Genomic DNA, 144,179 nt, shown 5'->3' with positions numbered 1-144,179 from the left:
AATTGTTATATCAAATTCTCACAAACTCCTTCTTATTCAATACACACCAACATCACAACCAAACATTCAATAAAAGAAAAATAGAAAATCAGCCGAACCAAAAATGTAACTTGTATCAAAAAAGTGATAAAATAGAGATGAAAGGAGAAGAACACACAGAAATTATAGTGGTTAGATCTAACAATGAACTACACCCACATAGGCATCCTCTAGTTGATCAATGCACAATACATCCCATATTTTAGCTTCCTCTCACCAATGTCCAATACATTTAGTCAATCACAGACCTAAAATACAAAACGAAGGAGAAAGAACTTGTGAGAAAATCATGAGTATCCATCGTATGAAAATATTTAAACGGCTAAATCCAAAATTTTAATAGCAAACAAGGAATTCATTGTATTTCATCAACCAAACATAAGTCTAATTATCAGAATAGGTATTGATCATAATCAAAGGAAAACAACAATCCGACCAACGACTTGATCAAGATGCCGTCGACCACTTAAAGTGAATATAGTAGATGAGTGAGATGGTTGGATTTGTCCTAGAAACAAGAGAAAAGTGTCACAAAAGGGCAAAGAAAAAACCAATATTCTTTAGAAGACAGTGATACATTCTCCCCTTTAGCAAATTTGACATAAAAGAAGTAGGAAAAAAGAAGCCTATAGTATATGATTTTTCACTTCTCTGTTAAGAAAAAAAAAAGAGAGGTTATATCCACCTTTCTTTAGTACTTGCATCATTTGTATGGTTGGATATTTAAATATGGTGATTGGTCTAGTTCATTTCCCTGTGAGGGAGAGTTGGTGTTTGAAATTGTATGTTTGTCAGCGATTGCATATTACAGTAAAGTGGTAAGGGGTGAAGTAGCATATAAAATATAGGCGTGTCAGCGATTTCATTTCTTGAAAATGCATTGGACATACATATTTGAAGTAGTTTATTGTTAAATAGAACAAATTAGTAAAGAATATATAATCCACATCATGGAAAGACTTCACCCAACTCCACTTTTAGACAGGTAAAAAATATGTTTCACTCCACCTTCATTTGACCTTTATTAAATTCCAATCTCCTGGCAAGAATAAGTGGGGTAAAAAGAAGAACAAAATTTGTCCAGAGGGAGTAATTAATGGTGCGATTGATGCACTTAACAAACTTTACATCAATAATCTACCATTCAAATTATAAAGTATCCAAATCAGTGAACATGTCAACAAATTCACTCTAAAAATTTTCTAATGCACAATTACAAACCAAAGGAAATATATAACAATGATTCATGCTCGTTTCGAAATCAACCAACCAATATGTTTGCAACAAAACAACAAATTAAGAGCATACCAATAAAATGAAAATATGATAAATGAAATATAGGCTGAATCGCACAAAATACCTCTAAACTTTCGTCATGGTTTGGTTACTATGGTATTTAAATTTTGCAACTAAAAACTTGCAATCTTCCATCACTAGCTTCAGCTGGAATTTCAATCAATGCTACACCAAGTGGTCAAAGACAAACTATTCATAAGAGGAAACATGAAGAAGAAAATCACTAACGTTTACAATGTCATTCATAAATTTACAGCAACCATAAAACTCGATGAAATTGGCAGCAACACCTAACATTAAGTAATTGACAGCAACCCTAGGTTTACACTAAATAAATTGAAGTTCACCGCTATAATGAAAGAATGAAAAAATAACTTTAAACACAAATAATTTATTCGTTTTGCTCTAATCTCCTATTTCTTACTTCATTCGTAAATTTACAGCAAGCTGAAAACTTGAAGAAATTGACAACAACCTCGAATATTGAAATAATTGATAGCAACCCCAAATTTACACAAATAAATTGAAGGTTACAACTAGAATGAAGGAATGGAAGAATAAATTCAAACAAAACTAAATCTTTTTTTTAACCCTAACATCTTCTTTCGTACTTTAATTTGACAACAAAAGGAAAAAAAGAAGAAAAATAATAAGATTGTACAACCTAAATAAAAGTAACTCAATGTTTCATGTTGTAGATGACACTCAAATTAATACCATTGTGAATGCCTAATTCAAATAAGGACTGAAATCATATAACTAAAGATAGTGCATCATCTAATCATCAAAATAAATAACTCAAAATAGGGCAAGCTTAGAAAACTGCATTTGAAGTTGTGAAACTTGACTAATAGCGAAACTTTTTAACTTTAGAGAACTCCAACAATTACAACAAATGAATAACTATTCGTATCCATAATAATTTAAAAAAACCCAATCAGAATCAAAACTAACCAGCCAAGTAAATGAATGTTGACATACCAAAAGTTGCAAGCATATCAAGTGAGTTGAGAGAAAACCTAACGTAAGACGACCAATTTTCTACCAAAATTGACCTTGAAGGAAGATGAGAGGGTTGTGAAATACCTGAGAGCGTGAGGTTGGCATTGCGATTTGGAGAGAAAACCTAATGTAAGAAGGAAATAAGTTACGAAAGGAAAGAGAAGGAAAGGTTTCTTTACCAATTCAGCCGCTTAATGACGCACTCCATATTTCAGAGCCGAACTCTGAATCAGACCCTAAGCAGAATATTTGGCCAATTTCTTTCAAGATCTAACAAGTCCCGCAGCCAAACTTGAAAAAAAAAAGTCTCACGGTCGATTTCTTTCCAGAACAAATCGATTCCTTCACCTCCAAATCCTTCGTCTTTCGTAGATTATTTTCGAGTGAGAAATTACATAGACAAAATGAAAGGGGTAGTGAAAGAGATATTGTCACAGATCCTGTTATGCTTTGAGGGATGAAGAGACTAGGAGAAGAGAATGAGAGAAGTTCCAAAGCAGAACAAAAGAAGACGAAGTGAAGTGAATGGGAGGGATGATGAAACATAAGAGAAGAATAGAGAAGCAGCTTGTGTTTTATTTTCGGAGTATTCCTAACGCGCGCACCTAAAATTATTTTAAGTGCCTTTTTTATTTTTATTTTTTTTAACTAGCGCCTCTTCTTTTTAATAGCTAATAACCATGTAATGCTATAAAAAGTCATATTTCTTGTAGTGTTAATTTCTATTGATAAAGAAGTAAGTAAGATGATTGATAAAATGCTTTGTGATAATATGCATGTTTATCATACTTCATTAAATTGCGAAATATTACATGATTGTATGCCTATTTATGAAAAGGTAAGTGATATAATTGAAGATGAAATACATTGTGAATCCACACCTGAGATTCTTATTCTCATGGATCACAAGTTGTTGCATGAAACCTTACCTTTTGAGAAAGAAGGGGGTGAGATATCTACTATTGTACCATTAATGCATGAAGAATAAATTGTGGATATTTGTGAGTTGATAAATATGAGAAAAAATGAAGAGTAAGAGTTGAGACCAAAGAATGAAGAGAAGAAGAGTATGATCATTTATAATCGGCCTCACAAGCCAAATCTTGAGGGAGTGTTGAACATAAATCCATTCTTTCAAGCTAACATGTTTTTCCCAAGAACTTGTACTCTTCTAAGATTTTTACAGGAAGTTCCAACTCTTCGCATCAATCATGGCCGAGCACAATTAGAGACAAAAGGCTATGGAGGCTCATGACAACATGGAGCTTAAAGGACTCATCCTACCTTCATATCATGACTTTTCAAAGTAATTGACGGGGGCCCGCACAAGCGGTGGAGCATGTGGTTTAATTCGATGCAAAGCGAAGAACCTTACCAGGGCTAACATGTCGCGAATCCTCTTGAAAGAGAGGGGTGCCTTCGAGAACGCGGACACAGGTGGTGCATGGCTGTCGTCAGCTCGTGCCGTCAGGTGTTGGGTTAAGTCCCGCAACGAGCGCAACCCTAGTGTTGAGTTGCCAACCGTTGTAAGATCGTCTTACAAGGTAAGTATAAATTAAATCTTAATGTTGTTACTAACTTGAATTTTTTTTGTGTTCACTTTCCGGATTTACATAAAGAAGAAATCCAAAGGACGAAATGGAGGAAGTTGTGAAGCAAACGAAAGAGTTATTCAAGTTTGCAATAATGCATGATGATGACTACAAGATAGCACTTCAAGGTGAGTATAGTGTGGTATGTTCAAATTTGTAGGTTACTTTTCAAGAATGAGGAGATGATATGATCATAACTGGCCTCAAATCTTTGGAACCGAGTCAAGTCACAAGGAAAGCATCACTACACGCTCAACGGAATCAAGTGCATGCAAACCTTGCATGGAGATGCCCTCCGCGCGCGCCTACGCTCCACCGCGTGCATTCGTGCCAATGCACACCTAACTAGAAGCACGAGGCACGTGCTCCACCGTGCTCGCACCCCTGCCGCACCTCTGCACCCAACAGGCGCTAACCTCATAAGGCGTCGCCCCGCGCGCACCAGTCAGTGTCCAGCTTGCGCACACCTACGCCTGCACCCCCATCTGCTGCCAGCACTCGCACACTCTCACCATGCTAACCTTACAAGAGGCCAGTGCCCCTGCCAGCACACGCACCCGTCGAATGCTTGCCCATCGCCCTACGGGCGCTTCTGCCTCGCACGCACGCCCGCCGCACACCCGCCAGCCCCTCGCATGCACCATCCATGCCAGCGCACTCGCCCTCACCTGCGCGCTCCGCCTGCTCGTGCCAGCGTCCCTACACGTCCCGTCCGCTCATGCCCGCGTGCGTGTCCCACCTGTTCAGCGCCACGCCCATGCCCACGCCCACGCCCCCTCAGTGGCCCATCATGCCCGCGCGTGCCACACCCCCTTTTAGTGCCAAATTATGTTGCTTGCCCACCACTCCAAAACAAAAAAGGAAAGATATTCTTTCCTTATTTTGTTTTAAACACTCCTCGGATTATTTTATTTGCTTTAGATTTTATTTAACAAACATATCTATGGTTAGAGGCTAATGTATGTCTCCAAAAGATCAAGTTAAATATAAGATTAGAATGTTGGTTATTAATAGTTATAATTGGATGTTGATTATCATCCATCAGCGAGAGCATTGTGTATATTGGACTCTCTATGAAGTAAAGTTCAAGAAGATTTTCAAGGAGTCATAGATAAGTAAGTGTTTTCACTCTTATAGCGTTGTAATTAACTTTTATAATTATGTTATTCAGACGTTTTAAACTATTAAAATCATTTAAAATGTGACAAAGCTAAACATTCTATCCAACATCACGCTAATACATCATAAAATTTGCATTAAAATCATCTCTGTGTAACTTATAAGTGTGTTGTTATTTATTTTTCTATTGAAGTATCCTCATCAATTGGGTTATGTAGAGTGCGGGTACGATGTGCAGAAGTATTTTGTTTGTTTGATATTAAGTTAGTCGGATTAATTTTTGTCTTAGTAGAAATGAAATACTAGAATTGTTGGATATGTTCCTGAATGTAGTTTTTGTTGAAGGACAGGTGGTCCCATTTATAATTAGAAATATTGGATGTTGCTAGATGTGGTTTCTGTGGAGGGACAGGTGGTCCCATTAAATTATAGTTATATTACATGCGTACAAATGTTGTATGTTGCTGAACCTAGTTTGTGGAGGGACGGGTGGTCACATTTCAATTATGTTACATGTATATAAATGTTGAATGTTGGATCGGTATGACAACACTAGAGGGGGTGAATAGTGTTGAAGATAAATTTACTAAACTTTTTTTATTTTAAGCACAAATCAAATAACTAAGTAAATTTTTTAAAACAAAATAATTTATGCACAATTAATAACAATTCAAAGTATAATCAAACAAATATTCAAGATGAGCACATCATATATTTGCAACAAGAGATGCTAAAAAAATTAAATTGCAATAAATAAAAAGTATAGGGATAGAGAAAACGTCGCACAAGCGATTTATACTGGTTTGACAAACCCCCGACCTACTCCAATCTCCAAGCACCTCCAGAGACTTTCCACTAAGACGATCCTTTTACGGGTTCAAGATCGTAAACCCGATCCTTTTACGGGATCAAGACCAAACCTCACAAACCACTCTTTTTACGGGATCTAGAACTGAACCCAATCTTTTTCTCGAGACAAAGATCAAACCCATACTCCGTTCCATTTATCGAGCTCAAGAACGAAATCCAAATAAGTGTGTAAATAAGGATTTTTCACACACTAAAACTCTCCCAAAGAGTAGGTAAGAAGATGAAATCACAAACACTTGAAGGCTCTCAAATAGCAAGTAAAAACGCTCAATACACCCCAAAAACTCAAGCAAAATATTCAAAAAGTTCTTAAGATGTTTAGCTCAATGGTAAAGATTTTTTAGAATTTTTGGTGACTTTAATTTTTTTCAAGCTTAAATAGAGCAGAAACCAAAAACTAGCTGTTTGTTGCCACGTGTCACCATCTGATTGACTGAGGAAAATAATATTAAAATAATATGTAGTTGACTAGTTTGAATGAATAGTCAGTGCCACATATTGCTCATTCCTTGTACGAATTTGAGATAATTTTAATTTTATTAATAAATTAATAAATTCAAATTTACCCGGTCACGTGTCACACTGTGATTGGTCTGGCATGTGTCATAGCCACGTCAGCAAATAGATTCGTTGGGTGCCAAATCATCTGCCACGTCACATGCCAAATCATCAAATTTGACCATTTGACTGCCACGTCATCATTTTGTCACGTGTCCACGTCATCATCCATGTAGGATTTCCTTCTCAATTTTGTTTCGGCCATATTCTTCGTTTGAACTCTGATTTGAGCGATTCTAATTGTGTTGGATTCGCCTTTTCAAGCTATATACTATAGACACTTTGAAACACTAATATCATTAATAGATTACATTTGTTATCATCAAAACATATGATATGATTGAAGCTCGTAAAGCCAACATTGAATATGTTGCTGAATGTAGTTTATTAAGGAACAGGTGTACCTATATACATATTATGTTTAAAAATGTGTTATATGATATCGTATTTCAGGTGTCGTTTTATGATGTTTTAGTAGAGGTCATGCTGAAATTTTGATTTTTTTTGTTTGAGCTATGTTTGATGAATGAGTATTGGATCTTTTTTATTTATTTATTATTAATTTTTAGGAACTATTGAGTTATGTGTAAAGATAAAAGTGGTTGTTTACATGTACACATTCTTTTGGATAAGTATTTGCATTAAAAAAAAAACTATTGAGATTTGTGCACAGATTGATAAATGAAAAAAAATATTATTAATTAACCCACGTGAGCATCCAACAATTTTTTTAAATTAAATTATTTCCCAAACAATAACAGGCATTGTCTCCCATTGAAAATGAACATTTAATGACGAACATTCATTTAATGACGGATATTAAACGACATTGTATGCTACAATAACACTTGAATAGATGTCAGACCATAACCGACATCATAAGTGACTGTCATTGTAGGAAAAATAGCAGTCACCTACAATAACAGGCCCCACCCGACATAAAAAGTTACAATAACACTCAAAACGATGTCAGACACGTGTCTGATAGGGGTGTACACGGGTTGGGTTGGGTCAGGTTAGAGGGGTTTTTTGACCAACTCGATTTTTTTGGTTGGACAGTTATTGGTTCGATTGGGTTGGGTTATCAGGTTTGACAAGATTTTTTTTAGTACAACATGTAGGGATGAGGGATCGAACTCACAATCTCTTAATTGGAAGTATATGACAATTACAGTTGAGCGATGCTCGCTTTGACATTTGAAAGGATTTAAACCTAGATGTGAAAAAAAAGTGATACCCATATGTGATAAAAAATAAAAATAAAAAGCAGTGAAACGTAGATCTAAAAAAATGTGAAAACTACCATCTACTAAAAAAAATAGTGAAACATAGATTTAAAAAAATGAACCAAAAAAGGAAATTTAGATGAAAGCCACATATGATTTAAAAGAAAAAAGAGTGAAATCTAGATCTGATAAAAAAATGGTTATACTTAGATGTGAAACAAGTGAAACCCAACAGACAAATCTGAAACAACGATTTGAAACAAAAAAAAATCAAGTGAAAAACAAATCTAAAACGAAAAAAGCAAGTGGGAAACCATGAAAGTGAGATGAGAGTCAGATCATGCATGGTTTTTCATATGAAAGATGAAAGTGAGATGAGGGCAAAAACCTTTGGCGGACAACAAACAATAGCGTGTAAAGATGAGTGAGACATATGAGAGTGAAAGAGACCATGAGGGGAAGAGATGTGAGGGAGATTGAGAGAGAAAAAAGGCAAGCGGCACAATTGTGAAAGAAAGCATATAACTTAACATGTATATATACCAACCTAACAAAATCATTACGGTTTTGGTTGGGTTGTTCAGGTTCGTCGAGTTATTGATTTTTTTGAACACCCCTAGTGTTCGACATCGTTTCCCTTCAATGATGGACAATGCTCGTCATTAAAACCCGACTTTGTACTAGTGATAAGAACACAACAATATAAGCCAACCAATTTCTGGGTTGAGAATGGGATAATAACAACACTAACAATATATAGCATACCAATATACCAATATTCATTAAAACCCGATTTCAGACTCCATGGAAGCTATCAAGATGATAATTGGCAACGAGGTCTGGCAAGGTGAAGCCGATGTTGGAATTAATTTAATAATTAATTCATATGTGGGTAACAAATTAAAGAGCAATTATATATGGGCAATTTAATGGACATATGAGTGACGATCTTGATTATGGGCCCATAACTTCCTATTGAGTGGTGTGACTTACTGAGTAGAAATCAGCCCATTAATCTTAGGGAATTATGAGAAACCCTAAGATTAACCTATAAATATATAGTTATGGTCTCCAATACACTATACTTCTTGAGCCTCCTATTCCCCATCAAACAAATAGTATATTGCCCATATTTGGTATGAGTTGCATAGTTGAGGAAGACCACAAACCACAACTTCTTGCAGATCATGGTCAATCTGTTTCAGGTTATTCTAATCTCTTTATAGATTTTGGTTTTCTTCCATGCTTAGATTCTTAGTCTTGATTTTTCTGGAATTTTATGGCTTTTATTTTAGAATAATCATGAATTAGGATTTGTTTAAATTTTCCAACAGGTGGTATTAGAGCAAGTTTTGCATGGATGATTACTGGATCTTGGTGAATTATTTTTAGGCATGTTGTTCTTTTAACAACCTATTTGTTTAAACAACATGTTAATTGAATTATTTGGATTGATGAATTATTGAATGATTTTGCATGATCTAGTTTGAAAATTGTTCAAATTTATAGTTGATTGATTTGATAAAATTTATTATTTTCTTTATTAACAAATCAATTAGGATATGAATTTTCTTTTGATTAAAAAAATAAAAAAATAATATAAATAATTAAAAGAAAGAAAGAGAAGGAAAAAAAAATAAAAAATTGCGGCTGGAGTGCCGCTTAAAGGAAAAACGGTGCTAGGGCACCCCTAGCACCACTTAGGTGAGGACCACTGCAATCACAAGAAATAGTTAAAAGTTTTTTTTCTTTATTTTCTTGAATTATTTCTAATTCATATATTCTGATTTTTTACAAACATCTGAGGATTATTTAATAACTTAAAGGTATTTTATTTTCTTTCAGAAATAATTAACATTAATTAAAGAATAAATTGTGAGATTTTAGTATTGTTGTTTATGCAAATTGTGATCGGCCCAAAGGAATATCACAATTTGGCCAAATAACAAAAACACTCACAATTATGAAATTGATTATTGATATTAAATTATTGTGTGCTACAATTAGTGCTCCATAGCCTAAGTTTTTTTTTTCGGATTTAATAAATTGTTTAGAGGACTTTTCCTATTATTAAATTATGCATATAAAGATATTATAATTAATTTTGAAAATAATTTTGGTAGTGTTATTTTCATTAAGATAAAATTAATAATAATTAAAGTTATATATGTTACGTAATTGTCTGATCCTTTTGGTTGGTGTTAATTTGATGAATTGTGCTGCCAAAGTAGCCTCTGATTTCTGATATTTATATCTTTCAAAATTATCAGATGTTTGTGGATCTGTGTATTTATGCGCTCTGTAGTCGACCCAAATGAAGACTTCAGTTTGGCCAAATAATTGGTCCACATGTAGTTAGATGGTGATAAACATGGATCATATAAAGTTATGCCATGTGAGTGATTGTCGGCCCAAAGGAAGGCGCTTTCACTTGATAGGATTGGTTATCAAAATGTTTGATAACCACATTGAATGTTTGGGGAAAGAATACCCTGGACACGTGGAGGACCCCTATTGGTTCTCCAAGATGACTTATGAGTCATGCCCAGCTCGGACTGCCGAGATCACCACCGTTAGCGCCGATGGGTGCTAAGTTTGAGGGCCGAGGTGAACCTGGCCAAGGTCCGACCTACCGGGAAGCTCGGTAGGGGCCGATGTGAGCTGCTATCAGCGGCGTGATTATCGGGTGTAACCAACGGTCCCGAGATTATCGGGTGTAACCGTCGGTCCCGAGATTACCGGGTGTAACCGTCGCGAGATTAGCGGGACTACCCCCCATAAGTAGAGGACCTCACTCCACGATCAGGTACGATGATTTCTGACCTCAAACTAAACTAAGAATCCGACCTGTACTGACTTGATCGTCGGAGTGCTCACCTTTCTGTGCAGGTCCGCCCCAGGTATTCAGATCGGTCCGGAGGCCGAGTTCGAGCTGCAGTCAGAAATACACTGTTGTGCATATCCTTGCATAAACATTTGGCGCCGTCTGTGGGGAGCGACAATCTAAGTCATCCCAATCCTTTTAAACCAATACGCAAGCGAAAATGGTTCAACCAGCAAACTCGACCAATACGGCGGATCGGAGGACTCTAGCCGCCAGCGATGCCCACCTGAGGGAGGTCGGAACGACAGGGGTAGAGGGGCAAGGCCACGGCGGCCCGGCAACAGAACCCCTCCGCAGGTCGGCACGAATCACCGCGCCTGTTCTACCGCCTGCGCACCCGAGGACATCCAAGGCCACCCGTGGCCGAGGTGGGACCTCTAAGAAGGGCGCCCGGGGTCCAGCCCCGGCTCCAGCGAGTGAGGACTTTGATGCACTCCAGAGAGAAATGGAGGCAATGCGCACACAAATGCGGTCCATGGAGGAAATGTATAACGAAATGATACTAGCCGCCGGTGCAGGGTCCCGATCTGAAAATCGAGTGACGCGCGTTGACATACGAGAGCAAAGGGGTTCCCACCTCGGCCCAGCCGAGGAGGAACATCCCGAGGACAACGAGAGCGAGGGGCACACTCGCCAGAGAGGAGACCTTCGTGAGCACCTCAACAGAAAGAGAGACTCATCCCTCCGAAAAGGACAGTCACCATCCTGCTCACACCGGAGCTCCAACCAGCAGGCTGAATCCTCTCGCAACCCAGTAACTCCTGCAGGAATGATTACCAGGGAGGAGTTCGACCAGCTGAGGGGCCAGCTCGACGCTCGGGTGGAGGCCTTAAAGGCTAAATGTGAGCAGAAAGAAGGTCCACCGAACGATGGCGACTTGGGAGAATCGCCCTTCACCTCGGACGTTTTGGAAGCACCAATCCCTCCGAAGTTCAAAGCTCCTACTGTGAAACCTTATGATGGGTCGAAAGACCCCAAGGATTATGTTGAGGTCTTTGAAGGCCTCATGGACTTCCAAGCGGCATCAGACGCAATCAAATGCCGCGACTTTCAGATCGCGCTTACTGGCAGCGCGCGATTGTGGTATCGGAGACTGCCAGCCAGGTCGATCTCGACCTACTCTCAGCTGAGAAGGGAGTTCCTCGCCCAGTTCTCTTCTCGGCATTATGACAAAAAGACAGCAACCCATCTCGCCACCATCAGACAGAAGGAGGGTGAGACGCTGCGAGAATATGTCACTATATTCCAGAAGGAGCAGTTGAAGGTCGCACACTGCTCCGACGACTCGGCCATGTGCTATTTTCTCACCGGTCTAGCCGACGAGGCCCTCACGGTGAAACTCGGAGAGGAGGCCCCGGCCACCTTCGCCGAGGTGCTTCAGAAAGCGAAGAAAGTCATCGATGGACAGGAGCTCCTTCGAACCAAAACCGGCCGACCAGAACGAAAAATCGGCCGAGGCAGAGGTGGAAAAGATATAGAAAAGACAGATCCCAAGTCCAAGGACAAGGGATCCTTTTCCAGCGGCCGGGCTGAGTATCGGAGGGCGGAGAACGGACCTACCAGGAGCCGACCTTACGAACGCTTCACCCCGACCACGATTCCAATTTCCGAGATCCTAACGAACATCGAGGAGTCTGGTGACTGGGATGTTATGCTGAACGCACGCACTAAGCGTGGTAACAATTATATAGATGCAAGCGCACACCTGTCAGAGTAATATAAAATGGATGGAGTATCCAAGTATCGATCCTCAAGGACTTCTAAACAATTTCCAAACTCTGAAGTTTTAAAGAATAGTGAATGTTGAAATGAGTGATTCTTGTAAATGGGAAGTGGTCACAAATAATGGGTTTGGATTTGAGATTTGGACTTATAATAATAAAACCTAGCCCGAATTACTTCAAGTTAGCCAACAAAGAATCAAGGACATGCTAAGGATAATATGCATTTTACTTTAGAAACTAACGACTACGCTTTTCACTTTACTTATGTCTAAGCAAGTTCAAAGTCCTAAGACATTCCCTAATATGTCTATTATGAGATATATCTTAGTTTTAGGATGGAAATAGTCGCAACCTCGGGTTAAGGTCCTATGTCTAGGCTACTTAAGCGGAACCCTTATGTCTAAGACGCTCCTCTCCTCGGTTTAATCACTCAACAATGCAAATAAGCAACCTTTTCAGTATTGACTTGTTAAGACTTACAGTGGCCTTCTCTAAATCCTAACTTTTTGGGAAAACATGTTGAGCAATGAATGGAAAGTAAAAACACTACTTCTTAGCAACCCTTTTTAGACATAAAAGGCTAACTATCCATAACCGGGCTAGAGACGGGAATTTAGAAAGACATATTGAAGAAAATACAGCAAGTAAAATGGTTGAATGTGGAATGCATGTGTGAAAAAACAAAAGTTAACTAATGGAGAGTTTTTATCGGGATTGAGAGCTTCGCCCTTCTCTTTCAAGCAAGGGAGAGTGTCACGTGCTCTTTCCTCCAAAAACACAACTCTCTTGACTAAAAATAAAGTAAAGGCAAAGAGAAGATAAGCAAAGTGCTTAGATTTTTATATATTTGAATAAGTAGAAAATAACTAAGTACAAATGGAAACAAAACAAAGCTCAATAAAAGAATGTAAAGTACTCGGGATTTAAAAACCAAAAGTAACTAATGAAAGCAACTCAAAAGTACTTAGAAAGCAACAAAGAAACACTAAAAATGATCAAGAGAAGGAAGCAAGGCTTGATGATTTTGGTGGAGAAGTTGCTGGAATTTATAGCTGTGCAGAATTGGTTAGGTAGGTCCTAAAACGATGGTGAATCACCCATTTCCAACTCTTTTGACTGACCAAATCGTGCTCAAACTGATAGTGGAACACTTCTTCTACACGTATGCATCGGTTGGAACCACCAAAACGCATTGGAAGACGCGTTTCATTAAGGGCAAAGTTGGAAGAAAAACTGTTTTCTGCAGGCTTCCCAGGCGCCTGGCGCCTCCTGAGGTGTTTTTTCGTCTTTTCGCTTCTTTTGATTAATTTGCACTCCCAAATGGTCCTAAAATGTCATAAATACAACATAAGCCATCCACAAACCATAATATATGAATTTTGCATGAATTGGAACTCAAACGATCGAGAAAAATCCGAAACAAAACTGAAACATAGTAAAAACAGCATCTAAAACCTTCTTTTTACGCATGTAAACAAACGTAATCATCTGGAATGGAAAAACTACTCAAACGTCCTGAGAAGCTTCGGGGAGCCCCGGAGAGACGCAGGAAGGACAAATATTACCGCTTCCATCGGGAGCACGGCCATAACACGTCGGACTGCTGGGAGTTGAAGCGCCAAATTGAAGATCTAATTCAGGATGGCTACTTCAAGAAATTTGTGGGAAAACCCAGGACCAGCTCGGCAGAAAAAAAGGAAGAGCGGAAGCGTTCGAGGACGCCGCCCCGGCGCACTGATCGACCTGCGGTCATCAATACCATTTTCGGAGGGCCAAGCGGGGGTCAGTCCGGACATAAAAGAAAGGAGTTAGCTCGTGCAGCCAGACGCGAGGTGTGTATCATCAGGGAGCAGAGGCCGACCTGCTCAATCACCTTCGACGGTGCAGACTTGGAGGAGGTTCACTTGCCCCACAATGATGCACTTGTGATCACTCCCTTGATTGATCATGTGGTGGTCAGGAGGGTGCTGGTAGACGGAGGCGCATCTGCTAACATCTTATCCTTACCGACCTACCTCGCCTTGGGATGGACGAGGTCGCAATTGAAGAAAAGCCCGACACCGCTGGTTGGGTTCTCCGGAGAATCAGTCGTCCCAGAGGGTTGCATCGACTTGCCGGTCACGCTTGGGCAGGACCAAACTCGGGTCACCCAAATGGCCGAGTTCGTGGTGATTGACGGTAGATCGGCCTATAACGCCATCTTTGGAAGGCCCATCATCCATTCATTTCGGGCCATTCCCTCGACACTTCATCAAGTTTTGAAGTATTCCACCCCCAATGGCGTGGGCACGGTCCGAGGAGAACAGACCGCTTCAAGGGAGTGCTATGCCTCCGCACTCAAAGGTACATCAGTCTGCGCCCTTGAAACTCTCACCAGTAGGGATGGGACGCTCGAGTTCGAGGCCGACCTGCCGAGGAGGGAGTTTGCCGCACCCACTGAGGAGCTCGAGCTTGTTCCTCTGCTTAGTCCCGAGAAGCAAGTGAGCATAGGAACCAAGCTGGGGGCCACCGACAGAAAGGAGCTAATCCACTTCCTCAGGTCCAACTCGGATGTCTTTGCGTGGTCCCATGAGGACATGCCTGGCATTCACCCGAAGATTATGACGCATCGCCTCAGCATAGATCCGTCCTTCCGACCTGTAAAGCAAAAAAGAAGACCTATAAACAAGGAGCGGAGTGATGTAATTGTTGAGGAAGTTAGCAAACTTTTGAAAGCTAAATACATAAGAGAAATTTTGTATCCCGAGTGGCTCTCCAATGTTGTATTAGTTAAAAAATCTAACGGAAAGTGGAGAATGTGCGTAGATTTTACGAACTTAAATAAGGCATGCCCGAAAGATTGCTTTCCACTGCCGCGGATTGATCAGCTCGTGGACGCCACAGCCGGGCACGAACTACTCACCTTCATGGATGCCTACTCTGGGTACAACCAAATCAAGATGCATGTCCCAGATCAAAGTCATACCGCGTTCATAACAGACCAAGGTCTGTACTGTTACACTGTCATGCCCTTCGGTTTAAAGAACGCAGGAGCGACCTACCAGAGAATGGTGAACAAAATGTTCGCCAAGCAGATCGGCCGGAATATGGAAGTGTATGTGGACGACATGCTTGTCAAGAGTAAGCAGTCTAAGTCGCATCTCTCTGATCTGACCGAAGCCTTCGAGGTTCTGACGACATAACAAATGAAGCTCAACCCAGCTAAATGTGCCTTTGGAGTTTCTTCGGGAAAATTCCTTGGCTTCATGGTGAACAACCGGGGAATCGAGGCCAACCCCGAAAAGATTAAAGCCGTGCTCGAGATGGAGGCACCTAAGACGCTGAAACAGCTTCAGTGCCTCAATGGCAGGATTGCGGCCCTGAACCGGTTTGTTTCAAGATCGACAGATAAGTGCCTTCCTTTCTTCAAAGTCCTAAGGAGGAAAGGGCCGTTTGAATGGACAGCGGAGTGCGAGCAAGCATTTCAGCAGTTGAAAAGCTACCTCGGTTCGGCACCTTTGCTCGCCAAGCCCATGCCGGGGGACAAGCTCCAGTTGTACTTGGCAGTGTCTGACAGCACCGTCAGCTCGGCCCTAATCAAGCAAGAGGAAGCGCGGCAAAACCCGGTCTACTACACAAGCAAGGCTATAACCGAAGCCGAGACCAGATACCCTCAAATGGAAAAGTTGGCTCTTGCTCTAGTCACCTCGGCCCGACGGCTTAGAAAATACTTCCAAGCCCATACTGTGGTGGTGCTCACTAACCTGCCCCTAAAAAACATCTTCCATAAGCCAGAAGCTTCTGGACGCCTGATGAAGTGGGCAATGGAGCTAAGTGAGTATGACATCCAATTCGAACCCAGAACTGCGTTGAAAGGACAAGCAGTGGCCGATTTTATAGCCGAGCTCACACCAGCTTCCGAGCTGAGCGAGTCCGACCTACCGTGGACAGTCTATGTCGACGGATCCTCCAATGAGAAGGGGTGCGGGGCCGGGGTCCTCTTGCTCTGACCAGGAGGCGAGCGATTTGAGTATGCCTTGCGGTTCGGCTTCCGGACTTCTAACAACGAGGCTGAGTATGAAGCATTTATTGCCGGCCTGCGGATCGCTAGAGCATTGGGGGCCTCTTGTGTTAAGGTCTTCAGCGACTCCCAGCTGGTTGTGAGCCAGATCAAGGAAGAGTACCAAGCCAAAGACTCTCGAATGGAGAGCTATTTGGGCAAGGTCAGATCGTACCTCGCCCAGTTTCGAACTTACGAAGTACGCCGGGTTCCCCGAGCAGAAAATTCTAATGCTGACGCCTTAGCCAAGTTAGCATCGGCGTACGAGACCGACCTGGCCAGGTCGGTCCCCGTCGAGATCTTAGATAATCCCTCGATCTCAGAGCCAGATCTGATGGAGATCGGCGCTCCAGAGTCCTCATGGATGGACCCGATTGCGGACTTCATTAGAGGCAACTCACCACAAGACCCCAAGGAGCGTAGAAAGTTGGCAAGGCGAGCAGCTCGGTTCGTGGTCCGAGGAGGAGTGTTGTACCGACGCAGCTTTTCCCTGCCTTTATTGAGATGCCTAACCCCTGAAGAGGGCCTGTACGTCCTCAGAGAAATCCACGAAGGAGTGTGCGGCAATCACTCAGGCGCCCGGTCGCTGTCTGCCAAAGTGATCCGACAAATATACTATTGGCCGACCCTCAGCCAGGACGCCAAGAAATTCGTTAGAACTTGCGACAATTGCCAACGCTACGGAACCATAATCCACCAACCTCCCGAGCTGCTCACCCCCATCTCGGCCCCGTGGCCATTCGCGCAGTGGGGGGTAGATATCATTGGTCCTTTCCCTTTGGGCAAGGGCCAGACCAAGTTCGCTGTGGTTGCTGTGGATTACTTCACAAAGTGGGCCGAGGCCGAGGCACTCTCCCACATAACGAAATCCAGAGTCACGTCCTTCGTATGGACAAATATCATATGTCGCTTTGGTATACCGCAGGCCATTGTGACGGACAATGGGAGGCAGTTCGACAACGCCAAGTTTAAAGACTTTTGCAGCAAGCTTGGCATAAGTCACCTTAGCTTGTCCTCCGCACATCCGCAAGCAAATGGGCAGGTGGAGGCAGTCAACAAGATCATCAAGCGAGGCATCAAACTTAGACTGGACTCCAAGAAAGGCAGGTGGGCCGAGGAGCTACCAGAGGTTCTATGGTCGTACCGGACTACCCAAAGAGAATCGACGGGTGAGACCCCGTTCTCCCTGGCCTTCGGCTCTGAAGATGTCGTCCCGGTTGAGATCGGCATGCCATCTGACAGAGTCGAGCATTACGAGCCTACGGCAAATGCGGAAGAGCTGCTCCTCAACCTCGACTTGTTGGAAGAAAGAAGAGCAATGGCCCAGCTACGCCTGGCGGAATATCAGGGCAGAATGGCCAGACATTACAACGCCCGCGTTCGACCTCGGACCTTTCAGGTCGGACATCTGGTCTTAAGGAGGGTCCAAACCCATGTGGGTGCCCTTGATCCGACCTGGGAGGGCCCGTTTGAGGTCAAGGGCATAATCCGACCTGGGACGTACGTATTGGCCGATCTGAAAGGAGACGTCCTCGCGCACCCGTGGAACGCGGAGCACCTGAAGCGTTACTATCCTTGAAATGCCAAAAGGGTATTCAATGGATCTGTAACGACTATTTCACAAGAATTATGATCGGAATAAATGAGATGATTTTATTTCATGGTTCCGAGTTCGACCAGAAATTAAATGGGGGCCACGGACTCGCACACGATCACATTCCAGCAGTCGGTTAAAATCCAATCCTCCAAAACCTAAGGGTACGAGGTGCGATGCCAAAATCACTGACGAACCTAAAATTCAAAACTTCAAGGTAAAGGGGCGATGTGAAAAGTTCAAAATGATCAAGCCTCCGAACTTGAGGGTACGAGGTGCGATATGAAGAATAGCTACGGACTTTGGATTTTAGCCTTTTAACGTTTTTAAGTTAAGGGTGCGATGTTAACAAATACAGAGTTGTTGCAATGCATTGAACACTAGACAGATATTCGAATTCAAAATTTCAAGTATTTTTGAAGGCGCGACCTCAAAAGTACGAGGTGCGTGGTGACATTAGCTTTAGCTTAAAGAAAAAGCAAAGAAAGGAAGGCAACAAAGTAAGAACAAATAGGAGCCTCTTTATTGAATGGAGAGCAGAGCCAAGGCTTATAGACCTTGCAGCTCTGCCTTAACACTTACAAAAAACAAAAGAGAAAAGAAAAAAGACAGAGAAAAGCCTCTTGAAGGGTGGTCGCCTAAGCGCCTGCTTGAGGAGCGCCCTCTTGCGTGGTGCCGACCTGATCCTCTTCGAGGTCGGAGTAGTCAGAGTCCAGATCTCTGACATACTTATCCACCAACGCTTGGGGGCCAGGGGTGCCGCCAGGCCCAGACGCCCACTGCTCGGCATACCAAGTTCGGAGTTCGGCCTTGAGGATTCAATGGGATGAACTGCGGGGTTGTAGTCTAGCAGCCCGGACTCAAGCAGCAGCTTGTCGGTCACCAAGGTTCCGACCTTCCTACCCCTCGAAAAACGTCCCTTGTAGTATTTCAGCGTGTCGAAGGAGGCTTGCATAAGCTCGGAGACTGGTCGGATTGAAACTGCACAAAGACAAAATTTGAGTCAGACCTGAATAACAAGAAAGAAGTTATCACAAAAATAAGAACTACTTCGTACCTAGGTTCCCAAACCTAGTGGGAATGTCAAAGAAGGAACGACCTGACTCGTCCTTTGCCAGCCATTCCCCAGAAGCGTAGAACCACTTCCTCACCCATCCCTTGATGGAGGTCGGCCCCTTAACTATACCGCCTGCGCCTTTCCTTGCGCACATATAGAACCGACCAGGCTTCTTAGCTATCCTTTTCGCTTCGAAGCACGCGAGGAGCTGGTCTACGTCCAACAGCTCGGCCTCTTCACTATCCCGGGCTCGTAGCCAAAAAAGGATGGCCAAAGCAAAAATGACACCCCACCCATTGGGGGCCACTTGAGCCGGAGCCAGCCCTGTTCGGAAAAGAAACTCTTGGACGAAAGGGTGAAGGGGAAGTCTGAGGCCGTACTCAAACATTTTGAAGTAGAGAGTGACCCATCCCTCCGGAGGATTGTCAGCTCTCTCCCCCTCCTCCGGCATCCTAAGGAGGACGTTCTCAGGAATAGCGAACCCCCTACGAAGGGATCCGAGGTAATGCTCAGGTAGCCTAGAAGGGTATTCCAAACCCTGACCCGAGGTGGAGGCATCACTATCCTCCCCGTCATCGGAGAGCCTAAAGTTTTCTATCTCCTCGAGCTCGGACTCTAACCTACGAGCCAAATCCTCATCGGATCCTAAGTTGCTGCTAAAAGAGGACGACATGGCAACTACGTTCGAAAGAGAAAGTGAGGGAAGAGACCGACCTACCAAGGGTTCGAGCTACCTTCAGATCGAACTCCAAGAATTCAGGAAACGTAAGGTATGACCTGAGGGATTGGGGGTATTTATAGCTTGTCGGAAAAATTTCCCCACCGTACACGTGTCATCAACGAGCGGCTAGGATCCTCCCTAAGATCCAAAACGTCGGAATATTTGAATATTCCGACGATAAATCTACCGCAACGGTTATGTTTTCACACGAATAGGAAATCGCCACGCGTCCAAAGCAAGTCGAATGAACTTCTCTGCCAGGTCGAGATCAGACCAGACAGAGAGGGGGCCAATGTTTGGGGAAAGAATACCCTGGACACGTGGAGGACCCCTATTGGTTCTCCAAGATGACTTATGAGTCATGCCCAGCTCGGACTGCCGAGATCACCACCGTTAGCGCCGATGGGTGCTAAGTTTGAGGGCCGAGGTGAACCTGGCCAAGGTCCGACCTACCGGGAAGCTCGGTAGGGGCCGATGTGAGCTGCTGTCAGCGGCGTGATTATCGGGTGTAACCAACGGTCCCGAGATTATCGGGTGTAACCGTCGGTCCCGAGATTACCGGGTGTAACCGTCGCGAGATTAGCGGGACTACCCCCCATAAGTAAAGGACCTCACTCCACGATCAGGTACGATGATTTCTGACCTCAAACTAAACTAAGAATCCGACCTGTACTGACTTGATCGTCGGAGTGCTCACCTTTCTGTGCAGGTCCGCCCCAGGTATTCAGATCGGTCCGGAGGCCGAGTTTGAGCTGCAGTCGGAAATACACTGTTGTGCATATCCTTGCATAAACAGAGAGTACCACTTGCAAGTTGATATTGTCGACGTAAACGAAGGCTATCAATGTTGTGCTAGGTATCTTGTTGTCCTCATTGAGTTTAAATCTAAAGTATTTTTATAAATACTTAAGGTTAATTTCGAGTATGTTTTATTGAATTAGTTATTATTAAATATTATTTAATTGACTTATTGTGTATTTAATAATACTTTTTATTCAAGTTTGCATGAATTTTTTATAAAGAAATGTAACACTTCAACTTTTTCAAATCAATATCCCTCTAAGGCTTAATTGTGATCTTGAAAAGTAGGAGTAACCTTAAATACATTCTAGGAGATTATGTTTAATGAGAAAATAATTAGAAAAGTTCCTAGGGATTGTTTTGAAAACTACAAAAGGAATAGACTTTAAATTTTTGATTGACTATTTCTTAATAAAGAATAAAGGAACACTAGTGAGTACACTTAAGGATCCACTGCACAAAATTTAAAATATTCAAGGATTTACTTGTACATTTGATACCATTTGAGACATTATAGAGTAGGTATGTAGTGGGTTATGATACTTATAAGTGTAGATATTGAACTCTTAATAACCTAATTTCTGAATAATGTTTCAAGGAAAATGGGTTAAGTAAGAAAATATAAAATTGTACTCATTAATTATTTATTTCCTTAAAGAAAGAAATTAAAGTTGATACTAAGGTTTATTTGGAACATATGTTCGCCTAAACCACAAAAAAAATCAAGCTTAGGAATTCTCTTGATAAATTTTGGAAATTTGAGCATATAGAAAAAATATGTTCCAAATACATAGCCACATAAAGTATAATGAAAATATGGCTGCTCACTTTGGTATTTAACAAGCTAGACTTGCATATGAAAACTTATCTTATGTGTGGAATAGACTTTGGTTTTCTATTCATTGCTTGTCGGTTGTCCAGATTAAGCAGACATTCAAGTTTGTATTATGAATGATCAAAGATACATAACTGGAATTGTCAAATTAAGTGCTATTGAGAGCTTTAGTATTTTAGAACATTAATTTATAGCCTATTCAATATGACTTCTTTAAATGTTTAACAACATTGCATAAAGTTTTAAGAAATTTACTCTCGTAAAGGGCACCGATATTTGATATAGGAGAAGTCTTTATTCTTGCATATCTTAAAAGTCATCATATATCAATTCGTAGTGAATGAAATCGTTGTAAAATATGATGGATTGAGAAGATAAGGTTTAGGACATTTGCGAACTCCTTTGATTTATAGAGCTAATAAGTAGTATTTATTTTCAGGCAAACCTGAGATGTATGTTGCTTATAAAATGATTCAAATCTCAAAAAGGTGTGCAAGAAATATGACAAATCATTTTTTCTTACCCGCAGTCTATTTGGAGAAAGCACTCAAGATTTTTATAAAAAAGTTTTAAGTGGTGTACCAAATAAAGAAACAACTAAAATCACTTGCAATTCAAGATTTTACGAGACTTGGACTTAAGGCTTTTAGTTGTCACTAAAACACTAGTCTTTCAATATATATAATTTCTAAAGTTAGTTCCCCACTTAAAGTTGATGTGGATGAGATCTTAAAGTTTCTTAAAGATGTTGAGTTTGACGGAAGATAAAGTAAAGAATGTTGTATTTAAGAGATATTTAGTTATTTTATCTTTATAACAATGTTAGTAAAGAATAAAAATTCTCCTCATTTTAGTAATTAAAAATGTCATTAAAGTAAGTAGAAGAGATATGAGAAATATGATTATAAAGATTTAAGTTTGATAAAAAGAGTATATTCTCTACCGTCAAACAAAGTCTTATCTCTTAAAAGGAAAAATGAATGTCATAAAGAATGTGTTGAAACAACAAACAACGAAGATATTTTACATTTTGTTATATTGCTTTTAAAAGGCAATGTTAACAAATATAAGGCTCATCTAGTTATTATGATTTCAATTCTTAAGGCTGACATTAATTTTTAGAGATCTTTTCTATGGCTTCTCGAAAAGTTCTTTCAAGTCAATGACAATACTTATAACTTTTTTTAGTTGTGTCAAATGAATATAAAGTTTGGTTTCTTAATTGTATAATTTATGAAATAAATAAGCTTGTGTATTTTGGGGACTTTTGATATAGTAACACAAAGTTTCAAAAGGTTTATATTCATCTATGATCTCAATGAAGAATTTTTTATCTGTGATTTTATAATATTCATTACATGGTGATATTATCACCTGTAATATCGGAAGGTAATAAGAATAGTAATTATGAATTACAGGTTTAGTGGGAGTACATTTATTTTCCTAGTATAATATGTCTGCAACATAATAAACACTTTGTTAGATGATGAAAACTTGCATGAACATATCTATTTTATATTGTGAAATGATATTGTAAGATCAATCTCAAGTAACATTGAGAATTCGCAAAAGAACTATGTTGAAAGGTATTGCAAGTTCTCTAGCATAAAGATTTATTGTAACGCCCCGCGTTACTCAGGTTAGCTTGCCCCGAGTTCCGGAAAATTTCATAACAAAATAGATTTTGTTTATTGATTTATTTATTTATTTCATTTATTTATTTTTATTATTTTTATTTTATTTGACTCATCAGTGATCTTTATTTAATTTAAGTGTGGCACCTCGGCTAGTGTGTATTGTTACAGAGTTAGTGGTGAGTTAGTAGCGTGTAGTATTTATTAAGTTATGGTTTAGTACGGATTCCGCTATGTGACACTTGCTCTGGGCCATTGGACCAACTACGAAATTATATTATTGGTTTTGTTAACAATGAGTGATTGGGTAAATGGGCCTTAAACAAAAGAAACTAGCCCAAGTGAGTTATGTTGCAAAACAAAAGAAAAAGGGGAATTAAAACAAAACAACCCTAGCCCATCTTGTTCTCCTTCCTCATCTTCTTCCACCCTTCCCTTTCGTTTGAAGCCGCCAGCCCCCCCCCCCCATCCGGATTTCTTTCTCCGACGAAGCAGCACCGACGACGAGACAGCAGCAGGCGCGGGCGTCGGGCAGCAGCAGCGCGGCGTTGGGCAGCGGCAGACGGCGGCAGCGCGCGACGGGCAGCGGCGGCGCGTGGCGTTGGGCAGCGGCAGACGGCGGCGGCGTGCGACGGGCAGCGGCGGCGCGTGACGTTCGGGCTACTGTAGGCGGCATCGATACACGTGAGGCTGTTTTCGCGGCGTCCCTTCTCCGATCCAACGAGCCTAACAACCTCGAATAGCTTAGATCCGTGAAACCCGATAACTTTTCTTTGACCCACATTTGTTCGAAGTCAGATTTGGAACACCCACACCTAAGCGAAGTTGTTTTGTAGTAACGGACATCAAAACGAAGCCGTTGGAGGTCGTTTTGGGCACTTTTCGTTGCTGCAAAAACGTGGACAGCAATGTTTTGGTGGTGTTCGGCGATTATCCTCATCCGTTCGAAGCCCGATTTACGCTACCCACACTTTTGCAAGCTAGATCTAATTTAGTCACACCTACACGAAGTCATTTTGCGGTAATGAGCCCTTTGAACCCTCGTAAAGTCGTTTTTCGAAGGCTGAACAGTACATTTAAATTGCTATTTTTGTTTTCTGTTTTTGGTGCTTAGGTGTGAGATCGACGCAAACTTAAAGACGTGGTTGCGTAAGTAGCACCAAGGAGCGAGTGCGTGCGTTATTTAGCGTTAACGGAATGGTTTTGATACTGTTCTTTTTCTTGTTAAAATCATTTAAATGAGCATGTAGGGATTGTTAGTTTGATTTGTGGATTTCTAGCGATCTTGTTGCCGTCTTTCTATTATTGAATATTTTTGAGGAAACATGCTTCCTGTTCTTATTGTTGTAGATGACTGGTAGGTTCCGAACTGTTGTAGTTAGAAGTAACTGGTTCATGACGTTTTGCAAATGGGATGTAAATGAAATGCTAGCGTGGTTATACCGATAATTTAATTCATATTGCTCTGGTTGTGAGCTGTTGGATGTATTTTGTTTATTACGTGGAACAGCATGCTTTTAAACGGTGTAGTGATTTAGAATGTGGGAGTTTTACTTGTAGGTGGTCATGGAAGGGTTAGTGAAGTGGTGAAGGGTGAAGGGTAAAGGGACGGGTTGATAGTCTGTTAACCACGGGTGTTCTGACCTGAAAAATGCATATAAATCGCTTGGAGGTTCAAAGCCCTGAGTAGTGGCCTTGGGAATAAATGACAAGGCCGAACGTCAAATCTCTGTAAACGTGTATTGGGGTCTTGGGGATAAATGTCAAGGACCAATACGCTGGGAAGTCATCGGTACCTTGGGAATAAACGGCAAGGACCGGTGCACAGTTCAGGCCTTGGGAATAAATGGCAAGGCCGAACGTCAAGTTTCTGTAGAGGAGTATTGAGGCCTTGGGGATAAATATCAAGGGTCAATGCGACTCGAGGAGTTAGGCTTGAGGGATAAAAGTAGAGTGGTGTTTGCGAAGTAGTGGTGCTTGGCCTTGGGAATAAATGGCAAGGTCGAACATCAAGTATTGGAAAAGGAGAGGGTACGGTGTCTTGGGAATAAATGTCAAGAGTCGTCATGCCTCGAGAAGTTAAGCGGGGAGTAACACAGGGGGGTGTAGAGGAAGGTTTAGTACCATGAGACAAGGGCTAGTGAATCATGGGTTGTGGTCTTGGCAGTTCCAACGCATGGTTGTTGTATGTAAATGTCTAGTTATTGTTTGCTATCTCTCACTGCTTATTTGATTGCATTGCTATCGTTTTATTCTTTATGTCGTGACTGTGAGCATGATTTTTGTGTTAGTTAGGAAGTGCTACTTACGGAGTACCTTATGTACTCACCCCCCCTTTTTACCCTTATATGTTTTCAGGTGCGAACAGGGTCGACCGCGGTAACGACGTGGAGAGGGCTTGACCGAGGAAGGATCACTAGCTTAGTTAGTGAGGATAGAGGGAAGGGTCGTTGGGTACGAGTAGCATTGAGATTTATGTTATTGCTAGGTGTGAACCGAGGAGGAAATTTTGTATTCTTTAGAACTACTTTATTTGTTATGGATGTTGCTGGTAAACGCGTCACTGTCGTCGTTGGAGCTTAGGTGTACGGTTGTTTTATTTATTTATGAATTTTTGCCACTAAGGCGGATATGAGATGTTTCTGTTTTTAAATTGCCTACGGAGGGCGAATTCCTGACAGTTTGTGACATTTGTATTTCAAACAGAACGTATGGGAGTCGAAGTTTTATTTCGTTTAAATTATTTTCCCAGGGAGTTGCTTATCGCGTGTTTAGAGTTAAAGCTAGCCAGGTAAATTATTTAGCGTTGCCTAGGATGATATTTAAAATCCTGGGGCGTTACATTTATGCACTAGGGAATATTGAAATCACTAGTGGAGACAAGCTCACTTTCAATAGAGGTCCTTTGAATAATAAAGTAAATAAAAAATTCATGCTTAAAGCTTATATGGCTTTCGCAGCAGTATTCATATCAAGAATGAAAGGCAATATTTGATAATTCTTAATTATATCTAAAGAGTTATAGGGTGCTTAAAAAAAAAAAGTTACATATGCTTACTCATCAAAATCATATTAATTAGAGATCATAAGACTATTTGATTTTGATAATTTGAGTTGCCATCTAGATCTCCCTTTGGAACTATATTCGCTAATAGGTTAAAGGATACTACTATCTCGTGGTAGAGAGTCACTTTAGTCCCTTTCACCACTAAAGTTTGTATTTATAGCATTTTGTATGTGGCAACAAACTTAAGAATATGGTTGCAAATTTTGTCATTAGGTTGTTTTGACAAAGATTTTTATTTTTCCACATTACAGCAACAAAAGCTTTTGTATGAATATTTAAGCTCCAATTGATAAAGAAAATTCAGAATATTTTTGTTTAAAGAAATGCAACTCCATTACTGCGGATCCGCTCATTAAGGACTTTCACAAAAGTTTTACGAGCATAGTGCTCATATAGATGTGAAACTTATGATATATCAGTTGAGTGAGAGTTTGTGTTTTCTTAAATTAGACATGTGATTTTTCTTTTCTGCAGAATAAAGAATATGGTTTATTTTCTTACTCTAAATGATTTTCTTTCTAAATGTAGTATAACATAAAGCTAGAAAGCATGAATTTTGATCTTTTTAAAGAATAAAGTTGGATCAGTTGGGAATAGACATATTTAGATCACATTATATGTAATTTCTATGCTACTCTTCCACACTTGATCCATGTCTCATTGAGTATATTTGGTGTGGTGATCATTGAAGGTTGAGTTGCGACTATACATGTTACAACAGCCGCTTTGGTTCCTCGTCGATATGCGAGATGGACCGGATGGTTATTAAAAGGAAGTTTATTTTAATAGCATTGAGTTGTGCATTAAAGAATAAATTAATATAATTGTTAGTAAAGAAAATTGTTACCCAAGTGGGAGATTGTTGGGGTTAATTTAATAATTAATTCATATGTGGGTAACAAATTAAAGAGCAATTATATTTGGACAATTTAATGAGCATATGAGTAATCTTGATTATGGGCCCATGACTTCCCATTGAGTGGTGTGGCTTGCTGAATAGAAACCAGCCCATTAATCTTAGCGAATTATGTGAAACCTAGGATTAACCTATAAATATATTTATGGTCCCTAATATACTATGCTTATTGAGCCTCCTGTTCCCCATCAAGCAGATAGTATTGCCCATATTTGGTCTGGGTTGCATAGTTGAGGAAGACCACAAACCACAACTTCTTGTAGATCATGGTCAATTTATCTAATAGTTTCAGGTAATTCTAATCTCTTTATACATTTTGATTTTCTTCCATGTTTAGATCCTTGATCTTGATTATTCTGGAATTTTATAGCTTTTATTTTAGAATAATCATGAATTAGGAATGTTTAAATTTTCCAACAGTTGAGACTTGGGTTGGTGACATCAGAAATTTTGCTAGTTCGTTACTTGGGTTGGTGACATCAGAAATTTTTCTAGTTCGTTTCAAGAGAGTCCAATGGGGTGAGAATTAATATTGGATCTAGATATTTCAATGTAATTCTATAATAGGATTGTCTTTGGTGCATTTCAAGCAAGTGTGTGGAGGAGAAAACACAAGACTTGATAGAGTTTATGAATCAACCAAGTGTGTATTTTGTGAAGAACTTCAATAAGAGAAGTTTTTTTTTTTTCTCTTTCTCTCTCAAATAAGTGTTGTTTGATTCTCAATTTTTGAAGGTCCGTCACACGCATCCAATATCGTCAATGGTTGAAAATTTTCTGTTCAGGGGACAAAATCATTTTGGGATCAAATTACTTTTTCCTCTCTTGAATCCTTCTTCTCCATTTAGTTCCAAAATGCTTCTCTCCCAATCTGCATGCGTTTTGTAATGAGGAAGATATTGTTTTATATTCATGTCCACACTATTACAAAATCTCAATATCTCTTCGTTCTGGTCATCCATCGCTTCCCAATCTTCAAATCCACATGAATTGAAGAACCCTATCATATAGAAAACTTCCTCATCTGGTATAACAACTGACATTCTGTCATCCCACCTGTATATTATATACATAAAATTTGGTAATTCATATTTCTTGACATCTTTGAATAAAATAATGGAGGGAGATTTTTATATATATATATTACTTGCTCCTGTTCATGGGGTAGATGAGTATGGGTCCTTTCGTAAGGTTTCGTTTGAGAACAATGTCCCTAAAGACACCCGAGTCAAAATCTGCAATTCGAGATTTCGGTACGAAAAGATTCAGCCATGGATGAGGAACGTCCCCACAGGCCTTGTAACTTCAGGCTTAGTTTCCCACTTCGTACTTTGTTCAGGAATTCAATGTACGATACATCCTTCTCAAACTTGTATCCGGACAAAAAGTTTAACTCTCTCATTAAATCTTCAGTGATCCTCTACCATCGAAGAAAACGTGTCATCATGCTTATCATACATTTGAATTCTTAACCAATTTCTAAAAAACTATGTTCATTTTGTGAGTTAATTTGATAAACCCTAATGAAGCGATAAGGTCGATAAGGTGGCAAATGAAAATTTAAAGGAAGATATATGCCAATATGTGTAAAGGCCCCGAGTTGCTGATGTTGGTAAACTAGAATTTAAACAATTGATATACCACTAAAAATTAAACATTTGATACACTTTAGATTTAGTATATCAGTTGTAAATATATTTAGTATATCGTAAATTAGAGTTACATCATATATATATATATATATATATATATATATATATATATATATTAGAGGTATAATACATACATAATGTATATCATGAGTACATCTGATAATCCATATTACGGGTACATTAGATGTATATCGAATGTATATCAAAGGTACATCAGATATATATCAGATATAGATTAGATATATGTCAGATACATATATACGTTGAATCTATATCAGATATTATAAGGGTAAAATCGAAATAATATAAATTCCAAAAATAAAAATTCATATATTTTACTATATTTGAAAATTTGAAAAGGTGATAACATTTTTTGAAATATATAAATTATTTTTGCTGCCCACTAAAATTATCCTATATTTTATCTCTTCGAAAAACTGGTTAAAATATTATTTTGATTTCTTTACGTTAACTTTAATTTGCCACTACACTCAATATATTTATTAAAATATAACCATGATTTTATATTAAAGCCTTTTCGTTATGTGTAAAATTTATTTTAAAATTCTGTAAATAGGGACCAAACAAACAGTTTGAACATACCAGAACATACCAAACAAATGTCCATATAAGAAGTTATTTAATTTTGTTAAGAATATTAAATATCAAAGAAAGAAATGGAAGTGTCGGCCACATTAAAATTACCTTCTTGGGAGGTCTGTTTCATATCCAAAAATTGCTCAGCAACAGTCGAACAAGTAGGGAATGCTGGGGTAAACCAGAAAAGTTTGGGTAGAGCCGGATCTAAATGTTGGCTAGGTTAGCGTCCTGTAGTAGAGGAGTAGTTATGAATCCTGTAGACCATCCCATGGGGGTGGTGAAGGGAGGGTCCCAATTGGTAGAAAAAAACCCGCAACCAGTTGGGGTTATATCTGAAAAAACAAAATAAATGCTAGAATATGAAAAGTTTTGCAATCAATTATAAAATTAAATATGTTTTCTTTAATAAAATTTAATAATAGAATAGCAAAGGTTTTGAAATGTCAAAAGTTTACAACTTCTTCATTTTCTTTTTTGTTTCATCACAATCTTTCATTTACCATCCACAACATTTTGAGTTTAATTTATTCTCTATAGATACATGCTTTTCTCCTTCACAAATCTGTTGTTATAAGCTTTCAATACTTTGTCTGGTTATAACTTCAATGTCTTGGACCAATTGAACAATAATATAATAACAGTAGATATTTATGTCTCCAAAAGCAATCATCAAAGCTCATACATTTTGTGAGAGGTAAATCATATATCTTAAGAAAACAATTCCCTTATTTGTTATTGTTATTTTTAGATTGTTTTAGAATTAATCTTAGTATTAACTTATATGCATGTTTGGAATTTTTTAATTTACTTTTGAAACGACTTAATTTTTCAAGTTATTTAGTGACTTGATGAGATGATAACGATGAATGTAAAATTTAATTTTCTATTGTATAAATAAAAGTTAATTTCACTTGTAAAAATGCTAAAAATATAGAAAGCTAAAAAGGTAGATGAACACATGATATTTTTAACGTGGTTCGGTTTCACAACCTACTCCATGAGGCCACACCCAGAGATTTAAAATAGATTATCAAAAGATTAGTACACAATACATATTGTCTTATACATAAATTTAAAAGAACTCCCTTCTTTATTTTTATGCCGCAATCCGTTGCTCCAATCCTTTTGACGATCTATGTTCACAAGCTTCCTTTGTATCAGATTCAGTGTGTTCAACAATCGTTTATGAAGCTCGCCGTCTTCAATCGAAGTACGTTCTCAATATATATAACTAAAAGAGAACAAATAATCTGTTTTTGGTTTTCACAAACAAAGGATTAAGTAGTAAGAAAGACACAATTGGATCAATCGATAAGTAAGAAAAATACTGCCGTGTCTTCCTTTGTCTAAACCATCTTTCAATATTTAAAGAATAAAACCACCCACCATATTATGGAAAATATTCAAATAATCAATACTAGCCAAATCAAAGGCAATGAGATAAGGAAAACAATCAATCCATCAAATCTCTCAAACAAATATATTGCAAATTTCAAATAAATCCATGAGACAAAATACAAAAAATGAATAACTAATGCTTAAGGAAATTACGAAAGAAATCCAAAAATAATGCCAATAAATAAAACATTTTTAATCTCCTCTTTAGCATTGTTTTTGGCAAAAACATGTAGCTAAAAAATTCTACCAAATCTCCCCCTAAGGAAGTAACATCAAATCAATTAAAAAAACTTCCCCTAAACAAAAAACTCCCCCTAGACACAATCTCCCCCTGATTTTGATAAAAACAAGGCCAAAGAGAAAAATAATTAAGTACAAAAAAAAACATATACCAAGAGTCTTACCAATAACAAGAGTCATGCCACTATACAAACTCCCCATCAACATGTGTCATTATCGAGAACAAAAATACACCCATTAAGATATGTAAGGCAACGAAGATACAGTAGGTGAGAACCATAGGAGTATGGAGGAAGAAATGTAATTAAAGACTATAACAAAAAATAAAAACACAAGAAAGAATTAACTAAAAATTAACACAACAAACGGCCAACTCCTTTCTAAAAAAATCAAATCTATTAAAATCATGAGCCTTAGTAAACATATCAGCTAGTTGTTTTTCTGATGAAACATAATCTAAATGAATCAACTTATTGTAGACTAAATCTCTTATGAAATGATGCCGAATATCAATACGTTTAGTACGAGAATGCTAAACTGGATTTTTTGAAATATTGATAGCACTAGTATTGTCACAATAAATAATTAAAATTTTTGTTTGAATACCATAATCTTCTAACATTTGTTTCATCCATTGAAGTTGAGTAAATGAGTACAACAACTTCCTGCTGCTATATACTCAACTTCAGCACTAGATAGAGAAATATAATTCTGTTTTTTACTATGCCATGACACCAAATTATTTCCCAAATAAAAACAACCTCCACTCGTACTTTTCCGATCATCTATATTTCCTGCCCAATCGGCATCAATAAACCCACATAATCCAAAAGTGGAATCTCTTGAATACCAAATCCCATAGTTAATGATCCCATTTAAATGAAGATGAAGCTAATGTTGTTGAAACTTTCAATGACGATGTGAAAAATTCAATTGAAATAATACAAGGAGATGATGAAGAGAATCACAATATTACTTGCGACATTAATGATGAAGTTCGAAGGGAACCTTCTGCTAGAGTTCGAAACAATCATCCAACTGATCTTATAATCGGTAAATTAGAGGATGGAATCACAAGAAGAAGGTTAGTAAATCTTGTTCAATATGTTTCTTTTACCTCTCTAGTTGAACCAAAGAATGTGAAAAGAAGCTCTTTTAGATGAAAATTGGGTTAATGCAATGCATGAAGAATTAGAACAATTTTCCAGAAATGATGTTTGGGAAATGATTCCTCGACCTCAGCAAACTAATGTAATTGGAACAAAATTGATTTTTAAAAATAAAAGTGATGAGTTTAGAAATGTAATTAGAAATAAAGCTAGACTTGTTGTCCAAGGTTACACTCAAATTGAAGGAATAGATTTTGATGAAACATTTGCTCCTGTAGCTCGTCTAGAATCTATAAGACTTCTTCTTGCTATTGCATGTTCTTTAGGTTTTCAACTCTATCAAATAGATGTTAAATCTACTTTTCTAAATAGGGTCTTAATGGAGGAAGTTTTTGTTGAACAACCTAAGGGTTCTTAGATCCTCAAAACCCTGATCATGTTTATAAACTCAAAATGGCTTTGTATGGTTTAAAACAAGCTCCGAGAGCTTGGTATGATAGGCTAACAACTTTTCTTATCACTAAAGGATATAAAAGGGGTAGCGTTCATAAAACCTTGTTCATCAAGAGAACACATGTTGATTTTATTATTGCTCAAATTTCTGTTTGATGACATAGTGTTTGGTTCTAATTCTGAATGTCGGGTTCAAGAGTTTGTTGACAATATGAAAAAAGAATTTGAAATGAGCATGGTAGGAGAGCTTAATTATTTTTTGGGTCTCCAGGTCAAACAAATGAAAAATGGAATGCTTATTACTTGGAGTAAGTTTGCTAAATATCTTGTTAAGCGTTTTGGGTTAGACTCTGGAAAACATGCGAAAACTCCCATGGGTAGCACCACTAAACTTACCAAAGATGAAAATGGTGTAGATGTTCATCCCACTCTCTATAGAAGTATGATAGCAAGCTTACTTTATCTTATAGCTAGTCGTCCGGATCTATGTTATAGTATTGGAGTTTTTACTAGGTTTATCAAGCCAATCCTAAAGAATCTCATTTTAATGCTATAAAAAGAATACTTATGATTTCTATCTCCTTTGAATATTCTACAAAATCATTATAATCATCTACAATCACATTGTTAGATTCCATAATAGTTTCAGTCTGCATGTTATAGACTCTATATGCTTTGCTGTTACTAGGGTAACCCAGAAAAACACCGGTATCACTTTTTGCATCAAACTTATCTAGTTTATCCCTATCATTTAGAATATAACAAGCACTACCAAACACATGAAAAAATAACTCACATTAGGTTTTCTCTCTTTCCAGTCTTAGTAGTATCAGGCTTTAAGTACACCATATTTATTGTATAACAAGCAGTATTGATGGCTTCAGCCCATAACCTTTTACTCAACTTTTTACTATTTAACATAACTCTAGCCATTTCTTGAAGAGTCCAATTTTTTCTTTCTACAACCCCATTTTGTTGCAGAGTTTTAGGAGCAGAAAATTCATGAGAAATCCCATATTTATCACAAAAATCAGAATAGTAACTATTTTCAAATTCCTTTCCATGATCGCTTCTAATTTGAAAAATTTTTCCTATGTTAGACGCCTTCTCATTTTGAATCCTGAAACATAATTTTCTAAAAGCACTAAATGCGTCAGATTTTTCGTTCAAAAAATCTACCTATGTAAGAAAAATCATCCACACACACGAATATATACCTTTTTCCAGCAATACTTTCAATTTGTATTGGACCCCTGAGATCCATATGGAGTAATTCTCTCAATCTTGAGGTGGTAATAAGATTTATTGAAGAATGAGGAGATTTTACTTGTTTTCCATGCTGACAAGATTCATAAATAACAGGAGATTTCTTTTCTAATTTTGGCAATCCTCGATCGAGTCCTGCACTAGAGATCTTACTCAAGATTTTATAATTCAAATGGCCCAACTTTTCATGCCATAGGTCAACTTCATTTTTTGTAGCAGTCAAACTTATATGAGATAAAGAAATAGTATCAGTTATTGAGAGATCTACATCCTTTTAGAACACATTCTCCTCCCTCATTGGTAACAATACATTCTTTATTATTAAAAGAAACATTTAGATTAGAATCACATATTTGACTTATACTAATTAGATTTGCTGTAAACTCTTCAACATGAAAAACATTTTTAAGCTTTGGAAAACCCTTTATGTTAAGAGTTCCTTTTTCCTAAAATTTTTTCATTTTTTCCATCTCCAAAAGTTACTTCTCCACTTTCAATATTCTTATAATTAGAAAGAAAATTTTGATTTCGTGTCATGTGTTTAGAACACCCACTATCAAAATACCAAGTATTTGCAAAGCTACTTTTTAAGCCAGTTAGAGCAACAAAACTGTTAATTTTATTTTTCTCAACCCACCTATGAGTATGAATATGTTGATTTCTGGGCATAAACTTGAAAAAATTTTCTTAATAAGATTTTTTAATTTAAAACATTTTGGACGTATATGACCATGTATACCATAGAAATAACATACCGGAATAAACTTACTTGGTTCACTTTGTACATGTACTTGTTGTACCTTTGTAGCACTGAAATTTGAAGTCGATGGGTTTTTTAGAATTGCAGTCGTATTTGGTGCTTTTACAAAAATAGTAGATCTCTTCACCTCTTCTCCTTCATAACCCAAACCTTTCTTATCGCTCGGAGACTTTCATGTACTCAAAATATAGTCTAATTTGGAGGTACCAAGGTCAGCATTAATTTTCTCAATTTCTAAATTTTTTTCAATAAGCAATTTATTTAATTTTTCTATCTCATCTTGAAGCCCCTCTTTAAACTTAGCAGGTAATTATTTTGACTTGCTAGAATTTTGTTAATTTCGCAAACCTTTAGCCATTCTGAATACATATTCTGATATGATGCTTTAAGCGCTTCCTGATCAAGGTCAGATTCATCGCTTGCATAACCTTCTACGTCATCAAGTTCTTCCTTTTGCTCCATTGTTTCCTGCATAGTTTTGTTAGATATAGAAGCACTTAGAGCAACATTACTTACTAAATTCTCTTCGAGTTCATTTTTTGATTCTTCATCACTACTCTATGTGATAGTCATAGCTTTCTTTTTCTTCAAGGTGTTTGCATATTTAGCTTGTATGTGACCATAACATCCACACTCACGACATTGTATTCCCTTCCTTTTTTTACTAGATTTGAAACTTTGGTTCCCGCTTTTTGTTCCTCGCTGTGAAGTATTTGTGCTTTTTGCCACTTTTCTCATGAACTTTCCAAAATTCTTTGTAAGCAATGCAAGCGCGTCTTCCTCACATTCTCTTTCACACCTATCATCCTCACAAAAAGAAGATTGCAAAGCAATATACTTTTCTTGTTTTCTCTGCTTTGGATTAAGTTCAAAAGTCCTAAGAGAACCCATTAACTCATCAACTTTCATGTTGTTTAAATCTTTACTTTCTTCTATAACAGTTATCTTAGGAGAAAATCTTTCAGGTAAAGATCTAACCATTTTTCTAACCAATTTAGATTCAGACATTTTTTCTCCTAAAGCAAAAGATTCATTATCTATGTCACACAACTTAGCATAAAATTTAGATAAAGATTCATCCTCCAACATTGTAAGATTTTCAAATTTAGAGGTTAACATAATAAGCTTAGTTCGTTTTACATCACCAATGCCTTCATAGGTTTTCTCAAGAATATCCCAAGCCTCCTTTGCTGAGTTGCACGTTGAAATCAATTTGATTTGATCAGCATATGCACCACTACAAATAGCGTTAAGAGCTTTACTATTTGAATTTGATAACTTATCTTCCTCAGTAGTCCATTCCATCTCAGATTTTAGAACAATATTTTTTCCATCTTCTTTAGTGGGATATGTCCAACCAACAAGAATGAATTTCCAAGCTTTTTCATCCATCGCTTTAATAAACGTCTTGATCCGAATTTTCCAATATGGATAATTGCTCCCATTCAACAATGGAGGTCTAGTGATTGAAAAGCCCTCTGAAATAGACATAGTATTAAATGCAAGGATTATAGGTCAATAATGTCCCAAAATCTCACTAAAAAAAAATAGCGACATTGTTGTGATACCAATTGAAACGACAAAATTTTCCAAGTTATTTAATGACTTGATGGGATGGTAACAATGAATGTACAATTTACTTTTCTATTGTATAAATAAAAATTAATTTCACTTGTAAAAATGCTAAAAATATAGAAAGCTAAAAAGGTAGATGAACACACGATATTTTTAACGTGGTTCGATTTCACAACCTACCCCACGAGGCCACGCCAGAAATTTAAAATAGATTATCAAAAGATTAGTACACAATACATATTGTCTTATGCATAAATTTAAAAGAACTTCCTTTTTTATTTTTATGCCGCAATCTTTTGCTCCAATCCCTTTGACGATCTATGTTCACAAGCTCCCCATGTGTCAGATTTAAAAGAACTCTCCTTGCTCCAATCCCACCGTTTATGAAGCTTGTCGTCTTCCATCAAAGTATGTTCTCAATATATATAACTAAAAGAGAACAAATAATATGTTTTCGGTTTTTACCAACAAAGGATCAAGCAGTAAAAAAGACACAATTGGATCAATAGATAAGTAAGAAAAATAGTGTTGTGTCTTCCTTTGTCTAAACCACCTTTCAATATTTAAAGAATAAAATCACCCACCATATTATGGAAAATATTCAAATAATCAATCAAAATTTAGACTAGCCAAATCAAAGGCAATGAGATAAGGAAAACAATCAATCCATCAAATCTCTCAAACAAATATATTGCAAATTTCAAATAAATCCATTAGACAAAAATACCAAAAATGAATAACTAATGCTTAAGGAAATTATGAAAGAAATCCAAAAATAATGCCAATAAATAAAACCTTTTCAGCATTTTTTAGTTTGTTATTGATTATATTTCTGTTGGGTTTTATGTCCTGAAACTCATAGTTTGAAAATGCCAGATATACTTTTATCTTTCAATAAAGTTGTTATTGAAGGTTTTAATCAATAAGTAGTTATTGATCCAATAAAATGTTCTTACTATATATAAATCCAATAAAATAAAGGATCCTAGACTGTTACCTAAGACTCAAACTCTATGTAAGAGACATAAATATGGATCATGTTTGAGTTAACAGTCTAAATGGTTTATAGTATAAGAATAAGGTTGGGCGCCTTATTCTGGGGACACTATGGATGCGGCCCACTTTGTAGCTAGTACAAACGATGTGATCCTAATTCGTTCATGTGAAGACATGCGAGTGGGGGTGTCCCGTGCAAAGAGTTTGCATAAGACCGGACCATGAGATAGTCACTTTTACTTTATAACACCGTTTACTGTTTGAAACTGACTATCTCGACTTTGATGGCCTAGGTAACTCGATCTTAATCCTGAGCTAATTATGAACTTCTGTTTACTCGGGATTACCCTTAGATCTGCATGGGTGAGAGCAGCTCAACAGCGCTGGCTCAATAAGCCTCCCATTTCAGAGGTAAGGCCCGGTAGATAGCTAGGGACATAGGGTGCAAGAAGGAATTCACTTCTACCCAATTTTAGGATAGTAGAAAGGTTGTTCTCTTAAGGGCTGAATCCAGGTTTTGAACAATAGGCGCCACCCTCATCAAAAGGTTTGACAGGATTTTTGATTTCATAGTTGGACTACAAATCATTGTTCATCAGAGGATCAGTGGGACTTAAGGAACAAGAGGTAATTACAGGGGTAAAGCGGTATTTTGACCCAGCTGTAATTACGAACAACCTATGAAGGGTCGACTTACCGATCATGGTTATATCAAATGGACATAATATATCTACAGTGAAGAGAGTGCAGCTACGGGCTTTAGTGGAGTGACCGCGTAGTTAACGATTGTTGGTTAACTAGGTTAAAGAGTTTAACCGGTTAATCTCGGATCGTTGGAGCTCATAATCTGTAGGTCCATAAGGTCCCCTGGCTAGCTGATATAGGAATAAACTTGGAATAATTTGAAGGAATAATTCGAATCGTACGAATTAGGTTAATCATATGAGATATGATTAAGTAATAGATATATGATATCAATTTGAGAAATTTGGACAAAATATTTAAATAGGATTTAAATATTAAAATTATGAATGTGGATTCATTAATCGGAGGCATGGATTTCATCAAACATCGGATGTTTGAAAAAGTCAAATAGTTGACTTTGACCAGAGAAAGTCAAAGGTTGACTAAAGTAGATTAAAATAATGTTTTTAACCAAGTTGGTGGAAAATTTCACTAACTTGTTGAGTGGAACATTTAAATAATCTCAAAAATCCACTTTTTGACACTTAGCCATGCATGCATAAGTGGAATGTGTGTTGTAAGCTTTTGGTGAACTTAGACATGCATTTTGACACTTAGCCATGCCATGCATGAGTGGAATGTGTGTTGTAAGCTTTTGGTGAACTTAGACATGCATTTTGACACTTAGTCATGTCATGCATAAGTGGAATATGTGTTGTAAGCTTTTGGTGAACTTTGACATGCAAGAGTTGCATGTAATTTGCTTATTTAAGAAGGCTTTTGTTCAAACATTAGAGGTCTTGGAACCTTTGGCTATTTTTTCCAAAAAAAAAAAGCTTACATAACCCTTTTTAGCTCCACTTTTCTCTAAATTTTTCCTTCTCTAAAAAGAGTCCCACTACTCTATTCCAAACCTTGAGAATAGCTAGGAAGATCTCTTGGTGGTCCTTCATTGGAGCTATTTGAAGATTTTTGAAAAGCTACAAAAGTTTGTATTTTTCTCTACTTATCTCTAAGCATCATAATGTATGATCATGCATGTTTAATCCTAGGTTGTATTATGCATCTAGATTGTTATTTCGATTCTTGCTCACTTCCGCTGCGCATGTATGTATATTATCCATCATGTGGTATCAGAGCATCTAGAATAACATTCATTTGCATATGGTGGGTACAAATCCATTTGATGAATGTTGCGGTTGAATTAAGTTGGATATATTACGGTTTTGGCAATCCTCTTAATTTTGACCTGTAATTATGTCCTTTATTTCTATTTTGTTCCGGAGTCATTAGAGTTGAAATTAGGTTGTAATTTGGTCAAATTCAAAGAGATAAAGGCTGAAATTTAGCTTCAGACCCGCTTGCAACAAAGATTTCGACCCGATTCGATTTTCCTCCCTTGCGGTCTGGTTCGTGCTGTTTCAAGCCGGTTTGGGTTCATGGAGGTTCAGTTTGAAGGGGTTCAAGGCCGGTTCAAGCTTTTGCAAAACTGTTTTGTAATAATTTAGTTTAATTTAGCTGTAAGGATGCCAAAACCAGTGCAATTTAATTGTTGATTTAATTATGCATTATGAATGTATGAATTAAATGTTTTATATTGAATGTGCATAATGTATGCCATTTAGATTTAAAATCCCACCATAGGATTAAGCATGTATCATGCATGAGATATCTTGTAAGTAGTTATAATGTATAGTATGCATGATAAGTTCAAATTTTGATTTGAATGTATGGTTATGGAGCATGCCTATAGTTTATAAGTGTTATAAAAGAAATAGACATTAAAATCCATAACAAAGATAATATGCATGCTCACTTAGGGTTAAATGGCCAATGCAAAGTTTTCATAGGCAAAAACTAGGTCGTTAACTCATAAATTGGTAAAACATGAACACTCACCCGATAAAATCTTGCCTAAGGCTGGGGGTATTTAAGTTGACGGTTTACGGAACACCACCTACCTGGAGATTGAGTCGGTTCTTGAGTTGTGTTAACCAATTTCATGAGCATGCGTGAGTGGTGTGAGGTAATAAAACTTGTTTATCACCTAGACATCGTAGGTTTAAATCCAATATAAGAGTTATATTTGGATCAATCACCTAAACTTAGGATATGTTTATTTAGCCTAAATATATGTCTAAGTGTAAGTATACCCTAAACCGTCAAGAACACTTCAGCTGGAGATTAGTAACATACTATTAGCTCTAGCGTCCCTAAGAGTTCACAACGTGAGATCCATGCTTGGCTTCGTGCCGCCCTGGGAGCGGCCTCCCTTCGGAGAGTGTTTGCATGGGTTATGAATAGGGTGAATAGGGGAAGCAGTTCATAGTAAGTGGGTGAAGGATTAGTGTCAACAAAATCCTACGGTCTCTTCCATTAGGTCGCACCGTGAGAGTCCTATAATGCGCCTACATATCTGCCCTGGAGCGACCTTACCAATCGGAGGGTGGTATTATAGGATTCGGAACACCGTGAACTCCTAAAAGGATAGGATTTCTTAGATTCGTTTTCAATCTTGACTTTCCAATTTCGGGAGCATATTGATCCTAATCTTAGAAGTCTGAAAGTGGAAGGTCACACTTACAAGAATTACTAAGAGTTAGTGTATTCTTGACCAAACCAAATGATAACTAAAGGCTATAGGAATAATAGTTATTCTGGTATTAGCATTTAGTCAAGATTGTCTTAATTCAATGGAGGAATGGTTGACTGCCTCTCGGTGGAGGTTGTTCTAAACCATTGAAGTATCGTTGCAAATATAAATAAAAATTGGGTACTTTATTGGAATTTGCTAAACTTAAAATTGGATTTAGAACTTATATAAAGTATGTTTGTTTTTCAGCATGAATAGCTCAATAGTTCAACTCTTAGCTTCGGGAAAACTAAACGGAGATAATTATTCAACATGGAAAAACAATCTGAATACAATACTAGTCGTCGATGACCTACGATTCGTCTTAACTGAGGAATGTCCACAAACCCCTACCGCAAATGCCAACCGAAATGTTCGGGAAGCATTTGATCGATGGGTCAAAGCCAACGATAAGGCCCGTGTCTACATTCTTGCCAGCATGACTGATGTATTGGCAAAGAAACATGAACCCTTGATGACTGCAAAGGAAATCTTGGATCATTAAAGGCAATGTTCGGGCAACCTTCATCGACTTTGAGACACGAGGCACTTAAATACGTTTACAACAAGCATATGAAGGAGGAGACCTCTGTTAGAGAACATGTCCTGGACATGATGGTCCACTTCAATACTGCTGAAGTGAATGGGGCCACCATTGATGAGGCAAGTCAAGTAAGTTTTATTATGGAGTCTCTTCCGAAGAGCTTCATACCTTTTCAGACCAATGCTGCTCTGAATAAAATAGAATTCAACTTGACAACCCTTCTAAACGAGCTCCAGCGTTTCCAGAACCTTACTAAGGCTAAGGGGAAGGAAGTGGAGGCAAACGTTGCCACCAGAAAGAAAAAACCAAGAGGTTCGACCTCTAAAGCAAAAGCTGGACCTTCAAAAAACAGAAATGTTCAAATGAAGAAGAAGAAGGAAAAGGGGAAGGCTTCCGTGGTTGACAAGGGAAAGACTGTTCCAAAGGGAATCTGTTTCCATTGCAACCAAGACGGGCATTGGAAGAGAAATTGCCCGAAGTACCTTGCCGAGAAGAAGGTAGAGAAAGCAACGACAGGTAAATACGATTTACTAGTTGTTGAAACATGTTTAGTGGAGTATGATACTTCCACCTGGGTACTTGATTCAGGAGCCACTAACCATATTTGTTTCTCATTTCAGGAAACTAGTTCCTGGAAGAAGCTGGAAGAAGGCGAGATAATTCTCAAAGTTGGAACTGGAGATGTTGTCTCAGCCAAAGCAGTGGGAGATTTAAAGTTGTTTTTTGACGATAGATACATTTTACTAGAAAATGTTTTGTATGTTCCTCTTATGAAAAGGAACTTAATATCTATCTCATGTTTATTAGAACAAATGTATAGAATATCCTTTGAAATTAATGAAGCGTTCATATTCAGAAAAGGTATTCAAATTTGTTCTGCTATACTCGAAAACAACTTATATAAGTTAAGACCAACCAGAGCAAATTTTATCTTTATGACTGAGATGTTTAGAACTGTCGAAACTCAGAATAAAAGACAAAAGGTTTCTTCTAACACTTTATTATGGCACTTAAGACTTGGACATATAAATCTCAATAGGATTGGGAGGCTGGTTAAGAGTGGACTTTTAAATAAGTTAGAAGATAACTCCTTATCACCATGTGAGTCCTGTCTTGACGGAAAAATGACTAAAAGATCTTTTACTGGAAAGGGTTTTAGAGCCACGATACCCTTAGAGCTCGTTCACTCAGACCTTTGTGGACCGATGAACGTAAGAGCTCGAGGTGGGTATGAATATTTCATCAGCTTCATTGATGATTATTCTAGGTATGGTCATATTTACCCAATGCATCACAAGTCTGAAACCCTTGAAAAGTTCAAGGAATATAAGGCAAAAGTTGAAAACCAAGTAGGTAAATCAATAAAGACACTTCAATCAGATCGAGGTGGAGAGTACATGGACTTGAAATTCCAAGACTATTTGAGAGAACATGGAATTCAGTCACAACTCTCTGCACCTAGTACGCCTCAACAGAACGGTGTATCTGAAAGAAGAAACTGAACCTTATTAGACATGGTTCGCTCTATGATGAGCTATGCTCAATTACCTGATTCCTTTTGGGGACATGCGTTAGAGACCGCTATCTACATTGCTCTATCTACATTTTGAACAATGTTCCCTCTAAGAGTGTTTCTGAAACACCTTATGAGCTATGGAAAGGGCGTAAAAGTAGTTTACGTCACTTTAGGATTTGGGGCTGCCCAGCACACATGTTGGTGCAAAACCCTAAGAAATTGGAACGACGTTCAAAATTATACCTATTTGTAGGTTACCCAAAAGAATCAAAAGGTGGTTTGTTTTATAATCCTCAAGAGAATAAAGTATTTGTGTCGACAAATGCCACATTCTTAGAGGAAGACCACATTAGGAGTCATCAACCTCACAGTAGGCTAGTATTGAATAAGATGTCCAAAAACACTGCAGAAAGAGCTAGTTCATCAACTAAAGTAATTGATGGAACTAACATTTATGGTCAGTCACATCCTTCTCAAGAGTTGAGAATGCCTCAACGTAGTGGGAGGGTTGTTCTTCAGCCTGACCGTTACTTGGGTTTAACTGAAACTCAAATCGTCATACCAGATGACAGCATAGATGATCCATCAACCTATAAATAGGCGATGAATGATGTGGACCGAGACCAATGGATAAAAGCCATGGACCTTGAAATGGAATCAATGTATTCCAATTCGGTCTGGGTTCTTGTAGATCAGCCAAATGACGTAAAGCCAATTGGTTGTAAACGGATCTACAAGAGAAAACGAGACCATACCGGGAAAGTACAGACTTTCAAGGCTCGACTTGTGGCAAAGGGTTTCAACCAGAGAGAGGGAGTTGACTATGAGGAAACTTTCTCTCCTGTTGCCATGCTAAAGTTGATTAGGATACTCTTGTCCATCGCCACTTTTTATGATTATGAAATTTGGCAGATGGATGTCAAGACAACATTCCTAAATGGAAGTCTTGAAGAGAGTATCTATATGGTCCAACCAGAGGGGTTCATTGAATAGGGCCAAGAACAAAAGGTTTGTAAGCTTCAGAGATCCATTTATGGATTGAAGCAAGCATCTCGGTCCTGGAATATAAGATTTGATACTGCGATCAAATCTTATGGCTTTGAGCAAAATGTTGACGAACCTTGTGTATACAAGAAAATCGTCAATTCCACTGTAGCGTTTTTACTTTTGTACGTTGACGACATCCTACTCATTGGGAATGATATAGGTTTTCTGTCTGACGTTAAAGAATGGCTAGCTAAGCAATTCCAAATGAAAGATTTAGGAGATGCACAACATGTTCTTGGGATCCAAATAGTTCGGAATCGAAAGAACAAGACATTAGCCATGTCTCAAGCAACTTATATCGACAAAATGTTGTCTAGATATAAGATGTAAAATTCCAAAAGAGGTTTATTACCTTTTAGACATGGAATTCACCTGTCTCAGGAACAGTGTCCTAAGACACCTCAAGAAATTGATGGGATGAGACATATTCCCTATGCTTCAGCTGTTGGAAGCTTAATGTATGCTATGTTATGTACTAGACCTGACATATGCTATGCAGTAGGGATAATTAGCAGATATCAGTCCAACCCAAGATATGATCATTGGACTGCCGTTAAAAATATCCTCAAGTATCTTAGGAGAACGAGGAACTATATGCTCGTGTATGGTGCTAAGGATCTGATCATTACTGGATACACTGACTCTGATTTTCAGACCGATAAAGATGCTAGAAAATCTACATCGGGATCAGTGTTCACTTTGAATAAAGGAGCAATAGTGTGGAGAAGTGTAAAGCAAACTTGCATTGCGGACTCCACAATGGAAGCTGAATACGTAGCTGCTTGTGAAGCAGCAAAGGAAGCAGTGTGGCTAAGGAAATTCTTGACTGATCTAGAAGTCGTTCCAGACATGCATCTGCCCATCACTCTCTTTGTGATAACAGTGGAGCAGTTGCAAATTCCAAGGAACCTAGAAGCCATAAGCGCGCAAAGCATATTGAGCGAAAATACCATCTCATAAGGGAGATAGTAAACCGGGGAGACGTGGTCGTCACTCAGATAACCTCGAAAGAGAATCTTGCTGACCCATTTACTAAGGCCCTCTCAGCTAAAGTGTTTGAGGGTCACCTAGAGAATCTAGGACTACGAGTTTTGTAAACTAGGACAAGTGGGAGAATAATTCGGCGTGTATCTGATGTATGCCCAATGTTCTTGTATTTTCTTACTTAAACTCAATAAAATGTACCATTGGAGTTTTAGTCCAAGTGGGAGTTTGTTGGGTTTTATGTCCTGAAACTCATAGTTTGAAAATGCCAGATATACTTTTATCTTTCAATAAAGTTGTTATTGAAGGTTTTAATCAATAAGTAGTTATTGATCCAATAAAATGTTCTTACTATATCTAAATCCAATAAAATAAAGGATCCTAGACTGTTACCTGAGACTCAAACTCTATGTAAGAGACATAAATATGGATCAAGTTTGAGTTAACAGTCAAAATGGTTTAAAGTATAGGAATAAGGTTGGGCGCCTTATTCTGGGGACACTATGGATGCGGCCCACTTTGTAGCTAGTACAAACGATGTGATCCTAATTCGTTCATGTGAAGTCATGCGAGTGGGGGTGTCCCGTGCAAAGAGTTTGCATAAGACCGGACCATGAGATAGTCACTTTTACTTTATAACACCGTTTACTGTTTGAAACTGACTATCTCGACTTTAATGGCCTAGGTAACTCGATCTTAATCCTGAGCTAATTATGAACTTCTGTTTACTCGGGATTACCCTTAGATCTGCATGGGTGAGAGCAGCTCAACAGCGCTGGCTCAATAAGCCTCCCATTTCAGAGGTAAGGCCCGGTAGATAGCTAGGGACATAGGGTGCAAGAAGGAATTCACTTCTACCCAATTTTAGAATAGTAGAAAGGTTGTTCTCTTAAGGGCTGAATCCAGGTCTTGAACAATAGGCGCCACCCTCATCAAAAGGTTTGACAGGATTTTTGATTTCATATTTGGACTACAAATCATTGTTCATCAGAGGATCAGTGGGACTTAAGGAACAAGAGGTAATTACAGGGGTAAAGCGGTATTTTGACCCAGCTGTAATTACGAACAACCTGTGAAGGGTCGACTTACCGATCATGGTTATATCAAATGGACATAATATATCTACAGTGAGGAGAGTGCAGCTACGGGCTTTAGTGGAGTGACCGCGTAGTTAACGATTGTTGGTTAACTAGGTTAAAGAGTTTAACCGGTTAATCTCGGATCGTTGGAGCTCATAATCTGTAGGTCCATAAGGTCCCCTGGCTAGCTGATATAGGAATAAACTTGGAATAATTTGAAGGAATAATTCGAATCGTACGAATTAGGTTAATCATATGAGATATGATTAAGTAATAGATATATGATATCAATTTGAGAAATTTGGACAAAATATTTAAATAGGATTTAAATATTAAAATTATGAATGTGGATTCATTAATCGGAGGCATGAATTTCATCAAACATCAGATTTTGGAAAAAGTCAAATAGTTGACTTTGACCAGAGAAAGTCAAAGGTTGACTAAAGTAGATTAAAATAATGTTTTTAACCAAGTTGGTGGAAAATTCCACTAACTTGTTGAGTGGAACATTTAAATAATCTCAAAAATCCACTTTTTGACACTTAGTCATGCATGCATAAGTGGAATGTGTGTTGTAAGCTTTTGGTGAACTTAGACATGCATTTTGACAGTTAGCCATGCCATGCATGAGTGGAATGTGTGTTGTAAGCTTTTGGTGAACTTAGACATGCATTTTGACACTTAGCCATGTCCTGCATAAGTGGAATATGTGTTGTAAGCTTTTGGTGAACTTTGACATGCAAGAGTTGCATGTAATTTGCTTATTTAAGAAGGCCTTTGTTCAAGAGGTCTTGGAACCTTTGACTATTTTTTCCAAAAAAAAAAGCTTACATAACCCTTTTTAGCTCCACTTTTCTCTAAATTTTTCCTTCTCTAAAAACAGTATCACCACTCTATTCCAAGCCTTGAGAATTAGCTAGGAAGATCTCTTGGTGGTCCTTCATTGGAGCTATTTGAAGATTTTTGAAAAGCTACAAAGGTTTGTATTTTTCTCTAATTATCTCTAAGCATCATAATGTATGATTATGCATGTTTAATCCTAGGTTGTATTATGCATCTAGATTGTTATTTCGATTCTTGCTCACTTCCGCTGCGCATGTATGTATATTATCCATCAATTTCAATATTAAAATAATTATTTATCAATTTTATATTAACTTTATGGACAAAAATAGTATCAACGATAATGTTGCAGTAACTATTAAATATAGTTACTACAAAAATTAATAAAATTTTGTTAAAAAAAATATGTGCAACATTCTTTATACATAAATAAGCTTTCATAAAAATATTTATCTTCACATTTGAAATAAAAAAATTCAATGGAAAATAATGATTTTTTTTTCGAGATAATCATGAAATAATTAAGAAACCTTTAAATTCAAATAATAAATACGTAAAATAACTTAAAATATTTAATAGAATACAAATTGTATCCTATTATATAACAATGATTGAATCCATAATTTTATATTTAGATATCATATAACTATATATACAAATTCAATTATTTTGAGAAATAGTTCTTAATTACAGTTATTTTTCTTAACTACGTTTACTATTAAATATTATTTTTGATTTTATAAATTTTAAATGGTACTAAACCTAAATATCAAAATAAATTACATGGATCGTTAAAAATAACTTTAATTTGTTATAATTAATTTCAATTGATTTAAATTGATCATTAGATAAAAACTAAAAAATATTAATTCAGTCAGTTTCAATAAAAAGAAAAAAAATAAATACGTGTAATGCAGTAGCATTGTAAAGGTTGGGCTTGGGCATACCCGGATCCTACGTGTCAAGCTTAGAGTGAGAGGTTTTGTATTTGGCCCAACATCACAACTCCACACCGCTGCAGTGCTATGAAGCTTCTTCCACTCTCTTCTCTTCTTGTTTTTGTTCGTACGTACGTTCATGCTTATTCATACTGAATCACTGAATCATGCAAGAATATCGATGACATCAAATTTGATCTCACCCCAACAACACATGTATCGAGATCTCTATCAACCAGCACTTGTAATCGCAGCCTGCTTTGTTGTCGTCGCTCTGCTTCTCTCCACTTTCCTCATTCTACAGCATCTCAGATCCTACTCTAATCCACCGGTAACCCCTAATTTCATCCCCATCCTTCTTAATTAGCCTCTTAATTACAGAGTAGAGAGAGACATGTATTGATTGATTTCAGGAACAAAAGTGGATTGTTGCGGTTCTTTTTATGGTCCCTGTTTATGCTACCGAGTCGGTGAGATAAAAAAGTTATATATTCCTTGAGTTTGATATAAAATAAATATGTATTTTGGTACAAATCTGATAACGGCTTCGTGCTTTAATTCTCAGATTATATCATTCTGGAATCCCAGATTTTCGCTTGCATGTGACATCCTAAGGAACTGCTATGAAGCGTTTGCCTTGTATTCTTTTGGAAGATATTTGATTGCTTGTCTCGGTAACTTTCCTGGTTCTTATTTCTGTTTCTTCAATTTTAATAAAGAAAAATAAATTTCATACCTCAACATCTATGAATTTAACCAAACTGTGATAAAACAATATTTTTATTTATGTTTTGAAACAAATTGAAGGGTTGTTTCCTTGTTTCCATCAAAATTTTGAGAATGAAAAAAAAAAGAGAGAAACCAGAAACATAATAGTTACAAAATACTTAGATTTGTTAAGAAAATTGAAAATGAAAAACAAGAAATGAGAATATTACCAAACGAGCCCCGTGTATCTCACCTCTTTTGCTTCATTGGGTTTTGTTTTTCAACAATAGAGAACACATAATATGCCAAATGTCATAGTTCATGTATTAGCCACTAACCAGATTGATCGAGCGGATTATTGTTCTCTCAATGTAACTAGCATATTTCTCGAAAAAGTCTCAATGTAACTGCCTAATACTCCCCTCAAGTTTAGCTGGTTTGGACTGGACAGCCAACTCGGTTCTTAATGGTTAAAATCTGATGGAACGAGAGACCGGTCGTACAGAACATTTTCAACTGGAAGAAGGCAGGCAAAGAAGGGAATGAGAGACAAGATAGTTAGTTATGTGTGAGGAGGAGAGATCCTAAGGGAAATCATTGATTTAGTTTTTTTAATTAAAGCCATAGAGAGCATCTCTAAGGAGGAGAGTTCCAGGGCCTCTTGGAAGGCTGAGTGGACTGGTTATTTGTGAAAATTTCTGCTGTTAGTCCAATTATGAACAGAGAGAATCTTGAACTGGGGTCCTCTTCTAAGAATATCAACAATCTGATTGGATAAAGGCACATGTTTGACCCTCAAGGCTGATTGTATGAAGGCAAATGTATGGATTCAAGTTTCTCATTAGAAAAACATTCTCGAATGAAACGAAAATTGATTTCTATGTGCTTTTTGCAAGAATGGAGGACCCGGATGTAGAAGAAATTAGGATAAAGTAAAAGAGGCAATCTCTTCAGAAAAGAAACTTTTATTTGGAAAGTAAAACGAGGACACTCTTTGAGAGATGGCTCTCTCATACTCTCGAACTTTACTTCACTTACTTGGCTCACTTTTCTCACTTTCCTCACTTGCCTATGCCTAATATGTGCGACATCCCTCCTATTTATAGAGATTTATAGGCAAAGGATCCAGAGCCGAACCAAATGGATTTTCATTTGTTGAAAGATAATGTAGATGTCATAAGATGGCTCAACGAGAACAAAAATCTCGAGGGGGAACAAAAGGGTAAAAGCTCGTTTGATTATGATTTTCCTAGGCTCCTTTTAGATCTTACGTACTTCTAGATATGTCTTTTATAAATCTAATCCTATCTTAAAGAACTTTCTAGAATTTCTCGAATCCCAAGAAATATTACTAAAGATAGGATATTTCTAGAGTCCTTTCTTTTTTAGATATTTATTTAGAATCTTCGAGATAAATCTAGAGAGAACTGTTTAAGATATTTGTTGTAGTATTTTATTTTAATACCAGATGTTTCGAAAGAGAACAAACACCAAGATTATTAGATCAAACAATGTGTGCACATGCAAGAGGCTGATGGAGCTCTCGTAATAAAGAGTGAAACCAAATTGTTTCCACACCTGCAGCTGCTGATTCAAAGTAATTTGGCTTCCATATTTGAACTAGAAATTTATTTTTGTTTCTTTAAAGTTCAGGAAACAGGATGGCCATCAAGAAAAATGCAGTAACTGGTAAAATATTTTGTGTCTTGTTTATCAGAAAACCAATCAATATCCACATAACAACAGAAGACCAATAAAAGTTAGGGGTAGGTGAAGTAGAAGAAACAAATTTATCGAAGAAATCAAAATTTCCCTGAATATATTGAAGGGGCTTTTTGCAGGCAAGCCAGTGATCTTTGATGGAAGGAAACATAAATTAGCTTAGTTTGTTTACGACCTTACTTGAACAGGATTTGTTCTATAGGTTGTACAACCGTGTCCTTGGGTTCTAAAGTTTTGCAGTTATATTTCTGTAACCTAAAATCAAATACAAGTTATAGAATCCTAATTTCTATAACCCATTATGGGTAAGCTCAAACTTAACCCATTAGGATGATTAAAACCGTTAGCCGTCCCCTAAATATTACTACACCTATAATATGCCATGTCCTATTTTCATAGCAGTTAACCGTGCCGCAAAAGATTCATTACTTAATATATTATGAGTTCCTTATAGCATGTGTGTAATGGTTTCTCTTGAATGAATGCAAGGTGGTGAGAGAAGAGTCATTGAACTACTTGAAGTTGAATCAAAAAATCAGCTGGATGAACCTCTAATAGAAGGAGAAGAAAAGAGGCCAAAGTCTCAAAGAACACTTTGGAACTTTCTCCTTAAGCCACGTGTTCTCGGACAAAAATTGCTCACAATAGAAAAGTTCGGTCTCGTTCAATATGTAAGCCATTATTGATTTGGCAATTTTATTTAGCTTGATCTTGACAATGAGTTTTCTTATATTGCTTCGTGGTTTAGATGATTCTGAAGACGGCATCTACATTCCTAGCATTTATATTGGAGCTTTTTGGAGTTTATGGTGATGGGAAATTCAAGTGGTACTACGGGTATGCTTGTATTTATTTATATTGGAGCGCCTTTCTAGCGTACTTTTGAAAAGTTTTGTTTCACTTCTGCTTATGGCTTGCAGTATTATTATCTTTGTTGTAGGTATCCATACATAGCAGTGGTACTTAACTTCAGCCAGATGTGGGCATTATATTGTCTTGTCCAGTTTTATAATGTAACTCACGAGCAACTGAAACCAATAAAGCCACTGGCAAAATTCATCAGCTTCAAGGCTATAGTGTTTGCCACTTGGTGGCAAGGTGTCGGTATTGCTCTATTACGTGAACTTGGAGTTCTGCCGGAGGGGAAACTAGAAACAGAACTACAGGATTTCTTAATTTGCATAGAAGTAATGTGCTTTACTTTTTTTTCGTTTTGGCAGTCTATTTTTCTTGTCGAACCTGTTAGAACTTTCTATGTATTCGTAATTCGGGAAAGTTTTGGGTAAAAATCAACATAGAGCTACTTCTAAAGACTTCTTTTTTTCTCTTTGATTGCTGAACCTTTCCTATTGGTGATTGTTTGTTGAGCAGGAAAATAGGAAAGAAGTGCTTTATTTTGAAGAAAACACATATACATCTCTTTGGCCCTCACACTAAGTTTTCAATGGCATGGCAGATGGCTATTGCAGCTGTGGCCCATATATTTGTTTTTTCGGCTGAACCATATCGTCACATACCAGTTTCTGGGTACCGTGGAGTCACCATAGAAACAGTCAAAGGGGTAGTCGAGGTCGAAGAAGGGGAAGATAAAAAACCATTGGTCGAAAGGACAGAAACTCATGTGGAGGCTCCTGGAACTAGCGTGACCGAGAGCGTTCAGGACATAGTACTTGAAGGTGGTCAACGAGTAAGTAATGTAAAAAAACAATTGCACATTTGTGATCAAAATGATTTTAGCATTGAATGCTAACGCTTAATTTCTTAGCAGGTTGTTAAGGATGTTGTATTGACCATAAACCAAGCAATAGGGCCGGTCGAGAAAGGCGTGGCAATGATACAAGAGACCTTTCATAAAAGAACTGTAGGTTCGGATGAAGATGAATCAGATGTAGAGATTGAAGAATACGTGGAAGAAAATCTTGCAGGAAATGAAACCATCAAAGTCTGAAACCGTGCATGCAAATCACCACCACATTCTTCTTTAATGGATAAGCTATGGATTGTGATTCTGAATTGTTATCAGGTCCGACCTAAGGTTTAATAAGGAAGTAAGGCCGATGTGAAGGCTGCATTAGAGACGATCAAGAAGCGAGAATAGTAAGCGGTCGAATTACAATAAATCTGTGGACCTGGCTGACATGAAGAAGAATAAGCACAAAAACGATAAACTGAGAATAGGAGGTAGGAGGAAGGAGCAGAGGAGCCAAAAGTAGAAATGTGGAGGGAAAAAGAGAGAATCGAGCTATTCAGAGGGGAGGAGGCGAGCGTGGGAGTTCTGTCGCGAGTTTCCTTGCCTTTTTAACTGTTGGGAATAGAATGCAATGTTTTTTTTTTTTTTTTAGGATTAAAATACTATTTTGATCTTGTACTCGAACTTTGGTTCATGAAACAACTTTGGTTCAATTTAGTTTCTCTACTTTCAAAATATTTATTTTAGTATTTGTATTTTTAAGGGAAAATTACACTTTTGGTCTCTGAGGTTTGAAGCCGGTGTCTAGGTGTCTATTTGGTTCCTGAAGTTTGAGAAATAGTTCTAAATGATCATATTTATTTTAGTATTTGTATTTTTAAGGGGAAATTACACTTTTGGTCTCTGAGATTTGAAGCCGGTGTCTAGGTGTCTATTTGGTTCGTGAAGTTTGAGAAATAGTTCTAAATGGTCATGGAGACTCTTTGACCGTTAGTTGACTAAACAGAATGTTTACATGGCAGTTAAATACTTGTTAGACATAGTTAAATACTTGTTAGACTAGGATTATGTGACAATTTTAAATGAGGTGGCAAAAATATACTAATTTTATATTATATTGTGTTGACTGGACTGCTAACGTGGCCACCATCTCCAAGACCTCCTTCACCTTCTCTAATTTCCTGGCCATCCAAGATTCCTCTCCCCGCAGAAGATTTCTACCTTCGTAATCGGCGTTTTGTCTGGTTGAATCCGAAGCCGAATAGCTGGATACACCTGCTCCCATTTGGCGGGAGATCCTCTGGTTCCTCGTCGAGTGGCGAATAGGGCCTGGGTTGATGCGCCGCCATGGGAGACGGAGGTGGGATTTTGGGATGGAGGAGGAGAGTGTTTTTCAGTTGTGGAAGCCATCCAAGGAAATTGGAATGGAGATGGAGGTGGGATTTTGGGATGGAGGAGGAGGGTGTTTTCAGTTGTGGAAGCCATCCAAGGAAATTGGAATGAGACAAAGGAGAGTGGAAATAATGCAGAAATGGAGGGTTCCGAATTTGGGCGTAAATTTGGGAGATGGGTCGGTGGTTTCCATTCTTATTCTCATCAATTTTGCCTTCAAAATTTCCAAAATGTGAAATTTATATGAGATTGACGGGAAGTTTGTGAAAACCCCTGTTGGCAAGTTTTGGAACTATTACCTTAAAACCAATTTACAATCGATCTTTCTTACTCTTCGGCAATCCAAATCCATCACTTGTCAAAGATTTCTTTCTTACTGCCGGAAAAGAGAAAGAAGAAAGGAGAAAAGAGAGAGATAAAAGCCATGTTCCAATCAACCTAATACAATATAAAATTAGTATATTTTTGCCACCTAATTTAAAATTACCACATAATCATAGTCTAATAAGTATTTAACTGTCATGTTTAGTCAACTAGTTTTAAGTTGAACTATCTCCGTCTCTCAAGTACTCTCCCCATCTCTCTCACTCTCAATCTCTCTCAAATCTCAAAATTTTCATTTTCATTTTCATTTTTTGCATGAGATTATCAATTGTTGAAGTAGAAATCAAAGCTTCCTATTTCATCAACTCAACCTTGCGGTTTCAAAGTTCCAGGTTTTTCATTCAAATTCTTTTACTTTTTTTTTTTTAATTATTTCATATTGTTGATTCCTCAATACCTTAATATATGAGATTTATTTAGATTTGCTTACTTAGAATACGAATATATCTATATGAATTTGGATATGAAAAAAACTTATTGAATCTCATGAAGGTGCTTTCGATAAATTTGTTATTGGAAGTAAAAGTAATAAAAATGATGAAATAATAGAAGAAATGATAAATATAGACAAATCAAGAGATGAAACAAAAATGGTAGATGATGGTATGGTTGATGGAAATGAAGCATCTAATCATGAAAAAAAATAAAAAATCTAGAGGGCGACGAGGAAAGTGAAAAAAATAAAAAAAAAATAAAACACTGATGATATTAGTAATGATAATGAGACATGTATGATGCAATATGAATATAATATCTATATGATCCAGGAAAATGGAAAAATATTGATTCTAAATTAATTGACTTATCAGTGGAAAAACGTCCCATTAGAGAATGTAATTTAATTTTTACGAAAGATAAAAATTCTATACATTTTTCTAATATATATTCATTTTACTCAAAAAATTATCTAACGACGAAAAACATGATAGAAATTGTCTAGTTTACTCAAAGAATTTTGATAAAGTTTATTGTTTTTTATGTAAGTTTATACGAATCAAGTTGTTGATCCACTACATGTATTAAAGGAGCAATTACAAGAAGCAAAGCAAAGAAGATTCAAGAGGCTTTCACACTACATCTTGAAAGGCTGATCAATACACAAGAACCAACAAAGAGTTTTGAGCCCAAATTTTTTATAATGTTACTTCAATGAGTCAAGAAGAAAATTGAACAAAGATGGCAAGGGAAAAACTATCTATTTTGAGAGATGGCATGGAGGACAAAAAAAAAAGTGTGCAGAATTATGAACAGGTGCCTTTGCAGATTGCACCTCTTGGGAGTTTGTGAATTCAAAGCTTGTCAAACGTTGTCATCACATGAAACGCCTTCTACATTAGATTTCCAAGACAATTTAATGTCATTATATGTTTTCTTTTATGCATTTAAGCATCTAGATTGATGTGCAATCAAGTTTTAATTTGCATGTCTTATTTTCTTCAATTTGCATTAAGAAGGATTTTGACCATTTGACCTATTTAAAGGCTTGTAATGCACTTGTTAAGGGGATTGTTAAGATTTGACATATTGAAATCTAGAACTTTTGTTCATTAACACATTTGGTGTTGTCTTTTTCAAATCTTGCTTTAAGTTTGATGTTAAACCGATTCATTAGATTAGTCTCGATCAAGCTAATTTTTTAGTGAGTCGTCTTAGTATCTAGGAGTGACCATCATAGATTCTAGGTGTGATATAAGAGTGATTCATCCTTCTAACCCTACTCTTGGTTGGAATCATTTGGTAAGTTAGTCACTTTTGTGAATGTTTGCAAGGATCCTAGAAAGACCTCTAGCTTTGTAAACCCGAGCAACCTTGGGACTTATCATTTGGTATCAGAGCACTTGGTCGACATCCTTTGGTCGCCTCTAGAGGTGAAATATCTTTATTTTGTGTAATTTTATTTTCTGTCATTTTCTTTTCGAAAGTAGTTTCTTACCAAGTGTAACAAGACATACTACAACTTGTCTTGAATTTTTTTAATCTTTGCTCTCATATCAACATAAAAAAAACAGAAGTAAAATAAAAGAAAAAAATCAGTAGCAAAAAAAAAGAGTATTCAAAGATCTCAGGCACATGAAAAGTTTTCATCATTGTTAGTGTTTTGTTCAATTCTCGAGGTTTTAATTCTAAGATTGAGTCACTCTAAGTCTCAGTTTGTGAGAGTTGATCTTTTAATTAGTTATATCAAGCTTTAAAGTAAGATTGCACCAAAATTTAAGTCAACCCTTACATCTTTGACCTAGTACCAAAAGCCTACCCTTGAGTGATAAACACGAGTGTCATGTAGGATCGAATGTTAACACTAAAGGGGGTGAATAGGGTTGCTTACCACTTTTTCAAAATTAAAAATAAATTCAAGGTAATAGACAATTCTGCAATCAATAAAAGAAGATTAACAACAAGAAGAAATATTGAACAAAATATTTAAGTAAACCTATATGCAATCTAGCAAAAGTCAAAATAGATAAATACTTAATTTAAAAGAGAGACGAGAAGAGAGTGGTGACACCGAGAATTATTATAGTTGTTCGTAAATTTCTGCTCCACTCCCCAAGACTCCTTCTTGGGTATTTTACTACAATGACCCTCTTATGGGTGAGAACCAAATCGATAGACCCTCTTTTTGCCTTAAGGTAAAGAGAAACCCAATATCCTTTTTACCAGTTCAGGATCCAACCAATTTACTTTTCTCACAACCCAAGGTGTACCCACACCTTAATACAAAACTCAATTTTGAAAATAAAGAATGTAATAACACAAGTGGATTACACAAATTTTGCACCGAAGTAATGGTTAAAAAGCCATACTCTAATGAATCTCTCACAAAAAATTGAGCAAGTTATGTGTAGGAGAGAATGAAGATTTAGCAAAAGTTGAGAGGAGAATTTGAAAACAAAAGATTTTGCTTTGACTGGTGTGTAGAATGGTAGAATTTGGTGGCTTTAAATAGAGTTTTGATGATGAATTTCAGTCATTGGATTTAGGGCAACAAATGATGAATGGTGTAGATTAAGAAGTGAGGTAAGGAAATGAAATAAAAACATAATCATGGTGATTAAAAGAAATTGGTGAAGATTGAGAAATGATTGAGATTGAGAGTGATTGAGGAGATTGGGAGAAATTGGTGGAAATGAATTTGTAGAGATTGAAAGTGTCACATGTCATCTTCTCATTTGTTCGATTGTTGAATGCAACGTTACCATAAGTATGTCCTCTTGATCCCACATGTCAACTTCTGAGTGGTCCACTTGTCCATGTCACCCACCACGTAGGATTTGTCCACTTTTCCACGTCACCCGCCACGTAGGATTTTTCTCCTAACTTATTTTTACCATAACTTCTTCGTTTAAACTCCAATTTGAGTGATTTAACATGCATTGCTTTTGTCTTTTCGAGCTCTACGCCATGGACACTTTGAAACACTCAAATTATTTGTTTATACTTAGTTTGTGATCATCAAAATGTTTGGTTTGTTTGAAGCTATAAAGCTAACATGTCCTTGAGTGAAATCTTGGTGAGAAGAGTGGAGAGTGAAGGGATCGAATCCCCAGCGGAAGCGGTTGATCGCTTGTGATTCAACTCGAATTAGAAACAAAACAATACCGGTTTTCAAAAACAAAATATTTCTATTAAAATTGAGGTTAAGCCTCTTGGGACACTACAAGAATTTTGAGTTATAGCGACGTATGTTTTCCCGACGCATGCAAAAAACGTCGGCATTACAGGACTTTTCCCAACACTTTTGTTAAAGCGTTGGAAAATAAAAAGCACAGAATTTTTCCCGATGCCTATTAAAATAGCATCGGGAGAAGTCGATCATATATCGACGCTAATTTGCTCCGTCGGGAAAAATCTTTTTCCCGACGCTATTTTAATAGGCGTTGGCATATATACATATAAAAAACCCTATTTTCCCTAAATCCCTAATTGTGCGCTTCCCTCTCCCCCTTATTTCCCCGTATCTCTCTGTACACAACCCATTCCTCTTTCCCTTATCTCCCGCTGCTGGTACTCGCCTCAGACGCTGCCGCGATTGGTCTCGCCTCAGACGTTGCCGCCGGCTACCGTCGGTCTCATCTCAGACGCCGCAGTTGGCTCGCCTAAGTCGCCGCTGCTCCTTACGTACAGCCTCCATCCTTGCATCCACGATTTGGTTTCGTAAGCCCATCCCTCTTTCCTTTGTTTTTTTTTTTTGTTTGATTGTGATAAGATTCTGGCATCCACGATTCAAATCATTTCTCATTTTTGCATCCACGATTTGATTTTTTAATCGGTAAACTACTTGCTGAAATGTTACTTTCTAATGACATTTGTTGCACTCCTACCGTTTGTGAAAAAGCTTATAAGAGAATAGAATCTACCTTTATTTTTTTTAGTGACTTCTATTTGGAAGTAACACTCTGTAGAGAAAGGAAAGGGAAAAAAGAATCTTTTTTCCTTAAAAGGTTGGTCCATATCCTCTTCTACTAAAAATGTAGAATCTGATTTCAGAAAAAGAAACCACTGATATCTTTGGACTCTTAAGAAGTCTTGTCATAGCTAGTTGAAGTAGTCTATTTGTTTTTCCTATCATTGGCCAAAAGACCTCTAAGTTATCTTTGCTCCACTTATAATTATCTTTTTGGACAAAATTAGGCGTAATGGATCCAATGAGAATCTTATCTTAAGCTACTACCCTTTCATCAAAACATAAGTAAGTTTGTTCCTGCTCATTAGAATGTTCCTACTTTACATAATGGTGTTGTTGGATGATTCTCATTTTTTTTTTTTTTTGCTACTGATGGTGTGGAACCAATATTCAAAGCCTGTATTGTGAGACTTGTTTAAGTTAAATTTGTGAAGAATCCTTACCTTGCATTATTAGTTAGGAATAGCTTGTTACTCATGTTGGATTGAGAATTTGAGTATGGAAAAGTTGTACAAAAGTTAGTTGGGAATTTAATAAAAAAAATATTTTCCTCTCTTGTTAGGAGAACCATACCTAATTTCTGTGACGTTATTCGCAATTGGGGATTGGATCATTCATGGGTCAAAAGCTTAGATACCAACTTACACTTTATAAGTTGTATTCTAGAAATAAAAAATAAAATAAAATAAAAGTTAAGTATTCTTTAAGTTAAATTTCAATATTTCTCTCCAATCTTGAGCCATTAGAAATTGTGTGGTTATCCTTAGGTTTATGAAAAGAAGTTAGTCTAACTTTTTGTCCTAATTCCTACAGGATTAAACTTTGTCCATTTGTACTAATTTACAAATTTGTTTAAAAAGTACATTGGAGAATGAATAAGGATTGGATTAAGCTTAGGGATAGATTCTCAAGAGATTATATAGAAGGAGTTGCACAATTTCTAGAAGTGGCAAAGTGCCATGTAAATGAGGCAGGGAAAACAAGATGCCCGTGTAAGAACTGTCAGAACTCAATGGCACAATCATTGGACGGAATAGAACGACATTTATTTACATATGGAATATCTCCTTCATACAGTCAATTGGTTTATCATGGAGAACCAGCCAACTTAGCTCGATTTCAACGAGACCCAACTTCTGCCATAGATGATGAATTAACTAGAGAGTGTAATAATGTTAACAATGTTGACATTGAGATGCTTGATCTTCTAAATGATTTGGAAGGGGAAGAGGATGTAGATGATGAGTCGGATTATGGGGATGAACCGGAAGCTAATATTGATGAAATAGATACTTCAAACAATTTTGAGGAGTTGATGAATGAAGCACGTAATCAGTTGTACCCTGGTTGTACAAAATTTTCCTCGTTGAACTTCTTGGTGAAGTTGATGCATATGAAGGTGCTCAATAATTGGAGTAACAAATCGTTTGATATGTTACTAGAATTTTTGAAAGATGCATTTCCACCTGGTGCATCTATTCATTGTTCATTCTATGAATCTAAGAGAAAGCTACATGACTTAGGGCTAAGATATGAGTCAATTCATGCTTGCAAGTACGATTGTATATTATTTTGGAAAGAATTTGCTGATTGTCAAAGTTGTCCAGTATGTGGTGAGCCCCGATATAAAATAAATGATGGAAAAGGTAAGAAGATTCCACATAAGGTTTTACGTCATTTTCCACTAATACTTAGGTTGAAGCGATTATTTTCATCAAAATATATTGCTTCTGAAATGAGATGGCATAAGGACAAACGAGTCGAAACTGATGGTGTGTTACGACATCCAGCTGATGCTGCAGGGTGGAAACATGTAGATAGGAAGTTTCCTCATTTTGCTTCAGAACCAAGGAATTTTCGGTTAGGATTAGCTTCTGATGGATTTAATCCTTTCGGGAATATGAATAATTCCTACAGCATGTGGCCTGTGGTACTTATTCCATACAATTTACCTCCTTGGAAGTGCATGAAAGAATCTAATTTTTTCATGTCTTTGCTCATACCTGGACCGAAATCTCCAGGAAAAGAAATTGTCGTATATTTGCAGCCATTAATTGAGGAGTTGAAAAAGTTATGGACAAATGGTGTGCGCACTTATGATTGCACAACTAGGGAGTACTTTCGACTACACACATGTTTGTTGTGGACTATTAATGACTTTCCTGCATATGGAGACTTGTCGGGATGGAGTACTAAGGGTTATCAAGCTTGTCCTATTTGTAAAGAACATACATCATCATTTAGGATAAGAGGAAAAATCTCTTTCATGGGACATCGACGTTACCTTCCATATAATCATAGTTGGCGCAGGAGTAAGCAACATGATGGTAAGTTTGAGCATAGACCTCCACCGATTGTAATGGATGGAGATCAAATCCTAGAACAAGTAATTGCGCTAAGCTTTCCAGTGTTAAGTAAACATCCTTCCAGAAAAGATAAGAAAATGAAGCGTATTATTAATTGGACTAAAAAAAGTATATTCTTCGAACTTCCTTATTGGTCTAAACTTATGTTAAGGCATAAGCTGGATGTCATGCATATTGAAAAAAAACGTATGTGACAACTTGCTCGGGACTTTGATGAACATTGAGGGAAAAACCAAAGACACGACAAAAGCTCGTTTGGATCTTGAGGATTTAAATATACGAAAGGACTTACACTTGAAAAAGCAAGGAACTAAAGTGGTAAAACCACATGTTGCATATACATTTACAACCAGTGAGAGGGTGGCTTTTTGTAAGTTCTTGAAATCGGTTAAATTTCCTGACGGGTTTGTTTCAAACATATCACAGTGTGTGAGTGTGAATGATGGGAAAATATGGGGGTTGAAAACTCATGACTCTCATATTCTACTCCAACGACTTATTCCTATTGCTGTTTGAGCATACTTACGAAAGGATGTGAGTACGGCTATTGTTGAGTTATGTAATTTCTTTCGGGATCTATGCGCGAAGGTAATCCGCGTCAATGATTTGGACCAACTGCAAACAGATATTGTACTCATACTTTGTAAGTTCGAAAAAATATTCCCACCGGCTTTTTTTGATGTAATGGTGCATCTTGCAGTTCACTTGCCGTATAAAACAAAGGTTGTAGGTTCAGTTAGCTATAGTTGGATGTATCCTATTGAGCGAAGCTTACGGACATTGAAACACTATGTACGAAACAAATCTCGTCCGGAGGGTTCCATAGCTGAAGCATTCGTCATGAATGAATCTTTAACCTTCTGCTCCTTGTATCTAACTGGAATAGAAACAAGATTCAATAGGGATGAACGTAATGATGACTCGATTCCAAGTGGTGAAATTTGTGGGGATTTTGAAGTGTTCAAACAACACGCACGGCCATTGGGGGGTTCAACTGTGAGGACGCTATCTGAAAATGAGAAACGAATGACACATTGATATATATTGAACAACTGTTCAGATATAGCATCTTATCGCAGGTACATTTTTAAGTATATATATGTCTTTATAAATTTCAAGTTCGATATATCAAGGTTAAGTTTTCTACATTTCTATTCTTTATTATTCCAATATAGGCAACATTTGAGATTGATTCGATTAAGCTCAGACAACACATCATACTTATATAGAAGGCACCAATTACAATTTCCTGATTGGTTTAGAGCTCATGTAAGTATGCTTATCAATAATTAAAATTATACTTCAATAATGACTTAAACTAATATGTACAACGTTAACAGATGTACTCATTACGTGCAAGAGGAGAAGCCTCTGATGATATCTACTCGATAGCACTGGGGCCTGCTAATCAAGTTCGCTCATATAGTAGTTGCATTGTCAATGGTGTGCGTTTTCACTGTATAGAGCGTGACAATCGTCGGGTTACACAAAATAGTGGAGTCATGGTACCTGGAGAAACTGAAAGAGATGAAATGAATTACTATGGTGTACTACATGAGGTTCTGGATTTAGAATATACAAAAAGGAGACGTGTGATTGTTTTCAAGTGTAAATGGTTTGACACAGATACCAAGAAGAAAAGAATAAACATGAATTTAGGATTTACGTCAATCAACACATCACATTATTGGTATACGGATGACCCTTATATCCTTGCTACCCAAGCCAAACAAGTTTTTTATATTAATGATCCTAAGCTTGGTTGTGATTGGAAGGTTGTGCAAGTTGTTCCAAACAAACAAGTATGGGATGTTCTAGAAGATGGAGACTTAGAAAATGACGAAATGGAATTGTTAGAAATATCTGGTGCAATTGAGGTTGATGAATCAATCCAAGATGCTACATTATGTAGATATGACGTCGACCCTAGTGTTGTTGTACGTGAAGATATTCTACAACAGTTGAATAAGAGTGTACCATCCTCAGACGATGATGAATTTATAAATGATGAGTCGGAAGATATAGAAGTATCTACTGAAAATAGTTCGAGTTCACATCAACATTTAAATTTCAATGATGAAGATAGTGAATAAGTGTATCACTTATGCATTTAAATTTTATATTTCATGATCAAATGTTTCATGTACGTTGAGATTCATTTTGCATCCTATGTTATCTTGTAGAGTCATGGTGGGTCTAGGTCAAGAGCAGGATGCAGCTGCCGTTAACCAGGTGGCTCGCCTTACGAATATCAATTATGAATCAGGTAATTATTTATAACATATGAACATTTACGAATCATATCATATGAACATTAAGTATGGACTAGACATAACCTAAATTTTAGGCTCTAAATCCAAAAGAAAACGTGCCTGTGGACCTAAAGGAGTGCGTACGAGAAAACACAGCCGAGGTATTAGTTTGGACCGCTATGTTCAAAAGCATGGGAGGATACCTATTGAGATTATTGATGAGTTTAGAAAACCAATATGTCCCTTTGCCACAAGGTTTAGTGGTGCCATTGGTACTATCACACGGGAGAAAATTTCATTACGATGCACGAACTGGCATGAGGTACCACAAGAAGATCGGGATGCAGCTAAGGATCGACTATTGATAAGTTTATGCATCTTGGTACTTTTTGAATCGTGAATTGAAGCTTACACATTAATTATTAACTATGCAGGAGCATTTTCGAGTGGATTTATCAAAGAGGGTTGTTAATAAATTCATAGAGCAACAGATGCAAATATCCTTCAAGCAATATCGATCAGATTTGCATCAATACTATTGTGAATTCGAAGATCCCGTAGAAGCCCGTGCAAACCCACCGGAAAGGCTAACGAATCCAGAAGATTGGAATCATCTATGTGATAGATGGGAGACCCCTGAGTGGAAGGTATATTTTGTTGCAAGTTTAGTTATACTATATCTAACTCATTTAATTTAACTTCTAACTGATCAATCATTGTTCTAGGAAATTACGAAGAAGAACAAAAAGAATCGAGCAAAGCTCCCTTTCAACCATCGAGCTGGTTCCAAGTCATTCCTTCAATTACAACATGAATTGGTAATTAAGGTGCAACTCATTATTCTTTTATATCTTATCTCATTATTATGACTACTAAATATGTGTATTTGAATTATAGAAAATAAAAGAAGGTTCTGACATTGGTCCGGTGGATTTGTTCGGCGAGAGTCATTACAATGAAAAGGATGGATTGGTGAATGATAATGCAGAAGATGCATATGTAAGTTTGATTTTGTCATTATTGCATAGATTTCTTTATTCATGTATACATTATTTAATAACCCAATTCAACTATAAATGTAGGAAAACATGCAAAATCTGATTAAAGCACCAACACAAGAAGGATGTGAACCAGTAACACAACCAGAAGCTTGTAGAAAAGTTTTAGGTGATCGACCAGACCATGTTAAAGGTCTTGGTTATGGCCCACAACCCACCCTGTGCAAAAGAGGCTCATCATCTAATGTGACCTCTTCTACCTTGTACGAAAAAGAGTTGGAAAAGAAAGTGGAGGACATGGAAGTTGAGATGAGAGAGATGAAGACAGAAAATCAAAGATTGAAGGAGTCAGTGTCAACATGGGAGGATAGATGGAATGAGATCTCAAGGTTTATGGCGGGAAGGCAGGGAGATGGACCATCGAACAATTAGGTATGTATTAGCAACTACATATTCACTTTGTTTAGACATTGTATGACGATCTTGCAGTTATGGTCGTCACATTGCATGCATGTATGTAGTAGGTTTATTAAATCAAGTGCATTGTCATGTGGCTATCCTGCAGTTTTGGTAGTCACTTCAACTTCATGCATGTAGTGGATTTATAAGATTAATTGCGTTGTCCTGTGACTATCCTGCAGTTATGGTAGTCACTCAACTTCATGAATGTAGTGGATTTATAAGATTAATTGCATTGTCGTGTGGCTATTTTGGGGTGGGGTACGCTACATGTCTTTAAGTGCATTAGGCATGCCTCAATAGTTCATTTAGATGCCATTTAGCCACTTTTTTTTTCTTTCTATTTACTATGTTTTAGGAGTTTTAAAGACATTAGGTAGGTTTGTGGGGTGGTTTAAATGCATTACGCTTGTTTAAGATAGGTTAAATTTAAGTTTGGCCTCCATGGTTCACTTAGTTGTCGTTCAACCACTTTTTTTGTTTTTTTGTTTTTTTTGCTACTTTCAACTGTCTTGGAATTTTAAAGACACTTACGTAGCTTTGAGGGGTGGTTTAAGTGCATTAGGCTTGCCTAAAACATGTTCAGTTTAAGTTTACACATTTATTGTTCACTTAGTTATCGTTTAGCCACTTTTTTTGTCTCCTTCCTACTTTCCACTTTCTAGGAGCTTTAAAGACATGTAGCTTCAAGGGGTGGTTTAAGTTCCTAAGACAATTGAAGGCATGTTTAATTTTAGTTTGTGCTTCATGGTTCACTTAGCTACCGTTTACCCTTTTTTAGTATTAGCCTCACCTCAATAGTTTAGCTTCCATAGTTCACTTAGATATTGTTTAGACACATTTTTTTGGTTACTTTCTAGGTGTTCTAACCACTTAAATGTCTTTATTATTATTATTTATTATTTTTAATTTTTTGCAAAAATACTGACGTGAAAGGAAATTTTGAAGCCTCATATTGGAGCTAAACACTTAGAATGACATTGTTTTTTGTAGTGGTGTCATTTTGGAGGCTCAATTTAAGCTGAACACTTGAATATAATTTATTTTTTTATTTTTTATTTTTTTGTAGTGGTGGAGGCTCATTTTGTAAAAAAAAACTAATTTGGAAGTTGATAGAAGGCTTTTAGATTAATTATTTTGTTTTACACGTATGTTGATACTTGCTAAGAATGTACTACAAATTTCTTTTGTAGAAGAATATTTGTAGCTTAATGAATTGACTTTTATCGTATTGTTTTGTGTTGAATGATACTATTTATAATATTTTAGGTTTCAATACATAGAACTTCCAGGTATTAGAAAATGTAAAATAACATAATAAAATAAAATAAAAAGAATTATATGCATTTTTCCGGACGCAATAAAGCGTTTATATAAATATGGTAACTAGGGAATCTGCCACTTTTTGCCGACGCACAAACGGTCTCTGCCGACGCCTATAAGGTGCTAAATATGATACTTTTACCGACGCTTTCCTAAAATGTCGGCAAAAGTTAGTGCTAAGTCGACGGTATGTAAGGGTCGACGAAAGGGTTCTTGTAACGCCCCAAGATTTCATATAAACATCCTAGGTAACGCTAAATAATTCTTCTGGCTAACCTTAACTCTAAACACGAGATAAGCAACCTCCTGGAAAATATTTTAGATGAAATAAAGCTTCGACTCCCATACGTTCTAACAGAAATAAAAATGTCATAAACTATCAGAACTCCGCCTTCCGTGGGCAATTTAAAAGAAAACAACAAGATCTCAAATTCGCCTCAGTGGCAAAAATTATTAAATAGTAAAAACAGCCGTGCACCTAAACTCCAATGACAACAACGACGCGTTTACCAACAACATCCATAACAATTAAAATAGTTCTAAAGAATACAAAATTTTCCTCCGCGGTTCACACCTAGCAATAACATATGTCTCAAGGCTACTCGTACCCAACTACCCTTCCCCCATATCCTCACTAACTAAACTAGTGATCCTTCCTCGGTCAAGCCCTCTCCACGTCATCACCGCGGTCGACCCCGTTCACACCTGAAACATATAAAGGTACAAGGGGGGTGAGTACATAAGGTACTCCGTAAGTAGCACTTCCTAACTAGCACAAAATAAATTATGCTCATAGCCACAACATAAGAACTAAGAATAACGAGACAATCAAATAAGCAGTGAGAGATAGCGAACAATTAACTTGACATTTAGAGCAAAACAAAAGCAAGGCAACCAAAAAAAGAACAGAGAGGGATAGCGAACAATTAACTTGACATTTAGAACAAAACAAGAGCAAGGCAACCAAATAAGCAGAGAGAGATAGCGAACAATAACTTGACATTTACACACAACAACTAAGCGTCGAAACTACCAATACCACAACCCATGAATCGCTAGCCCTAGTTTCATAGTACTAAAACTTCCTCAACACCCCCCTTTATCACTCTCCGCTTAACTTCTCGAGGCATGACGGCTCTTGACATTTATTCCCAAGTCACCGTACCTCCTCCTTCTCCAGTACTTGATGTCCGACCTTGCCATTTATTCCCAAGGCCAAACACCACTACTTCGCAAGCTCCACTCTTCTTTAATCCCTCAAGCCTAACTCCTCGAGTCGTATTGACCCCTGACATTTATCCCCAAGGCCTCAATACTCCTCTCCAGAAACTTGACGTTCGGCCTTGCCGTTTATTCCCAAGGCCTGAACTGAGCACCGGTCCTTGCCGTTTATTCCTTAGGTACCGATGACTTCCCAGCGTATTGGTCCTTGACATTTATCCCCAAGACCCCAATACAAGTTTACAGAAATTTGACTTCTGGACTTGTCATTTATCCCCAAGGCCACTACTCAAGGCTTTGAACCTCCAAGCGATTTATATGCATCTTTCAGGTCAGAGCACCCATGGCTAACAGACTATCATCCCGTCCCTTTACCCTGCACTGACTGGGCGTTTATGCTGAACGCACGCACTAAGCGTGGTAACAATTATATAGATGCAAGCGCACACCTGTCAGAGTAATATAAAATGGATGGAGTATCCAAGTATCGATCCTCAAGGACTTCTAAACAATTTCCAAACTCTAAAGTTTTAAAGAATAGTGAATGTTGGAATGAGTGATTCTTGTAAAATGGGAAGTGGTCACAAATAATGGTTTGGATTTGGGATTTGGACTTATAATAATAAAACCTAGCCCGAATTACTTCAAGTTAGCCAACAAAGAATCAAGGACATGCTAAGGATAATATGCATTTTACTTTAGAAACTAACGACTACGCTTCTCACTTTACTTATGTCTAAGCAAGTTCAAAGTCCTAAGACATTCCCTAATATGTCTATTATGAGAGATATCTTAGTTTTAGGATGGAAATAGTCGCAACCTCGGGTTAAGGTCCTATGTCTAGGCTACTTAAGCGGAACCCTTATGTCTAAGGCGCTCCTCTCCTCGGTTTAACCACTCAACAATGCAAATAAGCAACCTTTTCAGTATTGACTTGTTAAGACTTACAGTGGCCTTCTCTAAATCCTAACTTTTTGGGAAAACATGTTGAGCAATGAATGGAAAGTAAAAACATTACTTCTTAGCAACCCTTTTTAGACATAAAAGGCTAACTATCCATAACCGGGCTAGAGACGGGAATTTAGAAAGACATATTGAAGAAAATACAGCAAGTAAAATGGTTGAATGTGGAATGCATGTGTGAAAAACAAAAGTTAACTAACGGAGAGTTTTTATCGGGATTGAGAGCTTCGCCCTTCTCTTTCAAGCAAGGGGGAGTGTCACGTGCTCTTTCCTCCAAAAACACAACTCTCTTAACTAAAAATAAAGTAAAGGCAAAGAGAGAATAAGCAAAGTGCTAGATTTTTATATATTTGAATAAGTAGAAAATAACTAAGTACAAATGGAAACAACACAAAGCTCAATAAAAGAATGTAAAGTACTCGGGATTTAAAAACCAAAAGCAACTAATGAAAGCAACTCAAAAGTACTTAGAAAGCAACAAAGAAACACTAAAAATGATCAAGAGAAGGAAGCAAGGCTTGATGAATTTGGTGGAGAAGTTGCTGGAATTTATAGCTGTGTAGAATTGGTTAGGTAGGTCCTAAAACGATGGTGAATCACCCATTTCCAACTCTTTTGACTGACCAAATCGTGCTCAAACTGATAGTGGAACACTTCTTCTACACGTATGCATCGGTTGGAACCACCAAAACGCATTGGAAGACGCGTTTCATTAAGGGCAAAGTTGGAAGAAAACCTGTTTTTCTGCAGGCTTCCCAGGCGCCTGGCGCCTCCCATGATACTTTTTCATCTTTTTGCTTCTTTTGATTAATTTGCACTCCCAAATGGTCCTAAAATGTCATAAATACAATATAAGCCATCCACAAACCATAGTATATGAATTTTGCATGAATTGGAACTCAAACGATCGAGAAAAATCTGAAACAAAGCTGAAACATAGTAAAAACAGCATCTAAAACCTTATTTTTACGCATGTAAACAAGCGTAATCACACCCCCAAACTTAACTTTTTGCTTGTCCTCAAGCAAAACTTAGCAACTTTAATTAGCTTTCTAACACATGGACAAGGAAAAGCAAAAGCAACCGAGATGTTCAATCATAAATTGTCTCAAGGAAAAGATGTCAGAGCCTACCATTCTATTGCCTTTGTAAACTTAGTCACTATAAACCAAGTTTGAAATGATAAAAACTTTTTCTTTCAAAATCTTTTTTTCTCTTTCAAAAACAGAAAACGTTTTCAAATACCCCTAAGGAATCTGCACACTCCCTTCTTACACTAAGACTTTTACATCTGAAAGACCGGCTACTAGCCCCTGAGGTTTCCACACACTAACATCGGTTTCAACCACAGCTACTCGTAGAAAGACTTTGAAACTAGTAGCTAGGTCATAAAACGACGACAATGAGAAACACGAAGTCACTTATCACCATCCTTACTGCTATTTTCAAAGTCAACACCCAACCTAAAACTAAATGGGTGTCTACAGTAGGACTCGGAAATCATAACTACATTTTCTTTAACTCTCATTGTTTTTACCACTCTTTTCTTTCTAACACAAGTCTTTTCCCCACTCTTATTTTCTCTCAACAAGACTCTTTTTACTCTTTTGCAAAATTTTTTTTTTTTTTCTGTTTTGTGTTTTTTTTTTCCTTTTCAACACTTTCTTTTTTTTTTAATAGCATTTGTTTTTCCAACTGACTCTTTTTCAAAAGAAAATAGCATGATTTTTCAAATATAAATAACACTTTATCTTTCTGAAACAACGACTCACACAACGACTGTCCCCCCCAAACTTAAGAGAGACAGTGTCCTCACTGGGAAAAGACTTTTGCATCGGATGAAAAAGGCTTAACAGTAAAAAGGACAAGGACTTCCTATATAGGGGCAAAGAAAAAGCTTAAAGTTTGTAAAGATCAAAAAGACATAAAAGAAAATGAGTTTATCACATAAACAAAGGAAATAGCTCCAAGCTTAGTCAGGCATAGAACAGAAAACTCAACAATCTCTTATAATCATCATCGACATGAAATCACATGCACAGCACAGATGCTTCAAAATAGGCATGTGAAAAGCTAAACTAAGGTTAAGTGAAGGCATACTTTAAGTGATCAGAAGATAAACGATACTAATTTATTCATGCTTCAACTGAGCTCGAAACATAATCAATACAAAAAAAAAAAAAAAACATGCGTAGTAATGCTAGAATATGCAAACTACGTCATTAACCAAAAGAAGAAAACACAAAAAATAGCAAAGAAGGAACCTCCCCTTCATGAAGTCGGAGGTTGTGGACTAGGATCAGTGTCAGTACTGGGAGATGGATGACCAAGGATAGCAGCTAGCGCTGGAGGCCATGAAGGTAAAACCGCAAAATCCAATGAAGCCCTTAAGTTGTAGATATGTTGCACGACTTCTCGAACCTGATCTCGCAGCTGGTGGTTCTCCTCTCGAAGACGACGGATCTCCGATGTAGGAGACATCCCAGTACCTTCCCTTCTTTGTAACGCATGGGCGATAATACGCCGAATATTCTTCTCTTCCACAATTGGGGCATCTCTCTTAATTTGATCCTCAAGGAGCTGTACACCTTGTCGCAAGCATAAAGAAGTGACCAAACATGGGTGATAAAGCTTACCACGTGTCCCGGTGGGCACACTCATGGATACTGGTATTGATCAATTCTCCATAATTCACATCTATGCCCTTTAGCATGACATAAACCAGCAATGCCCTATCCTGAGTGACATGCTCATCATGCTCCGTTGGCAGAATTCTGTTTTTGACTATGTATAACCATCCTGCAGCAGCTAGGGAAACATCCTCGGGTTTTAGTCGTACCTTGCCATGAGTAGTCAAATCCCAAGTGGCAGAGGGCTTCCCAACACATTCTAGAGCCTCATCAAGCTGTTCCAGAGTCGGAGTTACTAACATCTTATTGCCCACAGCATCTCTGATATTCTCAATGTTGAAGGTGTAGTTGATCTGAGTGGCATCAAACCGTATTTCCTTCCCGCGTACTATGGCTATATGTGACTGGGGATGGACTGCAGCATAGAATTCTCTGACTAACTCCAAAGCCTCACATTGTATGGGCTGAATGAGTGGTCTCCATTCTTTGTCTCTGGCGGTCTCCCTCCAATCATCAGGCATATCTCCTAGGGTGAGATCAAATCCCAATTCTGTCATAATCTTACGGGATTTCATTAATGAAGTTCGAGTGGCTAAATTTGCTGCGTTCCATTTCGTCTCGACCTCCTCTCCCTCAGACAAGTCTAGTTCAATTGTATCAACTGGCCCAGGTGCCACTACCTTCTTCTTAGCTTCAGCTGCTTTAGCTTTCGCAGCTCTCGTTTTAGGTTCATTCACGGGCACTGTTGGCTTCTTAGCCTGAACTGCACGTCGTTTTGAACTCTTTTTCTCCCGCCTCTTGTATTGAAACATTTCCCTTATCGTCTGCGTGTCCTCAGGATCTTCTTCGCTGGTAGGTTCTTGAGTACTATTCTCCCCAACCTTGGATCTACCTGTATCACACCCAAGCGGGTTAACTGTATTAGAAGGAATAGTGTGAGCATCCCTTACCCCTGGTAGAGTGGCCATCGGTGTGACATACTCATCCGTTGCCAATGGAGTAGATCCAGTTGCCCCAGTAGGCAACTCTTGGTGACTACAAAATGCTCCTTCTGTAGGTGTATCCAATGGGGAAGGTTCCTGAGTATCTGTTCTCACCACTTCGTTCTCGGTATCCTCTGTTTCTGGCATATTTGAACAATGTCCTCGTGAAACCAGTAGAAAATCATCATTACCATCTTCCGGTGTAATAATCAATGGAGATGAATAAAACTGCTCCTCGTCCCTGTTCTCCATAGATGAATCCTTAGGCGTCAGACGCCTACTACTCCCATCTTCCTCAATTTCTGGGTCTATCATCACCTCCTTGCCCTTCCTCTTTTGCCCTATCGAAACCCCGGGCTCTAGCCTATGGCTGTGGCTCTTCTCTTGCTCTCCTCCATGCTCATCTCCTGCATCCATTGGCATATTGATTGGGGTTGGCATCCTAGGAGGCTCTAAGGGTTTTAGTTGTCCCATGTTGAAGGTACTCGATATGTTAGGGTTCAATTGGGGTGCTTGAGGTCCTCTTTCTAGGAATGGAAGTTGAGCTGGTGGGGGAACCCTAGGTGAAAGCATCCCATAATTGGTTGGAGGTACCCAATGACCCATTCCATAATAAGGTGGAAGGTTAGGAAATAGAGTAGATAGGTTTGGCATTCCATAGGGATGAACACTAGCTGGAATTTGCATTTGGGACAAGGGAAAATGATAGGAAGGAACCGGGTTAAACATAAACGGTTGGTACATACCCGGATTGATCATTGGAGGAAGTTGTTGCGGATTTTCAGCCCTAAACTCACTGTTTTGAGGTATATTAAAGGTGGGTAGTTGCTGAAAATTAACATAACCATGTGGGCTCATTATAGGATGTTGTGTAGGAGCTTGGGATGGAGGACATTCAAATGTTTGAAGCGGGTTTCCTCCCCTAACAGCAGCTAGCCTAGAATCTGAACTCATGTGGTGTTGGAAGTTCTCCAATGGTGGAAAAGGAATGCTTGTGGCATTTGGAGCTTGAGTGGAAGAGGTAGGAAGTGAAGTATGTTGAGAAGAGGAAGCCATAGATGTAAGCAAATGCTGGAAATTTCTTCTTCTCTTTGGTGGTGGCTGAAAATCGAAAACAAGGGTGATGAAGGGAGTGGGTTTTTGCCAAAAAAAACAAGGGGAAGAAGAGAGTTGTGTGGGTTTTGGTGGAGTTGTAAAGCTTAGGCAATGGGTCTATTTAAAGCTTTCCCCAAACTAAATCCTAAATGGAAAGGGATTGACATTTAAGTTCAACCAAGTTTTCCTAAACCTAAAAGGAAAAGAAAACAAATTTGAATACAAAATAGGATTAGGAAAACAAAATTTGAGTTTGAAGAGAAGTTCTTAAAGCTAAATCATAGAGGATTAATGTTTGACCCAAAATAAAGCCCATGCTATCGAAAATTAAAACCCAAACCGTGAAGGAAAACGAAATTCGAACTGCTGGAAAACAGGGCAGGCGCCAGGCGCCTGCGTGATTTATTTTCGCAAAGGGCAGGCGCCAGGCGCCTGCGTAAAATTTTTTCAATGTTTTTTTTTTTTTTTTTTTCATTCTTTCTTTTTGTTTTTCAACGTTTTCCAAAAACATTCTTAATAAGCAAAACTTTTTTATAATTAGACAAAAAGAATGTAAGATACAAAAATTTCCTTCCTTTACTTTTGTTCTTTCCAAACGGATAAGAAGGAAAAACATTTTTCGCAAACATTTATTGACCTGAAAGTTGAATAGAGGTTTTTCCTCTATCCACTGGTTCTCCAAAATACGGCTTAAGTCTCTGCCCATTTACTTTAAAAACATTTCCTTTAGAGTCAACTAGATCCACTGCCCCATATGGGTAGACTTTAAAAATTTGAAAGGGACCAGACCATCTAGACTTAAGTTTTCCAGGGAAAAGTTTCAACCTAGAGTTGAATAACAGAACCAGATCACCTTCTTGAAGATTGTTCGGCCGAAGACGCCTATCATGCCACTGTTTAGTTTTTTCCTTAAACAACTTAGCATTCTCATAAGAAAAGTGCCTGTGTTCTTCTAATTCCAACAATTGTAACTTCCTCGCTTCACCTGCAGCCAACAAATCAAAATTTAATTTCTTAGTAGCCCAAAATGCTTTATATTCTAGCTCAAGAGGCAAATGACATGCTTTTCCAAAAACTAGCCTATGGGGGGACATGCCGAGGGGAGTCTTAAATGCTGTCCTATATGCCCAAAGTGAATCATCAAGCTTAAAAGACCAATCCCTACGGTTAAGATTTACAGTTTTTTCTAAAATGTTTTTTATCTCCCTATTAGATATTTCGGCTAACCCATTCGACTGAGGATGATATGCTGTTGCAACCCTATGACGCACATTGTATTTAGTCAGCAACTTTTGCATAGACCTATTCACAAAATGAGCCCCCCCCATCGCTTATCAGACAACGCGGGGTTCCATAACGCGTAAAAATGTGCTTTTGCAGAAAACGAATAACAACTTTGGAATCATTGGTAGCAGTTGCAATGGTTTCTATCCATTTCGAAACATAATCTACTGCTAACAATATATAAAGCTTACCATTAGAAGATGGAAATGGACCCATAAAATCTATACCCCACACATCAAATATTTCAATCTCCAGGATCGGGGTTTGAGGCATTTCGTGGCGTTTAGATATATTACCTGTCCGTTGGCATTTGTCACAAACCTGGGCAAACTTATGTGCATCTTTGAACAGAGTGGGCCAAAAGAACCCACTTTGCAAAACTTTGGCTGCGGTTTTGTGTCCTGCAAAATGTCCTCCATATGGAGACATATGACAAGCGTCTAATATCGCCTCGTGCTCTTCTTCTGCGACACACCTGCGTAAGATATTGTCAGGTCCTAGCTTATATAAAAAAGGCTCATCCCAACGATAACATCGAACTTCATTTAAAAATTTCTTTACCTGTTGCTTGTTGAACTCATAAGGAACTATTCGACTTACCAAATAATTTGCTATATCGGCATACCACGGAACTGAATCAACTCGCAAGAGTTGCTCGTCAATAAACTGTTCACGTATAACAGTTCCATCATCACAGAGCGGGGATTCCAATCTAGACAGGTGATCAGCAACTTGGTTTTCAGTACCCTTCCTGTCCCTAACTTCAATATCAAACTCTTGAAGTAACAAAATCCACCGTATCAAACGTGGTTTAGCATCTTTTTTAGCAAATAAATATTTTAAAGCAGAATGGTCAGTAAAAACAATGACTTTTGTGCCTATCAAGTATGACCTAAACTTATCAAAGGCGAACACAACTGCTAACAGTTCCTTTTCAGTAGTAGTGTAATTGAGTTGTGCACCGGTCAGAGTCTTACTAGCATAATACACAGGATGCAAGATCTTGTTTTTACGTTGTCCTAACATAGCTCCTATTGCATAATCACTAGCATCACACATGAGCTCAAAAGGTAAATCCCAATTAGGTTCGATAATTATAGGAGCTGAACTTAGAGCAACTTTCAACATTTCAAATGATTTTAAACAGTCATCATCAAAAACAAATGGTCTATCATGTTCTAACAATTGACACAAGGGTTTAGAAATTTTAGCAAAGTCTTTTATAAAGCGGCGGTAAAATCCCCCATGCCCTAAAAAACTTCTAATCCCTTTGACATTTGTAGGAGGAGGTAGCTTTGAAATGATGTCTATCTTAGCGTGGTCTACCTCTATTCCTTGCTTGGAAATTTTGTGACCCAAAACAATACCCTCTTGTACCATGAAATGACACTTCTCCCAATTTAGGACTAGGTTTGTTTGTTCACATCTCTCCAATACTCTCTCCAAATTAACTAAACAAGCGTCGAAAGAATTTCCAAAAACAGAAAAGTCATCCATAAAAACTTCTAGAATATTTTCTACCATGTCAGAGAAGATGGCCATCATACACCTCTGAAAAGTCGCGGGTGCATTGCATAGTCCAAAGGGCATTCGCCTAAAAGCGAACGTACCATACGGACACGTAAATGTTGTCTTCTCTTGGTCTTCTGGAGCAATAGTAATTTGATTATAACCCGAATATCCATCTAAAAAACAATAGAAATCCTTACCTGCCAGACGGTCGAGCATCTGGTCAATAAACGGGAGAGGAAAATGGTCTTTCTTTGTTACCTTGTTGAGTTTGCGATAATCAATGCAAACTCTCCACCCGCTCACAGTTCGGGTTGAGATGAGCTCATTCTCCTCGTTGGCCACCACGGTTATACCCCCTTTCTTTGGTACACACTGTACTGGGCTTACCCAGCTGCTGTCGGATATTGGGTATATAACACCGGCGTCAAGCCATTTAAGAATTTCTTTCCTTACAACCTCTTTCATCTTCGGGTTCAACCGCCTTTGACTCTCAATAGAGTTCTTAGCATCTTCTTCCAATAGAATTTTGTGCATGCAAAAGGCCGGGCTTATCCCTCGGATATCTGCTATCGTCCATCCAATGGCCTTTTTGTGCTTCTCCAAAATCTGCAATAAAGAATATTCATTAGTAGGTGATAAATTGGAAGCTATAATAACTGGTAAAGTGTCGTTATCCCCTAGATACGCATATTTCAAATGCGACGGCAATGGCTTCTGCTCCAACGTGGGTGGTTCCACTATGGACGGAAGTAACGACTTGCATTCTTCTTTTTGTATTTTTTCAATAGGATTAGCCATATCTTCTGGTCCTTCTGCTATCTTATCAAGCTCTTCTTCAATCTCTGTAACTAATAAGTCATAAAACTCATCAAACATAATAGGATTCAAGCTATTTATAGCAGAGCACTCTTCAAAGTCTCCTGGTAATTTCATGGCATCTAGAACGTTAAATTTAACTTCTTCATTATTTACCCTCATTGTAATTTCTCCCTTCCTCACATTAAAAACTGTATCCCCAGTGGCTAGAAATGGTCTTCCCAAAATAATGGGAACGTCTAAGTCTGCCTCGCAATTTAGAATGATAAAGTCCGCAGGGAAAATGAATTTGTCCACCTGGACTAAAACATCTTCTATCTTTCCCTCAGGTCTTATGATAGATCTATCTGCTAGTTGGAGGGTAACCGTAGTAGGTCTAGCTTCTCCTATGCCTAAAGATTTGAAAACTGATAATGGCATAAGATTAATGCTAGCGCCTAGATCACATAATGCCCTACCTAAGTTTTTTCCTCCTATGGAACATGGAATGGTAAAACTGCCAGGATCATTACATTTCATGGGTAGCGGGCTGCCTACAGCTTCACTACTACATTTTGTCATGGCTACCAGTTCATGCTCTCCTATTTTTTCTTCCTAGAAACTATATCTTTCAAAAACTTAGCATAATTTGGCATCTGTTCTAGAGCATCTACTAATGGTATATTTATATGCAATTGTTTTAAAATATCTAAAAATTTTCTAAACTGGGAATCATTATTTTTCTTAACTAATCTTTGTGGAAACGGGGGAGTAGGGGTAAAAGAAGGCTGTACCTGTGGAGGAACACTCGGGGTGTCCTCATTACCTTTTCTAATATTTTCTTTTTCTGGTGTTGTTGGATTTTCTGGTATCTTTACAATTGGTTCAGTGGACGGAATCTGTACATCTGTTGTTGGCATTGTTGGTCCATCATATGCCAGTCCACTCCTGAGGGTGACAGCTTTGCACTGTTCTTTCCCTTCTCGTTTTGGTAATTCAGTATGGCCTGGAAAAGAACCTTGTGGTCTATTCTTCAATTCATTGGCGAGCTGTCCCAATTGGGTCTCGAAATTCCTCATTGATGCCGCTTGGGATTGTATCACTGCGTCGGTTCGGGCCATGTACTCCTTCATCATATTCTCAAGATTTGAGTTATTATTTTGAACTGGTGGAGTCTGTGTTCTCTGATTGTACTGCTGTTGCGGTGGTGGGATGTATTGTTGTGTAGGTGGAACATAGGGCTGCTTGTTCTGTTGGCTCTGCCCTTGATTAAAACCGCTCGAACCTCCTTGACCTCCCCATGAGAAATTAGGGTGGTGCCTCCAACCTGGGTTGTAGGTGTTCGAATATGGGTTAAAGTTCCTATTGTTCCCATGTCCTACATAAAAAACAGAAGCAGGGTTATGTGGACAATTAACATAAATATGGTTTTCACTGCAAAATGAACAAATGAGATCGTTGACTTGGCAAACAGGGGCAGGAGTGCAATAATCCGACTGCACAGGTTGTATCGGCGTGGCTAATGGATTTTTTATTCCCAATGCCATCTCTTTCAGCCTCTGGTTCATTGTAACCATCTCTTTTTGCATCGAGGTCGCAATGTCCAGAGCCAAAACTCCAGCTGGATCTTGCTTCTTTGGTGCTGCCCTAGATCTTTGTGAACACCATAGTTCGTTGTGTGAAGCTAAGTCATTTAGGATGTCAACTATCTCGTTGAATGTCTTCTTTGTAAAGGCTCCGTTGGCAGCATTGTTTAGCATCATCTTAGTAGGATGATCTAAGCCTCTAAAGAAATGTTCTATCTGGATGCATGCCGGCAAGCCATGGTTCGGACATTTCCTGATTAGTTCTTTAAATCTCTCCCACGCCTCGTGAACAGGTTCACGATCATACTGTCTAAAGGAGATGATCTCCTCTCTGATGTCAGCGTGGCGAGTAGGTGGAAAGAATTTTGTTAAGAACTTCTCCACTAACGACCCCCATGTGGTGATGGATCCCGGTGGAAATGCATTGAGCCATGCTCTAGCTTGGTCCTTCAAATAAAATGGAAAAAGTGTTAGTCTCAGAGCATCGTCTGTTATACCAGGTAATCGAAATGCATTTGCAATTTGAATGAATGATTTCAGATGATCATGTGGATCCTCATGTTCCTGCCCTCTAAAATGTCCAATTGTCTGCAACATTTGGAACATCATTGGTTTAAGCTCAAAGTTTGCATGGGCTGGAATAGGGTTGACTATCCCTGAATCAAAGTTCTGAAAAGCCGTGGCGGCATATTCTCGCATTGCCACGTCTCTGTTGTCCGCCATCTGGATATGGTTGAATTCATCATTTCTTGCATGATCCCTCATATTACCGTTAACAGCAGGTGGATCAACCGGATCACGAGGTGGAATATCTGCCATTGATGTGCTCGTACTCTCTACCTCACTTTCAGGACTGATTTCACCTTCTCTCTCTTTTTGCTTTTCTAGTTGTTTTCGAAGTCTTTGCTCCTTTCGAGTTTTTCGAAGGGTCCGCTCAATCTCAGGGTCAAGGGGTAGAAGAAAAGATCTTGTGCTCATGCACTTTAACGTACCCTTGTGAGATAAACGACCAAAAATATAGAACAAAAACGGTGGATGGAGATTACACCCAACAACGATTCACAAAAATAAAATCTAAAAGAATTTGAAAATAATTTTAAAACTAAAGTCCCCGGCAACGGCGCCAAAAACTTGACTGGGCGTTTATGCTGAACGCACGCACTAAGCGTGGTAACAATTATATAGATGCAAGCGCACACCTGTCAGAGTAATATAAAATGGATGGAGTATCCAAGTATCGATCCTCAAGGACTTCTAAACAATTTCCAAACTCTAAAGTTTTAAAGAATAGTGAATGTTGGAATGAGTGATTCTTGTAAAATGGGAAGTGGTCACAAATAATGGTTTGGATTTGGGATTTGGACTTATAATAATAAAACCTAGCCCGAATTACTTCAAGTTAGCCAACAAAGAATCAAGGACATGCTAAGGATAATATGCATTTTACTTTAGAAACTAACGACTACGCTTCTCACTTTACTTATGTCTAAGCAAGTTCAAAGTCCTAAGACATTCCCTAATATGTCTATTATGAGAGATATCTTAGTTTTAGGATGGAAATAGTCGCAACCTCGGGTTAAGGTCCTATGTCTAGGCTACTTAAGCGGAACCCTTATGTCTAAGGCGCTCCTCTCCTCGGTTTAACCACTCAACAATGCAAATAAGCAACCTTTTCAGTATTGACTTGTTAAGACTTACAGTGGCCTTCTCTAAATCCTAACTTTTTGGGAAAACATGTTGAGCAATGAATGGAAAGTAAAAACACTACTTCTTAGCAACCCTTTTTAGACATAAAAGGCTAACTATCCATAACCGGGCTAGAGACGGGAATTTAGAAAGACATATTGAAGAAAATACAGCAAGTAAAATGGTTGAATGTGGAATGCATGTGTGAAAAACAAAAGTTAACTAACGGAGAGTTTTTATCGGGATTGAGAGCTTCGCCCTTCTCTTTCAAGCAAGGGGGAGTGTCACGTGCTCTTTCCTCCAAAAACACAACTCTCTTAACTAAAAATAAAGTAAAGGCAAAGAGAGAATAAGCAAAGTGCTAGATTTTTATATATTTGAATAAGTAGAAAATAACTAAGTACAAATGGAAACAACACAAAGCTCAATAAAAGAATGTAAAGTACTCGGGATTTAAAAACCAAAAGCAACTAATGAAAGCAACTCAAAAGTACTTAGAAAGCAACAAAGAAACACTAAAAATGATCAAGAGAAGGAAGCAAGGCTTGATGAATTTGGTGGAGAAGTTGCTGGAATTTATAGCTGTGTAGAATTGGTTAGGTAGGTCCTAAAACGATGGTGAATCACCCATTTCCAACTCTTTTGACTGACCAAATCGTGCTCAAACTGATAGTGGAACACTTCTTCTACACGTATGCATCGGTTGGAACCACCAAAACGCATTGGAAGACGCGTTTCATTAAGGGCAAAGTTGGAAGAAAACCTGTTTTTCTGCAGGCTTCCCAGGCGCCTGGCGCCTCCCATGATACTTTTTCGTCTTTTTGCTTCTTTTGATTAATTTGCACTCCCAAATGGTCCTAAAATGTCATAAATACAATATAAGCCATCCACAAACCATAGTATATGAATTTTGCATGAATTGGAACTCAAACGATCGAGAAAAATCCGAAACAAAGCTGAAACATAGTAAAAACAGCATCTAAAACCTTCTTTTTACGCATGTAAACAAGCGTAATCACTGCACCCTTCACCACTTCACTAACCCTTCCATGACCACCTACAAGTAAACCTCTCACATTCTAAACCACTGCACCGTTTACAAACATGCTTTTCCACGTAATAAACAAAATTCATCCAACAGCTCACAACCAGACAATATGAATTAAATTATCGGTATAACCGAGCTAGCATTTCATCTACCTGCCATTTACAAAACATCAGGAGCCAATTACTTCTAACTACAACAGTTCAGAATCTACTAGTCACCTACAACAACAAGAACAGGAAGCATGTTTCCTCAAGAGTGTTCAATTATAGAAATACGGCAACAAGATCGCTAGAATTCACAAATCAAACCAACAATCCTTACATGCTCATTTAAATTATTTTAACAAGAAAAACAAACAAAAAAAAACAGCATCAAGAACATTCCGTTAACGCTAAATACGCACGCACTCGCCCCCTGGTGCTACTTACACAACCACGTGTTAAAGTTTGCGTCGGCCTCACACCTAAGCATAAAAAACAGAAAAAAAATACAGCAATTTAATGTACCATTCAGCCTAAAAAAAAACATCTTTAAGAGGGTTCAAAGGGGCTCGTTACCGCAAAACGACTTCGTAAAGGTGTGGGTAAATTAGATTCTAGCTTGCCAAGACGTGGGTAGCGTAAATCGGGTTTCAAACGGATGTAGATAATCGCCGAACACCACCAATACGCTGCTGTCCACGTTTTTGCAGCAGCGAAAAGCGTCCAATACTATCTCCAACGGCTTCGTTTCAATGTCCCTTGCTACAAAACAACCCCGCTTAGGTGTGGGTATTCTAAATTGATTTCGTTTGGGTGTGGGTACTCCAAATCTAACTTCGAACAAAGGTGGGTCAAAGAAAAGTTACCGGGTTTCACGGATCCAAGTTGTTCGAGGTTGTTAGGCTTGTTGAATCGGGAAAGGACGCCACGAACACAGCCCCGCGTGTATCGATGCCGCCTGCAGCTGCCCGAACGTCACGCGCCGCCGCTGATCGTCGCACACCGCCGCTGCCCGCCGCACGCCGCCGCCCGTCACGCGCCGCTGCTGTTCGACGCTGCACCTGCTGCCGCCGCCGCTGCTGCCGCTGTGTCTGCCGGAGATGGCCGCCGTCGGTGCTGCTGCATCGGAGAGGGAGAGCCGAGTGGAGGGGAGGTGGCCGACGGCTTCAACAAGAGAGGAAAAGGGAAAAAGGAGAAGAGGAACTAGAACAAGTGGCTAGGGTTCCCTTTTCTTGTTTCAAACTCTTAACTCCTTTGGGCTTGGGTTCTTTTCCTTATGTTTAAGGCCCACATACCCAACCCTTCCTTGTTAACACAAACCAATAATAGAGTTTCGTAATTGGCCCAAAGATCCAAAACAAGTGTCGCATAATGGAAATCCGTACTAAAAGTAACTTGATAAATAACCACACGCTACTAACTCACCACTAAAACTGTAACAATACACACTAGTCGAGATGTCACACTTAAATTAAATAAGATCACTGATGAATCAATTAAAAATAACAATGAAATAAATCAATAAGTCAATAAATAAAAATCCATTTTGTTATAAAAATTTCCGGAACTCGGGGCAAGCTAATCTGAGTAACACGGGGCGTTACAGACTTCCCCCCTTCAAAAACTTTCGTCCTCGAAAGTTCGTTGCTCAAACAATTCAGGATACTGGGCCCTGAATTCGTCCTCTCGCTCCCAGGTGGCCTCTTCTATTTGGTGGTTCCTCCACAAGACCTTCACCAAATCAATCACCCGGTTCCGCAGCACTTTGGTCTCTCTTGCTACGATCCCAACGGGTACTTCTTTATAGCACAATGTTTCATCCACCTGCAGTGGTTCGTAATCCAAGACGTGGGAAGGGTCATGGACGTATTTCCTCAACATGGACTCGTGGAACACGTTATGCACTGCGCTCAATGACGGTGGCAAGGCCAACCGGTAAGCGACCGGTCCGATGCGCTCCAAGATCCAAAAGGACCAATAAATCTTGGACTGAGTTTTCCCTTCTTACCAAAACGTAAGACTCCCTTCACCGGTGCCACACGAAGGAAAACGTGGTCACCAACATCAAACTCCAATGCCCTTCGCCTAGCATCAACGTAACTCTTCTGTCTACTTTGGGTCGTCTGCATTCTTGCTCTAATCCTTTGGATGGCACCATTAGTTTCTTGTACCAATTCTGGTCCCAACAGGACTCTCTCACCGACTTCATCCCAATGCACCGGCGACCTACACTTTTTCCCGTACAACGCTTCATATGGGGCCATGCCAATGGTCGCCTGATAACTGTTGTTGTATGCAAACTCTACTAAGTACAGATGTTTGTCCCAAGAACCACCGAAATCCAATGAGCAAGCCCTCAACATATCTTCCAGAACCTGGTTCAAACGCTCGGTCTGACCATCGGTCTGGGGGTGGAACGCCGTACTAAAATCGAGTCGTGTCCCTAGAGCTTTATGTAAACCCCGCCAAAATGTTGACGTGAAACGAGAGTCCCGATCTGACACTATGGTCACTGGTATGCCATGGAGTCTAACTATTTCGTGCAGATAAAGTTCCGCCTACCTTTCTACTGCATAGGTGGCTTTGCCTGGTATGAAATGCGCAGACTTTGTTAAGCGATCCACAATCACCCAAATCACTGTGAAACCTTTAGCCGTTCTTGGCAACCCTGTAATGAAGTCCATGGCTACGTCATCCCATTTCCACACCGGTATACTTAAAGGTTGCAACAACCCGGCGGGCCTCTGTCTGGAGGCTTTCACCTGTTGGCACGTCAAACAGCTACTAACAAACTGAGCAATCTCACGCTTCATATTGTGCCACCAATAGTGTCTCTTAAGGTCTCTATACATCTTGGTACTCCCAGGATGCACCGAGAATGGAGTATTATGAGCCTCGGTTAGTAAATCCCTCCTTACGGAAAATCCCTTGGTACGCACAGTCTCCCCTGATAAAGCAGGGCCTGATCTTCCGAAAAGGAAAAATCTCCTTGGCCCAGCCTCACGAAACCCTTGCTCAGACTGGAGTCCCCCTTTTGTGCAGCGATGATTCGTTGTCTTAGGGTGGGTTTGACCGAGAGTTGAACTAGTACTGCTGACACATCTTCTACCGCTAGCTCCACCTCAGAACGGTCCAACTCATCTAACACTGGTCCAGGAGGTACTACCAAAGGAGCTACGCTTGCTCCTCTTCTACTGAGTGCATCGGCCACCACGTTTGCCTTACTCGGATGGTAATTGATCTTGCAGTCGTAGTCTTTTACCAGTTCTAACCACCTCCGCTGCCTAAGGTTAAGCTCTTTCTGAGTGAAGAAATATTTCAGACTTTGGTGATCAGTGAAGATCTGAATCTTTTCCCCATACAGATAGTGTCTCCATATCTTCAAGGCGAAAACTACCGCGGCGAGCTCCAAGTCATGGGTGGGATAGTTAAGCTCGTGTACCTTTAACTGTCGGGATGCATAGGCAATGACCTTTCCCTGCTGCATCAGAACGCAACCTAAGCCCCTTCGTGAAGCGTCACTGTACACCACCAAACTTCCCGACCTAACCGGTACTGTTAACACTGGGGCCGTGACCAAACGCTGCTTCAGTTCTTGGAAGCTTTTCTCACATTCGTCGCTCCAAATGAACGTAGCATTCTTGCGGGTTAACTGAGTCAACGGTGCCGCTACCCGAGAGAAATCCTGGACGAACCTTCTATAATAGCCGGCTAGACCGAGAAAACTGTGGATTTCTGTCACTGTGCGAGGCCTTGGCCAACCACTGACCGCCTCCACCTTGGCCGGGTCCACAGCAATACCTTCCCTGGTGACTATGTGGCCAAGGAAAGCCACCTTAACCAGCCAAAACTCACATTTCGAGAACTTCGCGTACAGGCTGTTCTTCCTCAAAGCAGTAAGAACCTGCCGCAGATGTCCTTCGTGCTGCTCTTCCGTAACGGAGTAAATTAGAATATCGTCGATAAACACGATCACGAACAGATCCAAAAATTCCTTGAAAACTCGATTCATAAGATCCATAAATGCCGCAGGGGCATTGGTGAGTCCGAAAGACATAACGGTAAACTCATAATGCCCATACCTGGTTCTGAATGCTGTCTTAGGTATGTCGGCGTCTTTAATTCTCAACTGGTGGTACCCCGATCGTAGGTCTATTTTTGAGAACACCCTTGCTCCTTTTAGTTGGTCAAAGAGGTCATCGATGCGAGGAAGGGGGTACCTATTTTTTATTGTCACCTTGTTCAGATCCCGGTAGTCAACACAAAGTCGCATGGATCCATCCTTTTTTTTCACAAACAGCACGGGAGCACCCCAAGGAGACACGCTCGGGCAAATGAAGCCTTTATCTAAGAGCTCTTCCAGCTGAGTCTTAAGCTCCTTAAGTTCCGCTGGAGCCATGCGGTACGGTGCCTTTGAAATGGGAGCTGTCCCGGATGGTAAGTCGATACAAAAATCCAGTTCACGAACAGGGGGTAGCCCCGGGAGGTCATCGGGGAACACATCTGGGAACTCTCTGACCACGGGAACGGAGTCGATACTAGGTAGAGTCTTACTAATGTCGACAACGTTGGCCAAATATCTCCAAGCTCCATTCTGCAACAGGCGTCTTGCCTTCAACGCTGATACTGTCCTTGGGACTCTACTCGTAACCCCTTTAAACGTAAAGCTCCGACCCGAAGGTAGTTGAAAGGAGACTTCTCTTCTCGAGCAATTAATGTTGGCTTGGTTGGTAGCTAGCCAATCCATGCCCACAATAACGTCAAAATCTTGCATGTCCAACTGGATCAGCCTTGCTCTTAGAGTCTGATTATCAAAAGACAGCTCACCTGCCCTCACCTTTTGACTAGCGATCAAAATCGACCCTGAAGGTGTAGAAACCGACAACAAAAACCCTAACAGCTCTAATTCGAGGGTTTCCTGACGAACGAACGCAGATGAGATGAAGGTGTGGCTCTACCCCGAATCGAACAATACAAATGCAGGCACATCATGGACTAAAACAGTACCTGGAACACAATGTAAAGATAAGGACGTACGCTCACACACAAAGCCCAAAAAAAAAAAAGAGATACCTGTGACTACTGTTTCGGCATCCGCCGCTTCCTTGCGAGTAAGTGCGAAGACACGAGCCCTTTGGTTATTTCCCTGCATCGGAACTGGTGGTGGAATCCTCTAACCCAACCTCTGCGTATTTGCGGCCGACATGGGACATTCCCTTGCAAAATACCCCTCTTCCGCACCTGAAACAACCCTTACTTCTCGTCCAGCACTGCCCTGTATGTCTTCTCTAGCAGGTGGGGCATACTGGCGGCATGCCCTGGTGTTGAGTCTGGCGCTGGGGTGCTCTCAATACCGGGTCGGCATAAGTCGAAGGAAACTTCCTTTTCACACCTGAAGATGATCCGACCTCTGGCAGGGGTGAGGCCTTGTTGGAAACATCCTTATCCATAACCAAGGCGCCTCTAACCGCTTCAGCATAGGTGGTGGGTCGCTGGAGGTCCACCGGGCCTCTGATTCCCTTGCGCAAGCCTTTAACAAACCTCTTGATCTTTAAAGCCTCAGTGGGAATCAACTCTAGAGCGAAACGGGAGAGTTCCGTGAACTTCCTTTCATACTGTGCCACCGATAAAGTTCCTTGGACTAGATGCAGGAATTCTGCCTCCATGTCTTTCACAGTCTCTGGATAGTAGTAGTCATACAACAAGTTCTTGAACCTTGCCCACGGAATTGGTACATTCGCATGATCCCCTGCCGCTGCTACTGAGTCCCACCAGTTCAGGGCCTCGCCCCTCAACATAAAAACCGCGCCCTTCACCTTGAATTGGTCTTCGCAACCAAGATACGCGTACAGGGCTTCCAGCTCTCTGATCCACTCTTCCGCTGCAGTCGCTCTTTCACTCTCGCCGTCAAAGGTTGGGGGTCCGTAGCGCTTGAAATCCTTGATGAAGCGAGCCTCGCTCTGGGGTGTATGAAGGTGTTGAGGTGGCGAAGCTTGGACCCCGCCCACCCCTGCGGCGTTACTGATCACTGCTTGCAAGGCCTCCACAAGCAATGCCAATTGGGGGTTCACCTGAGGAACTGCTGGGGGAACTGGTGGATCTGCTCCGTTCTCACCTCCGGGAGCGGGGTCAGTGTCAGCTCCCAATCTCATACTACGACGGGGAGGCATTGTCTGGAAGAACGGCACAAAATTTCGATAAGACGTTAGCACGAAACTCCACGCATAGACTAAAAGGAAAAAGTGGCAGTCGAAATCCCCATACTAGAAAAAGTCCACCACATTCTATTTGGTACGCTTAATAAACACACTCTATGTCTAGCGAAACAGAGCGGCAACAAAAAAAAACTGATGAAAAAAAAAATTCAGCGCACAAGTACATCATGGGAAATGTATAAGCTCTCAAGGACAAGCATGAAGCGTACCTGGTGATGACGAGGAGGTCGACCGGGATCACTACTCCTACGTATGCTAGTTTCTAACTCAGTCTACAGGAACGTTTCGGCTCTGATACCAACTGTAACGCCCCAAGATTTCATATAAACATCCTAAGTAACGCTAAATAATTCTTCTGGCTAACCTTAACTCTAAACACGAGATAAGCAACCTCCTGGAAAATATTTTAGATGAAATAAAGCTTCGACTCCCATACGTTCTAACAGAAATAAAAATGTCATAAACTATCAAAACTCCGCCCTCCGTGGGCAATTTAAAAGAAAACAACAAGATCTCAAATTCGCCTCAGTGGCAAAAATTATTAAATAGTAAAAACAACCGTGCACCTAAACTCCAATGACAACAACGACGCATTTACCAACAACATCCATAACAATTAAAATAGTTCTAAAGAATACAAAATTTTCCTCCGCGGTTCACACCTAGCAATAACATATGTCTCAAGGCTACTCGTACCCAACTACCCTTCCCCCATATCCTCACTAACTAAACTAGTGATCCTTCCTCGGTCAAACCCTCTCCACGTCATCACCGCGGTCGACCCCGTTCACACCTGAGACATATAAAGGTACAAGGGGGGTGAGTACATAAGGTACTCCGTAAGTAGCACTTCCTAACTAGCACAAAATAAATTATGCTCACAGCCACAACATAAGAACTAACAATAACGAGGCAATCAAATAAGCAGTGAGAGATAGCGAACAATTAACTTGACATTTAGAGCAAAACAAGAGCAAGGCAACCAAAAAAAACAGAGAGGGATAGCGAACAATTAACTTGACATTTAGAACAAAACAAGAGCAAGGCAACCAAATAAGCAGAGAGAGATAGCGAACAATAACTTGACATTTACACACAACAACTAAGCGTCGAAACTACCAATACCACAACCCATGAATCGCTAGCCCTAGTTTCATAGTACTAAAACTTCCTCAACACCCCCCTTTATCACTCTCCGCTTAACTTCTCGAGGCATGACGGCTCTTGACATTTATTCCCAAGTCACCGTACCTTCTCCTTCTCCAGTACTTGATGTCCGACCTTGCCATTTATTCCCAAGGCCAAACACCACTACTTCGCTAGCTCCACTCTTCTTTAATCCCTCAAGCCTAACTCCTCGAGTCGTATTGACCCTTGACATTTATCCCCAAGGCCTCAATACTCCTCTCCAGAAACTTGACGTTCGGCCTTGCCGTTTATTCCCAAGGCCTGAACTGAGCACCGGTCCTTGCCGTTTATTCCCAAGGTACCGATGACTTCCCAGCGTATTGGTCCTTGACATTTATCCCCAAGACCCCAATACAAGTTTACAGAAATTTGACGTCTGGCCTTGTCATTTATCCCCAAGGCCACTACTCAAAGCTTTGAACCTCCAAGCGATTTATATGCATCTTTCAGGTCAGAGCACCCATGGTTAACGGACTATCATCCCGTCCCTTTACCCTGCACCCTTCACCACTTCACTAACCCTTCCATGACCACCTACAAGTAAACCTCTCACATTCTAAACCACTGCACCGTTTACAAACATGCTTTTCCACGTAATAAACAAAATTCATCCAACAGCTCACAACCAGACAATCTGAATTAAATTATCGATATAACCGAGCTAGCATTTCATCTACCTGCCATTTACAAAACGTCATGAGCCAATTACTTCTAACTACAACAGTTCAGAATCTACTAGTCACCTACAACAACAAGAACAGGAAGCATGTTTCCTCAAGAGTGTTCAATTATAGAAATACGGCAACAAGATCGCTAGAATTCACAAATCAAACCAACAATCCTTACATGCTCATTTAAATTATTTTAACAAAGAAAACAAACAAAAAAAAAAACAGCATCAAGAACATTCCGTTAACGCTAAATACGCACACACTCTCCCCCTGGTGCTACTTACACAACCACGTGTTAAAGTTTGCGTCGGCCTCACACCTAAGCATAAAAAACAGAAAAAAAATACAGCAATTTAATGTACCATTCAGCCTAAAAAAAAACATCTTTAAGAGGGTTCAAAGGGGCTCGTTACCGCAAAACGACTTCGTAAAGGTGTGGGTAAATTAGATTCTAGCTTGCCAAGACGTGGGTAGCGTAAATCGGGTTTCAAACGGATGTAGATAATCGCCGAACACCACCAATACGCTGCTGTCCACGTTTTTGCAGCAGCGAAAAGCGTCCAATACTATCTCCAACGGCTTCGTTTCAATGTCCCTTGCTACAAAACAACCCCGCTTAGGTGTGGGTATTCTAAATTGATTTCGTTTGGGTGTGGGTACTCCAAATCTAACTTCGAACAAAGGTGGGTCAAAGAAAAGTTACCGGGTTTCACGGATCCAAGTTGTTCGAGGTCGTTAGGCTTGTTGAATCGGGAAAGGACGCCACGAACACAGCCCCGCGTGTATCGATGCCGCCTGCAGCTGCCCGAACGTCACGTGCCGCCGCTGATCGTCGCACACCGCTGCTGCCCGCCGCACGCCGCCGCCGCCCGTCACGCGCCGCTGCTGTTCGACGCTGCACCTGCTGCCGCCGCCGCTGCTGCCGCTGTGTCCGCCGGAGATGGCCGCCGTCGGTGCTGCTGCGTCGGAGAGGGAGAGCCGAGTGGAGGGGAGGTGGCCGACGGCTTCAACAAGAGAGGAAAAGGGAAAAAGGAGAAGAGGAACTAGAACAAGTGGCTAGGGTTCCCTTTTCTTGTTTCAAACTCTTAACTCCTTTGGGCTTGGGTTCTTTTCCTTATGTTTAAGGCCCACATACCCAACCCTTCCTTGTTAACACAAACCAATAATAGAGTTTCGTAATTGGCCCAAAGATCCAAAACAAGTGTCGCATAATGGAAATCCGTACTAAAAGTAACTTGATAAATAACCACACGCTACTAACTCACCACTAAAACTGTAACAATACACACTAGTCGAGATGTCACACTTAAATTAAATAAGATCACTGATGAATCAATTAAAAATAACAATGAAATAAATCAATAAGTCAATAAATAAAAATCCATTTTGTTATAAAAATTTCCGGAACTCAGGGCAAGCTAATCTGAGTAACGCGGGGCGTTACAGTTCTTTTCCCGACGCCATTGTAAAATACGTCGGGAAAGATTAGAGATCTACCGATGCTAATGATGCGTCGGCAATAGTGTACTTTTTCCGACGCAATGTAAAAAGCGTCGGGAAAACATACGCCGACAGGCCTACGGCGACGCTTTGGCCGACGCTTTTATCTTCGTCGCCATCGACTTTTCCCGACGCTTAAGGGGTCTAGCGTCGGGAAAACTGAAAATTCTTGTAGTGGGAGGAAGAAAAACTTACATTTGAAAACTGTGAGCAATTCTCCTTCCACGAACACAAAATTTGAGCCAACACGAATAATTGTTCACGTACCCAAGTAATGACACCACCACTTAGCAACCTTGCTAAGACTCTAGGATCAAGAACGGATTGTGGGATCCTTTCTTGGAAGAAAAATGTACAAGCAAGAAAACTTGATATTGTTAGAGATGTTGGCTTTTTGGCCTTAATCTCAAATTAATTAATTTTAATTAATTAATTAATTAATATTTTGATGATAACAAACTTAATTTTATTTATTGACATTTTTTGTATTTTAAAGTGTCCACAGTGTAGAGCTCGTTACAACGATTTCAACGACTGTTAGATCATCCAAATCGGAGCTCAAACGGAGAAGTTACGATCGAAACAAATTGGAAGGAAAAATACCCGAGAAGATGACGTGGACAGTTCGTAAGCTGACAAGTGACAAGCTTCTTTTTAAAGTATATATATATATATATAAAGTATATATATATATAAAGTATATATATATATATATAACGACCCAGAAATCTCGCGCACCTCTAGGTCACATGAACTACCCAAGTAATCAGTTTTAGCCCCGCTTACAACTTGCCAACTTCCTTTGAACATAAACTTATAAAATCAAGCTACAAACCTCATCAAATTAACGATAAACCAATCTCAAAAAATGCAACAACGTTCGTGAACTACTTCACGAGGCAAGTTTATTATTCAATCTAAATGATTCTAAGCAAATGGGATAAAGCTCAAATAGGCACCTAACCCGAGGCATAACTAACAACAAGGAAAAATCTCCCAATTAGTCAAAGGTACATAATCCGTTTATTGGCCACAACATAAGGCCCTAATAAAAGAATTAGACTAAATAAGAAAAACTAAACAGCCTATAGTTTTCATTTGTCAGGTCTCCCCCGTCCCATCAGCAAGGTCACCCTCGAGTTCTTTACCTGAAACAATCATTGTAGAAGGGGGGGTGAGTATATAAAATATACTCCGTAAGTAGCCCTCATCAAGCACACACACATATCACGCTCAAAAACCATAAAGAAAACATACATCGTCATGCTCAAAACATAAGGGAAACATACATCGTCATGCTCTATCATTACAGTATGCGAACAACTATAGACATGCTCCACAATGACATCATACATTCAATCATAAACGTGTTCTATATAACCCGATGCTAACCACAATCGTAAACAAATCAACTACAGTTCACATGGCGCCCTAGCGCTTCAGGCAACTCTAAGTTCATCTCATCCATCCAAGCTTTCCAAGACCGTTCTGTTGGTAGTGTCGGCCCCTGACCATTTATACCCAGAGCCCCGACACTAGTGCATCGACCCTCGACCATTTATACCCGAGACCTCGACGTCTTTTCAATCTATTGGCTTATTAGTTCCCCAAGTCTAACTCCTCGAATCGTATCGACCCTTACCGTTTATCCCCAAGGCCCGACGCTCATCTACAGAGGCTTGGCGTTCAACCTTGCCATTTATCTACAAGGCTTGAACTGTGCATCGACCCTCGACCATTTATACCCGAGGCCTCGATGTCTTACAATCTATTGGCCCTTGACCATTTCTACCCAAGGCCCCAATAGTTCTCCTTTCGAAAGACTCCTCGCATCGACCCCCGACCATTTATACCCGAGGCCTCGACGCTCATCTTTAACCAATATTGGCGTATCGACCCCCGACCATTTATACCCGAGGCCTCGACACCCAATTAGTGACGTATCAGCCCTCGACCATTTATATCCGAGGCCCTGACACTCACCCATTCACTTCGTAACTGTCATAACTCCACATATCAATTCTAGCCTCCTGCCAGGATTTCGATACTACTTCCCTAATAACACCAACCACCACAACGCTCATCAACAACACCACCACTAGTATGATCTCAATGCATCTCTCAGCTCACCAACACAAATCAGCATGCTTCCCCAACATAAACATCATTCTAATAGCAAAACAGTAAACCAAACATGCTTTCACAATATATCAATTCTCAACAACAGCGCCACAGTGAGCTCAGTTATAACAGAGCATAGTCAACAATTTTTAAACGACAGCAGTCCAACACAAATCACCCAAGCACTCATTATCCAATATTCGCAAACATTAAGCATTGTTAGATATAATAAAAACTCATAAGACATGTCAAACACTTCATACAGATTTCAGACAACAAACATCCCCACCATAATATTTATTTTAACGAATATTCCCTGCAAACACACATCATTCCACGACAGATCTCAGCAGCTCAACGATACAAAATTTCTACTATTATCACCAACGAACATTCAACACTACCTAGGCATACAAACCAACATAAACGAGAGTTACACCGCACAACATCGTATCAGAACCATTTTGAACATCATAAATAGTACATCGACAACTAAATAATGAACACCAACACACGCACGCACCCCCGTGCTACTTACTAACACTTGTTCCTAAAGCTCCTAAGCTCGCCGCAAGGTTCCTAAATCCAAAGAAAACAATCAAACTTGGGTTAGAGTTCATTTTACAAGCACTTAATTTGCCTCGAACTAAAATTGAATGATTCAGTACTTACGAACCCACGCCAAAATACTTTGGTTATGGTTGGGTCACTTCCGAAAACGTTCGAGATTCCAAGATTGAGTTCGAAAGGCTTCGGGCTTGCTGATCCGATGTCTAAAAGGGATGGGTAATGCAAGTCAAGGTCCGTGTGGGTGTGGGTAAATACCAAATGTATCGGAACAAAGATATTTTTCGCGAATCTGTTACCGTTCGTGTCGGATTGCAAAACGAATGTGTCGCCGGAGCTGCTGTTCGTCGGAGGCAGTCGTCGGGAGTTGCGCACGTCGCCGAGGTTGAGGCCGTAGCAGCAGATCGTCGGGCTGCCGTGGAGCTGTTCTGCGCGTCGTATGCCGTCGTGAGGATGCCGTTCGTCGTGCGCCGCCGCGAGGAGAACGATGCAGAAACGGTTGCATCGCCGTGGGTCACCGTCGGGTCCGTGAGCCGCGCGCTGCAGGCGTCGTTGGAGAGTGTCGCCGCTGCTGTGATGCCTCGTTGCCGTGGGTCGTCGCCGGAGAGGCTCGCTGCCGCCGTGGGATGCCAACCGGAGAAGAAGAAGAAGAGAGTGGTGGGGGCGGCGAAGAAGAAGGAGAAGAAGACAAAGAAGAAGAAGAAATTTGGGAGAGGGCAGGCGGATGAAAACAAAAAGGGAGGAAGGGAAGAAGAAGAAGAAAAGAAATTAGGGCTTTCTTGGTTTTCTTTTTGTTTTTAAAAAAAAACCAAACCAACCCAACTTAAAACAAACCAAACCCAAAAGAAGGATCAACTAAAACAATAAACCCATCCCAACCTGAGATAAAACCAATCGCGCGCGATCCGATATACAAAAATTTAATTAAAATAAATTTAGAATTTAATGGAAACCTCATAGTTCGAGATTTAAACTAACCTGAAAGATATGGGGCGTTACACAACAATTGGTATCAGAGCCTTGAGGTTGCTCTTCTTTGATAAACTTAAATTTTTTTGAGCTATGGCAACTTTAGGTTTCATCCCTTTTACCGATAGTCAATCTATTACTAAGCCTCCTTTCTTTAATGGTAATAATTATAGTTATTGGAAAAATAGAATGAAATTTTTCTTGCTTTCTATTGACTATGATTTGTGGGATGTTGTTGAAGAAGGATTTAAAATTCCAACAAAAGATGTTGATGGTGTTAGAGTTGTAAAGCCTAAAGAAGAATGGTCTATAATTGAAAAGAAAGCATGTTCTTTAAATGCTAAAGCTATTAATTGCTTGTTTTGTGCTTTGAATGAAGTTGAGTATAATAGGGTGTCGATTTGTAAAACCGCTAAGGATATATGGGATAAATTAGAAATTACTCATGAAGGAACTAGTCAAGTAAAAGAAACAAAGATTGACATGTTAGTTCATCAATATGAAATGTTTAAAATTGATGAAAATGAAGCTATTTCCGATATGTTTATTAGATTTACTAACATTGTCAATGCTTTAGAAGGACTTGGAAAAGAATATTCAAATCTTGAGAAGGTAAAGAAGCTCTTATGGTCCTTGCCTAAACAATGGGAGCCTAAAGTCACCGCCATTCAAGAGGCAAAGGATCTCAAGACTATCTCCATGGACGAACTCATTGGTTCGTTGATGACGCATGAGATAAAGATCAAGAAAAACATGGAGGATGAGAAGAAAAAGAAAGAGAAGAGCATAGCATTAAAGGCCATCACCTTGGAAGTTGATTCCGAAGGTGAGAATGCTCTTGATGAAGATGATGTGGCCTATCTCTCACGTAAGTATAAAAATTTCATCAAGAGAAAGAAACAATTCAAGAAGAATTTCTCCAACCAAAAAGAGTCAAAAAGTGAAAAGAGCAAAAAGGATGAGGTAATTTGTTACGAATGCAAAAAACCGGGTCATATTAGAACCGATTGTCCTCTTCTTAAATCATCCAAGAAATCCAAGAAGAAAGCAATGAAGGCTACTTGGGATGATAGTGATGAAAGTGGAAGTGAAAGTGAGAATGAAGAAGTGGCCAACTTTTGCTTCATGGCTCATAGTGACAAGGAGGATGAACAAGATGATGAGGTAACTCTTGATCCCCTTTCTTATGATGAGTTGTTTGAAGCTTTTGAGAATATGCAAAATGATTTAGAAAAGCTTGGTTCTAAATATGTTATACTTAAAAAGAAATACAATGTCTTTACTAGTGAAAATAAGTCTTTACTTGATGATATTGCTTGCTTAAAGAAAAATGAGCATGATGTTGTAAATATCTCTTGTGATAAGCATGTTCTTGATTGTGATGAGAAAAATGCATTACTTGATAAAATTAGATTTCTTGAGCATGATGGTTGTGAAAAAGATAATTTGATTAAATTGCTTAAGAAAAATGAATCAAATGCTTTAGTGGAACTTGATAAGGCTAAAGATTCTATTAAAAAATTAACAATAGGTGTTCAAAGGTTGGACAAGATTATTGAAGTAGGTAAACCTTATGGTGATAAAAGAGGTTTAGGCTATATTGATGAATGCTCTACTCCCTCAAGTTCTAAAACTATCTTTGTTAAAGCATCTCCTAATATGCCTAAGCTTGTTGCTCCTAAAGTTGTATCTAAACATACTAAAATTAACTTTGTGCCTATATGTCATTATTGTGGTGTTGAAGGTCATATAAGACCTAAGTGCTTTAAATTAAAATATGTTCAAACTACTAGAAGAAATTTTTCTCAAAGAGCAAAGTTTCACAATGCTCCAAGAAAAATTTTCTCCAAGAAAAGTAAAATGCATAAATTTGTTGTAAAAGATAATTCATTGCATAATGTTGTTTGTTTTTCATGTGGCAAGTATGGACATAAATCTTATTCTTGTTACTTGTCTAAATCTTATGCTTTCAATAAAAATGCAAAAATGAAATGGATCCCCAAGTTTGTTAATGCTAACCTTCTAGGACCCAAACAAGTATGGGTACCAAAGGATCAAATTTAAATTTTTGTGTTTGTAGGTTTGTTTGAAAGCTTCCAAGAAAAGTAAGTGGTACTTGGATAGTGGTTGCTCAAGGCACATGACGGGAGACCAATCCAAGTTTGTCACTTTCTCCAAAAAGGATGGAGGTTTTGTAACTTTTGGTGATAACAAGAAACGTAAAATAATAGGTAAGGGTAGTATAGGTAATGAATCTTCTATTTTGATTGAAGATGTACTTTTGGTTGATGGTTTAAAGCATGACTTACTTAGTATTAGTCAATTGTGTGATAAAGGATTTAGAGTTGTGTTTGATAAAAAGAATTGCATCATTGAAAATGCTAGTGATAGAAAAGTTTTATTTGTTGGAAATAGAGATGAAAATGTGTATACTATTGATTTGAATGATTGTCCTATTAATGATAAATGTTTATCGGTCTTGCATGATGATTCTTGGTTATGGCATAGAAGACTAGGACATACTAGCATGCACTTAATTTCAAATATTTCCAAGAATTCTTTGGTTAGAGGTCTTCCCAAGTTTAAATTTGAAAAAGATAAAGTTTGTGATGCTTGTCAAATGGGTAAGCAAACCAAGTCTTCTTTCAAATCTAAAAATATGATCTCTACTACAAGACCCCTACAACTATTACACATGGACTTATTTGGCCCTTCTAAAATTGCTAGTTTTGGAGGGAACTATTATGCCTTTGTGATAGTTGATGATTTTTCAAGATTTACTTGGGTTTTGATGCTAAAACATAAGGATGATGCTTTGAAAAGTTTTTCTAGTTTTGCCAAAAGAGTTCAAAATGAAAAAGGATTTTTGATTTCTAAAATTAGGAGTGATCATGGAGGAGAATTTGATAGTAATGTTTTTGAAAATTTTTGTGAAGAAAATGGATTTTCTCATAACTTCTCCGCTCCAAGAACTCCTTAACAAAACGGTGTGGTTGAAAGGAAAAATCGTACTTTGCAAGAATTTGTTAGGTCAATGTTACATGAGTATGGTTTACCTTCTTATTTTTGGGCCGAGGCCGTTAATACCGCTTGTTATGTTTTAAATAGAGTTTTAATTAGACCTTCTTTAGATAAAACTCCTTATGAACTTTGGCATAACAAAATTCCAAATATTGGGTACTTCAAAGTTTTTGGTTGCAAATGTTTCATTTTGAATAACAAAGAAAAGCTTGGAAAATTTGATTCTAAGACGGATGTTGGTATTTTCCTTGGTTATTCCTCTACTAGTAAAGCTTATAGAGTTTTCAATAAAAGAACTTTGATAGTGAGGAATCTATGGATGTGGAATTTGATGAATCTTGTAATGTTGTTTCTAATGATTCTTTTTGTAGTGATTCTTTAGAAACAAATTTTGGAGATTTACTTGTTAGTGACAAAAGCAAAAAGATTGCTTCAAGTAAGCAAGAAGTGAGCATCAACGAAAATAAGGTGGACGATTTTTCATCCATGCCTAAGGAGTGGAAGTATGCTCCATCCCATCGTAAGGATTTAATTCTTGGTGATCCCGAACAAGGTGTGAAAACTCGTTCTTCCCTTAATATGTTTAATAACATTGCTTTTGTTTCTCAAATTGAACCAAAAAACTTTAAAGATGTCGAAAGTGATCAATTTTGGATTTTAGCTATGCAAGAAGAATTAAATCAATTTGAAAGAAACAAAGTTTGGGAATTAGTCCCTAGGCCTTCTAATGCTTCTATAATTGGGACTAAATGGGTCTTTAGAAATAAAATGGATGAAAATGAAAATATCATTAGAAATAAAGCTAGACTTGTAGCTCAAGGTTATTTTCAAGAAGAAGGAATAGATTATGAGGAAACTTTTGCACCCGTTGCTAGATTAGAAGCCATTAGAATGTTACTTGCTTTTGCCTCTTATAAGAATTTTATTTTGTACCAAATGGATGTGAAAAGTGCTTTTTTAAATGGTTATATTATGGAAGAAGTTTATGTGGAACAACCTCAGGGATTTGAAAGTTTTGATTTTCCAAATCATGTTTTTAAGTTGAAAAATGCTCTTTATGGTTTAAAACAAGCTCCAAGAGCTTGGTATGATAGACTTAGTAATTTTCTTATTGAGAATGGTTTTAAAATGGGTAAAATTGACACTACTCTCTTTATTAAGTCTAAAGAAAATGATATGTTTCTAGTGCAAATATATGTAGATGATATTATTTTTGATTCTACTAATCCTTCTATGTGTGAAGAATTTTCTAAATGCATGCATAATGAGTTTGAAATGAGTATGATGGGAGAACTTAGCTTCTTCCTTGGACTCCAAATCAAACAACTCAAGGATGGTATCTTCATAAGTCAAGAGAAATACACAAGGGATTTGCTCAAAAGGTTCAAATTCAATGAAGGTAAAATTGCCAAAACTCCTATGAGCACATCCACTAAGCTTGACAAGGATGAGAAAGGTAAATGTGTGGATGTAAAGACTTATCGAGGTATGATTGGCTCTTTACTTTATTTAACCGCTATAGACCCGATATTATGTCTAGTGTATGTGTTTGTGCTAGATTTCAATCTTGTCCTAAAGAATCTCATGTGCATGCCGTTAAAAGAATTTTTAAATATTTGCTTGGAACTATTGATTTAGGCTTGTGGTATCCTAGAAATGTTGAATTTAATTTGGTAGGATATTCCGATGCGGATTTTGCGGGTAGTTTACTTGACCGAAAGAGTACTAGTGGGACTTGCCAATTTCTTGGTAGTTCCTTAGTTTCTTGGTTTAGTAAAAAGCAAAATTCGGTTGCTTTATCAACTACCGAAGCAGAATATATTGCGGTTGCTAGTTGTTGTGCTCAAATTCTTTGGATGAAACAAACTCTTTGTGATTTTGGATTAAAGTTTGAAAATGTGCCTATATTTTGTGATAATACAAGTGCCATAAATTTGACTAAAAATCCTATACATCATTCTAGGACTAAGCATATTGATATTAGGCATCACTTTATAAGAGAGCATGTGCAAAACGGTCATATTACTCTTGAATTTGTAAGCTCAAATAATCAATTAGCGGATATTTTTACCAAGCCTTTAAATGAAGAATGCTTTTGCAAAATTAGGCTTGAGCTTGGTATTATTCGTTGTGATGCATCTTGATTTTGTATTTGTTATTTTTTTTACAATGCATATTGATAGGGAGAACATTTATGCAAAATTGTGTTCATATTTTTAGGGGGAGCTTTTTATGTTATTAATTATTTTTTTTGTTCTTTTTGATGATTCCAAAGGGGGAGAAGTTTAAGAAAAAATTATTCTAAAAATGTTCATGATTTATTGGTTTATTAATCCATGGATGTATCAATTGAGGGGGAGAAATTAATCTTTGAATGATTTTTAAGTAAGTATGATATTTTGGATTTACTATGATGTCTATGTATTTTTCTTTGCAAGTTTGTCAACATAAAAAAGGGGGAGATTGTTGGCTTTTTGGCCTTAATCTCAAATTAATTAATTTTAATTAATTAATTAATTAATGTTTTGATGATAACAAACTTAATTTTATTTATTGACATTTTTTGTATTTTAAAGTGTCCACAGTGTAGAGCTCGTTACAACGATTCCAACGACTGTTAGATCATCCAAATCGAAGCTCAAACGGAGAAGTTACGATCGAAACAAATTGGAAGGAAAAATACCCGAGAAGATGACGTGGACAGTTCGTAAGCTGACAAGTGACAAACTTCTTTTTAAAGTATATATATATATATAGAAAAAGAAAAGAAAAAGATTAAAAAAAAAAGAAGGTCATTTCACATTAAATGCTGTCAGTTTAAAAAAAAATTTTGAAAAGTTGCCGTTTTCTCACATATATATATATATATTATATTATATTATTATTATTATTATTATATATAATTCTGTCACATCTTTATGTATATATATATATTTTTTATTTTATCTTATTTTATCATTATTATATATATATATATATATATATATTATTCTTAATTTATTTTTTTTGAAAATTGTCTCAACCATTCATTTTTAATAATTAAGATCTAATTGTTCAAAATTAAACTTGATTTTTTTACCATTTTCTTCCCTCTATTTAAACTCAATTTCTCCTTAAAAAATATACAACAATTCTCTTATTCTCAATCCTCCATAACTTCAAAATTCTCATTTGCTAATCTCTCCAAGTTCTCAATTTTTCTTTCCATCTTATTTCTGAGAGAAATTTATTGTTGTGAGGATTGAAATTTTTGTGAGTTCAAATTTGTATATTTACTCTATTTGAGAGTTTGTAAGTGTGTGTTTCAAAATCTTCAACTCATTGTAACGATGTGATCCTCACCGTGGAGAGGATCGTCTTTGTTCTTGTGAAGAGCAGTGTATCGGTTTGACTCCTACCGTGGAAAGAGTCAGAATTTCAATTTACAACCCAAGAGGTGCTTGGGAAGTGGAGTAGGACAATTGTGTCGAAACCACTATAAAAATTCTCAGTGTCAAATTTCTCTAACCCTCTCTCTTATTTATTTTTACAATTAATCTTAGAATTTGATTGTTTGCTTTAAATTTCTCTTGTTTGCCTTAGAATGTATTTTATCTTACTTAGTTAAAATTGCATATCTCAAAAAGTGTATTATTTTTGTTTAAATTGGGCTCATTTATTAAAAGGTTTATATTTTGTTAATTAAACCCTATTCACCCCCTCTAGGGTTGCCATACCGATCCAACAAGAGAGAGAGATTTGATTTTCTTGGGAGAAATCAACCACAACACGGCAAATTCGTGTGTTTTTAATGAAATGAGGGAGGAGAGAGAGAGGGAGTAACCTCCCACTCTCCACCTCACTACTTCCGAGCAAAAATGCTCGGAAGTGGTGAGCTATGTTAATTATGTTAATTAACATAATTAACATAATTAATAATATATATTTAATTAATTAAATTAAACCTATTTTAATTTAAAAATTATATTTTATTAAATTAAAATAGTTTTAATTTAATTAATAATTAAATAAATCTTATTTAATTAATTAATTAAATCTTATTTTGATTAATTAATTAAATCTTAATTAATTAAACATAATTTATTTAATTAATTAAATCTTAATTAATTAATTAATTAAACGTAATTTAATTAAATCACATTTAATTAAATTAATCAACATTTGAACCATATTCAAACATACATATCCCTCAGAACCTATAATATTTAATATGAATCCGATTCACATTAAATTTTTAACCAATAATTTTAATGTGAATCCAATTTATATTATTCTTTCATAATATATAGCTTTATAATGTAGCATCATACATTGTATTAAATTGTGTCATACACAATTAACTCAAATTTCCGTTAATTAAATTTGAACAATTTAAATTCCTTCCCAGACTTAATTTTCTTAATTACCCTTTACGAGCTACCAAGGGGACCTAATGACCTATAGATCAAAAGCCCCAATGTTACGAGATTAATTGGTTAAACTCATTAACCACCTTGATCAACATACGTTAACTACGGGTTACTCCACTAAAAACTTGCAACTGAACTCTTCTCACTATAGAATTTTTATGTGTCACGAATATCGATCATTGACGGCAAGTCAATCCTTCACGAATGTTCGTAACCACAGATGGGTCAAGTTACCGTTTTACCCCTATGTTACATCTTCTACCTTAATTACCGCTGATCCTCTAATGAACAACCCGGTTATGATCCGACCAATAACCGGAAGTCCCTCTCGGGCAAGTGAGAGGGTGAGGCCCCTTGTTCAAGTCCCAGAGTCAGCACTAAATGAAACATTCATCTACTCCCCTAAAGTCGGGAGGGGTGAACGTCATCTTATGCAGTTATGTTTCCAACTCCCCACTCGGTCTCATTCACAAAATGGTAGGAATTTTGAGTCGGCGAGTGGGGAGTTGGGAACATAACTACACAAGATGACATTCACTTCTTCCCGACTTTAGGGGAGTAGATGAGTGTTCCCTTTAGTGTTGACTCCGGGACTTGAACAAGGGGCCCTACCCTCTCAATGGTGCGAGAGGGACTTCCAGTTAATGGTCGGACCATAACCGGGTTGTTCATTAGAGCATCAGCTTAGTACTTAAGGTCCAAGATGTAACACAAGGGTAAAACGGTAATTTGATCCATTTGTAGTTACGAATACTCGTGAATGATTGACTTACCGTTAATGGTGAAAATCCGTGGATGCAACATATTCTACAGTGAGAAGAGTGCAACTGTGGGTCTTTAGTGGAGTGACCGGCAATTAACGAATGTTAATTAATATGGCTAATGAGTTTAATCAATTAATCTCATATCGTTGGAGCTTCCGATCTAAAGGTTCATTAAGTCTCCTTGCAAGCTCGTAAAGGATAGTTAAGAATATTTAGTCTTGAAAAGAATTTGAATTGTTCAAATTTGTTAACGGAAATTAAAATTAATTTTATGAGATGCAATTAACATAATGTATGTTGATACATTATAATATAAAGTTAATTTTGAATTGGATTCAAAATTATGAGAGAGATGAATATTAGAATTTGATTCTAATATGGTTGATTAATTTAAGTTTAATTTGATTAAATATGATTTAATTAAATTAATTAAATTAATGGGATATGTTAATTTGGTTAAAATTAAATTAGATTAAATTAAATTAAATTAATAATTCTTTTTGTAATTAGTTAAATTAGATTTAATTAATTATTAATTTAATTAAAATTGTTTCAAATAAATTAAAAAAAACGGGAGGAAAACAATTAATTGTGAAAAGTTGGGAGGTTTTCTCACTTCCCACCGTTAATGGTGGGAGGTGGGGAAGTGGTGACCTCCCCCTCACTCCTCCTTCCCTATAAAAGGGAGGCTCTCCCAATTTCTTTTCAGAGTTTCTCGGTCCTTGATTGTTGAGTTTTTGAAACTCTAATGAGAAAATCTCTCTCAATCTCTCGATTTCCCTTTCAATTATAAAACATTCCCACAAACCGAGTTCTTAACATTCAGAGGATAGCGATGAAGACTTTTTGGTGGTGTTGCTTTATAATTTGAAGAGGTATCTTCAAAGGTATGCTTCAGTAACTTCCTTTTATTCATGCTTATCTATTTTCTTCGTTGTAATTCTAAAACAAGATCGAAGCACATGCATTCAAGCGCTTTCGCTGCGGGATCTGATTGCTTCAGCCAGGATAAGGTACCTAGCCTTATCCATATACCATAGACCCTTCAGGTTATTCCCGGGACATTATCCACTTGTATATTGAGGGTATATCAAATATATACCCAATAGATATACTGTCCCGATTACATGACAATAACCTTGGATGTTTAGTTTATTGGATTAGACAATGCAATATTATGCATTCAACAACAAATTGATTGAATATAACTTTATTGAATATAAATTTGTTTTTACATAAATACAAACTACGAGTTTAGGGCGAGACACCCAACAAACTCCCACTTGAACTAAACTCGAGTATGGTGTACATAATCATAAAGCAAAGGGAAAATACAATAAACTAGGGCATACACTATACCCATTACATTTCTCCCATTTGCTCTAGACTAATCGTAAAACACTCGTAGACCTAGACTCTCTAGATTGTCCTCAAATACTTTAGCCGTGAGTACCTTCGTAAAAGGATCGGCAATGTTATGCTCCGAAGCTATCTTTGTGACAATGACATTGATAGCACACTTTATGAGCTACATTTCATGAGATTTATATTGAAATTATTCGTTAGTCTTCGTTTCTTCATGACAAATTTAAGCACATAAGATATATTCTGCTGGAATAAAGAATCGGGAGAAAACGAGCTTATTTAGATGAAAATGAGAGGAAAATCGGAATCAAAGTAACCAAGATGAATAACAGTAAGATTTCAAGCCAAAAACCCGAGAAGATAGCATCACGGCGCTGTTCTAGGGCATCGCAGCGCTCTGAAGTTTAAATTTTGCGTTTTATGAATAGTGTAGTGTCATGGTCCTGTGTGTAGCGCCATGGCCCTGCCGCGCGAACTTTTTATAAAAATAGGGTTGTGCAGCCGACGAGATAGAGGAGTTTGGGAGAGGTTTTTGACAGTTTGGCTTTTTGGCCAATTTGGAGGGCAAGGAGGCCATTGGAGAGCTTAAAAAGCGGTTTTCAAGGCTCGGGATCGTGGAAGTCACTTCAAGAACGGACGATTGACACGCGGAACATAGTTTCTTCTCCTTTCCCTTGGTTTTTCTAGTTTTGTTATGGACTTCTCATTGTGATTTTATTGTTTTCCATTGAATATGATAAGCAAAACCTCTTATCTTAGGGATTGATGTAGCCATTGAACTTTATGCATTGATTGTTTAGTTTTCTTGATTGAATGTTTATGAATATTCTACTTATGCTTCTCTATGCTTAATGCCTTGAATCTACTAGCCATAGATCGATTGATTTTAGACTTGAAATCTTACGCTCGGGAGAAGTGGTTTAGAGTTAGAACTGGAATGCATAACTAAAGTGGTTTTAAGATCGGGAGATTTAGAAGTCCTTTAGGGGTAGTTAAAAGACTTGTTCATTAAAGCTTTTACTTGTTATAGAAACTAAATAGGGATATTGGTTTCATAATTGGTAAGGAGAATTAGCTTGCGCTTGGGAGAGCCAGTTGAGATTTGAGAGTTCTTGGCCTATAGAATTAATAATTCGTTCAATCTTGATTAATTAAGTAGTTAGTTCATAGATTCAATAGATGAAATCAATTCCCTAGGACCTTTCTCCCCATTATTTTTATCTTTGTTATTGCATGTTTATTTCCTTTGATTATATTCTCCAATTTGATTTTGATACTCTAAATAAAATTGAGCGATTGTATCTGTGGTACTTGAGTGATCTAGAAACCCAATCCAGAAGACGATATCGGTATTGACTTACCACTTTATTAAAGCTTGACCTGTACACTTGTGGTAAGCAATTTCTGCTACACACATCCCCTTGTGGCTATATCTCTCATATTAGGTGGTACTTCCTTTCTATGCGCTTGCATCTCTTGTGGCTTCGAGGTTCTTTAGAATTTGCCACAGCACCACTGTTATCACAATAAAGTGTGATGGGAAGTTCATGTTTGGAACAACTTCCAAATCGGTCAAGAACTTCCGAAGCCAAACTGCTTTTTTTGCTATTTTACAAGTTGCAACATACTCAGCCTCCATCGTGAAGTCTGCGATGCATCCTTGTTTGATGCTTTGCCAAACTATTGCTCATTCTTTAAGAGTTAATACTAACGCCGACTTTGATTTCCCTGAATCCTTGTCTGTTTGAAAGTCAGAGTAAGTGTATCCTGTAAGGATCAAATCCTTAGAGCCATACACGAGCTTATAGTCCTTCGTTCTCCTAAGATACTTGAGGATTCCCTTAACATCAGTCCAGTAATCATATCCTGGGTTGGATTGATACCTACTGACCATCCCTACTGCGTAGCAAATGTCAGGCCTAGTGTACAGCATAGCTTACATCAGGTTGTCCACTGCTGAAGCATAGGGTATACGTCTCATATCCCCAACTTCTTGAGGTGTCTTAGGACATTGTTCCTTAGACAGATGAATTTCATGCTTGAAAGACAATAAGCCCTTCTTGGAATTCTGCATCGAATATCGAACCAGCTTCTTGTCGATATAAGTTGCTTGAGACAAGCTACCGTTTTGTTCTTTCAATCCCTTCGAATTTGGATGCTAAGAACATACTAAGCTTCCCCCAAATCTTTCATTTGGAACTCAGTAGCTAGCCACTTCTTTATGTCAGTGAGGTATCCTACATCATTCCCAATGAATAGGATATCATCCACATACAATACTGAGAAGGTTATTGTGTTGTTGATGATCTTCTTGTATACACAAGGCTCATCAACGTTTTGGTCAAAACCATAAGATTTGATCGCAGTATCAAACCTTATGTTCCAAGATCGAGATGCTTGTTTCAATCCGTATATGGACCGTTTAAGCTTGCAAACGTTTTGCTCTTGACCTTGAGTTATGAACCCTTCGAGTTAAGACATATAATTACTTTCTTCAAGATTGTCATTCGAAAAGGCAGTCTTGACGTCCATTTGCCAAATCTCATAGTCATAATATATGGCAATGGATAAAAGTATTCTCATGGACTTGAGCATAGGTACAAGGGAGAAGGTTTCTTCATAGTCCACTACTTCCCTTTGTGTATAGCATTTGGCCACAAGCCTCGCCTTGTAAGTCTGTACATTTCCTTCGGCTTCTTGTTTTCTCTTGTAGATCCATTTGCACCCTATAGGTCATACCTCGTCAGGTTGGTCTACAAGTTCCAAAACGGATATGAACTACATAGACTTCATTTCCAGGTTCATGGCTTTGACCCATTTGTCCTTGTTCACATATTCCATCGCCTATTTCTAGGTCAATGGATCCTCGACGCCGTCATCAGATATGACAACTTGGGTTTTAGTTAAACCCACATAGTAGTCAGGTTGTGACACAATCCTCTTACTATGTCGAGGCACCCTCAATTCTTGAGATAGATGTGACTGACATGATGTGCTAGTTTCATCAACAACTCTTATCGAAGTGCCAGCTTGATCAACAACCCTTGTTGGCGTATTTGTAGCCTCTTCGAAAGTCTCATTTATCACTACCTTACTTCGTGGTTTATGATCTCGAACGTGATCTTCGTCCAATAAGGTGGTGTTTGTCAATACAAACACTATGTTATCTTGAAGATCGAAGAAGAGACCATCTTTCGTCTCTTTAGGGTAACCTACGAATAGGCATACTTTTGAACGAGGCTCCAATTTCTTTAGGTTAGTCACGAGCACGTGTGCCGAAAATCCCCAAATACGAAAATGGTGTAAACTAGCTTTACGACCCTTCCATAGTTCAAAGGGTGTTTTAGAAACACTTTTCGAGGGAACTACATTCAAATATAAACCCAGTCTCCACTACGTAACACCAAAACGAGTTACGCAACTGAGCATAGCTCATCATTGATCGAACCATGTCTAACAGAGTTCTGTTTCTCCTTTCTGATACACCATTCTGTTGTGGGTGTACCAGGGGCTGAGAGTTGGGACGTGATTCCATGTTATATCATATAGTCCTGGAATCTCAAGTCCATATACTCTCCACCCCGATCAGATCGAAGTGTTTTAATGGTTTTACCTAATTGATTTTCAACTTCAATCTTGTACTCCTTGAACTTTTCAAGGGCTTCGGACTTGTGTTGCATTAGGTATAGATAACCATACTTTGAATAATCATCTACAAAAAAGATGAAGTATTCATACCCTCCTCAAACTTTAACATTCATCGGACCACAAAGGTTTGAATCTTTAAGTTCTAAGGGCTCTTTCGCTCTATAACCTTTTTCAGTAAAAGGTCTTTTAGTCATCTTGTCTTCAAGACAAGATTCACATGGTGGTAAGGAGTCGTCTTCTAACTCACTTAGAAGGCTATTTTTAACCATCCTCTCAATCCTATTGAGATTAATGTGACCTAATCTTGAGTGCCAAAGATAGGTATTTTCTTTATAATAAATTTTTGCCTTTTTGTTTGAGTTTTAGCATTTTTAAACAACTCAGTATTTAAAACTGCTTTAGTAATGGTTGGTCTTAGCACATACAAGTTTAGCAGAACAAATATTCACACCATTTCTAGAAATGAACGCTTCATTCAAATTAAAGGAAATGTAATACATATGTTCTAACAAACAAGAAATTGAAATTAAGTTATTCCTTTTGACTTTCTGAACTACGTACACATTATCTAATAATATATACAAATTCTTGTTTGTAAACAACTTGAACTCCCCTACCGCCATAGCTGAGACGACCTCTCCCATTCCAACCTTGAGAGTCATCTCTCCGGCTTCAAGCTGCCTCCAAAAACTAATTCCCTGAAACGAAGAACAAACGTGATTAGTGGGTCATGAATCTAATATTCAAGCGGAGTCATCATTCTCCACTAAACATGTTTTCAAAACAAGTAAATCATATTTACCTTTGTTAGCTTTCTTCTTCTAGGCCAGGTATTTTGGGCAATTGCGCTTCCAATGCCCGTCTATGTTGCAGTGGAAACATTCTCCTTTGTCTGCAGCATTGATCTTGCCTTTTTTGGTAGCGGCAGTAGTGGAGTCAGGTTTAAACCCCTTACCAGCAGCTGTCTTCTTCTTGAAAGTCTTACTTCCAGAAGAACAGGATGCAGACTTGGTTCCAGAGGTCGAACCTCGATGGAACCTTTTTGAGGTGGCAACGTTTGTGTCCCCTTCCTGTCCCTTATTTTTCATAAGAGACTAGTAGGCCTACAGCTATTTTAAGAGCATGGTAAGAGTGTGTACTCCAACTTTTTCATAACCGCATTGTTGTAGAATGGTATAAAACTCTTCAAAAGAGATTCAAGAACGAAGTTGACCTGACTCTACTCGTCTATGAAAGTCTCGTTTGACTTTGCCACGTTGAAGTGGACCATCAGGTCAAGAATGTGTTCTCGCACTGAGGAGCCCTCCTTCATGTGGGAGTTATAAATGAACTTAAGGACTTCATGTCGAGCCTGTGAGGACGGTTGTCCAAACATGTTCTGCAGCGAGTCCATGATCTCCTTAGCGGTGACCTTGTCCTCGTGCTTTTTAGCAAGCACATCATATATAGTCGCCAAGATGTAGACATTGGTCTTGTCATTGGCCTTGATTCGTCGGTCATAGACGTTACACACTGCTACAGTGGCGTTAGGCGCAGGAGCTTGAGGATAATCCTCTTGCAAGACGAACCTAAGATCATCTATCACTAGTATAGTGTTTAGGTTCTATTTCTATTGTTTGTAGTTCCGCCGTTAAGTTTTTCAGCGGCTAACAAAGCAATAATAGATGTTGACATGCTGAAAATAAAAACAAACATCTATTAGTTTCATGCATTAACCTTTAAACCTAATCAAATTTTAGCAAAAGTAATTAAGGACCCTAACAAAACTGTTTTGGAACGATGCTTCAGTGATCTAGGGCAACAGCCACCGTAGGGCAGACAACTACCCTTTCACTGAACTGAGACATTTTCAACTAAATCTTACACTAGAATAACTCTTATTCCTATAATCTATAGTCACTGTTTATTCAGTCAGGAAATTGCTAACTAGCTTAACAACTCCTTATAAGTGCGGCCCACCATTTTCATATCTCAGAGGTCCGCTCCAATAATCTCGTCGTAGGGAATGAAAATATTGGAGCAAAACCTAAGAAACTCTTATCCATTTCTGGAGTTTGCCCAGGTTTCGACTCCATATAATGGACCCTCCATAGGGATAGTCGCTCTAAGACGACACGCAAGTCATGTATGAAATCTCACAGTACAAACCAATGGTGGAGACTGTAGGATGTCTTGTCACACATCCTTCTCCCACTTACTATGAATACTATCTCCATTCACCTTGATATTGAACCATGCAAACACCTTCCGTAGGGAGGCTGCTCCTAGGGCGTCACAAGGTCGAGCATGGAAGTCACAGTGTGAACATTAAGGAGAAACCTGAGAGAAAAAAAATGTCATATATACATTGTATATAAAAAATATACGTGGTATATTATACATTCTCTTGTGCACCCACTTGATATTCTAAGACTAGGGTATATTATTTAGTTAAATCCCGGCTAAGTGAAATTAACTAAGTGAATTTTTAGTCGGTGATAACTCTCAAATAGAGAGTAGTTTGTAGGCCAAATTAAGGGTATTTGTTTGTGGAAATGTGAGATTAAAGTTAATTAAATTGTAAAAATGTGAGAATTTCCAAAGAGAACCTTGAATGCATAGATAATTGTAGATTCATCCAAATTCTTGAGTTAATGCTAAAATTATGGATGTTTGATGCAGGAAAAAGCATGGTGCATTCGGAGCAATTGAGGCGCTAGCGGGTTATCGTGGTCTTGTTTGAGAAAGGAAATACTGAAATTGAGACGTGCAAGCTCTTTGGATGCTACAAAGCGAAGGCTAGAGCAGTAACCTGATTAAGTAACCTTTCTATTACCACGTCCGTCAGCGTCCGCGTAGGTTCCATGGGTGCCCTAAATTAAAGGCCTGGTATTTAAGGCAAAAGACACTCAGGCTGAAACGAGACAGAGGAGAGACCGATTGTTTTCTTTTGGAAGCATCGATTGAATGTTCCCTAATTGACGTAGGTTTCCATCTACAAAGGGAGAAAAAGGACAGATTCTTGCCCGGGATTCGCACTGTTCACTTGAGGAAGCTCTCGGTTTTCTTTCTGTTACATTTAGTGATGGATTCTTCTTCTACCTTTTCATTTTATTTTCTTTTCCTACTATGAATTAACCTCCTTCCTTCGTGGAGGGGTTGGAAACTCTCTGTAATAGTTGTTACTACTTTTGAATGCTTTAGAGCTTTCATTTAACAGAAGTGTGCCTTTCATTTTCTATATCTCTCTAAACTTGTGTGGCCTACGGGTTTAACGTTTAGACTCACTGGAGGCTTGGGAGAGCCACTATGCGTGGATCTACTTCTGTTAGCTATAGTTTTCGACGTTCTTTCTGAAACAGAGCAGTGAACACCCAGGGATGGGGTTCACTCTATAGCGCCTTTATACTGCTTTATAGCTTGTTCTAACCACAACGGGAGTTAGGTTAGCACATTTACTTGGTAACTCGGGAGAGAGTCTTGAGAGTCTGGGCATTGAGAGTTTTAAGAGTGTTTTTAAGTAGCGAGCGACGGAAAGCAGTTTGTGGAATTCCTCTCCCCGAATCCTTTAATCTTTCGAAAACCCCTTTTGTTTTGGTATTCGTGGTGGAAGCTTTTAGGAGTAGCTCGAACTGATTCTGCTCTTCTGTTGTTCTTATGATTTTCTGTTTTCTTTTACTTGAACAAACACTCATTATCACATGTTATTTTATTATATTCTTTTCGGTATTTCAATATTATTAACCACTTGTTATAAGCTAAACTCTGAGAGGAGACGACCTTGTTTAGTGCTACAATCGACTATTTAGTGTATACTTGCGCTATATTTTCTCCATTAATAAGAGAACGAACAGTCGACCCAATATATCTATTTATATTGGAAGTTGTACATTAACGTTTTAGTTTATCAAACATTTTAATGAACTAATGACATTATTGCATGCATATAAAATATTGACTAATTCAACCCCCAAGTAGAGGTGTTCCTTTACGGTCAGCTTAAATACGTCAACCTAAACATAACCTTCCTTAGACAGGGTTCTCTTATAGGCAATAGTTTATATTTATATTTAGTTAAAACAAAATAAAAGACTACCCCTAATAATATTAGAAGATATAACATAAGGTCTAATTAATTTTAGACCCCTTTAAAATTAATTAACTTAGACCCTATGTTCGCATGCAATTATTTATTATAGATTTTAATTTTTATCTACCAAAATTTTATAACTCTTATAAAATTCAAGACTTTAAACCTATAATCATGCATTGACAACATACATTAATATAACAATTATATTAACTAAAGTAATGTCAAGTTCAATGCAACTTTTTTTTTTATATATATCAAGCTTCATTAAAAAAACTCAAAAAACCCTTAAGGCTACACTGTTTTGAAAGTCAGCTTCCACGCACTGACAGATCCACAAAGGGGAATTCGACATCCACAAGCAAGCATTTCTTCGAGTTAGAGCTTCCTCTACAATGGTATGTGCAGCTTGATTCCCGAAAATACATGACGATAAGAGATCCGATCAAAAGATTGGGAGAGAAAAGCAATGTCCTTCCTCAATGCAACTTTATTTTCATCTAATTAATACAACATTTATATTAATCAATTATGAAAATAAAATATGCTATCATACATTATAACTGTTATATACATTTGATGCATAATCATGCCTAACCTATGGTGGGATTTTAAAACTATATGACATACTTTATGCTGATGGGATGTGAATCCCGGAGTGGAAGCGGATCATCGTTCATGAATTTTTGAGAAACAAAATCAAACATCCAATAATGAAAATACAGGGGAAAGAACATTTCTTTTACCTTTGAAGAATTATTTTCCAATGATTCAATCTCTCAAACACCACCAAATGATCTTCCGTGCTATCCTCTAGGTACGAGGTCGTGCTTGTGGGAGCTTTTGTTTGGAACACTAGGGAGAATTAAGAGAGAGCCAAATGAGAGAATCACTGGGAGTTCTTCTGTTCTGTACTTGGCTTAGCATAACCTTTCTGCAAAAGCATAACAAAAAACTTGTGACGTAGGGAGTTACCCCACGTCACTTAACTCCCCTGCATCTTTGCAGGGGAGTTATTAATTATAATCATATTAATTTTATTAATAAATAATAACAATTAATATATATATTTATTTATTTAATCATATTAATTAAGAAATAATAATTAATTATTTAACAATTAATATATATATATATATATATATATAAATCAAATAAATAATTAACACTTAATTATTTATTACAAAAATAGAATCATATTCTATGGCATTCATCTCATATAACCTATAGTTGTAATTTACATCTTATGCACATTATTTTTAACCTATAGTTTTAATATGAATCTTATTCATATTAATTTTATTTGAATCTTATTCAAATAATTTCTCTCATAATATATAGTGTTAATTTAGAATTAACTATATATTATAATGTATCAATATACATATATTCCCTTGAGCAATTTGAACAGTTCAAATTCTTCCAAAAATTTGATCCTCGTTTTACCCGTTATGAGCTAGCAAGGGGACCTAATGGACCTACAATCAGAAGCTCCAACGATATGAGATTAATCGGTCAAACTCATTGACCGAGTTAATCAACATTCGTTAACTACAAGTCACTCCACTAAAGACCCGCAGCTGCACTCTTCTCACTGCATAATATTTTCGTGTCCACGGATATACAACCATTAATGTCAAGTCAATCCTTCACGAGTACTATCTTGCTCTTTAAATACCACTGCTCCTCTAATGAACAACCCGGTTATGGTCCGACCAATAACCGAAAGTTCCTCTCGGGCCAATGAGACGGTGGGGCCCCTTGTTCAAGTCCCGGAGTCAGCATTTAAGAGAACACTCATCTACTCCCCGGAGGAGTGAATTCCATCTTGTGAAGTCATGTTCTCAACTCCCCACTCGGTCTCGTCCCCAAAATGGTAGGACTGTTGAGTCGGCGACTCGGGCCACTCTCACCCATACATATCAATGGACGAGCCCTCACAGGCAAGAGTCCATAACTCACTCAGGATTGAGAATGAGTTGCCTAGTCATCCTAAGAAATAGCAATCTGATAGTTAACGGTGTTACATCTAAAGATTGGCTATTTCGTTGTCCGGTCTTATACAAACTCATTGTATAGGATACCCTCACTCGCATGTCTCCACACGAACGACCTGGATCGAGTCGTTTGTAACATTTACAAAGTGGGCCGTATCCATAGTGTTGCCAGGATAAGGTACCCAACCTTATCCATATACTATAGACCCTTTAGGTTATTCCCGAAACATTATCCACTTGTATATCAGGGGTATATCAAATATATACCTAGTATATCAGGAGTATATCAAATATATACCCAGTATATCAAATATACACCCAATAGATATACTGGTTCGGTTACATGATACTAACCTTGGATGTTTAGTTTATTGGATTTTGGACAATGCAATGCTATGAATTCAACAACAAATTGATTGAATAAAACTTTATTGAATATACATTTGTTTTTACATAAATACAAACTACGAGTTTAGGGCAACACACTCAACATATGCAACATATAATTCATAAAATAATTACATTCAAAATGCAATAAAATGGATAGCTAAGTAGACCAGTTTTTGGCATCCCATGTAATAATTAAATTAATATAAAGTAATTTATATTAATTTAATAAAAACCCCCAAAAAAATGCCTACGGAGTCTCAAACGCACGAATGGGAGGTCGAAAAAACACCCAAGACAGCACCGCGGCGCCATAACACTGCTGCAGCAAAATCCAGCAACTGCAGCGCCATGCCGCTGCTGTCACAGGTCTGATGCTCTACTCTCTGTTCCAGCACCGAAAAACCTTCAAAATGGTTGAAATCTGACCTTTCTTCACAGCAACTCTTTTCTACGAACGACCCAGACTATACAGACTCAATTTACAACAAAATGCCCAAAACAACGGGCCCTTACATTGATCGAATCAACAAGAATTGTAAATCTAAATGCCAAAAACCGAAATTGTCTACTAGCAAACCAACATACATCAAATGCATAAGATTAACCTACCAAAAACCAGTATCGTTTTGTCCTAAAGGAAATTGAATCACGATTTTACTTTGTTAACAATTGAAGGGATCGAATCCCCAATGGCAACGTTTTGTCATATTACTTGTACTTTTCTAAGATTTTTTCAGAAAGTTCCAACTCTTCAATTCAAGCATGGTCGAATACAAGTAACGAAGGAAGCTATGATGGAACCAACGATAGTATCCTATCATCTTTGCATGATTTTAAGATTGTCTTACAAGGTATGTATAAAATAGATCTTGATTTTGAAGATGCTAACTTGCTTCCTTGTTGTTTAGGTACCATGGGCAAGTGAAGCCTAAGGCGAAAGGCATTGTGGAAACCTACTTGTCCAATAAGTCGCATAAAGAATTCCATGACCGAGAATACAGATTGTTATATAGGAAAATGCAAATGCAAAGTACCAAGTGGAGGGAAAATAAATCCAAGCACAATGTCAACAAACCGAGTGATTGGGTTTGGAAGCACTTTTGGAAGGAACAAAGAAGTTGTTCAAGTCCAAACCAAAGAAGATTAATATTACATGAAGACTTCAAGGTTGCTCTTCAAGGAAGTCAAAAAGTTGTGTAAACTTAATAAGGCAAACAAGAAGGTGCCATAGAAATTTTCAAGAAGAAAGAAGTGATATGTCCATAGAAGAAATCCAAAAGTCGTCATCCTCAAAAAGACAACCCACAAGGTAAGGAACACGTTATTAGACTAACTTGATTCGTTTTGATGATGGAAATGAAGACCGTGATTTGAGGACAAATCCTTTTAAAGAAGGGGGGATGATACGAATCAAGTTGCTAATCCACTATATGTATTAAAGGAGCAATTACAAGAAGCAAAGCAAATAAAATTCAAGAGGCTTTCACACTGCATCTTCAAAGACTAATTAATACACAAGAACCAACAAAGAGTTCTAAGCCCAAATTTCTTTATAATGTTACTTCAATGAGTCAAGAAGGCAATGGAGCAAAGATGACACGGGAAAAATTGTCTGTTTTGAGAGATGACGCGAATGACAAAAAAAAGTGTGTAGAATTGTGAACATGTGCCTTTGCAGATTGCACCTCTTGGGAGTTTGTGAAGTCAAAGTTTGTCAAACATTGTCATCACATGAAACGCCTCCTACATTAGAATTTCAAGACAATTTAAAGTTATTCTACGTTTTCTGTTATGCATTTAAGTGTCTAGATTGATGTACAATCAAGTTTTAATTTGCATGTCTTATTTTCTTCAATTTACATAAAGTAGGATTTTGAAGAACTTTTGGTCTCCTCATGTTGAATGATTCTTTGGCCTATTTAAAGGCTTGTAATGCTCTTACTAAGGAGATTATTAAGATTTAACATATTGAAATCAAGAACTTTTGTTCCTTAACACATTTGGTGTTGTCTCTTTCAAATCTTGTTTTAGGTTTGATGTTAAACTAATTCGTTTGATTAGTCTGATCAAGCTAATTCTGGAGTGAGTCGTCTTAGAATCTAGGAGTGACCATCATAGATTCTATGTGTGATCTAAGAGTGATTCATCCTTCTAACCCTACTCTTGGTTAGAATCATTCGGTAAGTTAGTCACTTTTGTGAATGTTTGCAAGGATCCTAAAAAGACCTCTAGCTTTGTAAACCCGAGCAACCTTGGCGCTTATCATAAGTTATTTGGTTCTAAATCTAATAGACTTAAATTACGGAATAAAGGCGTTAAAAGATTAGAAAAAATCTTAATCATCGGCTTAAAATTCATGAATCTAATAATAAACACATATGTAATATGAATGCTTGGGTTGATTTAAAAATTAAATTGTTAAAAAATAATACAATTGACAAAGATATTTAGATATTAATTAATTAAGAAAAAAATCGTTGGAATAAAGTATTAACACGAATTATTGTTGTTTAAAAATCTTGCTAAAAGTCATTTAGCATTTCGAGGAAAGTAATGAAAACTTTGGGAAATTTGAATTTGTGACCCTTCAATAACCTGGATAAATGACTCCATTTTCAAAAAACCTAATTTGTGACCTCATATTCTATTAATTATGACCCCTCTCAAAATATGACATAATGAAATTACCATTATACCCCTGTTTTAAAAAAATTCATCCCCTCCCTCCCCATCCTTCGTCTCGGACGTTTCGTGGCACTCCCATCCCAAGTAAAACCCGAAACCCCCATCTCGGAGAATCACCGTCTCGGAGAATCCATTCTTTCCGAAGAGAATTCTTTCGCACTTATCCATTTTTTCTGAAGATCATTCTTTCGCACTCATCTGTAAGCGTCGGATTCATCTCGGAGGTTGCAAGGTTAGTTGCTATCTTTTACAATGTAACGAAAGTTGCTATTCTTTGTTGTATTAGCATGACCGGTGCTATCTGAAGTGGCCTTATAGATTTAGGTTTAGTTTGACGTTGTGATTGTAGGAGAATAAAAAATCCAGAGATTCCTTCAATCTCGGATTCTATCTCGTATTCAATCTCGGACCACTGAGGTCCGGGATTGAATATTGATTGCATCCAAGATTGAAGCCTTCGAGGGTCCGGGACTGCCTTTCATCTCGGACTTGTCCCGGTCCGGTTCGGTCTGGGATGAAGGTCGATCCCGGACACATCCCGGTCCTGTTCGGATCCGAGATGAGATGCAGATTGAATCCAAGATTGAATCTACCTCTCATCTCTTACCCGAACAAGATCGGGACGTGTCCGGGATCGACCTTCATCCCGGACCGAACCGGACCAGGACAAGTCCGAGATGAAAGGCAGAATGCTGTTTTGTTTAGTTTTTTTTTTAAGTTCCTTGTCACTTAGCATTAGTTTGTATCTAATATGTTTTATTTCAACTTTGTTTAGAACGTAGAATGGATTTGAGATTCATCCTAGATCGTAATGACTGGTTTCCGGCCACGTTTACGAACCTTGCCCATGTTGTTAAAACCACTACTAGGATTAAGGCCAGGCTAACTCCAACCCAGTTAGACATGTTTAGGCAAACATGTTTCGGTCCTATTTTGGACATGGACGTTGTTTTCAACGGTCCATTTAACCATCACCTGTTGTTGAGAGAGGTTGAAGAGCCTAGACAGGACGTCATTAGCTTTGACTTGTTTGGAAAAAGGGTGTCTTTTGGTAAGCGAGAGTTCGACCTAATCACCGGGCTCAGTCATAGGATGAATAGGGTAGATAATCATATTCCTGGACGAAGACTTAGAGCAAGTTGCTTTAAAGACAGTGTTAGGGTTAAGTGTACTGAGCTGGAGAAGATTTTTTTGGAGGACGTTTTTTACGACGACGAGGATGTTGTGAAGGTTGGCATAGTTTACTTCATAGAACTTGCCATGATGGGGAAGGAGAGGAAGCAGTTCATAGATACGGCCCTGTTAGGTGTTGTGGATTGGTGGGAGGAGTTCTACAACTATGACTGGAGTTCGATGATTTTTGATAGGACGATTTAGAGTCTCAAGAACGCCCTGAAGGATAAACTGCCGGCGTACCAACAGAAGGCAAGAGCGGACCCCACACACGTTGAGACTTATAGTCTGTATGGGTTTCCGTACGCATTTCAGGTTAGCGAGGTTTAAGTCAACTGTATAATTTAATACATTATTTAACTGCATCATTTATTTGGCTTCCCTGGATTCTAGGTATGGGCGTATGAGACGATCTCGACGTTGAGCCTGCGAGTAGCAACGAGGTTGAGCGATGACGCCATTCCTCGACTTCTCAGGTGGTCATCCACTTATTCGCGCGGGTTTCGTGTGCTGGCGAGTGAGGTTTTCGATAACACGCGGGTAAGTAATTCTCTTGTGGCCGTATGGTTCATATTTGGTTTTTCATTTCGATCTAATCATAGGTTTTTTGCAGTCCAAGGTTAAGGAACACTTGTTGGCGATGGATGCTGAGGAACAACACATGGTTCGTGTCATTCTTCCACCAGAAGCCCGTGTTATACCTGATCCGCCTACTGTACCTGATCGGGCTGTTGTACCTGATCCGCCTGCTTCACCTGATCGGGCTGCTGTACTTGATCCGCTCGCTGATGTGAAAATGGGTCCTCTAGAGGATCCGGTAGTAGAGGCACATGTGATAGACGAGGCTGGACCCAGTGCAAATGACGGTGAAGGGTTAGAGAAGAGGTCGAAGAAGAATAAATTCAAGGAGAGGATCAGCAGACAGTTGAAAAGGCTCGATAACCGTGTCAGTGCTATCGATGACACACTGGGTGACTTTGGAGTCGCCCTGAAAGGTATTCAGAGATACCTAAAGAAACTGGCGAAGGTACTAATTTAATATGTATACAAATTTGTTTTTAATTATTACAATAATGCTCATGGGCCAGTGTTTGGGTGCAGGAAAAATTCCCTGATCCGAGCAAGTATTTCGGAGGTGGGGTGGGCCCGATGATGATGGTCCATCGAATCAAAGGCCTGATGAGTCCCCGAAGCCAGATAGAGGTCGGAAGAGTATGGACGAGGACCAGAGGCCTGATGAGGACCAGAGGACGGATGAAGACCTGAAGACTGAAAAGGAACCGACGACGGGACATGGTCTGAATAGTATGGACGAGGATTCGAAGAGAAGGGACGATGATCCAATGATAATGGAGGAGGACGATGGTATGATAACGAATGGGGACGAGGATCCAAATCAAGTAACTCGTACTTATTTTCCTCGTCGGATTATTTATGACCTTGTCTTGCATCATGTTATTTAATATCAGGACATTACGATCGGGAGACCGCGTGATGGCTCGGAAGTGGATCATGCAGATGACCATGGACCTCGGGTGGCCGTAATTCAGGTAAACCACCTTCTGTAATGCTAGTATACATTCCTGCTACCCATATTGTAATGTGATTAATATTTTTTGTGTATTAGGATCTCACCATTGGCAGGCAAGAGCCGAATGCTCAGCCAGATACACAGCCCACGAGACGACGAGTTAGGCGTCCCTATAAGGACTGGGCACCCGACGCGATCGTTAAGGTAAACTTAATGTCATGCATTTCGTCAGTTGTCATTACTCGACCCTACTTGTTTATTGTGGTTTAGGTTGAACCGTACCTTGACCAAGACGAAACTGACCTTCAGCATGCCCCAACTGGCCGGGGGCTACGCAAGCGCCATTATTCGTGGAAACTGAAGGGTATATACACACCAACCGGCTGGCGTAGGATCACTGTGGACGCATATGACCCAGCATGTCCCATTCCTCCGCAGCTGGACGGTCAGTTCCAGACATGGATGGATGACCCGGACACCAATGGACGAACTCGGTCTAGTGCAGCTGGCTTACAAGGGAATGAATGGTATCGCGATCTACTAGACCCTACTATCCAATTGAAGGACGAGGTAAGTACCTCTTATTCCACTATCTAGTACTACATTTGTCAATAATATGATTATATCAACTTGCATTTCTTAAATGCAATAGGTAGTTGATACTCTCGTCCTATTTACGGCCAAAAAGTTGGAGAAGTGTCTACATCTTTGTCGCAAAAAGTTTGCGATAGGCGACGTGCTACTTTCGGTACATACTTTTTACCGCTCTTTGTTTGAACAAAAAATACTATAATTATCTGTGTAACTAGTATCATTTTGTACTTCTTGTACAGACTCTGCTGAACTGAAAAGACGGTCCCGTATGCGGCCATGAAACTAGGGGTCCTGTCCACGAGAATCTAATACCCCTGGAGCCAAGAGAATACCATATTTCGATATGTCTTCGGTAGGCAGTCGGACCAGGATGTGGCTTGGATTGATGCAGACATTGTGTACACCCCGATCAACATAGGTGGGAACCACTGGGTGATGCTCGGAATTGATCTTGTGGAAGGTGACTTAACCGTATGGGATTCACTCCAATCGGCCACTCCACTAGATTCACTCGAGAATGAGCTGAAGCCCATTTGTACGATCCTACCTGCGGTACTGCATCATGGCGGGATATTTGCAGCACGACCGGACCTGCCAGTGGTGCCATAGAGGGTGCGTCGGGTTCGCACACCCCAACAGAGTAACGCCACAGATTGCAGGATTTTCTGTGTACGCTTCTTCGAGTACGATGTTACCGGGTCAAAGCTGGACACTTTGACCCAAGATAATATTGTATTTTTTAGGCGTCAATACGCTATACAGATGTGGGCGCGCCATCCCATTTTTTGAATATTTATGGAATTCCAATATTGTCTTTTCTATTTCGTATTTCATTCTCAAAGCATGATACATGAAACACACAATAATAATACAATCCAATCCCCACAATAATAATAATAGCAGTAGAACACATAGAGTTGCAAATGCATGCATGCATGGTTGGTTTCTTGAGATACAAGTTACCTTACCAATATCTTTAAAATCCACTTCATACATGTTTAAAAGTAAATGAACAATAGAAGCATACATTCACAATGTGGTAAGGGGTTCACTACATGTTTTGCGATTATGTCCCCACGCACCACAGCGACCACACTTACGTGTTTGTCGTACCTCGCCCGTGGAAGGAATCCTAACCGTCTTCCTCCTCCCAACTCTTGGAACAGTCTTCGGTGGTTCCACCGGTATGTTGACAAACTCTGGCGAACTGTTCCATGTCGAGATGTGTCCGACTGGAAATATGGGTTCTGCATAAGCCAATATCCAGGAGTTCGTCGTATATGCCTCGTCGCACAGACTGTATGGATTTATATTTCGCATCGTCGCCGCCGCAATAGCATGAGAGCATGGAATCTTAAAGTAATCAAACTCCCGACAACTACACATCATAGCATTCAAATCAACAATCCCGTCAAGGTTGCCATCCCGTACCTGGAAATGGAACTGGTCAATGTTGTCTACAACGTGTCTCCGCGCACTATCTGAATATTCGGCATACATGTTTTCTGCGTAGTCGGACAATGTGGTTGATCGGGAAGCTGCAAGCGTCCGTCGATCATAGAACCAAGTCTGTAACTTACCTCTAATGTGGTCAAGTAAGGCGGTAACCGGTAACTTACGGGTGTGCCTGAAGAGGGCATTTATAGACGCTGCGATATTTGTAGTCATCTGTGTGTAGCTCAATTGAGTTTGGAAACAACGAGCCCAACGCTCCTTCCCAATATCGTTTAGATATTCCCGTACAGGGGTATGCACGAAGTTGGGCCCAGATCGAGTTGAAATATGACTCGCGATACGCCTTTGCAGCCTTTAAAAATAGTTCCTCGACTGCCTTCGCATCGTCTTTAAATTTTGCTATCAAGTTAACCTTGATATGCTGTGTACAAAAGCAATGAAATGCAATAGAAAATACCTTGTCGATTGCCTTGCAAATGGTTTGATGTCTATCAGAAACGAAAACCAAATTATCCACTCCGGCGAGCGCACGTTTTATTTGAATCATAAACCACACCCATGATGCTACCGTCTCACCGTCGATAATCGCAAATGCTACCGAGTAAATCTGGTTATTTGCATCAACACCAGAAGCTGATAACAATACCCCTCTGAACTTCCCCTTTAGGTGGGCCCCGTCAACAACCAACACTGGTCTAGTACAACCCAGAAAACCTCGAATCGATTGACCCAATGTCATAAATACATATTTGAAATATTTGCCACCTTCTAGTTTTAATTCGAAAATAGTACCTGGATTCATGATTTTCAAAGCTTCACCATAAGCTGGAAGTAGACCATATGACGATGCTGGATCACCTCTAATAAGCCGGAGTGCTTCTTCACTAGAACGCCATGCTCTATCATAACTTAAATTGACACCATACTCCCTCATGTCTTGTATAATGTCCTTCGGTCTATACGTGCGGGAGACGTCTGTGAACTTCTCCTGCACAAGATGTCCTACCACCCAACTTTTGGGTTGCCTATGATCATGTTTTAAAGCCCCACCATAGCACGTATGGGCAGCACAATATTTATTTATCTTGAACAAAGTGCATTCCTTTAGCTTGGTAGCTCGAAGTCTCCACGTGCAATCAGCATGAACGCACCGCAGTATATATAGCTCCAGCGTCGACTTTTTTACTTTAAACTGAAAATTCTTCCGCATTGCAACTAAATGCATTTTCAAACTCAACTCCTTCTTATTATCAAATACGTCGCCCTCATTAACATCATTTTTCCCAGAAGACTGTACTATGAGTTGCAATTTCTCATCATTAGGGTGTCCGGTGAGACCATTACATCCTAGTGGCCGGACCGCTTCTTCATCCCTGCGAATCTTAGTGTGCACCTATTCCACATCAGGCTCAAGCTCATCATCAAGCGCATCGTCATGCTCTTCGTTCCCATATTCTGCTTCAGAGTGTCCTTCTTCAGACTCTTCCAACGGGTCATATGATTCACCACTTTCATCTTCGTTATCATTCCATACTCCCAGCACATCCCAATCACACACCCTGTCATCTCCCAGATTACATGGAACAACATCTGACCCCAATGGTGTTAAACCCTCTACATCATGACCTATATGTTCGTAGGAAGGGTGTGGTTGTCGGGAAGAAAATGGGTTCGATGATGAGGAAGGAAATGAGGGTATAAGATATGTGGGTCTCTGGAATGGGGGAATACAAGCTGCGGACATAGGAATCGAGGACACGTTTTGGCCTACATAATATGAGAAAGAAGGCATGTACGTTTCATTCTCATGTACCTGCTTTGGCACATTAGATATATATATAGGCAATTCATATACATCCTCACCAATAAAAAAAACCGAGTCATCGTCATCAGTTATTTCCATCACACAAACTTTGGTTTTAGAATGATACACGCGTCTAATTATTATATCAAACTATAGGGGGTTAATGTTACTCAATCTATACACGTGACCTAGAAATTCTCTGTACGTGATTGTACTATCCACTGTCAATCCCCTCGTACGACCGCCGACATAATCTTTTTCACTATCATTCCATTCTCCACCGAATGTTATGAAAACACGAGGCATCCTGCAAATAGATAAAACTAAGTGAGATAGGAAAATCGATCATTCAAAAATAAAATATTAAAAATTAAGAAAATAAAAAAAAATAAATGTCTCGGATGAATCTTAGACCAGTCTTGGTCCGAGACATGTCTCGGACAAATCTCGAAGCAATACTGGTCCAAGACATGTCCCAGACTAAATATGCTTCGAGATTAGTCCAGGACATGTCTCGAACCAAGACAGGTCCGAGATATATCCGAGACAGTCCCGATACGTGATGCACCGGGATTGTTTACATTCAATCCCGGACCAGGTATAGATCCGGGATTGAAGTAATTACAACAATCTGATTTTTTTTCTTGTCAACAATCAAATCTAGTAGTTGAACCCATTAATGGGAAAATATTTCAATAAAGTTCAACAATTATAGAGTACAAAAGTTTGTGTAAAGGTAACATACCTAGCTTTCACAAGTGAAATTGTGGGGACAATGATTTTGGATAGTGTGGGGACAAAGATCAAACATGTTGATGCTTTGAGCGGATTTTAAAAACCTGATCGTGAGTTTTAGATAATGTAAAATATTAACAAGTTCAAACATATGTAAAATATGGGTTTACAGTTTGGTGAAATGATTAGGTGGAAATCATAAATGCACATTTATTAACAATGAGGGTAAATTGGTCTTTTCCCATGAATAAAATATTTAAGGGATCATAAATAAGGGGTGGAGGGGTCACAAATTAGGTTTTTTGAAAATGGGGTCATTTATCCAGTTTCAGTTATTGAAGGGGTCACAAATTCAAATTTCCCGAAAACTTTTAACAAAAAAATAATGGAAATTTTTTAAGTTTAAATTGAAATGATTGAAATTTGATCTAATAATAATGCAAGAGCATGTTAATCGTATTCAAAATAAGGAAATTCAATCATTATTTTGGACATAATATACAAAATGAACTCACGTAACTATTAGGACTTGAAATAAAAGATATAATTATTGAAAAAAAGTTAAAGAAGCAAAATATTTTTCAGTTATATTAGATTTCACCCTAAAGATATTTTCTATATTAAGACCTCCCTATCAAAGTTTTGCCTAAGGTCTCATATGATCTTAAGTCGCCCTGCGTATGGTTAGCGGAAATAAGAGTCTAAAAATAAGGGATGAAATGGAAAACGTAGTTATATTCCTTGTTTTATTCAGTCGTTCTCAATGTATGTTTGGTCACCAATCAAAATTTAGATCTTGATTTAAAAACTATGCCCAGTTGTTTCACACATAAAAAAAAAGCCGAGAAATGTTTCAAAAACAATGAAATAACGAACATATCTCAAATTTCATTAATAGACATATTAATATATTTATCAACCAAACTTAGCGTTAAGGCATTAAAATAATTTCAATAAGTCAAAGGTTGGAACCCCTATCCCTATAATTGTTATAATATAAGATATATTATAGGTCCAATTTGATAATATTTTCATTTTTGATTTTCTGTTTTAAAAATTATGCTTATTTACTCCTTTCTTTTTGTTTGGGGATGAAAATACCCTAGACACGTGGAGGACCCCTATTGGTGCTCCAAAATGGCCCATGAGTCATGCCCAGCTCGGATAGCCGAGATGGCTGCCACCAACGCCGGCGAAAGCTAAGTGTGAGGGTCGAGGTGAACCTGGCCAAGGTCCGACCTACCGGGAAGCTCGGTAGCGGCCGATGTGAGCTGCTGTCAGCGGCGTGATTATCGGGTGTAACCGACGGTCCCGAGATTACCGGGTGTAACCGATGGTCCCGAGATTACCGGGTGTAACCGTCGCGAGATTGGCGGGACTACCACCCATAAGTAGAGGACCTCACTCCACGATCAGGTACGATGATTTCGGACCTCGAACTAAACTAAGAATCCGACCTGTACTGACTTGATCGTCGGAGTGCTCACCTTTTTGTGCAGGTCCGCCACAGGTATTCAGATCGGTCCGGGTTCCGAGTTCGAGCTGCAGTCGGAAATATACTGTTGTGCATATCCTTGCATGAACATTTGGCGCCGTCTGTGGGGAACGACTGACAATCTACGTCATCCCAATTCCTTTAAACCAACACGCGAGTGAACATGGTTCAACCAGCGAATTCGACCAATACGACGGATCGAAGGACTCTAGTTGCCAGCGATGCCCACCAGAGGGAGGTCGGAGCAGCGGCGGTAGAGGAGCAAGGTCACGACGGCCTAGCAACGGAACCTCTCCGCAGGTCGGCACGGATCACCGCGCCTGCCCTATCGCCTGCGCACCCGAGGACGTCCAGAGCCACCCGTGGCCGAGGTGAGACCTCTAAGAAGGGCGCCCGAGGTCCAGTCCCGGCTCCAACAAGCGAGAACTTTGATGCGCTCCAGAGAGAGATGGAGGCAATGCGCACACAAATGCGCTCCATGGAGGCAATGTATAACGAAATGGTGCTGGCTGCAGGCGCAGGGTCCGATCTGAAAATCGAGTGACGCGCATGGACGTGCGCGAGCAAAGGGGTTCCCACCTCGGCCCAGCCGAGGAACAACGTCCCGAAGACAACGAGATTGAGGGGTACACTCGCCAGAGGGGAGACCTCCGTGAGCATCTCAACAGAAAGAGAGGCTCGTCTCTTAGAAAAGGGCAGTCACCATCCCGCTCCCGCAGGAGCTCCAACCAGCAGGCTGAATCCTCTCACACTCCCGCAGGGATAATCACAAGGGAGGAGTTCGACCAGCTGAGGAGGGAGCTCGATGCTCAGGTGGAGGCCTTAAAGGCCAAATGTGAGCAGAAAGACGATTCACTGAACGACGACGACTTGGGAGAATCTCCTTTCACCTCGGACGTTTTGGAAGCACCAATCCCTCCGAAGTTCAAAGCTCCTACCATGAAGCCTTACAACGGGACGAAGGACCCCAAGGACTATGTTGACGTCTTTGAAGGCCTCATGGACTTCCAAGCGGCATCAGACGCAATCAAATGTCGCGCCTTCCAGATTGCGCTTACTGGCAGCGCGCGATTGTGGTACCGGAGACTGCCAGCCAGGTCGATCTCGACCTACTCTCAGCTGAGAAGGGAGTTCCTCGCCCAGTTCTCTTCTCGGCACTATGACAAAAAGACAGCGACCCATCTCGCCACCATCAGACAGAAGGAGGGTGAGACGCTGCGGGAGTATGTCACCAGATTCCAGGAGGAACAGTTGAAGGTTGCACACTGCTCCGATGACTCGGCCATGTGCTATTTCCTCACCGGTCTAGCCGACGAAGCCCTCACGGTGAAGCTTGGAGAGGAGGCCCCGGCCACCTTCGCCGAGGTACTCCAGAAGGCGAAGAAAGTCATCGACGGACAGGAGCTCCTCCGAACCAAAACCGGCCGACCTGAACGAAAGATCGGTCGGGGCAGAAGTGGAAAAGATGAAAGGGCAGACCCCAAGTCCAAGGACAAGGGATCCTTCTCCAGTGGCCGACCTGAGTATCGAAGGGTGGAGAACGGACCTACCAGGAGCCGACCTTACGAGCGCTTCACCCCAACCACGATTCCAATTTCCGAGATCCTAACAAACATCGAGGATTCTGGAATGGAAAAACTACTCAAGCGTCCGGAGAAGCTTCGGGGAGCCCTGGAGAGGCGCAGCAAGGACAAGTATTGCCGCTTCCGTCGGGAGCACGGCCACAACACGTCGGACTGCTGGGAATTGAAGCGCCAAATTGAGGATCTAATTCAAGACGGCTACTTCAAGAAGTTCGTGGAAAAGCCCAGGACCAGCTCAGCAGAGAAAAAGGAAGAGCGAAAGCGTTCAAGGTCGCCACTTAAGCGCACCGACCGACCTGCGGTCATCAATACGATTTTTGGAGGGCCAAGCGGGGGTCAATCCGGACATAAAAGAAAGGAGTTAGCCCGTGCAGCCAGGCGCGAGGTGTGCATCATCAGGGAGCAGGGGCCGACCTGCCCAATCACCTTCGACGGTGCAGACTTGGAGGAGGTCCACCTGCCCCACAATGATGCCCTTGTGATTGCTCCCTTGATTGATCATGTGGTGGTCATGAGAGTGCTGGTAGACGGGGGCGCATCCGCTAACATCCTGTCCTTACCGACCTACCTCGCCTTGCTGGACGAGGTCGCAATTGAAGAGAAGCCCGACGCCGCTGGTTGGGTTCTCTGGAGAATCGGTCGTCCCAGAGGGTTGCATCGACTTGTCGGTCACGCTTGGGCAGGACCAAACTCGGGTCACCCAAATGGCCGAGTTCGTGGTGATTGACGGGAGATCGGCCTATAACGCCATCTTTGGAAGGCCCATCATCCATTCATTTCGGGTCATACCCTCGACACTTCATCAAGTTTTGAAGTATTCCACCCCCAAAGGCGTGGGCACGGTCCGAGGAGAACAGGTCGCTTCAAGGGAGTGCTATGCCTCCGCACTCAAAGGCTCATCGGTCTGCACCCTCGAATCTCTCAGGGACGGGACGCTCGAGTTCGAGGCCGACCTGCCGAGGAAGGAGTTTGCCGGACCCACTGAGGAGCTCGAGCTTGTTCCTCTGCTTAGTCCCGAGAAGCAGGTAAGCATAGGAACCAAGCTGGGGGCCACCGACAGAGAGGAGCTAATCCACTTCCTCAGATCCAACTCGGACGCCTTTGCGTGGTCCCATGAGGACATGCCTGGCATTGACCCGCGAATTATGACGCATCGCCTCAGCATAGATCCATCATTCCGACCTGTGAACAAAGAAGAAGACCTATAAACAAGGAGAGAAGTGATGTAATTGTTGAGGAAGTTAACAAACTTTTGAAAGCTGAATACATAAGAGAAATTTCGTATCCCGAGTGGCTCTCCAATGTTGTATTAGTTAAAAAATCTAACGGCAAGTGGAGAATGTGCGTATATTTTACGAACTTAAATAAGGCATGTCCGAAAGATTGCTTCCCACTACCGAGGATTGATCAGCTCGTGGACGCCACAGCCGGGCACGAACTGCTCACCTTCATGGACGCCTACTCTGGGTACAACCAAATCAAGATGCATGTCCCGGATGAGGGTCATACCGCTTTCATAACAGACCAAGGTCTGTACTGATATAAGGTCATGCCTTTCGGGTTAAAGAACGCAGGAGCGACCTACCAAAGAATGGTGAACAAAATGTTCGCCAAGCAGATCGGCCGGAATATGGAAATGTATGTGGACGACATGCTTGTCAAGAGCAAGCAGTCTAAGTCGCATCTCTCCGACCTGGTCGAAGCCTTCGAGGTTCTGAGGGCGTATCAAATGAAGCTCAACCCTGCTAAATGTGCCTTTGGAGTCACCTCGGGAAAATTCCTTGGCTTCATGGTAGACAACCGGGGAATCGAGGCCAACCCCGAAAAGATTAAAGCAGTGATCGAGATGGAGGCACCTAAAACGCTGAAGCAGCTTCAGTGCCTCAATGGCAGGATTGCGGCCCTGAACCGGTTTGTTTCAAGGTCGACAGATAAGTGCCTCCCTTTCTTCAAGGTCTTACGAAAGAAAGGGCCGTTTGAATGGACAGCGGAGTGCGAGCAAGCGTTTCAGCAATTGAAAAGCTACTTCTGTTCGGCACCCTTGCTTACCAAGCCCATGCCGGGGGACAAGCTCCAATTGTACCTAGCAGTGTCTGACAGTGCCGTCAGCTCGGCCCTAATCAGGCAAGAGGAAGCGCGGCAAAACCCGGTCTACTACACAAGCAAGGCTATGACCGAAGCCGAGACTAGATACCCTCAGATGGAGAAGTTGGCTCTCGCTTTGGTCACCTCGGCTCGACGACTTAGATCATACTTCCAAGCCCATACGGTGGTGGTGCTCACTAACTTGCCCCTAAAAAGCATCTTCCATAAGCCAGAAGCTTCTGGTCGCCTAATGAAGTGGGCAATTGAGCTAAGTGAGTACGACATCCAGTTCGAACCCAGAACTGCGTTGAAAGGACAAGCAGCGGCAGATTTCATAGCCGAGCTCACACCACCTTCCGAGCTGAGCGAGTCCGACCTACCGTGGACAGTCTATGTCGACGGATCCTCCAATGAGAAGGGGTGCGGAGCCGGGGTCCTCTTGCTCGAACCAGGGGGTGAGCGATTTGAGTATGCCTTGCGGTTCAGCTTCCCTACTTCTAACAACGAGGCGGAGTATGAAGCATTTATTGCCGGCCTGCGAATCGTTCGAGCATTGGGGGCCTCTTGTGTTAAGGTCTTCAGTGACTCCCAGCTGGTTGTGAGCCAGATCAAGGACGAGTACCAAGCCAAAGACACCCGAATGGAGAAGTATTTGGGCAAGGTCAGATCATACCTCGCCCAGTTTCGAACTTACGAGGTAAGCCGGATTCCGCGAGCGGAAAATTCTAATGCTGACGCCTTGGCCAAATTAGCATCGGCGTACGAGACCGACCTAGCCAGGTCGGTCCCCGTCGAGATCCTAGATAATCCCTCGATCTCAGAGCCAGATCTGATGGAGATCGGCGCTCCAGAATCCTCATGGATGGACCCGATCATGGACTTCATTAGGGGTAACTCACCACAAGATCCCAAGGAGCGCAGAAAGTTGGCAAGGCGGGCAGCTCGGTTCGTGGTCCGAGATGGTGCATTGTACCGACGCGGCTTTTCCCTGCCTCTGTTGAAATGCCTAACCCCTGAAGAGGGCCTGTACGTCCTCAGAGAGATCCACGAAGGAGTGTGCGGCAATCACTCAGGCGCCCGGTCGCTGTCAGCCAAAGTGATCCGGCAAGGATACTATTGGCCGACCCTCAGCCAGGACGCCAAGAAGTTCGTTAGAACTTGCGACAATTGCCAACGCTACGGGGCATTAATCCACCAACCTCCCGAGCTGCTCACCCCCATCTCGGCCCCATGGCCATTCTCGCAGTGGGGGGTAGATATCATAGGTCCTTTCCCTTTGGGCAAGGGCCAGACCAAGTTCGCTGTGGTTGCTGTGGATTACTTCACCAAGTGGGCCGAGGCCGAGGCGCTCTCCCACATAACGGAATCCAGGGTCACGTCCTTCGTGTGGACGAATATCATATGTCGCTTTGGTATACCGCAGGCCATAGTGACAGACAATGGGAAGCAGTTTGACAACGCCAAGTTCAAAGACTTTTGCAACAAACTTGGCATAAGTCATCTCAGCTCGTCCCCCGCACATCCGCAAGCAAATGGGCAGGTGGAGGCGGTCAACAAGATCATCAAGCGAGGCATCAAACTTAGACTGGACTCCAAGAAATGCAGGTGGGCCGAGGAGCTACCAGAGGTTCTATGGTCGTACCAGACCACCCAACGAGAGTCGACGGGTGAGACCCCGTTCTCCCTGGCCTTCGGCTCCGAAGCTGTGGTCCCGGTTGAGATCGGCATGTCATCTGACAGAGTAGAGCATTATGAGCCACGACGAATGAGGATGGGCTGCTGCTCAACCTCGACTTGTTGGAAGAAAGAAGAGCAATGGCCCAGCTACGCCTGGCGGAATATCAGGGCAGAATGGCCAGACATTACAATGCCCGCGTCCGACCTCGGGCCTTTCAGGTCGGACATCTGGTCTTAAGGAGGGTCCAAACGCATGTGGGTGCCCTTGACCCGGCCTAGGAGGGCCCGTTTGAGATCAAGGGCATGGTCCGACCTGGGACGTACATATTGGCCGATCTGAAAGGAGACGTCCTCGCGCACCCGTGGAACACGGAGCACCTGAAGCGTTATTATCCTTGAAATGACAAAAAGATTTTCAATGCACCTGTAAAGGCTGTTCCAAAGGAATTATGATCGGAATAAATGTGATGATTTAATTTCATGCTTCCGAGTTCGACAAGAAATTAAATGGGGGACACGGACTCCCGCGCGATCGCATTCCAACTGTTGGTTCAAATTCAATCCTTCGAAGCCTAAGGGTACGAGGTGCGATGTCAAAACCACTGACGAACTTAAAATTCAAACCTTCAAGGCAAAGGGGGCGGTGTGGAAAGTTCAAAATGATCAAGCCTCCGAACTTGGGGGTACGAGGAACGATATGAAGAATAGCTACGGACTTAGGATTTTAGCCTTTTTACCTTTTTAAATTAAGGGTGAAATGTTAAAAATCCAGAGTTGGTGCAATGTATTGAACATTAAGAGATTCAAACTCAAACTTTCAAATTATGTTAATTAAAGGAAGTAGGAGGTGCGAGGTGACGTTAGCTGCAGTTCAAAGGAGAAGCAAAGAAAAGCGGTTGCCAACAACAAAGTGGAAGCAAATGGGAGTCTCTTTATTGAATGAAGAGCAGAGCCAAGGCTTATAGACCTTGCAGCTCTGCCTTTAACACTTACAAACAAAAAAGAAAAGGGTGGTCGCCTAAGAGCCTGCTGGGGGAGCGCCCTCCTGAGGAGAGCCGACCTGGTCCTCTTCGGGATCGGAGTAGTCAAAGTCCAGATCCCTGACATACTGATCCACCAATGCTTGGGGGCCAGGGGTGCCGCCAGGACCAGACGCCCACTTCTCGGCATACCTCCTTTTCAGACCGCTGAGATCGATCTGAAGGTCGGGCATGTCGGAAGCAATGCCCTTCATGAGGAACTTGAAGCCCGCGTCGGAAAAATCTTTGGCAAATCCATCGAAGTCAGGATGTTGCCTAAACGATTCCTCCAGTAGGTCTCCATTGCTGAGGCGCTCCTTCGCCGTCTCCAGCTCGGCAGTCGCATGCTCCAGCTCCTTATCTTTCGCTTCGAGCGCCTGGAGCATGTCGTCCTTTTCCTTCAGGAGCTGGAACTTCTCCCTCTCCAGGCCCCTGGTAATAGCGTGGGCAGCTCGGAGTTGGGCCTTGCGCCTGTCCTCTTCCTTCTTCAACAACTCGGCCTGAGACTCCACCTCGGCCTTCAAAGTCTCCACCTCAGAGTGAGCCTTCAGCAGCTCATCCTTCATAGTGGAAGAAGCAGCCTCCAAGGCAGCGGAGAACTCCTCTTTCTCCCTCGCTGCCAGAACTTCCCTCCCATCCAGCTAGGCCTTGACAGCCAGAGCCGATTGAATGGAAGCAACGAACGCCTGCGAAATGGTACAAGGGAAAAGTTAGATCGAACTACCTGTTGGGCGAAATCAAGCAAAAATGGGGCACTAGTCTGACCTCGGCGGCGTAGTCGATGTTCCTCTGCAGAACGGACCCAGGGGCGCTCACAAATTTGGACGCCCTCCTCAGGCAGCGGTCCAAACTTGTAGCTGAGATGCGGGACACCTGGTCCCTCACCCCGCAACTTGACGGCTCAATTCTGAACCGTGCCGTCACGTCGGACGTCCCGCCCATCCTGGCCGCAGGATCGTCCACCCGATCTGCAAAACTTGCAGGCAAGACCCTGCAAGCTCCGACCTCCGAGGAGGAGATCGCCTTCTTTTTCTTCCTACGCTTCGGAGGGGCTTCCTCCCTCGCCTCCTCGCCCAAAGGCGGGGCGTCCGCCGCCTCGGTCTAGGCGTCCACCGCCTCGGTCTGATCCCTGGGGCGCTTCTCCCTCGAGGGACCCCCAGAAGACTCCAGCTCGATCACCAGGGCTGGATCTTCCGAGGCAGGCCCTACCACGGCAGGGGTGGCAGGTTTCGAACTCTGGGCAGCCTCAAGAGCATGGGCTCGGCCCTTAGACTTGCGCTTCACGCCGCTTGCAAATCCGCAAACCATGGCTGCGAAATAAAAACAGGGGTCAACACAAGGTTAGAGGAAAAAGGGGGGAGGCAAGCTCGGCATACCAAGTTCGGAGTTCGGCCTTCAGGATTCAATGGGACGAACTGCAGGGTTGTAATCTAGCAGCCCGGACTCAAGCAGCAGTTCATCAGTCACCAGGGTTCCGACCTTCCTACCCCTTGGAAAGCGCTCCTTGTAGTAATTCAGCGTATCGAAGGAGGCTTGCGTAAGCTCGGGAACTGGTCGGATTGAAACTGCACGAGGGCAAGATCCGAGTTAGACCTGAATGACAGAAGAAAATTACGAAAAAGTAAGAACTATTCCGTACCTAGGTTCCCAAACCTAGTGGGGACGTCAAAGAAGGAACGACCTGACTCGTCCTTTGCGAGCCATTCCCCGGAAGCGTAGAACCACTTCCTCACCCATCCCTTGATAGAGGTCGGCCCCTTAACTATACCGCCTGCGCCTTTCCTTGCGCACATATAGAACCGACCAGGCTTCTTAGCTATCCTTTTCGCCTCGAAACACGCGAGGAGCTGGTCTACGTCCAACAGCTCGGCCTCCTCACCGTCCCGAGCTCGTAGCCAAAAGAAGATGGCCAAAGCGAAAATGACACCCCACCCATTGGGGGCCACTTGAGCCGGTGCCAACCCAGTCCGGAAGAGAAATTCTTGGACAAAAGGGTGAAAGGGAAGTCTGAGGCCGTACTCAAACATTTTGAAGTAGAGAGTGACCCATCCCTCTGGAGGATTGTCAGCTCTCTCCCCCTCCTCCGGAAGCCTGAGGAGGATGTTCTCAGGGATAGCGAACCCCCTACGAAGGGATCCGAGGTAGTGCTCAGGTATCCTAGAAGGGTATTCCAAGCCCTGACCTGAAGTGGAGGCGTCACTATCCTCCCCGTCATCGGAGATTCTAAAGTTTTCTATCTCCTCGAGCTCGGACTCTAACCTACGAGCTAAATCGGATCCTAGGTTGCTACTAATAGAGGACGACATGGCAATTACGTTCGAAAGAGAGAGGGAAGAGACCGACCTACCAAGGGTTCGAGCTGCCTTCAGATCGAACTCCAAGAATTCAAGGAACGTAAGGTATGAACTGAAGGATTGGGGGCATTTATAGCCCGTCGGAAGAATTCCCCACCGTACACGTGTAATCAGCGAGCAGCTAGGATCCTCTCTGAGATCTGAAACGTCGGAATATTTGAATATTCCGACGATAAATCTTCTGCGACGGTTGTATTTTCCCACGAATAGGAAGTCGCCACGTGTCCAAAGCAAGTCGAGTGAACTCTCTGCCAGGTCGAGATCGGACCAGACAGAGAGGGGGCCAATGTTTGGGGATGAAAATACCCTGGACACGTGGAGGACCCCTATTGGTGCTCCAAAATGGCCCATGAGTCATGCCCAGCTCGGATAGCCGAGATGGCTGCCACCAACGCCGGCGAAAGCTAAGTGTGAGGGCCGAGGTGAACCTGGCCAAGGTCCGACCTACCGGGAAGCTCGGTAGGGGCCGATGTGAGCTGCTGTCAGCGGCATGATTATCGGGTGTAACCGACGGTCCCGAGATTACCGGGTGTAACCGATGATCCCGAGATTACCGGGTGTAACCGTCGCGAGATTGGCGGGACTACCACCCATAAATAGAGGACCTCACTCCACGATCAGGTACGATGATTTCGGACCTCGAACTAAACTAAGAATTCGACCTGTACTGACTTGATCGTCGGAGTGCTCACCTTTTTGTGCAGGTCCGCCACAGGTATTCAGATCGGTCCGGGTTCCGAGTTCGAGCTGCAGTCGGAAATATACTGTTGTGCATATCCTTGCATAAACACTTTTTTACATATTTTAATGTTTCAGAATATATTTGAATTATTAGCCAAATTTTAGAAATAAAAACAAGTTTTTGAAAACAAATTTAGGCTTATAGTTTGAAAACATTTTTAAATAGTAGATATAACAAAATAAAGACATAAAATAGTATTTATAAGTTTAATTTTAAAAAGGAGAAATTAGAAAATCAAATGGTTTAATTAAACTAAATTCAAAGCCATAAAAATGGTAAAAAAGAAGAAAAAAAATTGTGCTAAATCAATTAGTAGTGGCACTTCAAATTTCGAGAACTTTAAAAACATATTTCAGACGTTTTTAGAAATAGGACTGCAAATGTGTTTCCAAATTCTATACCAAGTAGGTAACAAAAACAAGAACAAACTCTCAAAGTTAAAAAAAAGACTCGATAGTCCGTTCAAGGAGAGGATTGGCTAAAACTGTGGAAAAGACATCTCTATTTTGATCTTCCTTCATCGAAGAGAAGTTCATGGACAAAGCGTCGCAACGTAAACAAAGATAATCACAGGAATTCATTCTAAATATTGTAAAAATGACTACCGTCAAAAAATGAATAATCAAAACAAATTTGTCGTAAATGAAAATCAACTCTTGATCTGTAATTCAAAAAGTAATTAAATACAAAATTCTAACCCTTTGATAACCATTTGGTTTTTTTTTCTTTTTTTTTTGTTTTTTTGTTTTTTAAAAACTGTACTATTTGATAATCAATTCAATTTTTTATTTTTTATTTTTAAAAACCATTTTGAAATTCTATATAAATTTTAAAGATCTTAGTTTTCAAGAACATATTTCTGTTTTTCAAAATTTGATTTTTTTCTTCAAATAAACTTTTTTTTCTTATTTATTTCTAAAAATTTCTTTCCCATTCTATAATTCTTTCTCACTCTAAAATTTTTTTCTTTCTAAATTTCTCTCTACAAAATTTATTTTTCTCTTTCTAAAATTTTCATAATTTTTTAATATTTATTATTATTTGTCTCTCTCTAAAATTTTCTGTTTTTTTTATTTTTTTATTTTTTTCTAACATACCAGTTTCATTTCTCTCCTAAAAATTTAATATTTTTCCTAATTTTTTTCTCTTTAAAATTTAGTCTTTTATAACTTTTCTTTTTCTTCCTAATCTATTTTTTCCTCTGATAATTATTTTCTTTTCTCATTCAACTATAATTTTTATTTCGTATTTATTTATTTTCCATAAAAATTATATTTTGAATCTTGTTTTTAGTTCTAAATTTGTTTCCACTGTAATTTTTCTTTTTGTTTCTAATTTTTTTCTTTAACGTATTTTTTCCTCAACTTTGCTTTTTTTCTTTAAAATTTTTCTATTTTTTTTCTTTTAACTTTTCTTTCACTATTTTTTTTTCTAAATCTTTTTATTTGATCTCTCTAAAATTTATCTCTCAAAAGCTTATTTACATCTTGACAAAAATTTCCGTGAAGTCAAACTCCAAAAATAGGAAATGTCTTGACCCCATCCCCAATTCCATTTTTTAATAATTAATATATATTTATTACATTTTTTATACTTAAATTCTAAAAATAATTAAAAACAATTATAAAACCGATAATTTTTTCGAGAACATCTCTCAGAACCGAATAAAGAGGTGGAGATGGGAACTAAAAATTTTCACAAGCTCGATAATGGAAGAACATCCTCACTCGCACCCACACTATTGTCATCTCTACTCTACATAGAATTTTCTCTCAAATATATATTTTCAATTTTCTAACTTTTTAAAAACAAAAAACTAAAATGATTACCCAACATGTTTGGTTTTCTATTTTTTAAAAACAAAAAACCAAAAATGATCATGGTTCTTGTTTTTAAAACAGAAAACCAAAAACTAAAAACAAGAAAAACCAAAAACCAAAAACAGAAATGGGTATCAAACGGACCATAGAAGTTCAAGCACCAAATTTTAAGGCTAAATCTAAATTCCCGATGTAATAAATAAAATAAAGGCAAATAAGATAGAGATTAAAATATCCAATACTAGTGAAATGTCATCGATACCCATAAATATTAAGCTTTAGTGAAGAAAATGCTACAAAAAGAAAGCAATACAAACTGGTGTGTGCTTCATCATAAGGGGTTGTTTCAGACAATCTCAACCCCAGCTTCTCTTTTTACGTTAAAATCATTTGCTTACACTATTTCATGGAATTAACTCTCACTCATCCTCCCTCTCTCTCATCCCACCAGAAAAACAAGCTGCAAAACAGTCCGAATCGTCTATCATCTAGTCATTTGATGCCACCCGCGGGATTTCCACATCATCGTTAGTGGCAGGGCCATCCTCATTAGAAAATGCAGGCACAGCGGAATCTGAATGAGTCGAATTCACATCTGAGCTTCCAGATTCAATCACAGGCAGCTGATTTTCGACATCTTTGACTCCCTCAACAATCTCGGCATTTTCGATAGCTACTCCATGAACCAAATCATCAGTGATCTTATTTTCGACCACAGTGGTTACTTCTGGAGTGCCATTTGCAGGAGGGGCCGAGAGTTCTTGAGAAGGAACATCACCAGTGTGACTTTGATCAGAATTTTCGAAACCATTGTCTTGGAATGATGTGTTCTCTGTGGCGGGAGTGGGTTTGTTATCAGATAAGCCAATATCCGAGCTCACCGCTGCATTCTCTTTCTCCAAACCAATATCCATAGCACTAGAAGTGCCATGTTCATGTCCCTGTCCTTCAGACGAGTTCGGTTGTTCACCCATTATTTCATTAGGAGATGAGGTAACAGGCATAGAATTTTCATGATCAACTGCTAATGCAGACACGGCTTCAGAACTTTCAACATTTACTCCAATGGTTTGATTAGCCTCAGCCTCGGCCTCGACCGCAGCCAACTGAAGAGCACGATTCGCTGCTGCTATTTCTTCTTCCTTTAGTGCCCGTGCCTTGTGCTCGTCCATGACTTTTTGCATCTTTTCCAAGTCTGCCAAAAGGTTACCGTAACGTAGCTGCAGAGTTCTTTCCAGCTCTTTTTGTTTGTGAACCTCCTCCCAGATACCACTAATCCTGTGTGAAGCAGCTAATAGCTCTTGCTTTTGAAGAGCTTCAAAGCACTCCAGCTCCGTTGCTGCAGTGTCGATCTGCTTGAACGTCACCTCAATTTGCGGCCAAAGGCTCGTTTTCGCCCGTGTCTGAAACGTTAACAAATAAACTAGATTTTTGAGTTTAACAAATTCCCACCGAACAAAAGCTACAAAGCTGTCCCGGCAAAAGTATTTAAAAACTCAAAATTTTTATTTAGACAATGAAACTTAGTCAAGTCTAAAACCTCTCCCTAATCTCATAATTTGTAAATATAATTCCTACTATTTCTTTCTAACAAATAGTCCAAATAAATGCTTCTAACTGCACTCATCCAGATAATTTTAGCTTTTCCCATTTAAAACCTAGGCAAAAAGCATTTCAATCAGATTTGGTTGACCAAAGACCCAAGAATCATAAATTTCTTTCATTAAAAATCCAACAAATTCTAGCTGCAATCACACAAAAAGAATAATAATAATAAATACATTTGTCTTTTTTAATAAACTTCAATTTTATTGATGAATGAAATACAAAAAGGTGAGCGCATAACTGGACTACAACGTGAGATCATTGAATGGTTACACCGTCCCAGAGCTAATAACAAAATTCAATCATAGAATCTATTGAATTCCCATCCTCCTTTTTGAAGGTACGAGACACCAATGCCGAGTGAAGCAAGATCTTTGAGTTTGCATGAAGGGAAGGCACAAACCGAACAGAAATCTGATTCTGTTCAAAAAAATTCATAGCAAAGGCACATATTATAAAAAGATAGCCCTGGTTTCGGCTTAGGCTAGACACATATGACAGCAATTCGGTAAGATGACTAAGAAGGGACTCTCCCTTCGTAACCTGTCATGAGTTTGACTGAAGGGTGGCTAATCTCCCAAAAAAAAACTGATCTTAGGGTATTTGTCCCTGCAAATTCTCGTATAATGAGTGGTGCTGATCCTCATCGATTTGGATTTGGGTGGGTTTGTTGAACATGATCTGTTAATGTTCAGGCCAATTTAAGTACACCTTGACTAATCTCACGAGGCAGCCGCTTAACCCTACAACATTTGGTGTCAAGAAACACATAGAAATTAATTCCTAAGGTAGGTGACTATCGTGGGTTTTGAAAATGGATTATGGATATGACAAAAAAACTTTTTTGTTGAGTCTCCAAGGCACTGCCATCTGCCTTTAGTATGGGAAGGCTTCGATAACAATAGTCTATGAGATAAGTCCAACCAATCAACAATTTCATTTTCTTTTAGAGGCCTACTGAAGAGGTGAAGTAGTCCCAGGACTTTGTGGCTGAACGTCAAAAATCTAACTAAAATCAGGTGGATTTGAGAAAGTTTTCACTTTTAAATAATTTTTTTCCTGTCAATCTGGAAGACACGGGGTATAGAAGAAAATTAAACTTTCTGCTGGCAACTTGAAAAAGTATAAATAAAGATGAATAGTTGCAAAGATGTCCAAAACATGATTTTATAAATTGAATCCCCTATTAGATACCCTATAAAGCCCAAATTGAATCTTCCTCCCTTTCAATCACCACATCCTTCGAAATACCCTATAAATCCAAACTCCTTGGCCTCCTCATCTCGTAACTCATAAGTTTCTTCTAGTCAAGGTCGTCAAGGATTTTGTTACATTTTCCTACACCTTTCCACTTAACCATCATTTAGTTCAGCCACTGCAAAAAGGTTAGGAAATTTCAACGTAATAGTTGGTCAACCAACCATGTATCCTCCCAAAACATCACCATCGCACTTCAAACCACCATGAACTTAATATTTTCTTGGAATGGCAGTATTAGTTTTGATACATAACTCCAAGGACTGTCACTCCTTCCATACTTCTTGAATTTTGGAACCGACCACCCTCTTCTTGTCCATAAATACCTTGAGTAACATGATTCCACAACTCCAAAGGCCTCTTTAGGAACCTTCACAACCACTTGTACGCAACAAAGCAATATTCTTTTTTCCTAAATTACCAACCCCCATCTCTTTATTTATGACTCGCTGTCCACCAACCACCCCCGCCCCCCACACAAATGAAAAAAAAAACAGAACTTTTCATCGAGGAATGAAAAGGAACAAAAATGGTTGAAAGAAACAAACTCTTGAAAGAGTGAAGAAAACATTAAAACAAAGCAAAGACCATAATGAATAACAATTAAGAGGAGAAAATGAAAGCTCCCAAGTTGGCGTTGATGAGAGACAGAGAGTAATTTCCAATGAGGGCTGAGAGAGAACACCAGTGAGAAGCTTTAAATTTGGCAATATTGAACCATTCGGATGCTGAAAACCTTTTGCCCTAAAAATCCTAAAATTTCTTTCATGCCAGCTCATATAGGATAGCTTTAGAGGCGTTAACCCACGGAAGACCAGCCTTGGGAGGAAATACCAGACGCCAAAACAACTTAAGCAAGATGTCCTTGATATCCGAAGCAAAAACCCAACACAACTAATTCCTCAACTACATTTTTTGGAATTTGCCACCCTTTCCTCAACATTTCTCCAAAAATCCATTCCCTACAATTATCCCCAAAAGGCATACCGAGATAATACTTTCATCTTTTTCATTAACAACAGTGGGGTACATTCCTTGAGGAAGATCAGAGTTCCCCATCCTCCAAAATTATTTCACAACTGAAAAGGGCATACTCCCTTGGATCCCCACATCCAACTTACATTCCCTACTCTCCTAAGTTGCATCATCTAGTTACAAGTGGGCCCCAGCTAGCTGATAGACTAGTATTCTAGCACCTCCCTCTTTCTGTTGTCCTCTTCATCTGATACACATGGATAACTGGTAGCCTATAACTAGACATGTAACTGGTAACTCTTCCATTTCGCACCCAACAAGATCAACAATCTCCTTATTCAACCAGCCTCCATATTTACCCCCCAGACACCACTGATCCCTCCAAATTCACCTTCAACCTCAATGAATTTGTTTCAAACACTCCTCCCGAACTTCAAACATGTTCTTAATTGTCTATTGTCGTCCACAAATTAGAGATGAAAGACATGACTCTCTCCTTAATACACCTTCTCCACCCCTTTACCCATCAATATACTAAGAACATCATCCACAAACACGAGAAAAGGGGATAATGAGAAAAATGGAGAACTTATAAGATGAGGAGTGGTGTAAACCAAATGAGAGAGAATTTTATTGATTGAAAAAACTACTAACAAATGAAGACAGCAGCCCCTTTTATAGAAGAGGGCTAAAGACATTTAACAAGAACTAACTAATAACAGCCAACCAACTAACTAAAAACAGCTAACCAACTAACTTCAGCCTTTAACTAATAACTAATAAAACTAATGGGTTAGTAATTACATCAGTTTCCTTCCCTCTTAAAAGAAAACTCGTCCTCGAGTTTAAATGCAGTGGAGTTAGAAGGTTGTGAACAATCTTTAAAATGGAATTTTGTCTTTTCTTGTGGTTCAAAAATACTCCAATTGAAAATGCCCTTTTTAACTCATCCAAACAAAAATACACCTTCTCATGTCTACATTCTTGAAGCCTTCTGTGAAGGAAAGACTTTGTGGTATATTCTTGCTTCAAGCTTCTTTCATCTCCTTCAATCTTTGCACTCCTATGAGAATCATCTTCAATATCATCGAAATAATCTACAAATCCACAGCAAAATTCTTCTTCTTTGCTGGAAAAATCAGAATCTTGAACCCAGAACCCATTGATTTTGCTTTCTTGAGGTCTATCATGGTGGAAAAACTTTGTAGTTTGTTCCTCATCTTTCTCCTTCTCATTTTCTTGTTCAATTTGTAAGCCTTTTTGAGAAATTAAGGAATTGTGCCGGTTAATTTCTTGCATTTCAACTTCAAAGAACAATGTAGCCAAAGAAAAAGTAGAATCATCATATCTTCCTATCAATTCTTTATCAACCTCATCTTCCTCCTCGAAATAATTTTCAAACTTAAGAAAAAACTCATCCTCTTGTTCAATTGCCTCAATCTGAGAAGAGTTTTGGATTCCAGAATTTTTGAAATCAACATTGAAGGCATCAACTTGAGGCAAAATTGAGTTACCTCTTGCATCCTCTGAAATTTTTGTTGGTCTTATGAAATCATTTGAAGTGTCTCCACTCTTTTGGTGGCGAAATCTTTCCATCTTGGTTAAGGTATCACTTGGGTTTTTTTTTCCAGTTGGGAGTTTTGGAAAAGAAGAAAGAAAAATTTCATGGCTGTTGTTTGGAGTTTGGTGGCAAAATACCTCGGTCTTGTATGAAACTAATTTGTTAAAATTTGTACAAACTCCAACATTGTTGCTTGAACCTTCTTGGTACCTTCTTGGCGTACAAACTCCAAGATTTTGGTTGAAGTCTTGCCGGACAGCTCTCGATTCTTGGAGCATTCTTGGTTCAAGAACATAATCTTGATACCTTCTAGGCTGCACAAGGTGCTGTTCTTGGAGGTTTCTTGGTCTCCGATTGACTTCTTGGACTCTTCTTGGTGTATAGTACCTCTCCGGCAGGTAATTAGTCCTTTGATCCTCCATCCACATTTCTTGATCCAATCTTGCAGAATTTTGAGGAGTTCTAACCGTAGCTTGCTGTACTCTCATTGCTTCGAGCTTGTCATGGATGATCTCCAAAATTTGTTTAATCTCGCCGACATCCTGCTGGATGGTTTTCACCTTTCCTTCAACCGATAGCAAGCGTGCGGTTGATGATCGTGGCGAGAGAATGGAGGCTTGCTCCACTTCTTTTTTGACGAGAGAAGAGTCACAAATGTTGATCGACTTCTTTTCCGCCATACAACCCAGAAAATCGGGATGCTCTGATACCAATTTGGTGTAAACCAAATGAGAGAATTTTATTGATTGAAAAAACTACTAACAAATGAAGACAGCAGCCCCTTTTATAGAAGAGGGCTAAAGACATTTAACAAGAACTAACTAATAACAGCCAACCAACTAACTAAAAACAGCTAACCAACTAACTTCAGCCTTTAACTAATAACTAATAAAACTAATGGGTTAGTAATTACATCAAGGAGGCTATGACAATAAATGGAGAATTGGATTATAGCTTATGAGAAAAGGAGACAAGCAACTTCTAAAGGAGATATGCAACTTTTTAAAGATTAATTATGGTTTCAATATCTTAGTAGAAAACTTAGATCATAAGCTGTATGAGAAACATGAAACACTTTTCATTGGTTTGTTGAAAAGTACAACAAAAAGGATCCAAACAAGAGTTAGCATGATGCCAAACGAGAGCCCAACTAGATCATAACTAAGCTACCCACTATACTTCACAAAAATGCCCCCCAATCAGTACCAATTACGTTTGGGGAATAACTCCAAAAAGTATGTAAGGAAAAACAGAAGGGTCGAATTTCAGCTATTTCTATTGTTTCATTCCAATCTCTCTACCTTTGTCATTAAAGACTCATTTCTTTCTTCCGTATTCCCAAAGGGCTGCTTTCATCACGTTTAACCAAATTATATTGGCCTTTCATGAATCTATAACCATAAACATCTAGTACTTAATTAACCCATATGGATAGAAACACAAGACAAATAAAGAAATGGGAGAGTGAACACCAATTTTTCATGCCAAATTCCATCTCTTCAAGTCAGTTGCATAACTATGTATTCTATATTGTTGAGGCTTACGCCTATTAAGCCTCAAAGGTATACAAGTAGAGGCTTCCCTATCATCAGAGGCATAAGCCTCTTTTTATTTGGCATAAGGCTTACTTTACTCAGTTACTGCAGCCTCACCTCAAGGGAGATTGAAAACATTGCTCATATTTCACTACTTCTAAACACAGTCCCTTTTGACTCTATTTCCTATTGACCATATTATGAGAGATCTGGAAGCCGAATGAAAGAAGAAACTATTAAGTAAAAAACAGAAATATCAATACATTTGGATTGAATTCATTTTGCTGCCTCCATTTGGTTCTCAATAAAAAATGCGTAGTGTCTTGCCATTTTTATTTTACAAAATAGAGTTTTCCTCTAATCCCCGGTGGTTTCTCAATCCAGCATTCAAAAGTCAAAACCTAGTCTTTTTTTGGCTAGTTAGATTGTTACAATTTCCCATCTTATTTGATACAAACAAAAGTTCGTTCCCAATATATAAATATATTATAAGGCATAATGACATAGGATTTAGAATCTATCAGGGCATGACATTGAAATATTTACAAAAGAGGGATTCAAAAAATATTCAAAACACTGACGTTCTTAAAATGAATGCAAATTTGAGTGCAAGTTGTCCAGCAACAAGGTTCAGATTATGAATATGGAACAAAAGGCCAAGATATATTAGTCTCCATAAAGCATATCTGCCATTTTCTAACAGAAATTATTTTCCAGCACGGACAAAAATATCAACAATAAATAGAGAACAAGATAAAGAATTAGACCAAACAAAACAATACCATGAACGCGATAAGTTCAACAATACTATACCTCATAGCCATGTGTGAGTACTTTAACCTTCTTCTCAAGCCGCACAGCCTTCTCAGTATCATCGTCCATTTTCTTTTTAACATACTCAAATTCATCCTGCAGGGCAGCTAGTTTCTCGAGGTTTCCAGCAACACTGGAAAGTCCATAAGCATTTCTAGTGGGGAAGTACATAAGATCATTCAAGCAGGTTTTGTGAGCTTCCACAAATTCATCTAACGATTCAATTTCATGCCCCATTGCAACACAGATATACTGCGCCTCTTGCTTTATCAAATGATCAGCCTGTTTCAAAGAACCTAATTAGTAAAGGTTCATGTACAAATAAATAAAGGGAAATGAAAACATCAGATAAATGGAAGGAAATTCCTTCGCTATATTAGGAAAGTAAGAATCCATGAAATGCACACACAAGGTTTTCATATAAAAGTTCAGTAACAACTCAAGGTTCCCCTTCATGGAACCAAAGAAAAAAAAATGTTCAAAATAAATAAGAGCGACTCTTTCGTTAACCATAAACCTCTGTACCTCTGTGAACGAGAAGAACAGAATCTAACAGTTGCTACCTTATGTCATTAACTTCTTACAATTTATAGACAACACGTAGGAATAGGGAAATCCTTTAAGATGCTACCAGCCCAACACAAAGGTGCATAACACGACAAAAACCTTGCATGAGAGCTTTCAATGGAAATAATGTGAGACATAACCCATCACAACAAAGGATGTTAAATCGAATGCCCATATTTGCATTGCAGACCTTTATCTTGCAATGCAGACTGGAGTAAAAATGTAAAATCCACCCTATGCTTCAGGATTCTTTTAAATAAAAGGAAATTTCAAGGCTGCAGACAATGTCTTAATTGACTCCAACATGGACAATAATAAAGAAGATGAGATAAGATAACAAGCATGGAAGACCTTACTACAAGTACATATAGTTTTGAATCATGGTATACTATGACCCCATGCATATTAGTATATTGCAATAACCCTAAGCAACTTATTAACCTATAA

General features: G+C 39.2%; 9 protein-coding genes, 1 long non-coding RNA gene, 1 other non-coding gene and 1 pseudogene across 23 annotated transcripts in view; 7 read left to right on the top strand and 5 right to left on the bottom strand.

Moving 5' to 3' along the window:
- The window catches only part of LOC111023216 (uncharacterized), a 5,690-nt gene extending 1,639 nt beyond the window's left edge, over positions 1–4,051 (bottom strand). Inside the window, exons 1-3 of one of the 3 annotated variants that reach the window (XR_002603088.2) lie at positions 2,517–2,939; positions 1,400–1,524; positions 1–287 (exon numbers count right to left, since the gene is read on the bottom strand). The exon at positions 1–287 is cut by the window's left edge and continues 22 nt beyond it. This is a non-coding gene — a long non-coding RNA (uncharacterized LOC111023216). Of the gene's footprint in view, positions 288–1,399 lie in introns of all 3 variants that reach the window. The other 2 variants (XR_015791188.1, XR_015791189.1) reach the window with 2 other exon arrangements.
- Positions 4,052–32,965: 28,914 nt separating this feature from the next.
- LOC148210817 (uncharacterized) lies at positions 32,966–35,943 on the bottom strand. Its single transcript, XM_088125200.1, has 5 exons — positions 35,179–35,943; positions 34,801–34,920; positions 33,644–33,765; positions 33,223–33,546; positions 32,966–33,170 (listed from the first exon to the last, which is right to left on the bottom strand). The coding sequence occupies exons 1-5, from the start codon at positions 35,941–35,943 to the stop codon at positions 32,966–32,968; spliced, it is 1,536 nt and encodes a 511-aa protein (XP_087981326.1).
- A 10,385-nt stretch (positions 35,944–46,328) lies between these two features.
- On the top strand, positions 46,329–52,156 carry LOC111023213 (organic solute transporter ostalpha protein (DUF300)). Of its 5 annotated transcripts, none has more exons than XM_022300597.2 (9): positions 46,330–46,488; positions 47,465–47,621; positions 47,704–47,760; positions 47,856–47,964; positions 50,210–50,391; positions 50,469–50,557; positions 50,661–50,907; positions 51,177–51,407; positions 51,489–52,156. In XM_022300597.2, the coding sequence occupies exons 2-9, from the start codon at positions 47,472–47,474 to the stop codon at positions 51,666–51,668; spliced, it is 1,245 nt and encodes a 414-aa protein (XP_022156289.1). In that variant the 5' UTR covers positions 46,330–46,488; positions 47,465–47,471; the 3' UTR covers positions 51,669–52,156. The 5 variants fall into 5 exon arrangements, with proteins under 5 accessions (XP_087981797.1, XP_022156289.1, XP_022156288.1 ...); XM_022300596.2 differs by having other exon boundaries at positions 47,270–47,621; XM_088125671.1 differs by lacking the exon at positions 47,704–47,760 and having other exon boundaries at positions 46,329–46,488; positions 47,270–47,621.
- A 4,850-nt stretch (positions 52,157–57,006) lies between these two features.
- LOC111023212 (uncharacterized) lies at positions 57,007–98,181 on the top strand. 5 transcript variants are annotated; one of them, XM_088125598.1, is made up of 7 exons: positions 57,007–57,341; positions 62,141–62,223; positions 62,644–62,856; positions 62,935–63,036; positions 63,107–63,208; positions 63,292–63,639; positions 89,844–93,574. In XM_088125598.1, exons 2-6 carry the CDS (start codon positions 62,170–62,172, stop codon positions 63,637–63,639), a joined length of 819 nt encoding a protein of 272 aa, XP_087981724.1. In that variant the 5' UTR covers positions 57,007–57,341; positions 62,141–62,169; the 3' UTR covers positions 89,844–93,574. The 5 variants fall into 5 exon arrangements, with proteins under 5 accessions (XP_087981724.1, XP_087981723.1, XP_087981726.1 ...); XM_088125597.1 differs by lacking the exon at positions 89,844–93,574 and adding an exon at positions 93,585–98,181 and having other exon boundaries at positions 57,011–57,341; XM_088125596.1 differs by lacking the exon at positions 89,844–93,574 and adding an exon at positions 93,582–98,181 and having other exon boundaries at positions 57,017–57,341.
- On the top strand, positions 58,439–62,115 carry LOC148210816 (uncharacterized; annotated as a pseudogene).
- Positions 77,291–77,397, top strand: LOC148210815 (small nucleolar RNA R71). Its single transcript, XR_015792103.1, has one exon. It is a non-coding gene; the product is annotated as a small nucleolar RNA R71 (small nucleolar RNA).
- On the bottom strand, positions 85,062–85,943 carry LOC148210814 (uncharacterized). Its single transcript, XM_088124812.1, has one exon. The coding sequence runs from the start codon at positions 85,941–85,943 to the stop codon at positions 85,062–85,064; it is 882 nt and encodes a 293-aa protein (XP_087980938.1).
- On the top strand, positions 92,258–98,632 carry LOC148210813 (uncharacterized). The gene is made up of 4 exons (XM_088125198.1): positions 92,258–92,751; positions 93,556–94,168; positions 95,085–95,235; positions 96,397–98,632. The coding sequence occupies exons 1-4, from the start codon at positions 92,258–92,260 to the stop codon at positions 96,405–96,407; spliced, it is 1,269 nt and encodes a 422-aa protein (XP_087981324.1). The 3' UTR covers positions 96,408–98,632.
- Positions 98,633–116,024: 17,392 nt separating this feature from the next.
- LOC148210811 (uncharacterized) lies at positions 116,025–119,469 on the top strand. The gene is made up of 5 exons (XM_088125962.1): positions 116,025–117,552; positions 117,627–118,075; positions 118,153–118,626; positions 118,709–118,804; positions 118,890–119,469. The coding sequence occupies exons 1-2, from the start codon at positions 117,166–117,168 to the stop codon at positions 117,789–117,791; spliced, it is 552 nt and encodes a 183-aa protein (XP_087982088.1). The 5' UTR covers positions 116,025–117,165; the 3' UTR covers positions 117,792–118,075; positions 118,153–118,626; positions 118,709–118,804; positions 118,890–119,469.
- LOC148210812 (uncharacterized) lies at positions 116,136–116,729 on the top strand. Its single transcript, XM_088125197.1, has one exon. The coding sequence runs from the start codon at positions 116,136–116,138 to the stop codon at positions 116,727–116,729; it is 594 nt and encodes a 197-aa protein (XP_087981323.1).
- Positions 119,470–119,679: 210 nt separating the features above from the next.
- On the bottom strand, positions 119,680–121,315 carry LOC111025678 (uncharacterized). The gene is made up of 2 exons (XM_022303576.1): positions 120,394–121,315; positions 119,680–120,299 (listed from the first exon to the last, which is right to left on the bottom strand). The coding sequence occupies exons 1-2, from the start codon at positions 121,313–121,315 to the stop codon at positions 119,680–119,682; spliced, it is 1,542 nt and encodes a 513-aa protein (XP_022159268.1).
- A 14,343-nt stretch (positions 121,316–135,658) lies between these two features.
- The window catches only part of CDC5 (cell division cycle 5), a 13,827-nt gene continuing 5,306 nt past the window's right edge, over positions 135,659–144,179 (bottom strand). For all 3 annotated transcript variants that reach the window (XM_022303542.2, XM_022303541.2, XM_088125392.1), the window contains 2 exons: positions 143,166–143,447; positions 135,659–136,822 (listed from right to left, as the gene is read on the bottom strand). In XM_022303542.2, coding sequence (XP_022159234.1) covers positions 135,908–136,822; positions 143,166–143,447 — 1,197 coding nt within the window. In that variant the 3' untranslated portion in view covers positions 135,659–135,907. The remainder of the gene's footprint in view (positions 136,823–143,165; positions 143,448–144,179) is intronic.

This window comes from Momordica charantia (genome assembly GCF_013281855.1).
Source record: "Momordica charantia cultivar OHB3-1 chromosome 6 unlocalized genomic scaffold, Mcharantia_2.0 BLBB01000006.1, whole genome shotgun sequence".
Lineage (NCBI taxonomy): Eukaryota > Viridiplantae > Streptophyta > Magnoliopsida > Cucurbitales > Cucurbitaceae > Momordica > Momordica charantia.
The sequence above is the reverse complement of the archived record's forward strand: the minus strand, read 5'-3'. Positions and strand labels throughout refer to the sequence as shown.

What these genes read in the sequence shown, in the direction of transcription:
- LOC111025678 (XM_022303576.1), bottom strand. Translation starts at nt 121,315, where the DNA reads ATGCGGAAGAATTTTCAGTTTAAAGTAAAAAAGTCGACGCTGGAGCTA. An exon ending in CCAACTTCGTGCATACCCCT is followed by an intron (nt 120,300 to 120,393) that starts GTACGGGAATAT and finishes CAAATATCGCAG; the next exon opens with CGTCTATAAATGCCCTCTTC.
- LOC148210814 (XM_088124812.1), bottom strand. Translation starts at nt 85,943, where the DNA reads ATGCCTCCCCGTCGTAGTATGAGATTGGGAGCTGACACTGACCCCGCT.
- LOC148210813 (XM_088125198.1), top strand. Translation starts at nt 92,258, where the DNA reads ATGCAAGTCAAGGTCCGTGTGGGTGTGGGTAAATACCAAATGTATCGG. An exon ending in AAGAAGAAATTTGGGAGAGG is followed by an intron (nt 92,752 to 93,555) that starts GCAGGCGGATGA and finishes TATGTTTATTAG; the next exon opens with ATTTACTAACATTGTCAATG. An exon ending in AGGATGAACAAGATGATGAG is followed by an intron (nt 94,169 to 95,084) that starts GTAACTCTTGAT and finishes TTGTGTTTGTAG; the next exon opens with GTTTGTTTGAAAGCTTCCAA.
- LOC111023212 (XM_088125597.1), top strand. Translation starts at nt 62,170, where the DNA reads ATGCAGCTGCCGTTAACCAGGTGGCTCGCCTTACGAATATCAATTATG. An exon ending in GGGAGACCCCTGAGTGGAAG is followed by an intron (nt 62,857 to 62,934) that starts GTATATTTTGTT and finishes TCATTGTTCTAG; the next exon opens with GAAATTACGAAGAAGAACAA. An exon ending in AACATGAATTGGTAATTAAG is followed by an intron (nt 63,037 to 63,106) that starts GTGCAACTCATT and finishes TTTGAATTATAG; the next exon opens with AAAATAAAAGAAGGTTCTGA.
- LOC148210812 (XM_088125197.1), top strand. Translation starts at nt 116,136, where the DNA reads ATGGATTTGAGATTCATCCTAGATCGTAATGACTGGTTTCCGGCCACG.
- LOC111023213 (XM_022300596.2), top strand. Translation starts at nt 47,430, where the DNA reads ATGCTTATTCATACTGAATCACTGAATCATGCAAGAATATCGATGACA. An exon ending in CTGTTTATGCTACCGAGTCG is followed by an intron (nt 47,761 to 47,855) that starts GTGAGATAAAAA and finishes TTTAATTCTCAG; the next exon opens with ATTATATCATTCTGGAATCC. An exon ending in AAATTCAAGTGGTACTACGG is followed by an intron (nt 50,558 to 50,660) that starts GTATGCTTGTAT and finishes TCTTTGTTGTAG; the next exon opens with GTATCCATACATAGCAGTGG.
- LOC148210811 (XM_088125962.1), top strand. Translation starts at nt 117,166, where the DNA reads ATGGATGCTGAGGAACAACACATGGTTCGTGTCATTCTTCCACCAGAA. An exon ending in ACCTAAAGAAACTGGCGAAG is followed by an intron (nt 117,553 to 117,626) that starts GTACTAATTTAA and finishes GTTTGGGTGCAG; the next exon opens with GAAAAATTCCCTGATCCGAG.
- LOC148210817 (XM_088125200.1), bottom strand. Translation starts at nt 35,943, where the DNA reads ATGTCTATTTCAGAGGGCTTTTCAATCACTAGACCTCCATTGTTGAAT. An exon ending in TGTATTCAGAATGGCTAAAG is followed by an intron (nt 33,766 to 34,800) that starts GTTTGCGAAATT and finishes GAATCTTGTCAG; the next exon opens with CATGGAAAACAAGTAAAATC. An exon ending in GAAAGTATTGCTGGAAAAAG is followed by an intron (nt 33,547 to 33,643) that starts GTATATATTCGT and finishes ATTATGTTTCAG; the next exon opens with GATTCAAAATGAGAAGGCGT.